Here is a 144179-nt window from a genome sequence, read left to right on the forward strand (position 1 = left end):
ATATGACTGCACTGCACATAGAAAAGCAAGATCTAGACACCTGAGATAGCTCTAAATAATCTAAGAAAGTCCAAGACGGAAAGTTAGGTTGAGGATATTGGCCACACTATTGAAGGAAGTATGACACACAAGCTTGCAGATGCCAAGGATTTAAAAGCTTTTTTGCTGGCCCAGCTTCACAAATCGTGCCCTTAATTATAAGCTTTTGTGTAATACTTTCAGGTATGAAACAGATAATCCTTTGAAAAGTGCAATCTGTTCAGAAGAACTCTATATAAACTGCCTACTCAGTGAGTTGGCAAAATGTTACTGTAAACAAATGAACAACAAATATTTGCAGAAAAATATTTATTTTGTCACTTAAGTAAATTGTTCACCCTGTTAATGTTTGAGACTTTGGATATGTGCAAGATATTTTGTGGTTAGTGTATAATTTCTTCTTAAAACAGATGGAAAAATCTCAACTGGAACTATGTTTGGCTCTCATGTTGTGGAAATCCCAAGAGGTAACAAAAGCAGTGGAAAAAATCAATTTGTTTTGGCTTCTACAGCTTTATGCAAGCTTTCCTCTTTTTGCTTCATTTAAACTGTCTTCAGACTGAAATAGGGGAGCTAGTTCACTACAAGTGGTCAACCGCTTTTCTGCTTGTTTATGTTATTTACCACAGGAATACAATAAAGGTTCATGACCCACCTGACATAAATCTAGCTTACTAAAATGTTACATGCGTTTTCAACTGGGAAAGTTGCTGTTTGAGCTAATAAAGGGTTTCTTCAGCTAAAATAAATACGTGGACTGGAACAAATTGACTATCTGGGTAAAAACTTCAACTTTCTCCTATGTATGGATAGTTCACAAGCATAATAAAGAACCAGAGTGTTAATACTGAGTGTATGAGGATGGTTTTGGCTTTACTTTTAGATCAAGGAATATCTGTTCATTTCCATGGCCTGACACAACCTTGAAGTCTCTTCAGACATTTTCTTCATGCCTATTTGGAATCCTTTGAACTCCCCGTAAATCTGTTTTTCTGAGGCTGATGTCACCAGCTTAGGAAGAAAAACAACAGTGAAGCAATAGGCTTATGTGAGAGGATGATTTGTTACATGACCCTCTGTTTTGAAGCCTACATCTGAAAGAGAGAGCAAGTTTATGCAACTTCTAAAATATCTTAAAATTGTTATAGCTGAATCTTTGACAACGGCATTCTTAGTGCAGTGTACTTTAATTTTCAAGTTTCTTTATATGGGACATTAATAATAGACTGTTAAATTAAACATATTATAATCAATGCATGTAATCATTATACCTCCATACATATTTACATGTGATAATTAAATTCTGCTTCATATTTGTTTATTTTTTATGGGAGCAATAGTACCTCATAAAAATTCATGTTAACTTTCAATGACTTTATAAAAGGAATTTCGTGTACAACTTTGATGTGGCTTTATTAAGCCCTGACATACTTAGATTTGGATTAACTTTAGCCTAATTCTGAATACAAGAAGTATCCCTTCATAATTGAGCTAGTGTATTCTGCTATGGAAAAAGATTTGGGGTTACTGTGAGAAACTCATTGCCTCTGCTTGAAACTTTAGTCTCTGATGCACTGATAATTAAGGGAGGGTGATAGCTCCTGGCATCCACTCTTTGTGCCAAATGAGAAGAATTAGCCTGATTTATGAATTCTGGAAAAAAAAAAACCAACCCAAAATAAAACAAAATAAAAAACTCTTGCCTTAGTAGTTTAATAAAAACATTTAATCAAATTTTTTGCTGCTGAGAACAGATTAACCACGGCCTTTTACAATGCTAAACAGGAGTAGAATATGAAGAAAGGCTAGACTTAAAATATTCATAATGACAATGAACCTATTTCCTCATTGGGAATTTTTACCTTAGTAAACCTGGAGACAGAAAATTATGTTCAGCCTAGGGGTCCAAGAATACATAAGGACCTCATACATTGCTGAACTGGACCTTGGAAATCAAACGAGTGGGAGAACTCATTTCCAGATGACATAATGGGGATCGACATTCACATCCACAGAAGTCATGCAGTTTCTGTCCCCTGTAGAATGATCCCAGAGGCCTTCATGTATGAAATATTTCCCAGTTAACTTGAAAAACAAGAGAACAAGCAAGAAAGAACCCCTGACCTGCCCAATTATTATCACAGAAATACAGATTTTTCTTCCTCCAGTCCTTGCAACCCAAAACACACTTACCATTTTGCATCAAGCAGCCTCTGTCCCTAGTTGTGTCTTATTTTCTTCTGTTGTTTCCAGAAACCACTTTTTCCAAAATCTCCTAGGTGAGAATCCAAATGAAGGCTCCTGGAGCTATAAGGCGTGCAGTACTAATCATAGACCCCTTCTTAGAGAATGGCAACAGCCAGATAAACCAAGCATCTGTGAATGACAGCTGGTGTCTTTTATAACTCATTTGACATTATTTATCAAGAAATGAAGATAGTTCTATTAGGATAGTTGTTTTTCTGTGGTTCTCTCTGGTGATTATGTAGGGTAAAATTATGAAAATATATACCTTAAAGGAAGAGTTTCTATACATACTCTTTATACTCATAGCCCATAATTCCATCTCTAAGTCCAGTGTTTTAAACAGTTTTCCATTATTTAAATCTTTATACTGTAACACTATTTTCCTGTCGTTATAAATTCTATTTAATTATTAATCCCAAGAAAAACTGATAACTGCTAGCCCACCATAATGCAATCCTTTCAACTCCAAATAGTGTAGAGGAGGTAATATGCCACTCTTGAAAATCTTTCTTTAATCCTTTCTTCTTTTAGAATACAGAGCCATGAAGATTTATCACAGTTCCATAGATTTCAAAAGAAGACCACGGCTTTGTGATGTCAATCCATAGGACCGTAAAGATGCTACTTTGCCAGAGCTATATTGTACTTCTAAAGTGGAATGAGGAAATTGACTTGCAGTAAAATATGTCTTATTACCCAATTAACATATGAAGCAACCAAAGGCATTGTTCTACGTTTTTTTCTCTTCAGATTTTTAATCACTGAATTATTTTCAATAGTGTAAGTTTCAGTATTTCACAGTTTGATTTTTATCCGGCTAAGGTATAAGATCTTTTTTCCCTTGATTTCCATTGTCAGTGTATTTTTCTTTACAAAATGCCTTTGTATCCCGTTGTAACCGTTCACTTGAATTAACTCTTTTGGTTTTGCTTCAACAATAATATAATTTGAAAAAATAAGTTCTTAATGCTTTATCATGCTAATGTTCATTTTTCTGAGCAACATGTTTCTCACTTTTATTTCCGAGTATTACCATGACTGGCTTTTGACTCTTTCACAGTAACATGGACAGGGAGTAATGATGGTGGAAAAATCCAGGTAGTCTCTCTGTGGTCATCACATACGAACATGCTTTCAAAGGTCTTTGATATCCCCGAATCAATAATTACCATTTTGCAGTTTCACATTTACTTGTGTGTAACAAAGAGAGACCTCTTAAAAAACAGAAAAAGTAACTAAATAAAAATACCACACATTAATAGTACATTGCATGCCAAACATACTTTCAAAAATGACTGAAAGAAAATAAATCAAGTATCTGCACCTGTGGAAAGACTGCCCTCTTAAATAAGCTTAGGTGAGATGTAAGCTCCTTTCAAAGATGAGTTATCTGCCTTGGATGACTAAGCTCATATAACGTCAGGTAACACGAAGATTGTTGCTCTTAGGAATTCCCTATGTGATCCATGAAACAACAGATCCCTGTAAGAACAACAGCAGAATTATCTGGCTCTGCTGTTGATACAAATAAATTTATTGCTGTTGAGACAAGGCTTACAGAAATATTACTCCAATACCTTCAAGCTGCAGATTTCTTTAAAAAAAAAAAATCAACCCACAGACAACAAAACCAGATAGTGTCTTTTTTTCTTCTCAGCCTGGGAAGTTTCTCCCTCTGTCTTTCTCTGTCTCTGCAAGACCGCCTTGCTCATACAGTTCCGATGCAGTGGAGCATGGCGTCATGAGATGCTTATTCCTGAATTTAAATGGAGTGTAACGATAGTGATCCTCCGCGAAAATAAGAACAAGGTCCCGATCGGGCTTGGGCCACCTTCAATGTCATCAGAAGGTGAATTAAGAGGATTTGGCAATTCCATGGTCAGCTTCGGTACGGATCTTCCCAGTTGCAGCTGTTGTGACCAGCTGGGTACCGCACAGTGCTCCACACAAGCACATACGCATAGACATACATATAGACACAGACGCACGTACAACTTCCTTGCATGCTGAAGCAAACTCCTCCCACACTCTATTCCTGGCACACATCTAATGGCTGGTTTATACATATTAACCCTGTGAAACGCTGTAGGACTTTGCTATTCACCTCTCAGATAATAAACTATCCGTTTGCAAGCCTGTCACACAGTTCACAGATCAAAGAATCAAGGTGTCACCAGCCTTCTTTAGTATAGATATCACTGGTTCTTTACTGCCTAGTTATGCTTGCATAGCCCTTAGACATTTTTTGTCTTGACGTTACTTACCCCATTCAAGTACTCTATTTTCCTTTTCACTGCATCTGTGCCACAGGCTTGCTGGCTGAAAAAATATCGCACAAAATATGCAACGGTGACCCCCTCCCCCTATTTTTTAACTCACTTTCTTCCCATCCTGCCTGTCTGCTTTTGAACATAGTCAATTTTTCTGTTTAAAAAGAAAAAAAAAAAAGAAAAATAAAGTAGAAAAAGCAAGCATAATTACATAATTATAAATTTCTGATGAAAATGTAATAAGGGGATCTTTTTTAATAAAGAGTTTTAGAGAGGCTTATTTTCTTGTACTGTATGTCCAATGGTTTAAAAAATCAGGGGGAAGGGAGGAGATGGGGAAATAGGGAGCTTGGCTGGGGGCAATGTTTATACCACTGTAGTAAAACAGGAAAGACTCTCGGTTTTCTCTTTGTGCTCTTTAGACTTGGTCTCTGTCCCTTACTTAAAAAGGAAGCATGACGAACAAGTTTTTGTACAACTCTTTCTGCCAAGACAGTGCCTGTGCTAGTAATTCACGAGTAATGGGCTACAGCTGTGATCTCCAGCTCTTAGGCTGTTTTGGTATTTCAGTAATTACAACAGTTTCATTAACATTTAAAGGGAATAGTCAGCTCGATATCAGTAAAAGACTATTTTGTACAGTGTGGATCCATTTCACATTTGCATTTGACATTTGATAATCTCTACACATAAGCTCTGAGCCATAGAAATGAGATGTCACACAGAGGAAAAATTAACCCAGATCTAACTTCTTAGTAAATCTGTGAAACTGTAGAATAAATGTCCAAGACTGGTAGTGCTATGAAGAGCACCTCTTTCCCAGACTTATGTTTGTTTGAAATATGAAACATAATTTTTATGTCTTTATTTCTTATTTGTGACACCTGTGGACATTTAAAAGAAATAGAAGTGGGAACATAGATGAGTAGTAAAATAAACAACATGTCAGATATGTGAATATATTGTCTATACATATCTAATAAAACCAGACATGTTTCTGAGATATCAACTTTTCACTTCATAGCAGTCTTCATTTTAGGCTATCATTCTCCTTAGCAACTGCACCTCTACCTTGCACAGCTGAAGCAATTAACTAGACTCAACAAAGAAGCATCATCAGCATTAGCATAGTAGTAACACAGGGTAAGCAGTAAACAGTAAATAAAATTCAGTGTAGACAGGTTTAAGCTGATAAACATGGGAATAAACAGTCTTAAATTCCTCATACCCTGTGAACTTAGGAACTAGACTGTTCTATAAAAATGCTAGCTTAATGTTCAGAAACAGTGAAAAAAAAAACCAAATTAAATGTTAGGAACTACTGGAAAAGGAGTAAAGAACAAAGCATAAAATAGCACTGATTGCTTAAAACCATATTTCTCCCATATCCTGAACACTGTACAGTTCTGATCCCTCACTGCTGAATAATATAGCAGAAAAGCAGAGGGATCAATGGAAGGCTACCAAAGAAATCAAACACACAGAGTGGTTTCCTTATGAGGAAAGATCAAATAGATGAGGACTCCTCATCCTAGGAAACTAGAACTAGTTACCAAGGAATGATGTAATAGAGTTGTTTGCAGTGATGAGAGACCTTGCAAACAAAGTAGGGTTACCAGCTGTAAAATAAACAAGATGTGATACCTACTTCTTCACACACCATGTAGTTCAACTTTAAAATTTCTTGCCATAGGGTATGTAGGTGTCAAAACCTTTTATGTGTTCAAAAACAAGGTCCTCAGAAAATAAAATTATGTTCTCATGAGTTGAGGAACACCACCCATCTAGCTGAGGAAATTCCTGAGTAGTGAATTTGCTGGAGGCTGGCAGAATATTCTAGAGAATGTTCACTATAAGTCTTGTAATGTTCCTATATCCTTTCCTAAGCATCTACTGTTGACTACTGTCAAAAATAATACGAATACTGTGAAGATGGTTGGTTATTCTGATCAATCTTGTGTTCTTCTGAAACAGTCTTGTTCATTATTGTCTGAATGAACCAGAAAACAAATTGTGTCTTTACTGGTAATGCAAACAGAGTTTCCTGATCCTTCCTAAGCTTTGGTTATACCAAGAAAACTCCCACACAAAGTCTTCAGAATATGTGAAAGACAAAATAATCTATTTGTACTTTCTTCTAAGAAATCACCTTAGAAATTCAAACTGTGTTCTGAAAACCTTCTCACTGAAGCCTGGTGAAAACATCAAGGCAGTGGCACCAACCTGGTAATAGTTAGGCAAGACTGATTTGAAACAATGCCATCTCCCACCAGATTTAGCCTTTAATGTTTCAGTGTTATTGAACAATTCAATACAAGAAGCCACCTGATAGCTCAGTTCTAATAAAAGCTTAAATCATATTAATGTAATTTTGAAAACTGGGAGTAAAGTTAAGAAGTAAAACATTGCCCTGTGCTGCATCCTCTGTGCTGCATCCATTTAAAAAAATGTTTATTTCCTGCAGGAGTCGTAGCTAGTAGAGGTCTGGCAAGATTCCTGCAGTCAGCGGAGCTTTCAAAATTCAGACTAACTGACCTGAGTTTTGGTTAAAGTAATTTTGATTTCTAAATTAACAAATCATTATTTGTAACCGTTCTCTGATACTAATTGAAGATTTTTTATATTCACAGTCAGTGAAAGAAAGGAACACAGTCTTCTCTGTATTACAGACAACGAAAAATTCTTCAAATCCAATTAAAAAAGCATTTAAGTCCTGTTTCACAACAGACTGTGGAATATATTTTTAGTGCAAGTACCAGTCCAATATTATAGTGCTGTTTTAAAAATCAGTTTACATAAAAAACGTAAAACGAAACTGAAAACATTGTTTTTCTAGCAAATAGAGATACTTAAAAACTACAAGCATCAGAACAGATTTGGGATTGGAAAAGAACTAGTATCAAATTACTGATCATCTATGGATGCTGTCTTTCAGTATATGTATCCCCCTGCCGACACGCTTGGCTACTCTATTAGCTGAAGACAGTATACTGTAATTTTTTACAGAAATAAAGGAATTCTGAACATAAGAAGTCACTCTACCAGTGCAAGTTATATTATTTTTCCATTTCTTTATAGCACTGAAAGTCTTTTCTCAACATTTTAATGTCTGAGCTGGAATTAATTTCTGGATTTTTAAATTTCTGATAAGTTCTGTTGCTTATTGCCTTTGTGCAGCTAATTTGCCATTCAGATAGAGTCTTTTTTAGAGACCTGTGAGAAATAGTGCTGTGTTTGTCTTATAACACAAGGGCAATTGAGCTCCAATCTCATCCAAATAATTTGGTCTGAGATCTAAAACACTTTGCTGAATATATTTTGCATGGGCGTTAAAGTGCAGCATCAGCCTATAAACAAAGTATTCACAACTTCCATGTATTTTAAGCAGGCTGAAAGTTCTAGTCTTAATTCTCATTGATTGACAAAGGAAGTTGCACAAACTACATATCTCACTATGGTGTCAGAGAATGACTTTAATATATTTTCCAGGTGAGCAGAATTTCTGGCCACTGTATGAAAAAATAAATTAATAAATGTGTAACGTTCTACACATCAATTAACATGGAATGGTTGTGGCTAATAGTAGAGACCAGTTTTCTGACTGGTGCACAAAATGGTAACAGATACCCTCTTGCCAGAATTTATTTGCAAAACAGACATGATGTTTGACAACTGTGGTAACAAAGAGGAGACATGCAATTGTCTGCAGAATAAATCTCTCTTTTTTTGTACTTCTCCTAAAAATACTATGAATTCTCAGCACAAACTAGAAGTTTATTGCATGCCTTGATTCATAGCACCTGACTAGGGTGAACAGCTGAGATGTGTTCAACCGGGGCCCTAGCAACTGTGAGCTCCCCTGTCACTGAGCAAAGTAAGTTACCATCTCCCTTGATGAGGTTTGATGGGCTGGCAGCTGTTTTCCACTGTGGGAAAATCAGATGTTAACCTAAGCCTGCTAAGGCATAACAGAGATCTCGCACAGGCAAGTGAGAGTCGAAACTGGTCACATAAACCCAGTAATCCACACAAAGTGTACCAAGACCCACAGTCTGGCCCATCCCAGCAATCTGATCACATTTATACTTCATGGAGGCTTTTGAGGTCTCAGGCAAGGAGAGCGGTAACCTCATGTGGGTATGTTAGTTTTAAGAACAGTCCCGTAGCTATGGTTGACTCAGTGCAGCTGCAATATGTAAATTGGTAGCAATCCATAATATGTTAAGCAAATACTGGGGGAATCCACAGCAGATCACTCTACATCTCACCTCATTTCATAAGTTTCAGATGAGACCCATCACTCTTTCTATGCTGCTGAAGAAAATAATTCCAAGAATTGAAACAGAAATTAGCAATGCACAAGACTATTGGAGAGATGATGTGTGATCATTTTTAGAACAACAACAAATTAAACTTTCATTCTGGAGTGTCACTGTAAACATTGCTTTGTTTTTTTCTTTTGTAGTTGAAATATTTAATAATTTCTTATCAGTTGCAAAATGGTTTCACTTAAGGCTTTTTAAAGACCGTTCTGAAAACTAGTTTAAGGCCTTCTGAAATTGCTTTAATTTTTCAGTTCAAAAATGGAATTAATTTTTTTTTTCTGTTGTTACATTGAAGAAGAAATGTAAACTAAAACCTCAAAATGTTCTATTTTAGATAAACAAATATATTGCTTACTATTACCATTTTTCTTCTGGCTTCCCAGAATCATTTTTTTAATCCAAAATGATTTTATTCTCTTTTTCTGTTTAATATTACAAAAAATAAAAACATAGTCATGAATGATTTTTCTTTCAGAAATAAAATTTCTGTTCTTGCTCTGCTACGGACTTCAGATGTATAATTCTGAAAGGTCTGCAGGATGTATTCAATGTTAATGGATGTAATAAAGGTGGCCTTTGGTCATCAAAAAAGATAAAACTGTAGGAAAAGTAAGGGTGAATGTTTTCAGATCTTTTGCCCCATTTTAATTTTATACAACATTACACCAAAACACTTTTTGTTTTCAAAAAGAGAGTATTTTAATCTATAATCTTTCTGTCTGCCTTGAGAAATAATTTTTTTAATGAATTAAAAAAATGCAGTCCTTAATTTGATACACAGTTTGCAAAACAAGAATATTGAAATGGTGGGCCAAATGTCCAACACTCACATTTCTTCATTGTAAAAGCAGGTTCAGAGGAAAAGAGCTGCTACAGAAAGTGGAATTTTGTGTACCACGTCCTTCTTTGGCCTTTCCATCTTACCTTCTGCCTTATGCATAGACCTACTTGGAGCTCATTAAGGCTTTCCTGATACCCAGAAACAAGGATCAGTGTTATAGAAGTCTCTCGCTAATTTTAAAGTCTAGTATTCTTAAGGAATGGGCCCTTCCAAGTATGCCTGGAAGCTAATGTATTATCTATTTCCATTACTAAAGTGTTAATAAGCCCCAGTTTTTGATAACAGATGGCAATTTGTTGAGGTAGCCATATTTCATTAGTAGATTAAGATATTTGTACCATTTGCATATAAGTTAGTACAGTATCAGAAATTGTTCTGAGTGGAATAAATATATGAATACAGCATACTGTTCATAAAGTAGTAATATGACTAATAATTAAGAACAGTGACAGAGAGCTTAAAATCAAAGAGAACTGCTAAAGAAATTGACATTGTCCTAGCTATTCTTTTTCCTCATGTATGTGGAATTGGAATACATTCTTTAATACGTTTTAGTATAAAATTTTCTTTGTCTTATATTTTCAGTAAAACATGTTTAAAAGCAAACAGAAAATAAATATAATAATACAAACAGCAAGATTTGCCACTGGAAGTCTCTGGAAATAGAAATAGAACTCTGAGATAAAAACCCTTGATGATATTATGTTGTGTCATTAATTGTGCCATTAATATTGGATCATCATTAATATGGAGTCATCTTCTAAAGAAACATTGTCATTTTTTGCAGAACACGTTCCTGAGATCTGTTCAAAGAGCCACTGGTTTGAGCTTAACTGAAGTCTATATTAAATCCTGATTGTAGTATATTTTCTCCACTGAGGTTATGCTGTATCTAGTCACCTTTGAACAATGCCTGATATTGTAATTCTCAAGACTGTAAACAGCAAATCAATGCAAAGCATTTTTCTGTTTCTGTTTTTGGTTTAATCAATTTAAGCTTCAGTGAGAATAACAGGGAACATTTCCCAGAATAGGTTTCTTGGGCAGATCAAAATTACCATTATCAAAGAAAATAAGACTTGCTATACTGGATTTGACTGCACATCTGTTGGTTCTTGCCTTGGGCAGCAGATTCAGAGTCCAGAGAAAAATGACACCCTTAAAGTACATTTTGCCAGTTGAGAAAAGGTGAAAGAACAGAGAATAATTTGGAAAGGCAGTGCAAAATTTTTACTTTCCCAGACTTATACTTGAAGACTAATGAATGTTATGTTGACTCAATTCACAAAGCTACACCTTTTACATCATTAAGAACAATAACAAATATTTTAAAAAATCTTATCTGTTAAACTATCATCCATAGTATACATAGTGTCTGTGACTTGCTGAAATATCAATTCCATGGTTTAAACATATGCATTTGAAAGTAAAATTTGATCCCTGTTTGAAGTGCATGGCTCTTCAATTGTGTATCAACTTGTTTTCATCTTCACCACAAGTTCTGCCCTACTAAAGAACTGAACCCTACTTTCCTATAAAGTACATTACATTTATTTCAGTCAAAATTATGCACACCCTGATGAATGCAGCAGAGTGCTGAGAAAAAGTCATAAGGGATAACTCATCACCTTTCTATCCAGATGATTGAACTGAAGACAAAGGCTCTTCCACACAGAAACAGATGAGAGTACCTGGGTAAGAGAAAAAAAAAATCATATTTTTCAAGTGCAAAATAGCATTAAATAAACAAAATAAAACAAACAAAAATTAGAAAGCGCAGGCAAAACCCTAACACCTGAAAATCACGCGTTCCATCTTTCGTCCTTCTTGTACTGAAATGACTTTGCCATGAATAAATGAAGCAGACTCATTTTTTGTTCCTCACTACAAAGCTCTTTATATCCAAGATCAAATTTTCTATCTGCTGAAATGGATAAAGAGAAGGCTCATTATCACATCAGCTCTAACAAAATAAACTTTTCTACAAACTAATGCTAGTACAATTTAGAACTCTTCTTGCTGATGTAACAGTCTGCCAGGATTTGATTAGCAACATCAAGGGCTGGGTTCAATTTCAAGGGGTCACATCAAATTGAGCCCCCATGTAAAAACCTGAGAAAATTAAACTAAACTGTCTGGGTGCTCAGTAGGCTGTACTTCTCCACTCTCAAATGATGAATCAACTGGCTTAATGAAACAGTAAGATGTTGAAGGGAGTGAAAAAAGAGGAAAACAGACATATAAACAGCACAGCAGACAATAGTTGGCTATCTTTTTGATAAAGAGACATCACTCTTGCTGACGATAAGACTATTGTGGTAGCCGAGCTCCTTGCAACCTTCTCCGATAACACCCAAATATATACTGCGTTTGCAAAATTTGGTAGCTGTATCACCTATTCTGGTAGGTAGCCAGAGCTCAGCTAGGATCCAGTCCTATGAGTGCACTAACCAATCCTGTGGCCTTAGGAGCTGCTTTTCTTCTGCAGAGCTTTCTACTCTTTACCAGAAGGACACTTGGTACACAGAATATGATGCCTTCATAAGCCATCTGAGACTAATGGCCTGGTAATTAGAATACTTTTCAGGAAGATGGGGATGCAGATTTGAAAATTTGTAGGCAGAGGGAGAGATCAAACTCAGGTCTCCCATGTTCAGGTTATTTGTTGATGCTATTCAGCTGTCAATGGTACAAAAGAAGCAGTCATGCATTACTGCTCCAGGTTTAAAAGAAGTGAGAAAGGAGCTCCACTGGGGAAGGTTTTGGATGATGGCCAACAGAGTCAGCAAAGGCAGGTTCTCCTTCACCCTGAGTAATGCAGCCAGGCACTCCTTTTCAGTCTTTTGCACTAGCCAGCATTCAGGATCTTGTAGCGAGCTCCTCACTGTGCTGGTTCTTATGATGCCCAGCATGAGGCACCATAATTTCTTCAGGCATCACCCAAGTAACTAAAAGATCTAGTGCAGAGTCTGGATGCCACCTTGAGTACCAGAAACCCAGAGGCTTACATTGCAAAGACTCGCATGAAGCCCCTTTGTAGAACTAACCTTAGGTTCATATCATTTAGGGATCCCTACTAATCCAAAATCTTTAAAAGAGCTTCTAATCTGCTCAGTCAGTAGTGTATTGGACTCTTTCATCTGAAGGCATTGAACTCCATGGGCAATTACTAGCCCAGGGAGCTATTTATCTCCCTTATCAACGAAAATATGAAATGTTAATGAACAATGTATGTCAAATAGCCATTTTAAATCAGTATGTCATTGTCAATAAAAGAGCTTCTGGCCCCTACCTCTAAGGAAAAGAAAAACCAATGTACCCTGAGTGATTCTGGTAAGTAATCAAATATATCCCACGTACTATAGTAAGACCTATAGCAAGATCTCTATTTAATAAGGCCACACATTGAAAGGCAATATCAGCTTTATCCTAGGTGGCAGCTGTATTTATCAAAACCAACGTCTGCAGAGTCAGAAGCTAGTTTTATTCTGCAAAAGCAATTATTCATTTATTCATTTGGCCCTGACTATATTTTATCACTAACACATTTGGCTGCATGCAATAAGATAGCTGGATTTAAAGCATTCTGAAGTGCTGGCAAAGAATTCCCAACTATTAATGCTCCTTTAAAGCACTGCCTAACTTTACCATATCTTCAAAATTTTAATGATAAATATGATGGCATTATTAGAAATATAACAAAAAACCTGAAACCTGTGGCACATTCAGGAAAATAAGGGTCTCACTATTAAAGCTGTTTGATACTTGTTCCCTCTCTGACCTCTACATAAGTTAATTTCTTTTTTGTGGAAGTAAGGCCTTCCACTCGTAAGTAAAATTTTAATTTATTCTAGCTAGGCCCAATAAATATTTTTACTATCTTAATTCTATATGCCCCTGTCTATCAAATTAAAATATGAGTTTTGTATTTTGAATTTTTTTTCTAACTAGCCCCTCAGGGAATGGGACACTTAGCTACAGATGCCTGGACTATAGGTTTTTATATCTAAGCTAAACTTCCTTGACTTCTTTTATGGTCACTGAAGAGACACAATGAAAAAGAACATTTCTATTGGGAGTGGTTCTTGTAATCATAAATAAGAAGCCTACAATACGATAGATGAATTACTTCTGAAACAGTGATGTCATTCAAGAGAAACATGTGCAAAATTCTTTCTTTAGGTGTGAATAAACAGGAACGAAGGTAAGGAACCACTATATAGACACATATCTATAGAAAAGGTATAGGAATTTAAATGGATTGCTAAACAAAAATTGTTTCAGTACCTAGCCCCAATGCAAATTTTCAACAAAACTGCAAGAGAAACCCTGATTTCTCTTTGAAGACTATGATAAGAAGGGGCTTTCCTAACATCTCTGTGATATTAATGAATTATCAAGTCAGACCAGCACTTGTAGGAGGTGCAATGGAACATGAACTGTCATCTACAGGGATTCACAGGCTGGTCCTTAAAGTGCTGTGCATGTTCCTGTGAAGAGGAAATCTTTGAAAAAGATCAGGGGAAAATGAAAAATAGAAGAAATCTCTACTGAGCATATGAGAATGCTGAGATATCACTTTGTAAATAGGAGACATTTTCAGATGGATGGCAAAAGGCATATCCATGACCCTAAAAATACACCTGTCTAAATTTCCAGTTTGTGTATGCTTTTATCAGAAAATTTTGCTAGAATGTTTTTACATGGCTAAATAAATTATATTTCCCTGGGTCAGAATTAGGACTACAAAAGCTAGTTTGGCTAAAACGAAAAAAACAATTTTTAAAGCTTGAAGATATATCCAAATTTCTTCTTAAACAGATGAGTTTTAGCAAACCCATAATCTAAGAATATATAAAAATGAGAAAGTTTTTATAGTCTTGGTAGAATTGTTACCAGTGGAATTAATAAAACACAATTTTACAGGTTATAGCAATTATGAATTATTATTGTTTTTACCTTCTGGAGCATTAAGATATTTCTGTAGACTGTATATGAGTACTTTTCAAAGTATGCATCCTAGCTTTGCCACTCTTCCTGTCCTGTGGAACTGGGACCAACTCTGATGTAGTTGAGTAGTGTCTCGGATATTTGCCCCAAGTTTTGTTTACAGTGCTGCAGCCAGAACTTGATTTGCAGGGAATAAATAGACTGTTGACACCAAAGAGAAAAAAGAAGAAAAAATTTTAAAAGACAGGAGGAGAATTCTACACACATAACAAGATCTGAAAACAATAATGATGTGGGGAGCAAGTGAAAAGTAATAAGTTTTCAAACTTTTTAGTATTAATGAAATTCACTCTGACAGTTCATGGGAAATGGATGAGGTTCTGGAAGAAAGGAAAAGGAGAAATATAGACCTACCTTAAAAAATGGAGAAAAGGAAGGGCCTTTTTTAAAGACCTAGGCAGTTTGATTTTAATTCTTCGCTAAACAGGGAAACAAATAATAATTTAAAAAACGAAAAAAAGAGCCTAGGTGAAAACATAGAAAGCAGCAGACAAAATCAACTTTTCAAGAATACATCATGTTAAGCCTCTCTACTTTCCTTGCAGGAGAGGGTAACAGGCCTTGTAGATAGAGGAGAAGAAGTAAATATACATATTTTGACTTCAGTAAGGCTTTTGACACTGCTTTACAAGGCATCTCACAGGCTGAGTGTGAAAACATGGGTTAGATAACAGAAAGAGAAAAAGGAGCAGAAACCTGTACTAAGAGCGTGATTATCAATGACTCACTCCTAAAACAGAAGGATGTAGCAAATGCATCTGTTTAGGTCCAGTAGGTCCTGAATAATACAGTAGTTCCACTAACAGTCTGGAAAATGGAATCAAGAGCTTGCTAATGACATCTACAGAGAGCATCAGGCTCCGTCTGGCTGTAAGCAGATTGGGGAACAGATTTCAAACTCAAAGTGACTGTGACACACAGGTTTCAGTCCACTGAAGGCAGGTGCAAGTTCTTCTACCTAGACAAGAGTAATGAACTAAATGATCCTGGGTGGGGAAGAACTGGAAGAGAGGGCAGACAGCCAGACCTGAACCAGAGGTGAAAAAGGTGAACATAAATTCTGATACTTAGATGAAAGTATAATCCATGAGGTACATGAGGTAGTTTGTTCTGAATCTGTTGGAGTTGTTGAAACCAATCCAGTTCACGGAAGACATTGGCTTATTAGAAAAAGATCCAGAGACTATACGAATGACCAGCAGTCTCAAAAGGATGACTCACAAGGAAAATGGAAAGATCTGGAAATGTTTAATTTTTCCAATTTAGAGAAAATTTCTGAAATTCATATACACCTTTGGTCTTTTAGATGAATAATTTTGGTAGATATGGTGAATACATTCCTAATAACACAAACTACTGCAATTATTGTGTTATGACTAAACTATTCTCCTTTTCTTCTTAATATACTTTTTTGGGGGGGGGGTTGTGCAAAAATATGTGAAATCTGTCACAAAAGATTAGAACAAAGATGACAAGCAAAAATAGCTGCGTTATCTTTGAATATCTCATAATTTTTAAGTATGCCTTTTTTCACGGTCTGAGATTCACAATGCTAGCAAATGCATTTATTTAACTTTTTAGAATACATGGGCCAAATTCTTTGGTTAGTACAAACTCTTGTAGCTCCATTGCGTTAACCTAGTAGAAAAACCAAGACAAATAACGCTTTTTCATTCCTTAATGTTCCTTGCTTGTCAGTTGAATGAATAAATACTCTCTAGGTATCACAGCATGAGGAAAAGCTTTATATAATAAGATCCTTGTACATTTTTTTTAAATGGAGAACAATATAAAGTAAAGGATACTTGGGTAAGCATATAGAAGGAACCACTGAACTATATTTGGGATCTGATAGGTTAGAAGTATGTGATGCCCTATCCTTCTGAAGAAGGAATTTCTGAATGATTGCAACTAAAATGGGATAAATAACTTCTAATCCTCTAGGACTTAAAGAAGGAGCAAGAACATTTGGGACAGGTCTTTTATACCTTGTGCAGAACCCCTGAGGATCTTGGCTCTTTCATTTATACTTTAGCAGATTTTGTCATGCTAATAAAATGTTATTGCTTGACTTGAACTGGGCCATGGACTTTGCCTTCTGCTAGGAATAAATAAGTATAGAGTGTTTATGAAGACATCCTGTGTGCTACTGGAGCCCAGCTGTGCTGGAGATTTCCTAAATATTATGGAACAGCTGGAATTAGGGAGCAGGCCTGAGGCAGAAGCAGTAGGTCTTCTGTTATTAAGATCTGGTTGCAGTTCCTTTGCAATAGATTATTTCCTCTGATGATGCTTCAGCTGTGGGAAGACAATGTGGCTGTACAGATAGAGTGTATATTCCCAGAACTACATTCATTGCCAAACCCACATATGTCCTTAGAATGAGAAAAGATATGCACTGACCTTTCCCATTCTATTTTCTGTACCCCAGGCTCCACAAGAAGGGACAGACTGGGCGGGGCCGGCATTCAGAATTGATGCCACATCTAGGCCTAAGGATGTGTTGTGACAGAGTCCTGCAGGACTAGCCCAATTCAAATTTGCTTCCCCAAGAATAATTAAAAAAAATCCCACCAATTTCCTTGGTGGAAAGCTACGGTTACAAGTGTACAACTTGAGTAAAAAGAACATACAATCTATTAGAGAGTTACTTATATATCTCCCTAATTTCCATAAGATTATAAAATTCTTAAGAGAGAGAGAACAAATGCAATCATCGCAGGCCGTCAAAATGCTCAAAATTCAATACAGAAAATTTTAATTGGTGTGAAAAACATGGAATTTTGTAGCAGAGTAGAATATATATAGTAAAGTCAGCAGTCCCATGTTTTTAAATCCATAAGCTTTCTGACAATTTGTGCTGCGCAGATACTTTTTTAAACTAGTGATTGTGGCTTCCTCTGCACTCACTAACTTAATTCTCCTAATCTGATGGTTGTTCTGATCCTGTGAGGAGAGGACTAAATTAATAAAATCACTCCTCCAACGTTTCCCTGTTATTCATGCAATCCAGCTGACTGCTCTGAGGGATCAAATAAGAGAAAACACAAGGCTCCAAATAAATACAACTGAAAATTTTTCTGAAGGTCCTTTGCTCATTGTTAAATTCTTCCCTGATTCTTACAGTTAGCACCAATCCGGTTGCCAGAACCACTGTGATTTCTGTTTTTCTGATATATTCCATTCATAAAGTCTGTCACTCATGTAACTGTAACTTCTCTGGAAATGGTTCCTTGGTCAAGACAGCCATGATCCACACCACCAGCACATTGTAAAAGATCAATCTTTACTAATGGAAACGTGTAGATAATTAACTGATTATTCATGACCTGTTTCAGGGAGGACTTTACGGACACGTTTCTCCATTAAGTGAATGGATTCATGGCTCATTTGGATTAGACATATAACTCCATCCTTATTAAACAGATTTGCTTCTCTCTGCCTTCCCTTTCTTCGTGAATTCAGAAAACCCACATATACTTTTAAATTTTAATTTCTCTTTCCCACTTCCTTTCTCCCTCTGTTCATCAGACAGATTCCCCTTCTTTCTCTTCATTTGTCTTTCTCACCACCGTTTATTTACATCTGAACTTAACGTTATCCCCTTGTATTCTTGTAATTCTTCTCATGAAACTTATGTTTTCTGCATCTCCACCTTACTATCTGCATCTTTCCCTGTTGACTGTCCTGTTTCTTCACCTCCCACTCTTCCGCTTTTTGTTCCATGGCTTTATTCATACTTATATTTCTTCATATCTGTCTGCAATAATTTATTTATCTCAGCAGCACAAGCGTTCAACTCAACCTGTAATTTCATGTTTCCCTCAGTGGCCAGTTCTCAGTTCAGTTCATGATTCTCCATATGATTCATGAACATGTCTTGCCCCCAGCTCAAAAGTGGGACAACACACTCCTTCTTATACCTATATACCATACCCAGCTTTCATGCTCATAGTTCCTCCCTCCTTTATGCATTACTCTGTGTGTTTCTTCTTTCCATGTTTTTTTCCTTTCCTGGTTGCACAAATGTTTCTAGATGCCTACTTCAGTTTTGTGCTGCCTCACTAGCATTTTCTTTTTCCCCAAAAATATTATCTTCTTGCTGTCAGAGACTTAATATTGTCAGACACTGCAGGTGTTCACCAGCATTTTTTTTATCTTCAGCAATGGATCAGTGTCTCTGCTCTCGAAAAATTTCAGATGTTTCAGCTTAGTTATTGCTATGTTTACTCCTGTGTCTTGGTTTGCAAGATAGTTAGCACGTCAAGTCTCCACACCTTTGCTTATTTTTCTTTTAGCCCCATTTCCCACCTTATTGCTTATAGACTAACACTAGGAGCTCTGTGTTGTATTGACACATTTCATCTTTCTCCCTCACCTTTAAAGACTGATTTTAAATTCTTCCATTATCATCTACTGTGTGCTGTTCTTTGCACTCCTTTTGCTATCACAGATTGCATTTCCTTGGCTCCCAGCTCTAGTTAACTGAAACTGCATATTGATTTCTGTGTATTAAATCCTAACTCCTTTTCTCACTACATTTAGTTTTTTCTATATCTTTATCCAATTAACAACCTGCTAATTAGAATATTTTGGTGTCAGCTTAAGCTTCTAAAGTTCTGTTAAGTATGAAATACTGCTATTATATTTCCTTACTTGAGTTTCCATCCTCAGAGCTCTTTAGCTTCCTAGGTGCCCTCTAATATATTCACATTACATCTTTAAGAATAAATTATGCAAATGAGCAGTGAATACTGCTAGTTACAAAGATCAGTCACCCCTCATGACTGTCCTCAAGCACTTATTTATTGATTACTCAAGCTGTAGCCACTTTACTTGGGCTGTAACATAAGAATGTCACTGTCCAACATCTGAGTTGACATCGCTATGGCACATGTAAAGTAATATAATCTTCATCATAATGGGAAGTATGTATATGTTCTGCATAAATGGCTAAGTCTTCTTATTATATATGTACACTTATAAACCTGTAATAAATGGTGAGAAAGAGATACCTCTAGAGAGGATTCAGAACAACTGAGTTAGTCTTGACTCTGAATCACCTATTAAATTAGATTCCTAAAATTAGTTTGGGTAAACACTATGAACAGGATTTCCATAAGACAGTTGTACTCATGAATGTTCAGGGAAGAATATTTAAAGGCCTGCAGGGAGAATCATAATTAGAAACTTACTAGATCTGAAGGACTATGAGAACATTTGCTGAAAAAAGAGGTGCTACTAAAGACAATCTCTTGTCTTAGGACATTCTACTCCTAGGGATGGTTGTCAAATAATTAAAGTAAAATCAGTCTTCATACTTGCATTCTCTAATACCTCTTGAGTGAATATATCAAATTAAGTATTTAATGCTATCAAAGTTCACAAGTTTAAGAAATCTTAATTAATGCCAGCAGAAAACTATCCAACAGAAAAATGTCAACACTTTCATTCATCTTTCTTGAATCGATCTCACTGTCATACAGGAAATGCCAGAATATCTAAATATAAATGTATAAATATTGAGTTTTCAGGGTGGGTTTCTTTTTCATCCTGCACATAGCGAAGGTAAATGATGGTGAGTACATGAGTTCTAAACAAGCCCAGAAGGGCTTTCTCATCTCTGATGTATAACTTGGTGAAGCTTTAAGGTTTACAAAAAGTATCAGGTGGATAATGTTCTCTCATGAACTCCAGTATATTACATAATGGCAAGTCTTCCAAATTTTACATTATCTTAATGATACTTGTAACATGAGTGCTGAATAAGGATATAATTAATGCAAACATACCCAATGCTATTATTAGTAACCCGTTTTGCAAAGTAAAATATGATACATATATCTAATTAATGCTTCAAAAAATGATCGATGTATTTAAAGTTGAAATAGAATTGACATTATTTTTCTCCAAATGATGATGAATATTTGTCCTTTAGTTATTTTGCTAAATAATTTCCAATCATGCCCCTTTACGAGAAACAGCGTCTGATGATAAAACCTACAAACAGTTGCTTGAAATTTACTTATACATAGTAAGAGAGCAAAAACTACATATGATTTAAAGATAAGCTGGCAACTCTTACAATAAGACTCACAGCTTCACTTTTTTTTTTTTTGATACAAAGCTTCCCTCCTGCAGACTACTGCCCAGGTCAGAACCCCTTAAAAAACATTTCTGACCTTGAGGCTGTGGAGCAGAGCCTGAAGACCCAAAAGCCTGAATGTATCTTAAAGATTCAAAGTTAGAAAGCCAAGGCAAAGGATCCTGAATTTATTTGCTCTTTATCATTCTAAGCTTATCCTCTTTGACTGATGTTAACACCGCATATCTATGTCCCCTAAAGCACAACCACTGACAGTGACACTGTATCTGGCTGCATGGCTTCAATCTTCAATCTGGACACATATAGTCAGACTTTGAACTGGACTAAATGCCTTCTTGAGAATTTGAGGGAAAGACTCTTCCCAGTTAAACACTGCAGGAAAGTAGGTAGGAACGTGTTCTGTATGAACAGAAGGGTGAGCTGGGTAGGGAAGAATGACAAGAGCCTTGTCTTTTGCACTCGCCCACTAGAGCTGGCTGTGTTGAGCAGGTTCTAGGAATGCACCGGTGGGATTTAATAGTCCAATAACATTTAAAAGGGATTCTCTGTTTAAAGAAATACTTTTGTTCTTTCCCTGAAATAGTGGCCTTCGTGTTATGATGCAGGCAGCCACAGTGGGTGGGGGGTCAGGACAGCTAATAAATGTTATTTTTATTGTTTAAATTCTGACAGTTTGTGCTTTATTTTCAAATATTGTCATGTTTTATTTGAGGTCTTTCAGACACATATGGTACAGAGGTATTATGTAAAAGAAAAAAATTTAGTCTGAATGAAATGTGTTTTGGAAAGGTGTGCTGACATGCATAGTATTCATGTTTAGAAATTACTCTAATTTGAACAGACTGCCTAAATATTACACCAGGAAAAAGTAACACTGAAGAGGCAGAACAATTCTACTTTACTAAGTTTCAGAAAAAAACCCTGCAGGCAATCTGTTTCTCAAGACTAACAATTGAACACAGAAATATTAATTAGCCATGCAACCATTTCTGTGTATTTTTCCTAAACTGTTGTCTTAACATTTCCTAAAGGAATCATACTGAGGATCTACAAAGTTTGTGGATCATTTATTCTGGAGAAGATATTTTATGATTCAGTACAATGCTACTGAAGTTCTTTGCATTCAGAGTCACGCTGTTGTAAACAACTGCAGTCTGTATGTCTTTAAAAGTAGGGGATGGTCATCGTCACAGTCTTTCTTATTCTCTCTCTTACACCCTTTCTTTATGTATATGCTTATATATAGGTATTACACACATATATATGAATGCATGTGTGTATATATATACGTATGGGTATGTCTATATATATAAACACACATGTATCATACATACGGAAAATTCTTAATGAAAAGTCCAGCCAAGAATAGCAAATAGTTAAATAATGAAAGAAATCATGCAGCAGATGACAGTGGGTTATATTATCAACTTATAGATGATGTGCTGTATATGAATCCTTTCATCCAATATTTGTGATCTCACAGTAGGCACATTCTCTAGTCTATTGCAGAAAGTTTTATTGATTCATAGAGGAATAGTAAATTCTACCTGAGGCAGCAGTTCTTCCAAAATGTTGTTGGTATCAGAAGGAAATAAAGAAAATCTCATTGTTAGGTATGATCTGTCATAGAATTCCTCTCATGTGCTGAGTATTATGGTCATTTAAAGGAAGAGATCTTTACTGTCCACACAAAAGATATAAGGAATGCTTCTTCTTGTAACAAAATCAGTCTTGAAAATTTGAGATTTCACAGTCCATTAACCTGTTATTAAAGACCAATGACAGTATTTCTTTCAGAAATGAACTTTGCATTGTGCAAGAACTTAGCTGTGATACCAGAAAAGAGAAGAGGAAAAAAACCCACCCAAAACAACAAAAAAAGAAGGCACACAACATGATCAAAGCCTGTGCTATTAAAGAAATGAAATTGCAGCTATACAAAGCTGAAGATGCCGATTATGGGTAATGGTGCAGAACCAGGTTACATCAGCACTGAGTTTCAGGCAGCTCACATTCCATTTTACCTGCATTCGCAGAAAGTTGAGCCAGTGTCTACTCCCACTTAGGGTGCAGTTGATCACAGTGTTACAGAAAGTCAAACTGACAGTTAAGAGGAAGCAAAAGGTTCTGGGTCATGACTCTGCTGGGTTTTAATTCATTCTCATTAGGAACAATAATATAACAGAGTGCATGTTAGATTCTGAAACTGAAGAGCATGCAAATGTATGGAATATGTTTAAATTGTTTGTTTGGATATAGTAAAGGCAAGTAAAAGAATTTTTTGATTAATTGCAGTAAGAAGTGTGTGCCTCTGCCTGTTCAAACTGAGTCACTTTAGCATTAGGTAATGTATTGTCTGGACTAGGTGAACAAGGCATGATAATACCATCAGGTGTTCTGTCTCTTTTAATGGTGTTCATTTCAGAGGTAACAATAAACATTAGGATGCTTTAATTCAACTCATTTCAATGGGAGCAATAAACATTAGAGGCCCTTTAGTACCCATTTCTAAAGTGTCCTTCTTGACTAATTTTGGTTTAATTTAAACAGGAAAGACAGGATAAAAGATTAATTTAACACTTTGCCTGGCAAACGATTCATTTTGATGTTGCTGTACCCAAAGAAAGCACTAATTACAATAATAAGAAATTATTATTAATTTCCATTGTAGATATGACACTGTAGCACCAAAGGCTCCTGCCAGTGTAGGCCAAAGACCTCACTGAAAGAATACAGCACAAAAGGAATACTTTCTTAGGTATTTAAGTGACCAGTTTCATAGATCTTAAAATACTTTGCACATCCATAGATCAGATGCAAGACTGCACGCATGTCAAAGCTCTCACTTTTGTATGGGTTGTACGAAGTAGTCATGATAAAACAGATTACGCAATGTCTGATAGTGAGATGATCTATTTTGAAAATATGAGGCTTTTCTTCCTAGTCTACCCTTAGGCACTTGTAGTGGGTTGATCCTGGCCAGTACCTAAGCACCCACACAGACAATCTCAGTCCCCAACCCTGGTGGGATAGTAAAATAATCAGAAAAGCAAAAGTGAGACAACTCGTGCATTGAGATAAAGCCAGTTTAATAAGGGAAGCAGACAGATTAAAAAAAGCAAGTGATGCAGAGACAATCACGCACCAAGTTCCTACAAGCAGACCGATGCCCCGTCTCGTAGCAACTGCTGTCTTGTAAGACTCTCACCTCAGTTTTTGTTGCTGAGCATGATGCCATAGGATAAAGAATAGCCCTTTGGACAATTTTGATCAGCTGTCCTGGCTGTGTCCCCTCCCAGCTCCTCTCTCACCCCCAGACTATTTATTGAGGGGACAGAGCGAGAAAACCAGAAAGCCTTGAGTCTATGCAAACACTTCTTAGTAATAGTACGTACTCAGCACTGGTGAGGCCACACCTGGAGCACAGTGTACAGTTCTGAGCTTCCCTGTACAAGAGAAGCATGGACATACTGGAAAGAGTCCAGCACAAGGCCACTATATTGATTAAGGGATGGAAGCGTCTCCCCTAGGAAGAAAGGCTGAGAGACCTGGGATGGTTCAGCCTGGATAAAAGGCGGCTCAGGGGGTTCTTATCAAAGTATGGAAATACCTGAAAGGGGAGGGTGCAAAAAGAACAGGGCCAGGCTCTTTTCAGCAGGGCCCAGTGACAGGACAAGAGGCAAAGGGCACAAACTGGAACACAGGAGGCTGTCTCTGAACAAGGAAACACTGCTACTTGAGAGTGATGGAGTACTGCCACAGGTTGCTCAAGGGCATTGTGGAGTCTCTGCCTGTGGAGACATTCAGAAGCTGTCTGGACACGATCTGGGGCAGCTGGCTGTAGGTGGCTCTGCTTGTGCAGGGAGGTTGGACTAGATGACCTCCAGAAGTCCCTTCTAACCTCAACCATTCTGTGTTTCTGTGACAGCCAAAACATTGCTGTGGTATCAACCGTTTTAGCCACAGATCCAAAACAGAGCACCATCCAAGGGGAACCCTTGGTGGGCTGCTGTGAAGAAAGTTAACTCCATTTCAGCCAGACCCAATAAAATGCCGGAAGCAAATTCAACTATTTTGGTAGAGAAATCTTAAATTGCAAAAGGAAGGGAGGGAGGGAGGGAGGAAGGAAGGGAGGAAGGGAGGGAGGAAGGGAGAGAGGGAGGGAGGGAGGAAGGAAGGAGGGAAGGAAGGGAGGGAAGGAGGGAAGGAGGGAAGGAGGGAAGGAAGGAGAGAGACAATGGGACTGGTAAGTACTGTAATTAATGAAAAGCTACCTGTTTAAAATGATATAATATTCATCCTGCTAGGAAAAAAAAAAACCCAACCTCCTCCAAACAACAAGAAACTGAATCAAACCCTCCTGATAACTTTTTCCGGATAACTTAATCAATGGTGTGCAAGTTTTTTTGCTTTAGTTATACAAGGGTAACAGATCCAGATAAATATAAAATTCTCATAGATACACTCACCATCCCTGGAGGTGTTCAAAACACGTGTAGACGTGGCACTTCAGGGCATGGTTTAGGAGGACTGGTGGTGTGGGGTTGACTGTTGGACTTGATGATCCTAGAAGCCTTTTTCAACCTTAATGATTCTATGATTCTATTTTGATTTGTGTTATGTTACTTTTCTTGAAAGCCTTCTTCAGGTGACAGAGAAGCTCCTGTTGAAATTAATGGTTAACTTTTGGGGATTACAGCTGTACTACAACATAGTATGCTCTAATTTAAAAGTGTCCTAATATTATTTCTATTGTCAAGAATGCCAAGCAGCTGTTCTGTTTACGTAACAGATATGTTATTTCATATTTAACATTGTGTACTCAATAAATGCCTGATAGAGTTAGTCTCCTCAAGGTTAATGGGAATCTTCTCATCAGCGTCCCTTGGATCTGGTTTTAATCTGACATCCTTTTATTCCTTATTTTAAGTTCATAGTTCTTTAATATTACTTGGTCAAACACATCCTATCAATTTATTTATCAATTAATTCAATCCATCTGGCCTCTATTAACATAATACCTCAGCACATCACAATATTACATGAATATTATCTTTAAAATTTTGTGGCAAGAAGTCAACTAAGAACAATATCCTGCTTCTGCTTTTTTTCTCCTAGGTCAGGAATTTTTAAGCAGTTTTACAGGGAGTTGCAAATGTCTGTATCTGAGAAATGTGGTTTTTCATTTTTATTTGAGTGACTTTCAGTAGCATTTTCAGTCATTTTTTCAGTATAGATATACATCTTGACTATATTCCTTCAATAATATGTGTATACTCTCTCTTATGTCGTGACTGCTGACCCTGAGCTTTTGTTTTCTAGGAAAATATATGAAATCACATTGGTATATATTAGTATATAATAACATCTCTAGACAAACATTTTAACTCAAGTAGACTGTGTATCCTTAGGTAGAAGAATAAATACCTTGGTATGCTGTGATAAACTGTTTAATAAAATAAAATAATAATGAAACCCTTCTTTTCAGCCCTGGCTGCTGTGCTGCCATGCGTTTTATTGGTCTGAAAGGTAGAATTCTTGGCAGGGAAATCATCCCATGGGCCACATAAAGGGCACATGGTATAATTCAGCCTAGTGTAACTATAAATGATCAGAATAGAGTCCGAAAGGTCTGCCCAATTCAATATCTGATTTATGTTTGGTGCCGGGGTGAGGAGGTTTTGGAACTGACCCAGACAGAAGGCGAGCTTCATGCTGCAGCTGTAACTGTCCAGGTGAGAAAGGGTATATGGAGCAGGAGCATTTCCCAGTAATTAATTCACCAAACACTATCCTCTTCGTGGCAAGACATTTATTTTAAAAATTCTTCAGGTGGTCATATGTGCTAGACATTTATAGATATGCATGTTACCTGTTATCTTTTGATTGAAAATTTATTTTTCTTTCATAACATTTATCTGTGGATTTCCTTATAAAAACAAGGGTAAGGTCAAGTCTGTTGAAAGTGTGGTTAATGACAAATTATGCAAATAGGGTAGAATGGAGGGAAGTTTTGTCTTTTTTACACACTAGCAGGAGCTATTGCACAAATGATATGACTTTACTGGACTTAGCAGATTCTCACCTCACTCTTCAACTATCCCTGGTATAGTTCTGTATCCCTGGTATGTTCTGTATGTAGTGTCTAAGCACATACAGACTTATGCAGAATATACACTTCATAACATATAAAATATAGACCTTAAACAGTTCTAACTTATTACAACTACTGATCAGGGGAAAAAAAAATAAAAATTGAAATTTTGATATTTCCTGAAAACCAAAAGTTGGTTTGCCTCACAGTACCTTAGCTACATACATATGTGTACATACATACATACATACATACATATATATCTGGAGAGACAGCGGTAGAAATTATTTAGTGCTGCAGTACTTTTCTGTAAACATTTTCATTTATTTGGAGAATATGACTGCACTTGAAATAATAAAATTTTTTTATAGGGAAAATATAAAATTTTTCCTACTTTTGACTGATTTTATAGCTGGGTGAACCAAAAATTCAAACCTCATGGGGAATATAGGCTTTTCTAGAAGTGACATTTTCCTAATTTTAAAAAGAGAGCTAGGATAATTTCTGATCTGATCAGTAGAACTTCTTATTTCTTAGTACTTTCCAGAAAGAAACTTTTTAACCCTTAGAAATATAATTTTACTTTTATCTCAAGCAGAAAAATAACATTTTGGAAACAGAAGCTGTTTCTTAAAATTGTCAAAAGTAAAAGCCCTTTTAAAGTAATTCTTTCCTGTGGCAAACATATCTCAATCTGAATCATGTATAAACTGTTTTCCTGTAGAAATATTTAACAGTGTATAAAATAACTAGATATTCTGTTCTTGAATTTTCAGTAAATTAGTGTATCTTGACAGCAAACATAGGGTGTAGAATAATATATGCTTAGACTAAAGAATAATTGGGTTAGCTTAATATATACAAATGCAGTAAGCTTGACAAATAATGAGTTGTCTGAAAAGCAGGAAAAACACTGCAACAATTTTTCCTAGAAAAATCAGTTTGGATGGAAATTTTCCAGCAGGCTATTCTGATCAATGATATCTTATTGGAAGACACTCCAAAATGATTGCATGCTGCCGATCATTTTACATTGTATTTATTAATGTATTTTAGCAATACATTTTATGTGCATCTTTCCTTGTTCTTGAGCATGTAAGCTGTCATGAATTGTAAGGCTTATCTGAATAGGACAGAGACAACAAAGCTTGGACCTTTTCCAAGTTCTGCATCAGGTTTAATGTAAGTAGAAAGGATAGACTGGTTTTGTTTATGTTTGGGGGTAGGCTTGTTTGTTTTTCTGTTTCCCAGACTCCTATTTTTGGTGCTGATTGATTTCTTAGTTAAAAAAACCCCAAACCTGTTTCTGTTCATCAAATAAACCAAGAATTCTCCAACTTCCTACAAACTTTTGAACAGTTCTTTTTCATCCTGTCATCCTAGTCTGTGAACTGTGATGTAAAATAATTGGTTCAAACATTTGTCATGAACAGCTCTTTACTATAAAATGTCCTAAAACTTCTACTATTTATTAAGGTTAAGTATGACATAAAATTTCTATTTTCCTTTTGATGATGGTATTTTGCCTGGGAAATTTCAGCTTCTGTTTAGATGTGACAGATGTCTTAAAAATTCCTGTGATTTCTTGATGCTTTTTGGGTCTACAAACATCAACACAACACAGAATGGTCCTTTCTCCTTACGTCTATTAATTTCTTTTTTGTGGACATTTCAGTGGAGACTTACTAGTGTATAATGCCAGTGGTCAATGGACCATGCTGATGTTGAACTTTTGCTTTAGGAGAGTGACAACCACAGGGTTAATTAGCTTTGCCAGACATTTGTACATTTGCCATTTTTTTAAAGCAGTGAAGAAGAACTAAGAGAATACTATTTAAATTTTGGCAATAAACATACCTAATGGAGTTTTAAATGGTATTTAAATTATGTCTAAGTAGATCTCTAAACTCATTTAGCAAACAAATGACTACTAATGCTTTAGAAAGAAAGACTGCTGTATTGGGTAATGATCTTTGAAGGGAAAGTAACACGGGTCAAAAGAAAATTCTCTATCATATTAGTTAACAATTTATGTTTTATTTTAAATTAAACATTTTGAGGGTGTACTGCTTATTGTGTACTTTCTTCATGCAGAAATAGGAGCTGCAGAAAATATTGTGTAGACTTCACAGCAAGAAACTTGGCACTGCTGATGATGTTTCTAGCAGGAAAAAAAATATGCGTAGGTTTTTCAGGAGCCTCATTTCATTAAATGCTTCACTAAAAATAAAAAATTAATTATTATAATTTTGTGGATGGACTCATGTGGTTGGAGATGGCATTAACACTTGTTCTGTGTAAATGTCTCCAGAAGGAATACAAGGCACATTGTCTTGATTTTGCATGATTGTAGTATTTTGTTTGCACACCTTGCAGAAGAGCAGCAGAAATAAGTGCTCAGAAAATTGATCATAGATAATTGATTAAGATGGGAAAACATGAAGCTTTTTTACCAGTTTCATCCATCTATTTGGATAATACACCAGATGTAATTAATTTTATCTAACTTCATCTGTCTGGAAATTATTTATCTAAATCTCACTTAATATTAGGCTTTTACAATAGAGGTATCTAAATCAGAACGAGGTGATACAGTCTTTCTGTATAGTCAATAGAAATCTAACCAACACTCTCACTTATGTTTAGTATGAAACTCATGTCACCTAAAGAAAGAAATGTATATTTGTTCAGATATATTGTACCCTAAACTGATAGCAGGTAGAGATTTCTCTCCAGCGGGTATAAATGAAAGCCTGATGACTGCCTTAAACTTGATGCCTGAGTTCTGGATGAAGATGAATTTTAACACAAACTATTAGCCACAGCAGGGGGAGTCTCTTTGCAGAACAGACAGAAACATTTCACTAGCTCCTTTGTAAGTGCTAACAGAGGCACAAAGCAAATTAGATGGTAGACTAGAGAAGAGAATATACTAATTAGCATATGGTTCAGTATATACTTGACTAACAGTTCCAGTAGTGTACAAACAATTTTGCTTAAATAGGAAAAAAACTGCCACATCATCACCATTACAGCAGTTTCAGAGAAGATATTAAAGTGACACCTTTTCTAAATGTTCCTTTGTTCAGATTTGTATCACTTTGTTAATTTGCTATTTAAAAATACTGAGAGAACACCTTCATCACAATCCTTAGAAAAGTATTACATATTTAGGTGGCTTTTTTTTTCCTGCCACGTACTCTTTATAATTGCATCTGTTAACTTGGTAACTATGGTTGCAACCAGCAGGTTAAATATTGAAGCCATGACCTTCATTCATTATCTTCTGCTAAATTTATTGCAGCTCACCAGGAAATTTCTGTGTATGCTTTTGTTGTCTTTTACTCTCCTCCTCCTCAAACTCCTGCAACCTGTCTGCCAAAAAGGAGGAACAATGATGTGCTTTCTCACAACTGTGTGGGCAGTCATTTACACAAACATCACCACACGCAGACTAGATGATAGCTACATATCTCGTTCTCCTTTCCACTACTCTTCTTCAGGTGCAAACACTTAAATAGGTTCTTGTTCACCTTAACTGCTTTACCATACTAGGAAAGTTAGCATGAAAGTGTCAGATTTATATTTGTGTTTATATGTATTGTGGAAAATGAAGTACAGGCTGATAATGCTTTCTTGGTGATACTTTCCTTCATGTTACACGAGATTCAGAAAATGGATGAGTATATGTATGATTATGCAATTGCAGTAAGACAGGAATTTAGTAGAAGGAGTCCAGAGGGATCTGCTAAGATCCCTTAGTGATGCAGTAACATTCCTACCTCCAGGGGAGCAGTTTACCCTGTGGAGAATGGTCAGATGAGAGCATTGCTATCTACAGCAGACCCCAAGCAGGTAGGTGTACGTTGCATTGCAGCAGGGTGAGGTGACGTATGCCATTGGCATCAGGGCTTCAATATAAACTCTTAAGCAAGTGGACAAATATTGACAACAAATTATGAGCAAAACAGAAATTACATGGAAATAGCACATGCTCCTGAGCTCAGGTGAAAGGAGTAATTAAGCATTTTTTACAGTTTTTGTTTTTATCACAGAAGGTATGTGTTACCAATGCAAGAGCTCTGCAGGAGTCATGGCCAAAGAAGAGTGAAGTCTGTGCCTAAAGTTTGCGTGGACACAGGACAGAAAGTGAATTTTTTTAAGAGGTAACAAAATTCACACTGAAAACCCAAAGGAAGAATAATATCTGATTACATTTGAAAACTGCTAACAGTGGTGTTTGTCGAGAGTGCAGCCTGCAACAGCAAGGCGACATCACAACAAATGTTCCCCAGAGTGCTGAATCTCTGCTTTGCTGTCTACTGTTGGTGTGAGGAACATGCTGAAAAGCAAGCAGTGGGGCAAGCTGCTGGAGTTGTCTTTGGCTGGAATGCCTGGGTGTTTAACTTATGCATATTTTTTAAAGTGTGTCAAAATACGTCAAAATATGAAGGACAGCAGTACAGCTCAGCCATATGTGAGTAGTCATGAAACTGGAAAAATGGATGCTCTGTTGCATCCTTTGCAGTGGGAATGTTACTCTGCTGCTTTTGTTGTCAGCCCTACCAGCTCACATACTCTTGCTGCAGGGAGTCACTTGTGTTCTCTAGTTTCAGACACACTAGGTAAAATTCTGCACTGCTGAAAGCAACAGGATTTTCACTATTGATTTCAGCGGCTTTCTCTAAATTGGTTGACCAAGGAGTGCTTCTGTGTGCCGGGTGGAGCTGTTCATGCAGGCTGCATGCTGACCCTTTTTCCCAGTGAGGGAGAGCCAGGAGTGCTACCAGCCCCTCCTTTCTTAGCTTTACTTTTTAAAAAAATAAATTCTACATATGGAGCCATTGCACTCCTTGGCCAGGTCTTTGATTTTCTGTTTGGTCAAGATGTGATCAAGGGAGTTAAACTTTTGCCATGAGATTAAATCCTCTAAGAGCAGTCTTGTGTCTGTCTCTCTCCAGACATTTGCAATGCACATACATAGTCACATTGCCTGAGTCTGTGACTATTTGCTATACAATTTCCTAACTTCTTTTTAATCCTTACACAAAAAATAACAGAGTTTGCTGTAAGAACAAAGCCCAAACTTTCCTGCTAGGAAAAGGATGTGAAAAACTGAAAACAAATGCTTCAGGTTTTTTGCCATTTACTTGCATAACAACCTTACCTTTGACATGCTGTGTTGTCACTTCTTTTAACTTTGGGTCAATGACGACCTTCTTTGGTCAGACATCTGATAATACATTGCATACTTCTTTGGCAGAAAGACCCATGCTGTACCTAAAAGAAAGGGTAGACCAGAATAGAAATAATGATGGATAAATTGGAGGAGATTTTCAGACTTACAAGCCTGAAGGGGAAATGAGAAAAGTCAAAACAGCGTTTGTGAAATCATGTAAAGGCAGTGATGTAAACATGTTTTTCACGTCTTTTACAAGGTGCAGGACTGAAAAAATACAGAACTATATTGTAGCTATAATGCTTTGGCCCAGCAGAGGCAGCCCAGTATAGGATGTTAGTTTACCAGGTTAAGTGGCCTAGAAAAAGTAAGCTTTGGAATCAGGAAAAGGAAAGGTCACAGATTATTAGAGGACAGAGAAAACATGCATGCCTAGATCCACCTGGAAATGATTGAAAATGCTGTCCCTAACATATACAGATATGTACTCAGTATATTTTCAGAAAGGACAGAAGCAGTTAAAAAATATTTTGATAAAGGAAAAGTTGTAAAAGATTCTAAATATTTTCTTCTTAGTGTGAATAAATCATTTAGGTACAGTATATTCCACGATGATCATTATTTATTTTTATTGTTTCCACTCAGAAAAGCTAAATGTATTGGAACAGATTCCTCCTGCTGTGTTTGGCTCCTCTGAATTGTTGGAAAGGTCTGAAAAGAAACTGGAAGCTGGCTGCTGTTGACCATTCAAGATTTCCCCTGAGGTGAGAAGAAAGGAAAATCTTGGAAAAGACAACGTAGTTGCTCTTACATTTCCATGTCAGTTTAACGATCGTGTTAGGAGTAGCAAAAGACCTGCCTACTCTCACTCGCACCATGACGAGGGCCCCCACATCTTATGAGCTGAGGAGTTTGCTCTTACGGAGTCAGCTGGGTCCCCAATAGATTTCCTTACTCAGGCATTATCCCATGGGGACCAGATGTCATATTACATGCAAAAAAGGTAAGACTGAAAGGTTAAATGTACAAACCAATAAGGAAAATTATGTTATTGATTTCAACCCTGACCATCTCTAAGATTACTTGGCTTTACTTTCATTAATACAAGATATTTGGGGACTTGAATAATGCTTTTCAAAAAGTAAATGAATGTAAAAAGGGCTCCATCTATCGCAATAACTATTTCTAAATAGAAAATAATATGGCAGAGGTAAAGGATGGTCTTCCATCATGGAAAATAAAACTTTAAAGCCATTATTGACAAATTGTCATTGTCTTTGGGAAAAGTTTTCTCTGGAATTATAGCAGGAATGTAAATATTGAGAAGATGATAAAGTTATCAGTAGCTTTTCCTTCTCTGCATTTCTAACATACTTTTTACAAAAGTGCTTGGCTATTACAAGCAGGCCAAAAGGTGAGCTCTCTTCTGTGTCATGGGAAGAGGAATTTTTCAGCATTTAGATCTAATTTTAAAAAAAAACATTTAGTAGGAATAGCAAGCCACCTCCCTCTGGAGGACATACAAATTTTTTTGTTTGGTTTGGACTTCTAGTGCTCTGATTTTCTTTCTCAAACTAATAATTAAGCTTTCACAGCTCCAGAAGGCTAGTGTTTCACTTCAGCATGACCTCAGAGAACAACTTTCGTAAGTCATGGTCTAAGAAATCATGCAATACAAACTAATTCTTAATATGTTACATCAAGTGATGATATCCCACTCTGATTTTAATTTCAAAATTAGGTTAAAAAAAACAAAAGGGGTAAAAAAACCACCAACCCTTACCTCATTCTGGATCACCATTTCATGAATAATTCAAACCAGAGGCTCTCCCTCAAAATGATTGTTTGGAATCAAAGGAAAGAGAACAGTCAAGGAAAAAATTATGTTCTTTTTGCCCCTGTTTATCAGGCAGATGGAAAATATGACTGCTCAGTGGCATGCAACTTCAGTTACTGGACCACACAAGGCCTTTCAAGGCTTGAGCTTCATGATTACCAATACCTTACAAAGCTTAATATTGTATGTTTCCTTTGATAACCAGAACTCAGTTAAAAATATGTGCCAGTCTGGTAAGAAATGAATAAAGTTGACATGAAACCTATTTCAAGTGGGTATATCCAATACGAAATGTCACATTTTACTGGTTGACACACATTTATCACTTCATTTCAGAGTACAGTAAACAACTCATAAGTCAGTGGCTAATTTGATTGACAGTAGCCTTGGGCATTCTTTAGCAATCATGTAGTATACTGCACTAAGTCAGACTTTTAGAGTAATTGACTTCAACAATATGAAAAATAAAATTCCTACAGCCTGCTTAACATGAAGGGAAAGGGGGAAATAAAAAAATGCGAGAACAATAAATTATAGAAATTTCTCATTTGAGTAAGCAACAGCTTTAATAGCTTTCTCTAAGTACTGAGTGCACTCAATTGAACATCTGCTTTCCAGCTGTGTATATTGATATATTACCAGGGGTTTATTCTCTTCTACTTTAAATATATCACAAGTTTTTCAGAGCTCCACTACCTCAATTTCTGACAATGCCTTGATTGTGAAAGATATAAAAATGTCAAAAATTCTGTAGGCCATTTTATGCCCAGGATATTATTTTTCAATTGAATCCAAAGACAGATGTCTATGAACAATTAAACCATTCTCCAATCACACCTTGTTCCAGCTGGGATCATAGAATTAAAAGGAAATAAGCCATCATGATTCACTTATTGCCGGAGTACCTAGTGTTTCCTGTACTGCTGATAGATTCTTATTAAACAATTCTGTTGATGGAAAATGAATATTGTCCGCTGCTTGAACTTCTAAAGTTAGTTCTTTGATATTAAATTTGATTTTCTTCTCTTATAATAATTCATACACTTAGTGACTGGCTTCAGAAATTCCCATTAGATGGAGATTATGTTATCTAAAGCTTACTAAATCCCACGTCAGGTCTCAGGGAGTTTAGCTGTAAAGTAGAAAACTGAAAAGATCTGTAGTGAAAAGAGGAACTTGCTAATCAAAAAAATGTAGCCTGGTGTCCCTTCTATTAAAGGAGATGTGGAAAATGTTTGCTTCCTTCCCCCCACCTTAATATGAAGTTACCTGTTTCAACTCCCTTTGCCACCGTTTTTTGCTTGGCAGCCATGCAGCTTCAGAGTTATGTCTTTAGCAAGGGGCCATATAACATGTGCATAAGAACCAAAATATCATCAGTATGTTTATGTTTTAGTGATTCACAACAGCTATACTCCCATTCATGTGGGGAATATTTAATTTCCAGGCTGTGCCCAGAAAGGTTGTTAATAAAATATTTCTGCATTTTGTAGATAGACAGTTTATGATCTTAGGTTTTACATACTGAAAGGAGTATACGCTCTCACCATTTTCCCTGGACACAACAGAGCAGACATAAGCAGCCCTTTTTTCAAAAAAGCTAATATAAAATTGAAGGAGAAAACTACTGATTGATTTGTTTAATTTTATTAAATGGCACCAAAGAAACATGATTGCGTCTTTCAGAAACACTAGCAATTAAGAGGACACATTAAAGTGTGTAAATCTATCTTAGTCTTGATAAGTTTTCGCAAAATATTGACACATATAAAACCTGACTATGGAAATTGCAATCTAGTCAGAAGTCACTTCCCTTAAAATGCTGAGATTCTCAAAACATCAAAGATGATGATTGAAAGATACATCCAAAAGGCAGAAAATTGACACAATTGTGTTTCTCTGTACCATTGCAAGCCTGTATTAGGTGCACTGGTTTACATTACACACTTCTTGCATATGTCTATACACACTTAACTTGAAAAAAACACAAGGTCAGCTTCTGCTTGCAGGGACCAGCCAAGCAAATCCTTTAAGCATCTGCTTAAATTCAGCAGAGGAATAATACCATCAACATCAATGATACTCCACACATGTTTAAGTGATTTATATGTTCACAGGTTCAGGGTAGTTTTATTTAGGATTTATTCTGTTGTAGAAGTGAGCATATACATGACTTTTACTTTCTCTCCCATCTGCCCACTGTTTATAGTTCAGAATAAATTCATAGGAACAAGTAACTATCTTTTTCTTTAGAACAACTGACATGTGGAGCAAAGGACTGTACCAGCCTTGCTTCAGTCTTGAAACAGCAACAGGAACCTTTGCATAGATAAAAGTTTATACAACAGCAGTTATCCCATGTCCGCATCCTCCCCCCGCCCCTGCTTTTTATTGTACTTTATTGAACAATACTGGAACACACAGGCTTAAGTATGCTTAAAGATCATGAATAATATAAACATATTAATTGACTAAATTTATGTGAAAAAGGTGGTAAATGTCTGTCTGGCAGAGAGACGTGCTAAAGTAGCACTTCAAGGAAAATTAGATTCATACACGATATTAATATCATCTTTTCTCTAGAGTTTATTACGAGTTGACTTTTTTTTAATTTTTTTGACCTGAAACACACACTCTGGTTTCAAAAAGGAAAAATCCTAACTTTCTTTGTAGTTACAAAAGTTGCAAACTTTCTTTTTACTGTTGAGTTAAAGATTTTGAAGGAAAAAAACTACTGGAACCAAACCTTCTAATTCTTTTTGCCCACCTCTTCCCCACCTGCATCTAGCTAGGAGCATGCTGTTTAGCATTCACCAATGTTGCTTGATAAAAACCTCTCAAATTCAAATGAGAGGACATTATAATGATATTGAATGCTTCCTTCCAGAGGTCCTTGAATTTATCGGGGCGGGGGGGACGGGACACGGACTGAGATACAGAAAATGATGGCAAAGCATCCACATTCATGCAACATATAAACGGCAGAAAAGAGAATTGCAGAATTCCTGAGATTTTGACACGTTCTAAACCTCAGTCATTGCTTCAGCTCCAGCAATTTGCCTGCTTGAGAGATTATAACTGGATATCCAACTGTTTAAAATTTGTTTTCTTCTAGTATAACACCCCTAAAATTTTCTGCTAAATGTGGAATAAATCTTGTTGACTGATGTAGAAAAGGATGTTTCTTTAAGCAACTGCTTATTGTTTCTCCAGACCCTTTAGGTGTAGTGAAAAGTCACATGGTATTTATTGTTCTCTCTTCAATCCACTGCATTACCTTTCAGGTTTTTTTTTTTTAATCTATCATGAAAAATAAAATCTGAAATATGCTTAAAAATCGAGTCCTTTATTACACTTTCAAATGCTAATAATCTGTGTCTAGTAATGGATCTTGATGTCCCAAAAATATATGAATTGCATTGTTTGTATTTTACAAAGTCTAACTTGAGGCACATGAACAGAACATGCACATCTGAGCTCTACGTTGCCCTGAGCTTCCTCTGTAGTGGAGTTTTTTCAGTGGCGCAAGAGAAGTTTCTCTGTAGGTTCACTGAGAGCTTAGATATACCCACTCTCCACTTGGAAATACCTAAGTCCCCGCACAGGTTGTAACATCATATTAATGTGGTGAACTTACAGTCTTCATTAAAGTTCCTATACAAAACTGAAGGTTTGTGTCTTATTTTACATATTCTGTATTTTCTATGTATTTATCGAATCTTAAACAACTAATAGCAAGTAAAGTTATTTGTCCTCCCTCAGGATTAAAATGCTCAGAATATTCAGAATTAGTGTCACTGAATTATATTGTGGATCACAATGGACAAGAACTTACAAGAAATCATACTTGTTGTTGATTTGGATTATTGATAAATTATTTGAAAAAAATAGATAAGTCTTTATGTGACTGAAAAGGGAGAGTCTAATAAATTGTTTTTAGTTTAACATCTAAAATCAGAATGGTGACAGCCTAATTAGCATTCAAAGGGATACTGGGGTAGGAAAGTGTTGCTGTGGGAGTGAATGTTAACAGTGTGAAAGATTTACACTTACATCTGGGAAAGTCACAGCACATTGGATGAGCTCCAACAGGTAAGAAACTATTGTGTTGCAAAACCAAGTGATTGTATGTCACAGGATCAAAGGAGTGCTTGAAACGTTAGAGGAAATTACTACACGAGTTTAGAAGAAAGGTTTTCTCCCTCATGCAAAGCGTGCACTGGCTGTTGTGTGGGGCCAGTGAAAGAGACAACTGCATGTCATAAGGTAGAGCACAAGTCAAAACATCAGGAGGCTATTGCCAAGGTGATTAGGGGAGCAGGCTGTGGCATACAGATCATGCTGCACTTTGGCATGAAGGAGACTTACAACATGAGGTTTCAAACCAGGGACCAAGGGAAATTCCTACAAGAGGTGAGGGCTAAAGAAAGGTTCATTTATTTTGCATAGCTGTAGGATGGATTTTCTTTTGGCAAGTAGCCCCAGGTTTGGACTTTAGAATCAAGGCAGCTTTTTGAAAGGGTATAGAAGGATGTAGTTTACTCTCCTGGTGATTTTTTTGTGAATGAAATTGGATTTGTTTAAGATAGCTCTGTATCACAGTCCACTGCTTCAATAGTCATACCCTGAAGAGATTTTTTTAAAAAAAATATTACATAAACGTGTTAAATGAAACTAACTCTTTTCTACTCTGAGATAGTTCAAATGTTGATTAAACTGCCTTCAACTTGCCTTCAGGTGTTAAATTTAGGGTTTTCAATAAAAGCCAAATGACAAACTCTTACTCTTCCTGCCTCCAAAGGTAGGGGTTTGCCAAGATATTTATCAAGGTAGCAAAAGTCAGGTGAGCAGGAATTTGAAGAAAAATTAAATACTGACTTCAGGATTTGGAGTTCTGAAGGTCGTCTCTTGGCTTCCCTTGAAATTAATAATGGCAACAGACTTGATTTCTATGAGAATGTAGTGAGCTTAACAAACAGTAAATCTGAAAATCCTATTCTATGAACACCTAATCCTGAGAGATTAAGTTACAAATAGCATTTGTAGGATTCTTTTTCAGCTTTCTTCCCATGGAGTTGTAACCTCATGAAACAAACAAGCATTATGCAAGGATGAACTTGTGAAAGGAAAATGGTCTAATTTTCTGTTCTGCAAATTAGTAAAACACAGATTTAGAGTATGTGACATGATGATTAATATGTGTTAATACACAACTAGTCCACGGTCACGTGTGTGAGAGAGAGACAGAGAAAGGGTGTATAAGGTAATATGCACATACTCACTGGAACTGAAGATGCTAATCATCCACTTTAATGAACTCCTGTTGTTTTTAGGGGAATTGCAGGTAAGAACTCACAAAAGATTCTGTCTGTGAACTCATTTATTTGATTAAAAATATTGAGATTAATTACTACCCAGCTCATATTCCTCAAAGAATTTATTTCATGATCACAAAAGTCAATGGCTTAATATTCATATGCAATTTAAAATACATTTGAAAACTAATGTTGACCTGTGCCTTCATTTATCACAATAAGTAGGGTATTCAGATGAGAAACTTTGAACTAAGAAGCCTTAGAGTTGTCAGAAAGTGTGCCAAACTGAGGACGTACGGCATGTACTGGCCCTTACCCTCAGAGCCAAAGGATGGGCACAAATTTGTTTTATCTATCAATATAGATTACATTTCCTTCCAGAGCTTTTACACCCCTTAATGAATTGCCAGTGACTGCAATACTCCCTTTTTGCATAAAGGGGATCTAAAACTCCCCTGCTAAAATCTGTTATGGTTTGAGGGCGAGAAGGCTGAAGAATACATTTGAACCTGCTGCCTCTCCAAATGCCACACAATGCTTTGCTGAAGTTCTATAGTACTTGTTGCCTTTATTAGAATTTTTTTTTTAAATAATGTCTTGATTATGAAGCCAAAATATTACATATTCAGCGATAGAATAAAGTTTTTCTCCAGTCATACTTTTTCCCTTTATTTCAAATAAGATTTTCAAATTCAAAAGCAGCATTTTTTTGTTTGAGTTAGAGTTTTGCTTAGAGTTACTACTTCATCTGCTTTGTAATTTTAGTCTTTACACTTTTATTAAACTTTGTTTTTTTCAATTTCTATTTCTAATTTAATTTGCTTTCTCTTTTGTTAATGTGCAGGTTAATATATTAAAAAAATATTCTGACTGAAGAAAAGATTCTGGAACTTCATGGAATAAGACTACATAAAATAGGAGACTGTACTAGAGGATAACAAAATAGATCTGCCTCTTTCTTTCTGTTAAGAAATCAAACTACCCTGATATTCAGCATTTATTAGATAGCACTTACTACTCAAAGTTTTTAGTTAAACAAAGTAGGCGTGTTCTACTTACATCACACTGGAAAAGAATTTTGCTGCTACTTATAAGTTTCTGACAAATTGTGAAATATTCATTGACTGTAGAAGTCTCTACAGTTCAGACAACCATACTTTTTCATTCACTAGAAATGAGAAAGTGTATCTTTTGTCTGTATCACCTTCTTGTTTACCTGGTTTTCAACATATCTGGTTCTTTAACCTAGTAAGAATGATCTGAGGCAGGGTTTCTGTTAAGTCTTCTTGCCTTAGCAATCAACACAGAAATGGGACTAACAGAATGAACCCAAGGTAAAAAAGGAACTTTGATACGAATAGTCAAATTTGCTCTTCACTACTCATGTAACCAAGGAAATGGGAAAAAAGAAAAACCCCACTTTCCACTTAAATGGGAAACAGAAAGAAATTAAATGCCAAACAGCATTTTCTGTGTACTCCTATTAACTGAGAGTAGAAGTCTATCTCCAGTATGAAAGGAAGAGGTATAAAGGAAGCAGTAGAAACTACAAGGAAAGCATAGTCTGGGCTTACTATCTGAAAATTCTAGTGCTTGCAGGATCATGGGCAAAGGACCTGTGCTATATAATTACCCCAGAGCTGTTAATAAAGAATTTGAGGGGAAACCCCAAAACTTTCAATCTCCCTCATTTCCACTCCCTGAATTTATAAAATAGGAAGTTTCTACTCTTTTGTCCTGTGATTTTTCAAAGCAAGTACAATTCAATATACCAGAAATCACAGTGGAAAACACATTCTGCCAAAGTTTTCAGCTATTTACAGAGTCAACAGATTTGGATGATGCATAGAAACATTCTTTATCGTGTTAATAGCTTAAATGTCCAAATGGCTCATCTGTTAAGCTTGTAAAGTCTCCTTTTCCCTGGCAAAACTTTTCAAGAGAGCTACAACATAGATAAATAAGCTTGAATGAACACAGACGGGTTAATCTGGAGCAAGTGAACATATTTTGCTTTGAGACTTACAGTGCAAAATTAAAAGTGGTTTTCAGTTCTGCTCCAAGTATAGCATGATCCTGGAAAAGTTAGGACTAGATTTCTCATGCTTGCAATTTCTTTTTCTTTTGTTTTCAATTTACAGGGTGTGTGTTTGCAGATTCCAGCTATAGGATCCATTCTTTATGTTTCTACCTGTGCTTTTACTTCTCTGTTCACACATCGAAGACTATAAAACAAGCCCTCCAGAAACATGAGTAATTGATGCTAAAGTGGTTATATAACATTATCAACAGTTTAGTCTCTAAATCTTATTGGTCCTTGAATGTCCTATGTAACATATTTTAGAGTCAATGAGACATTCGATTTTAAATCTTATTATGCTTTAAAATTAGAGAAGAGCCATATAAACTTTTCCCCTTTGCCCTAGTTCTCAACTAAAGGCACAGAGTAAATTAAGTATGATTTCTTTATCATTTTCCTTATGAAGTGCCAAAAAGTGTTCAAAGCTTTTTTAACACCTCCATAGCCTTTACCCAATTCACTTCAAATATGGTAAAAATAGTGTGCAATGGTATTAGCTGTGACGTGCCAAGTTTAAGGTCAGTTCTCCTTGCAATCACATCTCCAAAATAAAATGTAATCAAACAGAGTTATGTTGCTTTACAAAGCATTCTGATCTGCCCCTGTGGTGTAATGTGTTATACCCATGCTTCATGTATATTTTAAAAGACAGCTGTGACAACACATGGAATGTATCTGATATTTTTAGATCTACTTACCTCTTATTTTCTTCTATGCAAGCTTGTTTCTACCTCTTCTGAGAGCATAATTTTTGTATTTGACATGCACGATATCACCTCCTGCTTTGGGTAATTACATGGTAGAGTTCCTGAAAACCTTGTCCCTCTTATTAAAGCCTGCAATATCTTCCAGCCATCATTTTGCTAAATGTTCTCTGCCTGTGGAGTCTTGATGACATAATTCAGATCTGCTTGCAAGACCCTCACCTTAGACCAATTACATTCTAATTGCATGACTTCACGGTTTCTTGGGAAAGGAGAAGGGAAGCACTTCATATTACCTTTTTTTAATAGTTTGCAGGGGGAAGTGACATGCAGAAGATATAAGCATTACACGCTAAAATTGTGTGGACATTTTCTTTAAATAAAATGTGACAGCACACAATCAATTTGTCCTATGCGTAATGGATACACAGTGACTCTGTGTTAAGGGGTTTTTAAAGTGTTTTATTAATTTAAGTGTTTTATTACCTTTTACCAGGATCTAGGTTTGGGAAACATTTATTGTAATTAAAAATGTGATTTTTTAAAAAAGCATTTTCACCTTATTTTAGGACATTAATTTTATAAAAGACAAGGGTTAAAAATAGCTTCATGGCCAGCAAAGAAATATGGAGCAGATGATTTGTAATGGTAGATGGGTAGAAGGCAAAGACAAGTCCTAATCCTGAAAGAGAAAACAAACAGATTTAGTCTGCAAATAAGGTGACAACTGTTAAACATAAAGGCTATAAGCGTAATAAATCTTTGGAGCAGTTTTCTTAAGAGCGTGGTAGACCATTCATTATCTGAAATTTTTATATTTTTATATTTTTATTAAGGTAGGAATAAGTTTCATCCCTTCAAACATTTTACCTGATTATTAAAAATCCTTACCTTTGCTGTAAACCCACCAAATATACAAATGTAACAATGCACAGAAACAAAAGGTGAAACAGAAGAGAAAACCATCCAAGCTTTTTGAAAGAAACTTCAGTATTGTATACCTACCCTTATGATCATATCTTTTATTCTTCATGCTTCTCAATACATAAAACAAGACCCTGTTCACGAATTTAAGTGGTTGGATAGAAACACAGTTGCCTCATTGCTGTCTGTAAAGCTATCCAAAATACTAGAAATCATATTTTTTATTGTATATTATTTTTTCCCATTGCCATAATTCATCAGCTTTCAAAAGTGTATTAGAAATTGTCAAAACACAACTGTACGCTGCCTTTAAAAATGGTTCAAGTGAGTTGCCCCTCTGGATCATGAAAGAGAAAAAATTTTCATCTCTTCGTTATTATGAATGCAAAGTCAATGTCTTCATTTCAGAATGCATAGCTTGAGAAGTTACTTTAATTAATGCTTTAAGGACAGTTGGGAAAAGGAAAACCTAGTCTATTTAGTTAAAATACAAATAGCATTAAAAAGAAAATACCTGTAATAAATATCCCAGAAGATAGAACATGGTAAGCAGTGTGCTGTCTATCCTTACTGCTCATTTTCTTGGCGATCTTTCAGAAGGGATGAATTAAGATTTCTATGTGGAGTGTGAAACTTACGTGATTAAGCCTTTTTCAGTGAGTTTTTTACAGCACCATGTAGAAACAGTTATAAAGACTAGTACAAAGCAGTTATACTGAATTTCGATTCCAAATCTGCATATATTAAATGAGAGCCAAATAGCCAGATGTGTATATGTATATGTATATGAATATATGCATACGCACACAAGTACATCACATTTCAAACCTAACATGAGATGACAGGAATAGTTTTATGCAAATTTTTGAGGTTTTTTAAAAGTCAAAAGGCTTCATCCATAAGGGAAGAAAAATCAATTAAAAAACCCAACAAACCGAACACGTCCCCCCTCCTCCCCCCCCGTTACATATCTTTAGTACAGTATATTCTCGATGCTGTCAGGCAAAAGCTTTTATGCTGGTGTATACTTCCAGCTCAGGTGGTCTAACTTCCCATTGTCCTCATAGAAATTTTTCTTCATTTTTAAATGCTACAGAAAGTCCTCTGGATATACAGGTCTGTTAAAATCTCCATATTAATATTCTTCCTCCTTTCTCACAGAATATAGACAGCATATTCCTTATACAAATTCCTGAGTTTCAGTGGATCGATGCCCAGAGTGAACGTGGCTTGAAAGCTTCCCACTTCTAAGCACAGTTCATGGAGTAGCTGAAGAGCTGATCCAACTGAAAATGATAACCTCTAAGTGAAATCCTACCTCCTTAGGATGTTTTTTCTTTTGTCTCAGAAGAATCAGGATTTTGTTTTCTATTACCATTTTTTTCTAGGATGGAAAAATGAGGAAGAATACTTTGAACATTATAGAAAAAAGCTGGGTGCTATAAATCTTATTCATAAAATGGAACTCCATAACTGTACAGCTTAGAAGTTCTATAAACCCTTCAATCTTATCAGTTCTGGAGAATTTATGCACCATAGAATAATTATTTTTTTTTTTTTTACTTTTATTTCCTTCACCTCACCACCCAGGAAAGCAAAATAATTATTTATTTGAAATCTGAGACAGGAAAACTACTCAGGAAACCCTTCTTTAGACAAAATTGAATTCAACAAAATTCAACAAAATTGAATTTTGTCATTAAGAGAGTTAAGAAATAGATTTCCTTAAAAGGACTTTTCTATATCAAATTTGGTTTTGTTTCAGTGTTAATAATGATCTTTTTATTTGCTCTTTTAAGTAACTTATGGGCTTTTTTTTTATTTTATCATTTGTTCTAGATCTCTCTTAAAATGTAAGTTTGGAAATCATTTTTAGAAATCTGATAATATTTGACGTTGGTTTAAAAGGAATGGTCAAAACATATATTTAAAGATCCAAATGTAGCAACGGATGACTTTCAGATCATGAAACAGTCCTGGCCAATTACATGTTTGTGCCAGATTTTTTTTCAGAAAGCTATAAAGCTCTATTTCTCAGAATATTTAGGGTGGGAAGGGACACCTTGAGGTCATTTAGTCTAACCCCCCTGCTCAAGCAGGGTCACCTACAGCAGGTTGCCTTGGACCACGTCCAGTCAAGTTTTGAATATGTCCAAGGATGGAGACTCCACAGCCTCTCTGGGGAAACTTTTCCAGTGGTTAACAACACTCACAGTAAAAAAGTGTTTTCATATATTCAGGTGGAATTTCCTGTTTTCTAATTTGTATTCATCCCTGCTTGTCCTGCCAGTGGGCACCATTATTAGCTCCTATCAGGACTTTATGCGTATTGACCAGATTGTCCTGAGCCTTTCTTTTCCAGGCTGAACCATGCTTGTTCTCATAGTCTTTTCACATACAAAAAATGCTCTGATCCCTTAATCATCTTTGCAGCTCTTTGCTGAACTCTTTCCATTATATCCCTGTCTCTCTTGTACCAGGGAGCTCAGAACTGGACCCTGCACTCCAGGTGTGTCTAAGGGATGAGTAGAGGGGAAAGATCACCTTGCTGACCTGCTGGCAATGCTTTTCCTAATGTAATCTAAGGTGCTGTTGGCCGCTTTTGCTGTGAGGGTGCGTTGCTGGCTCATTTTCCACTTGTGACCATCAGAACCCCAAGGTCCTTCTCTGCCAAGCTGCCTTCCCCCTCTGCATAGGGGTATCCCTCCCCAGGGGCAGGACTTTGCACCTTCCCTTGTTGAGTTTCATAAGACTCCTTTCAGCCCATTTCTCCAGCCTGCCCTAATCTCCCTTTATGGCAACAGAACCCTGTGATGTTTCAGCAACTGCTACCCATTTTGTAACATCTGCAAACTTGCTGAGGGTGCACTTCGTCCCTTGTTGAAGTCATTAATGAAGTTGTTAAACAGAATTGGCCCTAGTGTGGAGCCCTGTGATCCACTACTGGTGACTGACCTCCAACTGGCTTTTGTGTCATTGTTTTTTAATCTTTGCTTCTGATAAAACACTGAGAAGCATTATAATGATTGTGTATTAGATTTGACATTGCTTTCTTCGTATGAATAAAAACTTTGGCCCTTTATAAACCTACAGCACAAATGAAATGCCTTATTTAATAGTTTTTAAAAATTTTCCTTCCTTTTGAATTTGGCTAATGCCATTCAGTAATTTTTTTCTGAATTCAAGTCCTTCCTATCAAACTGATTTTCAGAAAAGATTTGTGTAACTCTCTCAAAGTACAATAATTCCCTAAATTACCAAGGAGTTAGATACAATGGGAGACAGTGGGGTGTAGGTGCCTGAATACACTTAAAAGCTATGAAAATTGACAGCAGCTGATTATTTCAAAATATTGGTGACACTTAAATAGCATAAGCATAAAGAATTGGCCAATAGTTGCCTATGGGTATGTTCATATCATCAAAAGCTAGCCCTAAACATCAGCTGAGTACCTGTGACTACCATTTATGCATACAATTCTGTTATCCCCTATGCTACAATACGTGCTAAAAAGCAAAATAAATAGAATACTGTGTTATCATGTTAAAATATATGCTACAGAGGTACATAACCCTTTATTGTGAGAAAAATAAATTATATCTATAATTTCTCATAATGTATTAAGAAGAAGTGAAAAACATTTCTGACACTAATGATTTATGGGAGAGATTTTGTCTCTACCATCAGTTATATAAAAATTATGTGTCAAGTTTAAGTTCTTCATGTAGGCCTCCCTCTGTCTCTAGTCAATGAAGGAAGACAGTTACTTTTAGAAAATAGTTCATCCTTCCTGGTATCTTAGGGACCAATCTTAATTGAGCACTAGTGAATAATGCAGACAAGAAGAATCTATATTGCATATACAGCTAATGTTAGCAGATTATAGTACATTCACATTCATTCTTAATTAAGGTTATTGCTTATAGTTTTATTCTGAATCTTGTTTCAGCAGTAAAAGTTTATGAAGCCAAACACTATATATATTTATATTTCTTCAGCCAGTTACCTGACCTGAACTGAGTGAAGTTGTTCAACTTTATTACAGCTCAAATTATGAACTCTCATTACTTTTTTTCCTTTTTTTATCACTGGGTGCTCTATTATTTATCATCATATTTTAAGGTCCAGAATAGGGGATATTTTATGAATGTGGGACAAAAATGTTGGTTCCACTGAAATACGTAGTGTTATTCTTCAGGTTCTAATTACATTATCAATCACACTGTTTTCTGACATACCTTAGTGGATGCTTGAAAGTTAGTAGCTGAGGATTCTTTTTTCTTTTTTTCTTTGCTATACTTTTTCTCTTATACTGAAGAAAGAACTCAGTCTAGAGTGGATCTGTATCACACCAGTTGTTAAATGTGCCAGATTAAAGACCCTTCCTGTCTAGGTAAGATTGCTGCATTACTGGAGACAAGAAGGGAAACTCAAAGGAAAATGAAAATTGTTATTAAAGTAAGATCCTGGGGCCACATGGTTATCTGCTTGATGACTACTGAATTTACCCTTAAAGTCAGTTTTAAGTGGTTGATATCTTGCAAATAAAGATAAAAAAAAATACTCTAATGAGGATATACAAAGAGGAAAGAATTGAGTCCATTAATTAAGGAAATTTTCCTAACCAGAAAGGACTGCTTAGAAGAAAATATAATGATTGTCAGATAAGGGCATAAGACTAAAATTATTAAGAAACTGTCAGTAACATGATAAAAATCTAAGAAAGTTAAGGGAGCAATTCAGTTGTCCAAATATTAGCATCTACAGACATCTTAAATTCTGCAAGTTAGCCAAGACATGAGCATGGCGTGTTTATACATTTATTACAAATAAAACAACATAATTTCCAAAGGGTTTCTTAGTCTGAGATAAAAGACAAACATTAAGATACACAAAACATGGTTTTGTTGTTGAGCAGGTTAACCTACTGATCTGGTTGATAAGGGAAAATAGTTGATCTAATGTTAGATGGCTCTGGGAGAGAAAATTTCTATCCTAGGAAGAGCTGAGTAGAAAAACAAGAATATGCTGAGATATCAAAGTCTCTACCAATATTATAGCTCCTGAGTGGAGAATCAGAACAGAAAAATACAGTGAGCATCATTAAAAATTCAATATCCAGTACTCCATAGATGGGCAGGATCTGCTGTTGTCCACTGCCTCAAAAAAGGTGGTGTTGCAGTGCCATTTTGCAGTAGCATTTACTGAGGTTTTAATAGAACTCACTCTACCTGAACATTTTCAAATTTATTTTTTGCAAAGCTTCAAATGCACAGTTATGCTTTCAGTGGTTTTTAGCACCAATCCTTCATGCCTTCCTGAAATCCATAATCTAAAAGAGATTTTTATTTTTAACTGACATTTAGAAGTGGCAAACCTTCTTCTACAAATTGCTTGTCACTTAAAATAGATTGTTGATACTCTGTCATCAGGAGATAATGCAGGATATAATTAGTCCTTTTCAAAATTTTATGCCTTTAAATACAAAAATTATACACATTAGGCATGCCTTTCAAAAAAAAATGATATATCAATGCATGCAAATCACTGTGTCTTTATAAATATTTTCTTAGGAACCAGAACATCCTATTAATACAGAACCAACCGGAAAGCACTGATCAACTTTCACAGGGTCAATTTTTGAGTCATCCTAAATTTTCAGGTGAAATCTGGAAGGATGAAATATCAAATACAGTTAGAATGTTAAAACAAATTAAAACCTGGGTTGTTTTTTTTAATAAAACTACTCAGAATTATTTTAATTTACTATGAAATCGTAAGAAAATTAGTGAAAAACAGTAAGCTTATTCTCTGAAAAGAAAATTGATATATTAATTTTCATTAAATTTTTTAAAGTGTATTTCAGTTTGTATTCAGACTTCTAATATATGATAAAACCTTTATGTTGGTGTTGTGCAGATATAAAAAATTTAAAAAGGGAAACATGATTTTGTAAGACAGTTCATTATTTTTACATTTGTAAAGCATAATAGATTTGAGCAAGGTGTTGAACATAAATTTGATTGTAGGGGAACAACATTCAATATTTAGTTATCATGTATTTCTTGTCTCCTGCCTTTGTGGAAATCAGGGGTTCCATTCAAACCACTGGTTGCATCAGAAGTTTATAAACTCATTATAGAAAACTCTATATTGAAATACACATGAAAACTTAAATCTTTATATTGTTTTGTATCTCATATCTTCCATCTGTGTATTCATTTCATATGTGAACATACACACACATATATATGCACATATACACAAATATATGTGTGTCCTTATGTATGCATGTGTCCAATATCCTCTAAAGTACAAGCACTGGTATCTATCTAAGACCACGTTTAGCAGCTGACACCTTCTCAAAAAACGACAAATGCACTATAAAGCGAGCTAGTCCTAAAACGACAGCTAAAAAACCCCGACAAATAGGGCCTTCAGCTTGCACATTTTAAGATTCTGACAGAATGACCTCTATTTCTGTCACTTCATAACTTTCATACAAGAGTTGTCTCAAAAATAGCAAAATATATTGTCATCATAATCGCTCGGTCCTGGTCCTGTAATCAGATCTTTATCCTATTCCTTTGCAAAGCCCTAGAGATGGCTTTATAGGGCTGGGCACATTTCATTTATTCTGAGCAATCTAAAAGTCCATCAACTAGACCAAGCTGTGGGTTCTGAGTACTGTCAATGTAGGGGGAAAAGATCCACTAAAGTTTAATTAATTTCACCAGTTTAGAACATGGTGAATCCCAGTGTAAAGACTAGCTTAGATGTGCAGAACAGATGATAGTCTCGGATATCCCACTTTCCAGAGCTCATAGCATAAATCCCACCATAAGAGATTGCTTGCCTAAGGTAAATCACAGATTGGACACTGATGATTGAATTTGTAACGAAATTCAAGCTTCCTTTGTTCAGGTGACTGGACAATTATTTCAGTTGCAAGGTGAGAGCTTTGAACTGCCAGTAAAAATTGTATTTTTCACAGGATTTACTATTGCAGAATAGAGGTAGCAGAAAGTTTTTAAAATTTAGAAACTTCTGGTGCTAAAGCACTTTGAACTGAATATTTTGTAGATTGATGAGTCACTTGCTTTTATTCCATATAATACTAGTGTCGTAAACAGAGAAGAAAACACATCAATGATGAAAAATCTGCAAAAATCTCTAAGTAACACCTTTGCAATTAAAGATGCCTTGTAACAATGACTTCAAAAAAATAACCCCATGGTTTTGGAATTACTGGGATTGTAATATGAATAAAGAAATCCTGAACCTTAGGATTTTAATCATGTTTCTGATTTGCAGATGTAAGTTACTCTGTGACTTCACTGTTTACTGTACTTACCCATATATTTCTGGAAACACACTCCTTTACCTTTTTTGTTAAGATATAGCAACATTCTCTCATTTTCACTGCATTGGTTGCAGGAGTCATCCCAGGAGGAATTCTGGGGGAGGCTGAAAGCTTTGCAGTTCACTAGTGGATTTGCCTCATGTCCCAAGTCCAAAGCAAGTAAGTTCTAGCTGAAGCCAAAGTTTCTCTCTTCAGATCTGCAAATGTGCATAAAGTCAAAACTGGAAAAAAGCGCCCTGCTTTGCACATGAAGAATCATGTGGAGGTCAAGTTGGTCAAGACCATACATAAGAAATCCAGCCAAGACTATTCTACGGACTTACCTAAAAGACTGTACTGTAAGCAGTGCCGTGCAGTGCAACCTGAGAAGCCTGCAATTATATTATTTAATTATTCATAATGGCAGATGTCAAGATAGTACATTCAATATGTTAAATTATGCTTGCAGTAAGGGTAACTTCGCTCTTGCTTATGCAGTGAGATCTCTCTTGTACTTGCCAGCATATGATTTCAGAAAACTTCACAAGAAGTATCCCTGAGGACTTTCTGCATCTGATCTGATGTCTTTCAAGAATCTTAATCTTTTCAGCTGAAACATAGAAAGAAATAGCTATAGAAGAAAGGAAATTTTGCTAGTAACAAAAAAAAATACATTGTAAAAAGTGAATGAAGAATTTGACTTTTAGCTAGAGCACCTGTATAGTACATCTATTTCAGCTGCTATCACAATATTAGCTGATTCTTTCCAGGCAATGACAGTGTGCTTTGTTTTCTGGGAATTCATGACATATAGCCTCTGATGAACCTGCAATTTTGGGGTTGATTATAAATATCAGTCTTCTTAGGAAACACTATTCATCACGCCAGCAGTATACTGCTTGTGCAGACTTTGTGGCCCTTTACATTTCTAACAGACTGGGATCTGATCTTGCCAAATTCAGCAGATCTGACTGCAGTAGCATCAGCAGGGCAAGTTCAGGTGAGACACTTGGTATGCATTTACATATTCAGCCCCTCTGAAGTCATCAGTGTTCATCTGCATTAAAAATTCCACCAACAGGGCTCAACATGTCATTTTCAAGCAACATTTTCAATCTCTCAGCAAGCATACAGTTTAAGGAATAGTTCTTCTCCTTAATATTCCCCTTCTCCTTGAGGGACACTTATGTATTTAAGTGTGATTCAGTTTGGAATGGCATACTTATAGGTCAAAGAACAGACTGAAGGGATTAAAACACACATAAGCAAGGTCTGCAAGGAGCAACTGTACCAGCAGCACAGAGTGGATCCAGTAAAGAGAAGATATGAGTGCTTGTAGTGAGTGACTCCCTGTTAAAAGGCACTGAGGTGCCTATCTGCCAGTCTGACAGGGAGTCACAAGAGGTTTGCTCCCTTCTAGGAGCTACGATCCAAGAAATCCCTGAATCCCTGAGAGGGTGCCACAACTTGTCAAGAGCACAGATTACTGTCCACTGTTACTCTTCCATGTGGGCACAAATGATGCTGTAAGCCAGAGCCTGCGCTGAAACAAGGAAGACTATAAAGCCCTAAGGGAAGCAAGTGGAAAATATTGGTGACCAAGTCACCTTCTTCTCTATTTTACCAGTTAGAGAAAAATGGGAAGCTAGTAATAGATAAATAATATAAATCAACTCCTGGCTGTGTGACTGGTGCCATGGTGAGGGTTTTGGCTTTTATGACAATGGGACTTTCCCCAGGAACCATAGCCTCTTAGGGACGGGTGGAATCTACCTGTCTAGAAGGGGCAAGGGAATCTTTGGCAGCAGGCCGGCCAACTTGGTGAGGTGGGCTTTAAACAGAAGGACTCAGATGGGCAGGGACCAAAATAGCAATGCTAATGCCATTACATCCAACAGGGGAATAAGCCAGGCCAACCAGAGCAGCGACAATGGTGCCTTAGCTGCCTCATGAGATGACAGTCAGAAGACCAACCACCTTAAGGATGTGCATGGCTATAGTGGATCCTTGTGCACTCCTCCAGGGAAACCTGCATGGTCAATTACCTCTCTGGAATGCCTGTACACCAACGCACCCAAAATGGGGACTAAACATGAGGAACTAGAGGTCTGTGTGCAGTCGCAGGGCCAAGATCTGATTGCAGTTAGAGACATGGTGGGATAGCTCACATGACTGGAATGCTGTCATGGATGGATACATACTTTTTAGGAAAGACAGACCAACAAGGTGAGGTGGGGGTAGCTGCTCGTTGTTTGAGGAAGCAGCTGGAATTATCAAGCTCTGCCCAGGAGTGGAGGAAGAACAAGTTGAGGGCTTATGGGTGAAAATTAAGGGGCAGGCAAATATGGGTGACACTGATGTGAGCATTTGCTACAGGCCACCTGATCAGGAAGAGGAAGTGGATGAGTTCTTCTTCAACCACCCTGATATTTGTTAGAAACCAATGTGGTGAGGCACAATTCAGGAGGTTCCTGCAGAATATCAAGGATAATATTTTGACTCAGTTGGCAGAGGAGCCAATGGTGTGAGATGTGCTTCTGGACCTTATACTAACAAACAGAGAAGGTCTGGTTGAGGATGTGTGGGTTGGGGGTAGCCTTGGCTGCAGCGACCGTGAGATGGTGGAATTCAGGATCCTGAGTGATAGAAGCAGGGCAACAAGTAGGATTACAACCCTGGAGTTGAGGAGAGCTAACTTTGGCCTCTTCAAAGACCTGTTTGGAGGAATTCCATGGGTAAGACTCTAGAAGGCAGGGGGGTCCAAGAAAGCTGGTCAATATTCAAGTACCACTTCCTCTGAGCTCAAGATCAGAGCATCCCTATGATGAAGTCAAGCAAAGGAGCCAGGAGACCCACATGGATGAGAAAAGAGCTTCTAGAAAATTTCAGATGGAAGGAGGTTTACAGTGTGTGGGAAATGGGACTGGCCACTTGGGAGGAATATAGGAATGTTGCCAGACTGTGCAGAGACACAACGAGGAAGGCCAAGGCCCACTTGGAACGAAATCTGGCAATACATCAAATACATCAGTAGTAAAAGAAAGACTGGGGAAACTGTAGGCCCACTGCTGAATTAGGTGGGTGCCCTTGTGATTCAGGATGCAGAGAGGGCAGAGTTACTGAATGCCTTCTTTGCTTCAGTCTTTACTGCAAAGGCTGGCCCTCAGGCATCCCAGGCCCCAGAGGAGAGAGACAAAATCTGGAGAAAGGAAGACTTCCCCTTGGTTGAGGAGGATTGGGTCAGAGATCACCTAGGCAAACAGGATCCTTGCAAATCCATGGGTCCCGATGGGGTGCACCCATGAGTGCTGATGGAGCTGGCGGATGTTCTTGTGGAGCCACTCTTCATCATCTTTGAAAGGTCATGAAGGACAGGAGAGGTACCCGAGGACTTGAGTGTTGCCAATGTCACTCCAGTCTTCAAAAAGGGCAAGAAGCAGGACCCAGGAAACTATAGGCCAGCCAGCCTCACCTCCATCCCTGGAAAGGTGATGGAACAGTCTATTCTGGAGGTCATCTCCAGGCATGTAGAAAAGAAGTTTATCAGAAGTAGTCAGCATGGATTCACCTAGGGGAAATCACACTTGACTAACCTTATAGACCTCTATGATGGTGTGACTGCCTGCGTTGATGAAGGAGAGCAGTGGATGTTGTCTGTCTTGGCTTCAGTAAGGCATTTGACACTGTCTTCCATAGCATTCTCACAGGCAAGTGTGGGTTGGATGAGTGGACAGTGAGGTGGATAGAGAACTGACTCAACAACAGAACTCAGAGGGTCATCATCAATGGAGCAGAGTCTGGGGAGGCCTGTCACTAGTGGTGTTCCCCAGGGGTCTGTGCTGGGTCCAGTCCTGTTTAAGATATTCATCATTGGCCTGGATGATGGGATAGAGTGTACCCTCAGCAAGTTTGCTGATGATACCAAGCTGAGAGCGGCTGATACACCAGAGGGCTGTGCTGCCATCCAACGAGACCTGGACAGGCTGGAGAGCTGTGCTGAGGGGAACCTCATGAAATTCAGCAAGAGCAAGTGCAAGGTCCTGCACCTGGGGGGAACAAGTCCATGCACCAGTACAGGCTGGGGACTCAACTACTGGAAAGGGGTTCTGTTGAGAAGGACCTGGGAGTGCTGGTGGACAACAAGCTGACCATGAGCCAGAAATGTGCCCTTGTAGCCAAGAAGGCCACCAGTATCCTGGGGTACATTAAAAGGAGTGTGGCCAGCAGATTGAGGGAGGTTATCCTCCCCCTCTACTCTGCCCTAGTGAGACCACATTTAGAGTACTGTGTCCAGTTTTGGGCCCCCCAGTTTAAGAAGGATGTGGAACTGCTTGAGCAAGTCCAATGGAGAACTACCAAGATGATCAGGAGGCTGGAGCATCTCCCTTATGAGGAAAGGCTGAGAGACCTGGGTTTGTTTAGCCTGGAGAAGAGAAGACTGAGGGGGGATCTTGTCAATGCTTATAAATATCTAGAGGGTGGGTACCAAGAGTATGGGATTGGACTCTTTTCTGTGGTGCCTGATGACAAGAGAAGGGGCAATGGGCACAAGCTGAAACACAGGAAGTTCCACCTGAACATGATGAAAAAGTTCTTTCCTGTGAAGGTGACAGAGCAGTGGAACAGGCTGCCCAGATATGTTGTGGAGTCTCCTTCTCTGGACATATTCAAAACCTGCCTAGGCATGGTCCTGTGCCCCCCGCTCTAGGTGTCAAGCAGTGGGATTGGACAAGATGATCTCCAGAGGTCCTTTCTAACCCCAGCCATTTTGTGATTCTGTGAAAACAGGCATAAATCAGAGTGAGATACATGGCTCTAGAAGGCTCAATTGGATAAAATATACCATGTATCCGTTTGTGCACAACATGTCTCTCCCAGATGAACAGAGTTGAGAAAACAGGTTTCATAGACAGAACAAGTGTTGTCCAGTGATGTACATAATAAATCATCTCTAGAGAATTTGTCAATAACATGCTGCCCTAAACATCCATATGTCTGCAGCATTAGGCTCATGTTGTTGCAACTAAATGAGATCTCAACACACAGTGAAAAAAAGAAGTGTAGTTTAAAGTGCCAGTAGGTCAGTTTGTAAAATACAGACATTTTATCTCCAGCTCTCTTACAGAGCAGTTTGGCAAATGCATAGTCATTTATGAGAACAAAGAACACTAGTTTATACTCTGCATGCCTATTAAAAATCTAGACAGGCAATAAGAAAGCTCTTTTAACAAATTCAGACCACCTACAGTGTTCCCAAATACATGACCAATTTTGGCAACGCCTACAGTACAGCTCACTGAGGTGGATGGTGGGATTGAATGCTAAATGCAATGATGTAGGGTATGGCTGAGCTGGATTCTGGTTTCAGCTCTACCTCTGCATTGCAGAGTGGCTGTGAGCAAGTCACAGTTTTATCCCCATTGATATTTAATATGTCTTTTCCATTTAACTATGTTCACCTAAGGTGGTCTTACCACATGATTGCGCTGTGTCTACATTGTATTTGGTGGCACTATGATACGAATAAGGACTATCAAGGAACATCCAAGAAATATGATGAGTTAAACGCTATGACAGGAAGGTGAGTTTCTGAGGAAGTAAAGCAAGTTGTATATTCTAGATGAAAGTGATATTTATTATGCAAGAGAAAGCTGGAATTTATTTAGAAATAAGTATCTTTAGCCCTCTTACTGCTTAAGATAATCTATAAAGGCCACTAATCTCTCTCCAAGTTACTATAAATGGTCCTAACTTCAAATCTATTTACTGCGTGACATTTTCTATCATGATTCATACTGCAATACATGAATAGCTAACTTGGAAATAGACAGGATCTTTCCAATTATCTCTTACAAATCTGAAAGATATAAAACTTTGATGTATTTAACATAAGACTCTATTCAGTTCTAACAAATATGTGTTATCTCACAAAGTTTATATGTAAGGGAGTCCTGGGTGGAAAAGAAGGTTCTTTTGTGATTTTTTTTCTGACACAGATATTTCTCCATCTTTTTTTTTCAGGAGCCAACTGACACACAAACCGGAACTGCTGGGCTTCCAAACTGGACAACACATTTCTTGAAGGAGTTAGGGGAAATGAGTTAGCAACAGGGACTAGACTGTATGGGAAGAAGAGAAACAGATAACTGGTTATCACTGGAAGAAGCTCAAACAACCTCTTTTAAAGTATTGTATGGAAACAGAGTATGAAGAAGAAACATCAAGCTTTTCAACACAATCCTAGCAGAATAGAACTCCAAAAAAACAAACAGACTGTGTGAAAGCAGGTTGAGCAGACTGTTTGCACTGGCCTGCCATTGCTAATTCACACCAAGGTACTTTGTGTAATATAATGTGAAGGTGACTAGAGAATGCCTAGGAGTCTAAATTTCAAACTCTGACTTTCAGAGTTGGCCAACAGTCGTGTGGGCATTTAAGTCTGTTGTGAGTGGGAAGTGCAGTCAAACATCATTGCTCATAGGTGTGATGAACTCTAAATGAAACTAACACATTGAGGAACAGTCCCCATCTAAAATATTTGAAATTGTACTTTGGAATACAAAAACAATATGCACAACTACCAAGAGTAGCTGTTTTGGAAATGTTTAAGTTTGGAGGATAGTTTTTTTCTGCTGTTATATATATGTGTTTGTGTGTATGTGTCTGTGTGTACAAAGGCAGAGAGAGAAAGGAGGAGGGAGAGAAGGACAGAGAGGAAGATTCTTGTAAAGGGTAATTCAGAACATCTATTTAGTGGGTTCCTAAAATCATGTAAGTGTTCCGCAGAATATCAGACAACTGATAGAAAATCACTAGACCGGAACAGTCCAGTTTTTTTTTTTTTAATTGTTCATGGATAATTTACCATCTAGGCTTGTTGTGATTTTTCCTCTTCTTATCTACTGTTTCTCATTTCCACACCGTTTATTATTTTTATGCAATTGCATACAACTGAATTTGGAACATAAAACATTAGAGAGAGGAAAATAAATTACAATCAAAGAAATAAAAATCAAATGAGCAAGTGCAAATGAACAAGGCACTTCTGCCCCATCCTTTCTGATACCACAAAACAAGAAAGAATAAATTAAAATTAAAAGGCAGAAAAAGTAAAATTGCTCAATGATTTCTACTTTCCTCATGTGGTAATGATTCACCTATGGAAATAATTGATACAAGAGTACATTAAAACAAAAAAGCTTGGAATTTAAAGTAATGCAGACACTCACATGGAAAACATACAGGATAACCAGAATTTCAAAATATGTTTGGAAGAATATTAAATAGTCTGCAGGGAATGAGCCAACACATCACACAGGTGAAAACTCAGAAAATTCATTATTTGAAAAATCAGCCTGTAATGGAGTATTACTTTATTTTTACACTTATGGAAAGGAGGTATAAAGGAATATAAGATGTTTCTAACCACAGAAAGAACTATGATCTAACAGGACAACAGGACTGAAAAACAGTGAGCTGTCTCTTTTCTTTCTGTTTAAAGCTCTTACATTTTATCCTTCTATCAGACAGCTACACATTTTTGTTCTGCACAGGTTTTTTGACAAGGACATTGTGGGCTAAAAGCATCATACTATATTTTTTTCATTTTTAAGGTACATGCACTCCGTCCCCATCACTTTGAGGTAGTTTTGCTTTCCAGCAGAATGCTGCAGGTTTTAATCACAAGTCTACTTTTATACTCAGTATGAGACCAAAATAAATACACCACCAGCGTGAACACTTTTCTGAAAGGACAAGAGGGATTCCTGCTTGTCATAACTAATGATGGTGATCAAAGCCAACCAGGTGCTCACACTGACCCTGAGCTTTGATCATTTACTATACTTTCCAATATCTGAGCCTGGGAGTGAGTTGCCCTAATGGCCTCTGATTACATTAGTGGCATATGGCAGGAAAAAGGAGTAGAAGATAAGAAGAAGTAAGAAGGAGAGGGTAATGTCTAGCTATGCAGCATGTGTAAGTCTAAAAACCTCTGGGCAATTGAAGTAAGCTCATATTCAAGGCTTTTCATGCACTGTGTATGTTAATGATATTGAAATACTCAGTAGGCCTTTCATGAAAGCTGGTCCCAAAGGGTAATGACATGATCCTTTACTCACCTTTGAGCAATTACTCATACGAGTAGACTCGGTAGTTTCAAAGGCTTTTTGCTTGTGCGTGTGTAAGTGTTCTGAAAAATGTAAAGTTTCTGACTCCTCAAGAACACATATTAATGCTACATTTTTATACATGACAAGTATTTCTACTGAACTGAGATTCTTTCACCCATTGCTGGCAGTGGTGTTCATAATAGCCACCACTGTACAATCCCTCAGCTGCAGACTATGATGCAGTCAGACTAAAAATGCTGTTTATCTTGCTAGCATTAGTTTCTCATTAGTTCTAAAGATGGATTATGTGATAGTGTTGATAGCTAAAGGCATTTTGGGAAGACTTGCTCCCATCAAGTCTGATTCACACATAAATGAATCTTTCTGAAAACAGTTTTCTTTTGTCTGTGCCAGCACTTGAACAATTTTAAGTGGAGCAGCAGCAAGTTTAAATATACAGATACAATTTCTTAGCATAGCAAGGTTCTCCAACTGCTGTGCACATTTCAGATGTTCTCCAAACACATTGCAGCCAGAGAGAATAAACGTAGCAGGTGACATTATTATATGGGCCAGAAGCTGAGATAATTATTTAATTCACACCCTAGGAAAAAGCAATGATAAGAAAAAAGAGCTCTGGTAACATCTTTGTAAGATTCTTCTTCACAAAGTTCAGAGAAAACCAAGAACATCAGTGCCCTATTTTTCTTTCCAGAAATGTGGAGTCTTTCCTCAGCACTTTAACAAGGCAGGAATTCAAGGCTGTGCTTTTTATAAAAGGAAATTTCAGCCTTCAAAATACCTGCACTTCTCAGCATGGGAAGGTTTGTTTTTTTCTGTGCTATGCCATCCCTGTTGCAAGCAAGAACAAGAGAGGGTAATCAAAGTTACCAGCTTCTACTGAAAACTAGAGTTCTATTAACCATTAAATGTTTTTCATGTCTGCTGGCCTACTTATCATCATCATCATCAATGTTAAAACATTCCCTCTAACTGAAATAAAGTCAGCAAAGATCCCAGCTAAACCAAACAGCCACAGACTGGTCCAAATATCTATCCTGCTGATGCAATTTCACAAGATTACTATTTTACACAAAATTTAGCTGTCAGTGTTCATTCAGCATAACCCTGACTGTTAAAAGCCTGCTAATAGGATACATTTAATCTTCTCTACTAATGCACAGGCTTGGTATCTACATTGCCCTACACCGGTTCAGCCACCTTTGGACTGCTTGTTACTACTGAAGCTCCAGGTGTGTGGTTTTTCTGTAGTAACTGCCTTTAAAAGCATAAAAGTCCCCATAGTTTCTTTTACTCTCAATATTTGTATGTTTACACTTAGAAACTTTTGACTGTAGCTGCCACTGCACATCAGTTCTGCTGCCAGGGATTAAAGGAAAATTTTTATATGGAATTATGGTCAAAACAGAGAATTCAGCTGAGATCACACACTTTCAGTGACAACACCATAGATGAATACATTTACAAATAGATGGATGATTTTCAATATCACAAATAGCAATACAATGAAAGAATGTTTTGGTCTTTCTTTGAAGTGCCTTTACTATGCAAATGATCTGCTTTAGGCTTAATTCTGCAGACAGTTCTCTTGTTGCATATTCGTGTGGCCTCAGAAGCCGGAGTGGTGTATCACAAGTTGGTATTTGCATGGTGTCAGATTGCACCTCGTCTAATTCCATGTCACAGCAAATTATGGGTGTCTGGGTCCCACAGCATTTGCAGCTTTAAAAAGCCAAACCATGCAATTGTGTTGAGTACTAGGTGGTACCATGAAGCTCTGACCTTGATATGTAATTTAAGTAACTTTCAATGCATTAACAGTAACTGATGGAAGTATTTAGTAGTGTCATAGGCAATAGATAAGATATAATCTCTCTTATATTTTACAAACCAGAGTTCTGCTACCAAGTAGAAAGTAAAGCTGATACAGTGCTGTATGGAAAGCCGGCTGGCATAATGTCTTCCACAAGCTTCTACTATGGTGTTATTTATATCCTTCTGTTGGTATGTTTGTAATTTTCAGGGTTGTAAATGAAACATACAAAATATGCAGCAGAGGCTGAATGAATTCTCCAACTATTTCTATGTATATGCCTCAATTTATGTCACATTAAAGATAGCAACACTTGTGGTACTTTGTAAAAACATTTATTTTGCATCTAGGGAAATCAGGGCAGATCTGAGCTCTCTCTATGACAATAAAATAAATATTTTTCCCGTCAACCAGCTGGTTTCAGAAATGCCATAATCCACAGCATAAATTTTTGCTGTCTTCTATAAACTGACAACCCCCCCATTTTTGTATTTTAAGTATTTTTACTATGAAGGATCACCATCATAGGTCAAAGACGTCAGGTCAAAGAAGCAATTTTAACTTGGCTTAAAGAAAGATGCTTAAGGAGATTGGAACAGATATCATATTTTCCTGTTACTGTCCACAATGCTTTTTAAAATGGCAATGTGGTTCTTTGCTGCAGTGTCATCATAGGAGATTTTGACAGTGAATTTGTGCTTCTTGGAAAAGAAAGATTTTAGAACTGATACAGAAGTAATTTTTTTCTACCAAAATCACTAATTCATTTTTTAAAAAGCAACAGAGAACCAGGTTTGGAGGTTAGCTACAAGAGGAATTTAGTTTTTATGGAAAGTATGCCTCACTTATACTGATTGTCAACCTTCTCTCTCCATCAAAATGAAGACATTTAAAAATTCTCAGCACCCAAAACAGACCCCAAATTCCAAATCCCATGTTTCACACAATAGGATTTGCACAGACTCTAGGAGAGTTCCTAAACTCGAGAGGATTTTGCTTATTCTTTGGTGGAAGAAGAAGGTGCCAAGCATGAATTTTGCAATTTTGAAGAGACTTCAAAAGGTATTATTAATTCTCTAAAAATTACCTGACCAAGTTTTCTTATGTCAGAAAGTGTTGGAAGTCATGAAATGGTGTCAGAAATCTCCTCTTTCACATAGAACCCTATACTTCTATTAATGGCAGGCAAATTTTTCAAAAGCTATTACCCGATTTAACAGCTTAAATCACATTTTAGAGGTGACTTTAGTATTTAATAGTTCAGCCTAACTTTGAAGCAACTGGGAAGTTACACGTCATCTGTTTCTGCCCTTTTGAAAATCACATCTTCCACTTAATGCAATCTTTAGCTACCCTGGAAAAGCTGGTTTTAAATCCTTTTTGAAACTGTCACACTTGTAAGAGTACTTCTAAACTATGGGAGTTAGAAGCTTTCAGTGCATGCCTGGGGTACGTTCCCTTGCTCTTTCCCTCCATGTTAAAGCAATACCTGAGCAAATGTTTTTCATCTGTACTTTCATGGAAAGGCAATGACACGCCTGTACCAAGAAAATGAATAAAAACATTTTTTACCTGTACACGGTATGATGTGTATGTGGAAATACATGAGGATGAGGCAGAGGAGTGGAATAGATATTAGGTAGATTGATGCTTTTGGCTGGCTTGCTAAAACCAAAATGAGTTTGTAAAATGCAGAGGATGAATACAGTTGCTGGCATGACTGATTTTCCTAGCTTATCTGTAATGATCTAGCTACAGTTGCAGCTATAACATTTAACTTTTTTTTTTTTTGGTGTTATGCCTCTCTAATATTCACCTCACCTGAAATCACTTATGCTGGAGTATGAGGGAGACTATTATCGTTAATGAACTATCAGTGTTTCTGCAGGATGCATGACAGCTGCAAAGAAGAGGGTAAAACTTCGAAAACAAATGTTGTGACTTCTATTCTGTAAAGACCTTAGCCATTTGCTTCATGCTCCAAATTCTGAATACCCCTATTGGCCCTGGTTACACTATTTACTGTGTGACTAAAGGCGCACATGAACCTTTTCATGGCTAGGGCCTGTAGCTTTGATTAAAGGACAGGATGAAAGTTACCTTCTACTTTGTTGGTCCTACAGAGACCAATAAAACCTTGTACAGCACAAGGATGCATGTGTATGTAATGCATTTATTGGTCTGGACCTACACACTCAGTAGTTTTTTTACCCAATGTTAGAATTGTGGTGTTGCTGCAGTTGCTTTTTTATGAATAATAGGAACTAGAATGAAGTTTAGGTAGCTGAATCAGTATAAGCAATGATCACATTTGGAAACACGGTAGGATACAGCACACGAGCACTGCAATGCTACAAATGCAATGTTTAATGCTGGTAGACTGCTGTTGTGACTAGCATCAGGCTTTTATTCAAGTAAAGAGATATTTCTTGGTATTATAGGGTCACACCCTACTGTCAAGTTTTAAGCAGCGCTCTGCATCGATCTCAGTGGGTAGTTGTGTTTAAAAATTGATGGCATGACCTGGCCCTTAATATGGAATGACATCTGAAAGGCACGTACAGATTTTGCTGCTCTCTGCACAGTGAAAAAAAGGAGAGTAGGAAGGAGGAAACACAACAGGCCTCATGCTATCTTGACGTATGTGGACGGCACAAAAGTTTAAGCAGTATTAATAGCTTGAGCCTCAGCCTGCCTAATAACCAGTATTACCTTAGTTTATTTTCACTGACTTCAGTGGAGTTGCTTTGGGTTTACATCTTTGTTAATGCAATCAGAATCTAGTTGATTATATACCTATAATTTGAGATACAAATAAAGAAACATTTCTATCAAAAATGAATTAGATGTTACACAGAGGGTTTTTTGTTCAATGCACAGGTTATATTAATACACACAAAACCTTGTACACAAGAGATTGCAAATAAATATTCTTTCTTGTTATTTGAGAAAAACATACAATCTTTACCTATTTTGTAGAAAAAGTACTAGGTCCTACGAAACTATTGCGACAAATCTACAATGACAGGGTGGGAAATTAATATGGGGTAAGAGAAAATATATTTGGTCTTTTCATTTCAGATGAGAAATAAGTTTTAAATACACCTGAAGCCAAATACTGAAATATTTTAATGAAAAAAATATTTTAAGCATCTCATAAATATTTTGTTAATGAAAGGATTTTGGATTTGCAAGCAGAGCCTGAAAAGTTACATTAATATTTCCAACTATACCTCTCAGGTTGAAAACCTGTAGATATTGCATATCCCTTGGGCTGCAAGTTTGATGTATTTTTCCAGTCTGGATCTCACCAAACACTTTTCTATCAGTCTTAAAACTTACAACAAACTGTAAAGTATTTGTTTACTATTTGACTAGAGAATAATTTCTGAAAGCGTTGTCTATCCTGATTCAAATCCAACTTTTCCATACCCTATTTTTCTTGCTCATGTGTTCATATGGTTTGTATAAGCTTCCATTTTTCTTCAACAGCCAATGATGTTTTAAATTATTAAAAATATTTTAATAAAAATTATTAAAAATTTTAAATTCAGCCTCTCAGCCATGTTGTAATCATTTCGATGTTCCTGATTTGCTTCTTACAATACCAACATCCACACATTGTATCATAGAGCAAGGCTACATATTTGGTGTGAGCAAAATTCTACCATCCTTGTTCTCTGTTTTTATTTTTTTCCCATTTGTCTTGCCAAAGAGTGTGATCTGTTTCAAATTACAATATGAATACAACGCAGGCAGAAGGATGTATGCAATGAAGATTAAAAATAAGACACTGAGCACACTGTAACTTCCTCAATGTCAAAAAATGTGCCATTGTAAATCCTCTGGGACTGCCTGAACAATACTTGCATATTCCAGGCCTTATGTCAGCCTGATACCCATCTGTGTATTTGCTAGTCTTGGTCTCTCCTGTCCTTTCTGGTATCACTCCCTCTGTTGTGGGCGAATGAGAGAGGAGGGGCTCTGAACACCACAATTTCCCTTCATTTTGTTCAAAGGTGAGATCCTCTGGATGTGATATTTCCCTGCAAGATATTCTAACCTTATCTGTGTGCTGCTGTAGGATTCTTCTGTGCTAATTCTAAAAGAAACAAGTCAGCACCCAAAATTTTAAATAACCTTGAGTATCACTATTATTTTTGAATAATTTAGATCAGCGCCCTGACTCCAACTTGCAAATAAACAGTTTTGCTAAATCTTAGTAGAGGGGCTGAAGTTTTGTAGCATACACAGCACAAAATTTGCAGCCAAGTCAGAAGATAGCAGGAAGTGATAACTTTAAGTCCTTCTTCTGATTCTGTCTGTCATAATTTTGAACCTCTACAGAATTGCCCCGTGAGCCATAACACTACACACACTCTGTGACGGGTGATGTGGCCTTACTCTGATGTGTCATTCCTTTGGCACCATATCCAAACCAGGCTTCTGGGGGATTCTTTGCAGAGGGATGACTGGTTAAGTAACTCCTCACTTGTAGAATCAAGGCTGAGATCTGCAGGCGCGTCACTGTGCAAAGCTGCTACTGATGAACACTTTGTGATCATGCTATTGGCAGAGGTGTGCATATCTAGTGTCTATCACAACCACAAAAATAGTTACATACTTCCGTAAACAGAAGAACATGCTCTTTTTGGCTTTTTGTCTGCAGTAAAGCAGCAATACACTTGGTTCCTCCCTATCATCACATAATCTATAACTGACATAAAAAACCTTAATATTGCATATCTACAGCAAGAACCCTTGCCATGATATTCCAAGTAATTATTTTTTTTTCCTTTAACAATTTAGAAATCTTGCTGGATGTGCAGTCAGTTATGGGTTGGTTTGTTTGGAAATACAGACTTCGAGCAGCCGGCAAACGTGCACGAGCTGATTAGCATCTGGTTGCATCTTCTTGCCTGCTGTGTGAGACGAGCAGAACATGTAGCATTCTGGTGCCTGGAAAATCAAAGTATGCAATTTCCAAGCAACTTGCTTTGTTGGCTTCCTGTAGGATGTTACTCTCTCTGCATCTCCATTTCTCTTGAACTAGTAGGCTCAAATGTTACTAAGGGAGAATTGATAGGTGGACAAAGCCTTGCGCAGAGCGGGATTGCACAAAACTGCTCTCCTTAGGAAACCAGCATAGGCAGAAACTAGCGCGTGATAACTATAACAGGCCATGCTGCTTCCTGGTCACTTCAGGAAGAGTCGACATATTCCAGAAAGGGAATCTGTTGACCTCCTTTAGATTGCATGAGAAATTCTTGGTCTGTTTGGATGTTATCTAGTGACTGCACTTGCCACCTGATTCAGGTAAATATCTATAAAATTATATTGTAATATATTATATATATTAAAAAAATATAAACATATATTATATTTATAATATATAAATCTATAATTAAAATATTACAAGTCTCCTTTGGAGCTTTCAGAAATAGATGTTACCATCTGGCATCATTCTTTTCTTATTTGGGGAGGGTTGATGCTACGAATATAGCTGCTCAGCTTTACAGCTGAAGTATATACTACTGTCTGGCAATTATTTGCTTAATGCATACAACAGAATCTTCTGAATGGTCTCTAAATCAGTATGTGACTGCCCAAAGTCTTATGTATCTAAGAATCTGGTGACTACACGCTTATGTGATAGTTGTCTTCAGCTTTTCTTATGTCCCTAAACTAGCAGATACTTGTACAAACAAACACACATTTTTGAAAGATGACTAGTGCAATGCAATGCTTGTCGATTAGACTGTCCTTGGATAAAAAATAGTAACAGACCTCTCTAGTCTTCTCCCTGAATGCCTGCTTAGATGTTTGTTCTCTGACTGACTGCCCTCATGCCTCTTGTTTATTTGAGTTCATGATGGCTTAGTTTCAGTAGAAAAGAAGGTAGTAATATTAGTGTAAACACAGTCACCACCTGTCTTCCCTGATTTTTATTTAAGACTTATGAAAGAGTGTGATCTTATTTTATCTATATTATTTGGACAACAAAGGCAACCCTGCCATGGCTAATCTGTTTACTGCCTTTTAGGAGAGTGCAAAAACTGTAAACTCAGGCAAAAACAGTTTGGGAATTTAGGCTCCTCAGGCAAGTAACCTGTCTTTAACTATCAGTCTCTAAAGAATGATCACTACTCAGATACTATATTCAGGAAAAAAAAAAAAAAAAACCAACAAGAAAAACCTCGGGATTCTGAAAATTAAATGAGCAGTGATGCCTTCATATACAGTCTAGAATCATACAGCAAAGTTCCAGATAGAAGAAGAAAGTAATATTTATTCTTGTACTGTATGTCCTTTTTTTTTCTTTTTAAGTAGTCCCTCACTTGTCATGACGCTTTGTTGATTGTCTATCTCTGTTTATTGAAAAAAGAGCCTAGACAACAAATATATTTAGCCTGAATTGTCCAGATGGAGCTGGATACTTGCTCTGGAGGTACTGTGGCACTTAAATAATGTGAGCAATCCTGCACTTGTCTTGTGAAACCAGTGAACATAAATAATTTCTTGGTATTCGTTAACATTCTTTTCTTAAATATCTGACTTTGCAATAGCAAAACTGCCAATTTTACGAATACATTAGAGAGACCCCAGCCATCAGGAAACAACAACCTCCACTATGCTTATTTCCTCTTCAATAGTGATTGTTGCTCCTGAACAGGATGGTCCACTTTTCTCAGCAAGAAGTGTTTTCCTCACGCTACATTAAGGAGAGGTTTCTGGGTTTAATGCTGATATACCATCTCACATGCAAGTTCAGCCATTTTAAAGATTACAAATAACAACATGAAGGACCCAAAGAACAACCCTTTTCAGAGTGAAGATTGAATATGCTACACATCTAATGAATGGCTGCCTGCCTCATGCTGCTCTATGTACAGTAATACCTATTGTACTGTATAGCTGATCTTCAGGCTACTGCAGAGCTAAAATGTTTGTATGGTCTGTCATTATTTCCTTAGACAATTCTTGTACTTACCTTTCTCTACTTTTATTTCCCAATGTTATACTGTGCATTTTGGGAGTTTTTCAGTAGTGTTTATCTGAAAAAAATATATATCGATATAGTGTTTTAAATATGGTTCTCAACCAAGATTTTAAAAATTAAGCCCGAAGGAATAGAGTGAACAGAAATAGAATTCTGGTTTTTCGCTGATTGAAAACTGCTGTTGTGTAATTCCCACTTTTCTCTACTAAGATATCATAATTTACGTTTCTGTTTGCCTCTGTTTTCTTTTCCTAGTGCTTCTTTTCAGAAGGATGAAATAACATTCTTTTTCCTAATGGGTGTTCTGGGACCACCTAATGACAAAACATTGTATATTTCAACAGAAAATTACTCATCTTTCACATGAAAAAAATGTTTTGTGCATGTGGCCTTATGGTAGCTAAGATGAGAAAGGTATCTTAAGTCATGTCTCAGATCTCAATGTTATAACTCCCATATATCACCCAAATTCTCTATTATTAATTAATATTGGTATATTTTATACCCTAATTCATGCCATTATATGGTAAAATTACTGCTTAAATTTTTTTTCAGAATCTTGTCGAAGTAGTGTATAATATCTGCGTACCCTATTTGCTAAATTCATAGTCTCTTTCATAGTATTAATAGTCTTTCAATTCAGAGCAGTGTTTTACACATATCAATAAACTTATATTGATAAGTATGCATTCTAAGTAGTTCCCAAGACAGAGCTGCTGTTTAAGGTGCTTTTTCCTTATTACTATACTACTTGAAGTACACAGGACATTCTGCTCCAGCACTTGATAATTTAATATAACGAAGAAAAGAAACCTACAGAAGCCAATGCTGGATCTATATAGTTATAAGCACTAAGATTCTTTGAAAAAAAAAATCACTACTATTGAAAAATTTCAGGGGCAGTTGTAGTAATAATTGTTAACCTGATAAATACCTTTGCATATTTTCATAAGACATACAAAAATCAACTGATTAGGGAAGCAGTTTGACTTTTAGAATATGAATGACATAGCAGAACATCAAGGCAGCCTAGTACGAGATACACTGCTCCGGGGTTGTGAAGGGTTGCTGTTGCTTCTAGTGGTATACGTTTTGCAGTCATACTTGCTCTTTACAAGGAAAATCAGTGAGATTATAAATTTGTGTTTAATAGAGGTAAGTGTCAAATGCAAAAATACTGTTATCAGAAAAGGTTAATACTTATAAATATCTAACATTCATGTTAGTACCTGTCTATTGGCTAACAAACTTTAAAAGAAAAAGTTTATTTACTGGTAGTTTTAGCAGAAGTTTTACAAAGTTTTATTGATGTTAACTTAAAAACAAATATGTATTCTTTGATTTTTAATCTCTGAGAATATACCTCATTTTAGTTCAAAATATAGTGTGGGGATTTTTTTTTTTTTTGAAGTTTTGTTTAGATTGTTAGCTTTTTTTTAGGGTTTTGTTGTTTTGGTTTGTTTATTTGTAAAGAAGTAAGCAAAAATATTACTCCAGAGTAAAGCATCAGCATATTAAAGCATCAGTATATTATATCAGGACATTACTTCCTGAATGTTTATCAAAAGCTAGAAAATACTCATCTGTGTATGTGGTCAAAATCCAACCTGTGCCACATTTTGAGGAACTCCTTATCCAGAACTACAAAATGTTCTTGCTGTTCTTCTTTTGAAGCTCTAAGTCCAGACAACTACACATGAGCAACCAGCACTGCGAGATTTGCTGAACCACAAGGGTCCACAGCTGTTACCTAAGAGAAGGTTTTAGTCTCCGCATTTTTGAACAGGTAAAAAGACTATTTAAGAGGAGATGAAGACTTGGGTTTCCATGGTAAACTGGATTGCTTTTCTGAGAAAATATGTAGAATGAGTAGCCATTTCAGGGTACAGTAAGGCGCTCAGTGTACTACTGTACCATGTCTCTGGAAAATGTACGGTTATATTCTGATCTAAGATTTTCATTCAGAGCTTCCATTTACTCCAGTATTAGATATATTCATAAACTTTGGACAAAGAACATTTCTTTCATTATCTCCAAGATTTTCTGTATGTACCATATGTTTCAGCTCACCTCAGTATAGTTTCATTATAACAGCAATAGTTGGGTTCATCATACTGAATTAGAACAACAGAAAATTTCTTGCAGCAGACCTTTGGTGCTTGAGGATATGGTTTAGTGGTGGACTTGGCAGTGATAGGTTAGTGGTTGGACTCGATGATCTTAACGGTCTTTTCCAACTTTAACGATTCTATGATTCTATGATTCTATGATTCTCTAAATAGTGTGAGATTTCACTTTTTTAATATATATTTTAAAGCCTTAAACAATGTAATATATGCTTTTTATTGGAACTAATCATAAAGTTTTTAAATTCAGCGTTTTGTTTTTGAAATGCACGAGGATTTCCTTTTTTCTACTGATGTTATTTTAATATACTAAAAACCTGAATGTTGGGGGAAGAAGTTGCTTTAGGAAACAAATCTTGTGAACAAAACTTAATGCAATATACACTCGCAGTGAATCCACAACTAGGCAAAGTAGATAACTGATATTCTAGTTTACGCAAGAGATAGCATGCAAAGGCACTTTTCTTTTACTTGCTAATGTCAGAGATTTCATGAAAATTCAATATTACAAAAACTTGTCCACAAAAACCTTCCAACTTCTAAGTGATATTACTGCTGTTACTGAGCTGTTATTTGTAAGAAAACCAAAATGCTGACATTAACAATATTTCTCCAAGCACACATTTCATATGCTGCTTTTTCACATAGTATTGAAATGAAGCCAACATAAGTCTTTCTAAATCAAGGAAGGTTTTCCTGAGGATATGTAACAAGACATTTTAAATTTCAGATTTTAAGTACCCTCCTCCATGTAAGTTGCATATATGCAGAAAAAAAGTTAATATATCCAAATTTATATTTTATATTACTCTCACACACTGCTTGTGTACTTAAAGGCTCAGTAAAACAAATTCTTTTAATTTCCTGAATTATTTTTTTAATCATAGTGATTTAGCATCTTGATACATGAAGAACTTGTCACAGTACAGAAATATATTATTATTTCACCTTTCTTTGGAAAAGATAAAGTCCTTTGTAATTTGCTTTTATTGTGTTTTCAGTTGGAATTTTCCATTTATTTTTATCATATGTCAGGAAAATACCTAATCTTCCAGAAGAGAAAATGACCACTTTATTTGCAGTTATTTAAATTGCTGGTAGTTTGCAAAGCACATTTTGGTAAGATATTTCTCTTTATAGGGAATCGTACAGATTTCAATTTCTGCTTGTGTTTCTAATATCCTCCCTACAAATATTTGATATCTGAGTTTAATTATAATGTAAAAGAAAATCCTATATTTCAACACTGTGCAATTTACTTTTAATTTAACAAGCAGATATATGTAAAATATCTTTAGCACAATCATGTAAGTCTGTAATATATAAATCTTTTTTTTATGTCTGTACTATTTGAAACACTTAAAAGAGAAATAGGAAACTGCTGATTTTTGAAGACAGAAAAATAGAATAGATTTTATTTTTCAAATTAATAATTGTTTCAGATGACTGAAGCAAAACACTCAGAGTGATGTGACTCATGGCAGACAAAGCTTTTCCTTAGGGATATTGTTCTTTTTATGTTATGGACAGATGTAAAAGTCAGCTAATGTCAGAATGCTTTCTTTTTGGTGAAAAAGACAATGAAATAACATCATGAATCAAGAGATGTGTTTGGTATGTGAGGTTACCCATAACAGAATTAAAGTTTTACTGCTATGCTGATGCCAGGGGAGATGCTGACTAATGGGATCCCTATGACTACAGGATCCGGGGATAAAAAAACAAAGGGGCACAAGGGTAAACTGTTTTTAAAATGTAGTGCTTAAATCTTTCAATCCTTCTGTGAACTCTCTTGAATTATTGACAACATGGGACTGGTTATGGAGTAAGAGAGCCATGGTGCTGCATTGCAAAAGAAACATTAAATCTACTTCTAATTATACACTCAGAATGGGCATACAGCAGGAGACAGCTGTATAAGGTTTAGCTGATGTTTAAGATCAGGAGCCAAATTACTTAGCCTTCATATCACCCAAAATACTGAATACAAATGGTCATTCCAGGAGGTAAGAGTCAGATATATAAAGTTTAGATTCACAGTTGACCCCATTAACACCTGCTGTAACTACTGAAATATCTGTAATGATTTTAAGTGGTCTTGAATCAGGCTATAGATGTCTATCTTATCCTCAAGTAGAAAAGCTTGCTGACATCAATGAAAATCTTGCCTTCCTAACAACTCCATGATTGCTTTTTAATTTTTCACTTGATCCATGTTTCTGCTGTCCTCTGACTACAGAAAGCATGCGATAGCCTTTTTTTCCTTTTCCCCTAAGGGAAGCTAGTATTCCGGATTTAAGAATTTTAAGGGATTCATTTGTGTAATTAAATGCAAAATAGCATATTGTAGCATTTATAAGGCATTTTCAAAACTCTTCTGCACTGGCCTAATTTGTTTTTTATTGATGTCAATGGGAGTTCTACCATCAGCAAGAACAGAAAGAATCTATCCCTAAAAGCTTTTCAAAACCTACCCTGCGGCTATTTTTCTATGTAAGATATAAAATATAGCAAAGCAGAATCTTGTTTACACTAAGGTCTCTTTCTATCAGGCTAGCAACGTAAAAGACCTTTAAACATGTACAAACATTATTTAAAAGTTCTTTAAAACCCTTCTCCATCTATTTCTCTATGTAGATTGTACAGTAAAAAAGAAGCTTAAGATAAATGAACCTCTGATCCACAGGAACTCCGTATTTTTAGGTCAATACAATCTGGAATTACTACTGTTTAAAATCCAGTTCAGAAGTGCCTGAAAGTATATGTTAAGATTTAAGTCTATGCTCATCTCCGTGACAGGCACAGAAACAGGATATTTTAGGTATTTCATTTCGGAGCAAGACCAGGGAGCATGCACCTTCCTATGGACTTCTGCTTGTAGCTGTTCTCAGGTGAGCAGATAAATCCCTATAATCTGATTTGACCCAGCAGCCAGAGCAGATGGGAGAAGCCTAGTGAAGTCCTTTTTTTCTATGATGACAGCTATAGATAACAACAAACTTGAACTGTACTAAACCATCTAAACTTGGGTAGAGCTTCCATACCAGTGTTGTGCATTATTAGGAGCTCACAAAGAACTTCACAGTGCCCCAGTGCTTTATTAAGCTATACCTGCTGATATGTCAGCTGCGTCCCAGTGACTGTTAAGTGAACAGTCTATGAAAAGGCATTGGTGTCTTCTCAATTGAAATGTCTCCTGGCTGGCTGGCTAATTTAACATCTGTATGGGTTTATGTGACAACAGTTTGGTAGCAGGGATCTGCAGGGGGTGCCTCTGGGAGAAAAGACCAGGAGCTGCCGCCATTTTGAACAGAGCCAGTTCCAGGGACCCACCACTGCCCAAAGCTGAGCCAATGAGTGACACTGGTGGTGTCTCTGTGATAACATATTTAAGAAAGCATAAAAAATACAGCACAACAGCTCTGAGAGAAAAGTGAGAAATTGTGAGCAAAACTGTTCTGCGGACACCAAGGTCAGAGAAGAAAGAGGGGGAGGACATGCTCCAGGAGTGAGAGCAGAGATTCTACCGCAGCCCATGGAGAAGACCACAGTGAAGCTGGTTGTCCCTCTGCAGCCCAAGAAGGACTCTATGCTGGGGCAGGTGGATGTGCCCTGAAGAAAGCTGCAGCCTTTGGAAAGCCCATGTTGGAGTAGGCTTTCTGGCAGGAACTGCAGCCCATGGGGGACCCATGCTGGAGCAGTCCATTCCTGAAGGAATGTACCCTGTGAAGAGGACCTGTGATGGAACAGTTTTTGAAGAACTGCAGCCTGTGGGAAGGACCCATGTTGGTGCAGGTAAACAGCACGAGGAGAAAGGAGCAGCAGAGATAAAGCACTGTGAACTGGCAGCAACCCCAATTCCGAATACCCCTGCACCACTTAGCAGGGAGGAGGTAGATGAGTCAAGAGTGGTAAGCCTGGGAAGAAGGGGGAAAGAGGGAAAGTATTTTTAGTTTTGTTTTTATTTCTACTATCTTACTTTGTTATTAATTAGTAATAAATTAAATTAATCTTCCCGAAGTCAAGACTGTATTGCCTGTGACGGTAACTGGTGAGCGATCTCCCTGTCCTTATCTCAACCCACCAGATCTTTGATCTTATTTTCTCCCCCTGTCCTGCTGAGGAGGGGGAGTGAGGGAGTGGCTGGGTGGGCACCTGGCAGCCAGGAAAGTTTAACCCACCACCACAGTTCCACTGGAAGTAGATACAGTCTACAAATGAAGCTGTATTAATCATGACAAAGCTTCAGTGAATGATCGACCAGGCTCCTTGTGTGGCCCTTTTCAGTTAGGCCAAAGAGCAGATGCATATCCTGAGCCTCTGGATGTACTGAATCTTATTATTATCTTTATGAATGCTCAGTGCATCAGGAACACAACAGGGATCCGATTATTTTCCCCAGGAACAATCAAGGGATTAGTGGAATATAGACGGAGATTGAATCTGCATGGAAAATTGTCCATGCTGTGTTTTATTACAAGGTGCTGCTGTGCAAAATTTGTTGCTAATCATGTGGCAAAATTACAAGAGATTGAAGAAAGAAAAAACTAGTAAACAGAACAATAAAAGTAATTTTAATTATTAAACTTCAATGTTATAAATTATCTGGCATTCATCACTGCCACAAATAAGTATTAAAAAAGCACAAAATCCATGTGCTTCATGCACGTTAATTTAATTTTGCATAATAAATTAGTGTAATGCAGAATGTTTAAAAATATGAATAATCACCAAATTACTATCCATTTTCAACAGGCAGTATCAAAATTTTAATACAGACAGCTATTGCTATTAACCTATGCTTTATGTTGACTGAAACACAATAAAACCTCAAATGGGTATTATAGACACAGTGCCAGTTATCAGCCACTAATGACTTTAAATGATGAATTGCTACATTTTTAATAGAACAATCAGAATCCAGGGTTTTCATTATCTTTCTCAGAATATTTTGTATGCCCACTATTGTTCTTCCAATTAGTCAATAACAAAGAGGCACTGTTTGAAAAGATACAGGAAATGGTGAGTCATATGTGACAGGTAATTCTGTCTATGCTGCCTGGGAAGAAATGTTTTCTTGATGCTAGTTATGGTTGTTTTCCATCATTTTTCCAAGGCAGTGAAGTGACAGTGTCACTTTAGCACTGAAATCTTTTCACTAAACAAATGCAGACTATGGCAGTATCATGAAATATTTGCTCATAAAGTTTCTAGGCCCTATTGATCTCGATATGTAACTTAATCTCTCTCTATTACTATTAGTAAATCCTCTCCTGAGTTAAACCTCATTATTTACATTTCTCCAAAGTGGTAAAACTCATGTCAATAAACATCTGTTTAATTACTTCCTTAGGTGTCTTATTCTTCATAAAGAAACAACAGGGAATATACTAGTTCATCATAAAGTAAATTATTTTATAACTATCATCACCCTGCTCACAACTGAGCAGGGTTACAAAGTCTATTCACAGATTGAAAGTAGAAAAATAAAAGAGTACAGTACTGAAAAAAATGAAAGACTATATTAAATAATCCAGAGACTTTCTCAAATACATGCAATCATGGGATTCTATTAGTAGGATATATTATCATGGGGCAATATTTTACCCCAAAATAGCTCAGATGAAAACACTGGGAGAATTTGAGTAACACTCAGAATACATATACTCTTGAGCAAATTATTACCATCTTTTTTTTTTTCTTTCAGAATGGCTCTTATGCTAGCAATGGATACATCCTTTGTCTGAGGTTCTTAGTCTTCCTGAGACAAAACATACAAGTCCATTTCAGCACTGTCTCTAAGCTCTTGTCCAATATTCAGACTACAGTCTAACAAGTTATTCCCAGGACACAGAGTACCAGTTATATATTTGGTTAACTAAAGAGTCCTGTTTCTTGTAACACAGAGTAAATCATACATAAGGGACAAGCTGTATCTTCTCAGTTCCCAAGACTGTCTTTTGCACTAGTTTCTGTGGCTCATGACAACAACAGATCCCATTTGTATTTGGTTCTTGGCTTCTCTGCTGTCTTCAGTGTCCACTCAGCTCTACACTCCATTGCTTAAAAGTTCCTATTAAAACTTATCTTATTTTACCAAATTAAATCTGATTAAACAAGGCTTCTCAAGGTACTAAATTGAGATACAGCCATGAAAAATTTCGAAAGGACCTTAGCAGACAGAATTACTGGCAATAAAATGGTAGATGGAATTCAGTGTAAATATATGTAAAGTTATAGATGTGGGGAGAAACAGTCCTATTTTCTCATATAAAATAATGAACTCTATGCTGGCAAACACATAGTGTGTGAAGCCATGACAAATGACTGCATGAAAATAGTTCGGTGCCTCGCAGCATTCAAAAATTCAAATCGAATATTTTGAATTGTTAGGAAAGGAACAGAGAACAAAACAGAAAAGACTATGATGCAGTTATATAAAAGCATGATCAACAAAGATGATCGAAGGTTCTTAATGACACCTTCTTTATAGTAGCTGATTAAATAGGCTGGGACTTTTCAGCTCAGGAAAGACGTCACTAGGAATTCTGCAGAAATTATCAGTGCCATGAAGGAAGATATGATAGCAGTGACTGCTTGCTGCCTCTTACACTAAAAGAGCAAGTAACCATCAAATTAAACCAGTGAAAGCCAAGTCCAAAACCAAGAGATGGAGTTCATTGCCACAGGAACACCTGTAAACTACTTGGAATATTTGGAAGATCTGTTATTTCCATATTACTAAATTGATGAAAAATAACACAAATAGGAAGCCATTTAAACGGAAAATTCTCAGAAGCTGGGAGGATATTACCATTATATATATTTGTGCTATTCTTATCCTTCTCTGGATGAACTGGGCTAGATGACTTGTGCCTTTTTCTGTAATGTTTTATTTCTAAGATAGGTCCTTCTAGAGTTCTTTAAAATTTCCTTGGCTTTTCAGAAGTGTCAATGATAATAACTGGACTTTGTGACTTCAATCAGCTTGGAGAGAACAGTATGATATCAGTACTCACCTTCAAAACAGGGGTTGGTATTCCCATGGTGGCCATGGTTCTGTCCTTTATGACGTTTTCAGAGTGCCCAGTTCTTTATCCTCTGTCTTGTATTTCTCCTTCTCACTTTTTTTTAAATTAAGGAATCTGAGGCAAAGGTTTGATTTTACTGAACCCTTCTTTATCTTCCTACGAGTTTTCCCTATGGGAGTCACCACATAGCACTTACCTTATTATTTCATTTGAAATAACCTGAACGGGATTTATGTACACCTTGAAATGTACTCTACCTGCTCCCTCAACACTGCTGGGTAGACATAATATAGCAGTGTACTGCAGGGATGCAAATGACTTAGGTTGTGAATAAAACAAATTATATTAACCCAGGGGCACAGCAAAGAGCATTTTTTTAATTACTACAGAAAAGAATGTATAGGAGTGATTTACAGTAGGACAGTCTTACAAATGGTATGTCTGAGAACACAAGGTGGTGCTCTTTACACTTAGCATAATGGATGTACAAAGCTCTGTCTTGTCTGCTGGCATACACCATTTCCCCCATCAGCTTTCTATGGCTTCGGACTAGGTGGGAAGTGTGACTGAGCCCCATCCTCCTTTGCATGTGCAGGTTCTAACGACGAGGGGACATTTCCTTGGCAACAGCTACCTGAGTTCAGCTTGACTGGAAGGGCATGTTAATTTGTCCTTGTCATCTCTTGAAGGCAGGACAGCAGCATTAGATGTTTTGCTGCACCAAGTACCACAGGGAAATTCAGTATTCTAAGAAATGACACACTTGGCTGTTTCCGGATAGGAGGAGGTTAGGAGCCAATGTAGCAAACACTTACTCTCTACTATTCCCCAGATTAAAGAACTGCCTTAGAAGGATTTAGGAGACCAGGTGGCGTGGTAGACAGCTGATACTTTGCTTTTTCACCAGCTTGCTTTTGAAGTCAGGTTGTGCTTTCATCAAGCAAGGTCATTATCAAGTGTAAAATAATAACTTCTATTCAGCTGAGTGAATCACTTTGAATTTCTCCATGGATGGTAGATCTCCCACTGCAACTACTTTGTTGAAAAAGTGAGGAAATAGTTGTCCAAAGAAAAAGTGGAAGATTATCGTAAGTGTTGCTTGGAGGAGAATGGGCTATCGGTAAAAGTTGAATACTTCGCTGAAATTAAGTGCAGTCAAATCACTGCATTCATCAACTATTTATTCCTCCAGTGTGTTGCATTAAGCCATCATCAGAGTAAGCTTTTACTCTTATTACTGATTCACAAAAACATAAAAGACCATTTCATTCCTTCCAGAAGGAAGTGAAGATAAAAACTGAATTCCTGAAAAAATATTCCAAGTTAAAAAATAATTTATTCTAATTTAATTAGTCTGACTTCAATCAAAGCAAAGAAAAATAAAACAAAAAAACAAGAAAATAGCAACAAAATAGTAAGTAAAATAAGAGGGATGTCTCCTCTGTATAAACTGCCTTCAATATCCAAATATTTAAGTTATTTTTCACCTTATTTGATACCATATGTCAGATGACTAGTCCAATGGTTAATAGGCTCTAAAACCCAAAGGATTTCATAATGTTATAAATTACAGATCTTTTTAATTTATTGAACAGTTCGCAGTTAGTATAAAGAAATTAATAACTATACTAAGAATTGATTAAGCCAAAAATATTTACAGAATACTTTTAACTTTCCAAATGGGACCATGAGATTTTAATTGTATTTTTTTCTTATATTTTCAGGCAAGCTTCACTGAATTGCATTTTCTTCTTTAAATACGCATGGAAATTTTCCTAGGAATATACTTAGAATTTTCATAGATGTACTTTCATGTATAAGCTAAAGAGAGAAACATAAGACTTTTACTATATATATGCCAAAACAGTAGTCTAAAGATAGGAATGGACTTTGAGATGCAAGAAATTATTTTATCCTAATTTAAAAAAGAAAGTACAAAAATCAGCTGCCAAAGTGGAAGAAAAAAAAAGAAAGAAAACCAAATCTGAAATATTTGCAAGAAATAATACCCATTTTGATTATCCTTGAAATAAAAATCAGGTGAGTTTTATATTGGGGTTTTTTTCCAACATGAACGTTTGCCTTTTTGAATGTGCATTATGAATAAAGAAAAGAAAACAGTGCATGGTTGTCCCTTTCCCAAGGGGAATTGTAGCAGGATAGGAAGCTCTATCTGAGAAGCAAAAGTATTTTTGAAGAAAAAAAAAAATACAGATGATAAGTTAGTCAGAGATTTCTTTGGCACTTGGGAGAGGATAGAAAGGACAACTAATAAGCTTCCAGAGTCCTTTCAGTGCCAGCTAGTGCCTTTAAAAGCTCTGTTCTTTCAGACGTCACCTATCTGGTCTTTCACTGGTATATCCTGAAGTTCAGCAGCAATCTCGACTTTCTGCTTGTCTTCATTAGCCTCAAAATATACAGTCAGCTTTTCGTCTACTGTTTTGCTGAAATGGTTGTTTTTCTAAATTGTTTTGTCAACCAGCTCAGCTGCTTGTTTCTAGACCTTTGCTTCACAAGACAGTCCTGTTGCAGCTACCAATTCTCTTTCCTCTCCAGCCCCCATTTCTCTTCCTTCTCTTTAAAAAGTACTAAACTGTAAAATTTTTATTCTGAAATGAGAAGTGCTGGAAGTTTAGGATTTCCTTTCAGAAAGCATTGGTTAGTTCAAATAATTTCCCAGAAGTTACATCCCTGATTTTTGATTCCTGACAGCACTAGGAATCTGAAATTACTTCAGGAAATTCCTGCAAATAGAAAGCCCCTTTTAGTTTAACATTCGTGTAGAAAATTTGCCTACCAAATATAAAAGTACACTGAATTTTTTGACATAATTTTTTTAAAGGGGGTGTCCTGACAGACTTACTGCAAATAATTCCTGCTTCCGATTTATTACCAAGAAGTTAACAGATTAACTGATTATGGGAACCATAGCCTACTTGTGTGCTGTTCCGCTTGATGGAGTTAAACAAACCATGTGAACTCAGACTCCTAATTAAACTCTGATAAATGAATGTTTCTTCATAATGGAATAATCAATATCCAAACTATTTTCAAGATTAAGTAGTTAATATTTGTTGTACTTTTTTTGTCTCATTTAAATAGCCTACTATTCTAATTAATCATCTCTTTCTTAGCAATTTAAATTTCTGTGTAAGAAAGTCATACAGTTAAGGACTGGTTTAGGTATGTTTCTTTAACATATCTCAAGTGGCAATTCAAGAACAATCTACATCTTTAATCAAGGTGCTTGTCTCTTCAAGTGTGTGATTATGTTGGTTTGCAAAGGCTAACTACTGACTGAATATGTTGAAAGAATTTAATTATATTTAAACAAGTTGTTTCCAGTCTTCAGGTATTATGAAATGAAGGGAGAATAAGCATTAATCTCAATGGAGCTATAACTAAAACTGGAGGACTAAGGCAATACCTATCAAAGAACTGCAGCAGCAATGTAATTTAGTCCCATACTATTCAGTATATTCTGTATTTCACATTGAAAGATACATGACCTTATCTCACTCACCAAAAAAAGAAAAAAAAATTGTTTCTTCTTTGTTCGTTTACTTCAGGTGAAGGTGGCCTAAGACAGAATTGCCATTGGTTCACTTTACCTGGACAGCCTAATGCCAATGATGTTGCAACAACCTTTGATTAACAAATTTATCTTACCTACTGTGCGTATTTGGAAATAAATGCAAGAAATAAATGGAAATATTTATTTCCCCTACAGGGTATTTGTATCATCCATGACAAAACAATTAATAAATAGAATCACTCTCCAGATATTATATATAACTTATGAAATGGGAATTCTCATATCTGAAGGATGAAGCATGGTGTCCTCTGTATTGTGGCTGAGCAATTATTTCTGTCAATTTCCTGTGTACAGACGGTGTGGTTGGATAATTGCAGAAAGTTTAGCTATTTGGGGGGAACTGTCTTGAAAGATGGAATTATATTTCTACTCTTTATAGTGGATTACATCTTGTAGAATTGTACTGCTTGATGCCATAGGAGACTAAGGTTGTTGCTACGTAAAATGCAAATTATTCTTCTCCTTCCAACTTACTTTCTTTTTGCCAATGTAAGTCCTGTCCTGCTGCAAGCCAACCCAAATGATAGCTACATGCATTTTAATTAGTGGGGTTTTTATTCTATAAAATGTGGGGGAAATCCTTAAATGATTTCTCACATGTCAAAGAACAATGCAAATTGAAATCCAGTGAGCAAGACTAATTCTTGTTTGGACTCTCCCCTTCAGCACCTTAAGAACCTTCTTCCCTAATGATGCAGGTTCAGATTTACTGCAGGGTGAAGAGAGGAAGCAAGCGTCCTAGGAAATGGGCATCCTAATTGTGGCTGGGAAACAGAAAAGTCCAAGTGGATTTTCTTTTCTGTAAGGTGGCCATGGGACATGCTACTCAGAGACACTTTACCATATATGAAAAAATATCCAGTCTCTTACATCAGTTCAACCAAAACAGCCCTACAAACTAAAATACTTACATATTTTTACATTCCTCAAGTTGTTGCACTTACATCCGGTGTGCTTTGTTCACAGAAGAATTATAACCCATAAGATAAAATTTGACTCTTTCGAGTAAAAGAAAGGTAGAATGGACAATGGTGGAAAAATCTACTTCTGCATAATTCCAAGATATGTAAGACACTTTCTTGTCTATCTGTGTTTTACTTAGGGCACTAGTGACAAGAGAGGTCATGTCTACTTCCAATCTTGTACAGCTCCCAAACATTTTAACAATCCGGACTGTTTGGTTTATCTTAAAACTTCTTGGACAGATACTTTAAAATATTTTTATATAAATTAGGATGAAAAATATAATCTTTTTCTGCCTTGAATACAGCATTTTATTTCTCCAGCATTAAATAATTATCTTTGAACACTGGCACTGTCATTATTAGGCTGAAATAAGAGGTCACACTTAGTTGAGGAAAAAAAACAACCAAAACTTTACTATGCAGGCTGTTCCTAGAAGAAGACAAAACATCTCACAAATCATCCAACTGTGCTATCTATACACCAGGAAATAGAAGGAAGGATTGCCTTTGATCTGGAGCCATACCACATTGTAGAGATTATGGGCTTGCCAAGTTTTTAGGATACATTATTCCTTCCCAAGAAAGAGACTCTTTTATGCAATTGTTATGTTTTTTATTTATTAAAACTTATTGATCAAAACAAGGAATGCCTTCAGAGAAACAAATAGTCTTGCAAGGAGCTAAATCAACTGCATATCTTTCATTCACAACACACAGACCTTTCTTTGACTCTGCGATGAGGGGAGGGCATACATATTCAAAACATTGCTTCTGGGCCTGCTATCATCATCACTACCGCCACAACCACTAAGCAAGGACTCTGGAAGCAAAAGCAAATTCTTGTCCAGGTTGCATATCTCCCTCAAATTCATACAGCTGATAATATTTAAAACTGGATCAAAAATTGGGGGTTATTGGGTTCATTCACATCTGCTGTTTCTTCCATTACTGTTATTTGGCCATCCTGTTTTTGGACGGTGACTGGCAGGCATCAGATACTTGTACTACATTACATTAACATCCAGTTTGGTTAGAATGAAACATGAACAACACATGCACACTGAAACAGCAGAACACCTTTGTAACACAGGAAAAAATGCTCACTGACATACACCATCTTAGAAAAGAGGTGGAAGACTTGCTGGTGAATCATCAGATCAAACAGCACCCATCATTATTTTGGGAAGTATTTGCCTTTTCTGGATCATCTGTTGAATAGACTGGCTCACCATTTTCATATGTTGGTAAATTGAGTCAGTGTTTTAGTGTACTGCCCAGTGAGATGCCTCACAACTTAAATCAAACTACCCATTTAACCACTTTATGGTGGTTTTAAAACAAAAAACAACTCTAAACTTCAAAGAAGCAACAGTACTGAACATGAAAAAGACCGAGTTTAGGTCTCTATCTGGCATCTGAATAAGCCATAACAATCCACTTTGTAAATAATATCTGAATATTCAGTTCCATATAAAGAAGAAAAAACTACTCTCCAAATGTGTTTGTGACCCAAAAGACTGGGAAATTTACCTAAATTTCTGTTTGGTTTGCAGTCATCATTCTGATTCTATGATAAGCACATAGTTTTCTGAATTCTTTTAATTTCCTTTGAAATCAGTTAGGAACATTAGTTTCATTTAGAAAGAAGGCATTTATCCTCAGATTTTTAAAAAAAGTTTTCCTTCCAATTTAAAATTGTCCTAGATAACTAGTCTAACCTAGTATAGTGTTTAGTCAACAGAGAAAGATGAACACTTCCAGTGGGTTATTCATCCCACCTATTTTAAATGTCTGAGGGTAAACTCTTCTCATTATTTCTGGCTTTCTTCTTTAAATACTCTAGATAATTTGGAAAACATACCTCTGTTACCCAAGAACCTTTTGAAAATTACATAAACCAAATCCCACCCTAAACGCCTGGATAGGGTCCTAGGTTTTATGGGTAGTTGTAGGCTTCTTTTTTCCTATTTTTTTCTGGAATACCTAGCATTAGAATCATAAGTTTAGGCTCTAACTTTAAACTCTAAGCTTCCAGCAAAATCTTTATATATGATTATTAACAATTTCTCAGCCTGTAGGCTAAGATGTGCTCAGTGATACATTGTCTATGACTTGACTTTACTTGACTTGTGGTGTTTATCTCAGACTGCTATTCAAGGAGAAACCTGGTCTAATAAGACACATATGACTCACATGTAAGTAGATCCCCCTGCTATAACTAAAGAGCCTGTGTTGGCACATATATCACTCTTGCTCTATGGGGAACTACTGCTTTTGTTGTGAAGAACTTTCTATCTCAGAGTAGGTTTTATGGCTTACCTACATAAACAAGGTCTGTGACAGAGGTATATGTGGTATATTTAAACACAGATGTGCTCCTCATGTGCATTCAGTACTATAAATGTCTACTTACTTTACAAGCAAACAAGATTTCTTTTTTTTTAAAAAACCTTGTTAGTACTCTACACCTGACACATTTAAAGAAAGATAGTTCTGACTCACAAATCATGACTTGAATTGCTAAGTTCTACCTTCTAAGAAAGTACCTTAAAAATAGTTTCAAAGGTACTTTGAAAGTGTGATATGAAGATACTGGAGTGCAGAAGGTAACCAGCAGAAAATGTATTGCAATGATGCTGAGGGAAGAGTGAACTCAGCCTGCCTTCAAATTTCCAGATGTATTTCAATAATTTAACTTAGAAGAAAAATATTAAATATATTCCTATTTGTGAGCTCAGCACATCCGGGTAGGCACCAAGACACAAATATGAAGCCACATATTATCACTTTTCCAGGTACATTTAACAGGAGGACAAACTTCAAGTTAACAGCTGGGTATATATTTTAAAACTGCAAAACACTGATAACTATAGTATAAAATTAGCATAGGCTATATATATTTAAACATCATGTGCTTGTAAGATCAGCAAAGATTTAATAAATTGACAAAGAAAGTTCATTAAATTAATAAAGCACTTAAATAAAACCCAGACTGTGACACAATTTTTCTCCTCCTTACTTGTCTCCCTCTAATTAGACAATTGAATCGGCAGAGTGGCCACTAGCAGCCTTCAAGCTGATTGGTATGTTCTCATTCAACAGATTATGATTATAACCATAATGCTGCTGTTCCATGATTACAAATGCAAATTAAATTGGGCATGGTTTGAAAGCATCTAGAAAAGGTACTAGTTTGTCTAACTGGATCCTAACACGAAAACTGCCCCATGTAGTTAACTAAAATGCATGTGAGCAGTTTTCATACCAGGCAGGATATATGGACAGTGATAGACTTTGGTAAAAATTAAACTTCCACTGCCTCAGACTCTAGCAGACTATTAAGCCAGGATGTTATGCTGTCTTCCTTCTTTAAGACAAGGCGAGACTGATGTGCTGAAAGGCACCATGACAGTTTATAAACTGGAGAAGGAACAAGCTGTATCAGGGCAGCCTAGGGCTGATCTGAGTCAGAGGCTTCTCCACCAGGTGGGCTTTATTTGAGTCCTAGATGTAAAGGAAAGGGAGGCTCACATTCTCATGCAGAAGTTCAGTGATGAGGATGACAATGCAGCTATTGTCTTGTGTTGGAGTATATTGCATCCAGAAGTGGTGCTCCCACAACTGCATGTGTGAAAATCTGACCCTGCCTTTGAAAAACAAACAAACGAAGCAGGTAGAAACATGAAGCCTGACAATATGTGGACAATAATTTCCAAATTAAATCAGAGATTAAAAAAGGCTCAAGTCACCATGTTTGGATTCTTTCAAAGTGAGGAGGAAATTAAATGGCAAATTCCTATTACACTCCATTTGTTTTACTTAGCATGACAAGAAAACCTTAGTGAAAACCAATTTTTTGTTATCAATGGCAGATTAATGCAAATCAGAGCTACAAAGTAAGATTTTCTGTACTTTACCCTTAATAAAGTCCTAGTCTGAATTGTCTATGGTGTATCAGCAGTTTCAGCAAAAAAATTAAATGTGTGTGCTTGTGTATTTTCATGCACTTATGTATGCCAGTGTTTATATATGTATATAGAAAGAGACTTGTTCAGTTCACATGAATGCCTATCTGTCTTTCAGTGGGCTGTATGACAGTACTGCTATTTAAAGTTTTTCAGCCAAAGGCCAAAAACTTTGCCCATGGGCTTCAGATAGATGTACAGCCTGATTACTGAAGGACTTCAGAGGACAAGTGCAGGAGAAAAGTAGGTCAGATAGAAAGAAAAAAAGAATAGATAAGGGGCTAGAGAGATATATTCTAAAGAAGATTTTTTTTTCAATGAGGTTGTTTTAATGTTAATCTTGTCAGATGCTTCAGGTTTGAAATTTGCTTTATCACAGTCTTTAAGAGCTTATTTAAAGTCTGAATACATTAAGAAACTTGACAGCAATGATCGAAGTACAAAATATTTCCCCAGTATTAATGACTAGCCTAAATCTCTATACCTTGGGCAATGAACATCTTCTAGCAGATCATTAATCCCCTCAAAAGACCCTGTCCTGAGGTCATTAAGAACTGAAAACTGGAAAAATAAAATAAAATATGCATATGGATTTTTCTTTTTGAAATATAGAATTTAATCGGTATGTACAAAACAGGTCTGAAAAATTATCTCCTTAGTGTTGGACAATCAGATTGACAGAATTATCTCTCAAACTTCTGTTCATCTTATAATAAATATACACTCATAAATATGACTTTAATAATAACAAAAATATCAAAAGTATGTTTCAGTTATAAAACACATTGTGAAGCTAAGTAGACTTGTAGATTTAACATAAGATTTGAAAGTAGATTGTGAGAACTTCCTTTCAAGTTTTTGATGTCAAACAAGTCATTCATATTAATTAAGCAGAATGCAAGGAAAAGGATTTATTATGGTGGGGAATGTGAAGCTCAAGGGCAGCCCTGCCTGCAGTGACCATGAAATGGTGGAGTTCAAGATCCCTAGGGCAGTGAGGAGGGTGCACAGCAAGCTCACTACCCTGGAATTCAGGAGAGCAGACTTTGGCCTCTTCTGGGATCTGCTTGGTGGAGTACCATGGGATAAAGTCCTGGAGGGAAGATGAGCCCAAGGAAGCTGGTTAATATTCAAGGATGACCTCCTCCAAGCTTAAGAGCAATGCATCCCGACAAAGAGGAAGTCAGGCAGAAATGCCAGGAGGCCTGCATGGATGAACAAGGTGCTCCTGGACAAACACACACACAAAAAGGAAGCCTACAGAGGGTGGAAGCAAGGACAGGTAGCCTGGGAGGAATACAGAGAAATTGTCTGATCAGCTGGGGATCAGCTTAGGAAAGCTAAATTCCTGATAGAATTAAATCTGGCCAGGGATATCAAGGACAACAAGAAAAGACTCTACAAGTATGTCAGTGATCAAAGGAAGACAAGGGAAAATGTAGGCCCTCTCCTGAAGGAAATGGGAGACCTTGTTATGCGAGATATGGAGAAGGCTGAGGAGATACTTAATGACATTTTTGACTCAGTCTTCACCAGCAAGTGCTCAAGCCACATGGCCCAAGTTGCAGAAGGCAAAGGCAGGGACTGGGAGAATGAAGAAACACTCAGTCTAGGAGTAAATCAGATTCCAGACCATCTATGGAACCTGAAAGTGCACAAGTCCTCGGGACCTGATGAGATGCATTCATAGGTCCTGAGGGAACTGGTGGATGAAGTTGCTAAGGCACTATCCATCATATCTGAGAAGTTGTGACAGTCCTGTGACGTTCCCACTGACTGGAAAAGTGAAACATAATCCCCATTTTTAAAAAGTGAAAAAAGGAAGACCCAGGGAACTACAGGCCACTCAGTCTCACCTCTGTGCCTGGCAAGATCATGGAGCAGATCCTCCTGGAAACTATGCTAAGACACATGGAAAATAAGGAAGTGATTAGTGACAGCCAACATGGCTTCACTAAGGGCAAATTGTGCCAGACAAAGCTGGTGGCCTTCTATGGTGGGGTTACAGCATTGGTAGATAAGGGAAGAGCAACAGACATCATCTCCCTGGACTTGTGCTAAGCATTCAGCACTGTCCCACATGACATCCTTGTCTCTAAAGTGGAGAGACATGGAGTTGATGGAAGGACCACTTGGTGGATAAGGAATTGGCTGGATGGTCACGCTCAGAGAGCTGTGGTCAACGGCTTGATGTCCAAGTGGAGAACAGTGCCAAGTGGCCTTCCTCAGAGGTTGGTATTGGGTCAGGTGCTGTTTAACATTGATGGCAACATGGACAGTGGGATTGAATGTACCCTCAGCAGTTTTGCAGATGACCCCAAGCTGTGTGGTGCGGTTTACACACTGGAGGGAAGTGATGCCATCCAGAGGGACCTGGACAACCTTGAGAGGTGGGCCCCTGCAAACCTCATGAAGTTCAACAAGGCCAGGTACAAGGTCCTGCATGTGGGTCAGGACAGCCCTAAGCACAAATACAGACTGGGAGAAGAATGGATTGAGAGCAGCCCTCAGGAAAAGGACTTGGGGGTGTTGGTTGTTGGTTGATGAGAAGCGCAACATGAACTGGTAATGTGTGCTTGCAGCCCAGAAAGCCAACCATATCCTGAGCTGCATCAAAAGAAGCATGGCCAGAGGTCAAGGGAGATGATTCTTCCCCTCTACTCTGCTCTTGTGAGACCCCACCTGAAGTACCTTGTTCAGCTTTGGAGCTCCCAACATAAGAAGGACACGGACCTGTTGGAACAAGTCCAGAGGAGGGCTATCAAAATGATCAGAGGGCTGGAGCACCTCTCTTATGAAGACACGCTGAGAGAATTGGCATTGTTCATCCAGGAGTAGAAAAGGCTCCGGGGACACCGTATAGCATCTTTCCAGTACCTGAAGGTGACCTGCAAGAAAGCTGGAGAGGGACTTCTTACGAGGGCATGGAGTGATAGAACAAGGGGTAATGGCTTTAAACTGAAAGAGGGTAGACTTGGATTAGATAGAAGGAAGACATTCTTCACTCTGAGAGTGGTGAGGCACTGGAACAGGTTGCCCAGAGAAGTTATGGATCCCCCAACTCTGGAAGTGGTAAAGGCCATATTGGATGGGGCTTTAAGCAACCTGGTCTTGCAGAAGGTGTCTCTGCCCATGGCAGGGGTGTTGAAACTAGATGATCATTTAGGTCCCTTCCAATCCAAACCGTTCTATGATTCTTTGATTCTGATTATTGCAAAATGATTTTGCACTCTTATGTTATCTTGCACTTGCTTTGAATATTTATTTTATTAGAATTACAATACAAGTGGTTGGATTTTGAAGCTTCTAACTGACAGTCTTTACAGTAGCTTCAGCCAAATACATGGCAATTTATTTCCCATGCTGAAGTATACCTAACCTGCTTGCTTCTCTCCATCAGCTATAAGGAGGACCTAGGATGTATAAATATATACTGCAGTCCTCCTGTTGGGTACGGTGATATCTACCCTGAGTCTAGTCTTAAACCAACATTCTTGAAACTGCTTCTCTAAAGTAATAGATGAATCTCTTACACATTTAAAGAATCTCTTACATATTTAGATGCCATGATTCACTGACTGTAAGGGAAGACCAGGGTGACTAGTTCCTAAAAAATGTGTTGTTTCAAATGGATGACATGCAAATAGAAGGAAGGAGGCCTGGAAATTACTTCCTTTGTATGACCCTTGGATCTGAGTTTAAATTGTGGGTTTATTAGTTTGCATACTGGAAAAGCTTTGATTAAAACAATCATTATTTAAAACAGGACACTGGAAATTGTATTTAGACTGCTGGAATTCTTTGCTTCAGAAGAGAAAAAAGAAAATAAACTGCTTAAAGACAATACCTGTTTCAATAGCTTTCAAATTATATTTTGTTATCTTTGATTTAAAATCAGTGTTCTGCCTTCTAATGATTATAATGCAACAGAAAATAAAATCAATTAGTGTAAAAAAAGCTTTTGAAGTATTTACATTTTAAAAAACCTCTATCACTATTCAATAAAGCAAAGGTGTAGTAGTCATATGATGTCATCTTCAAAAACATTAACCATAGTTATTCAAGCTGGCATGAGTTCATTGTTTTGTGCCTGTATGGATGCACAAGATTTAGGTGACTTCTCTTCTTTCTGGACTTTTTAGAAGTATTTTTCTTGGAGTGGCAGAAGATTGAAATGTATAAAAAAATTTTCGTTATCAGATTTTTTATATATTTTCTATACCTTTAACAAAGTTAAAGTTCTAAGTCAAATTTTAACTGACCTAGTAAATACTTTATTTTCAATGTTAAAAGATAACATTCAGTATTTTTCTGTATAGATATGCCAATATTGGATAATCCATTGCTGTAATTTTAATTTCTCCATTGTTATTCAGATTATATTGTTTGTATACTCTACTGGATTCCAAAAATAAAAAAAAGTAAGAGTCTGGTGTAACATGATAAATATATTACATGGAAGTCCATGTTGCAAGGTTGGACTTCTGCTTCCTTATTGGGCAAAACTCCTAACATCCAAAACATTGAATGAGGCAAAATATGTAATTAGATCAAAGAAACTCAATGGATAATATGTGTTAGGATGACAGAGAAGTATCATATGTATCTCATTCCTTGGGTATTTTGTCAGTAGTAGTACTTGTTTCCAAAATAAGTTTTCACTGGCTTTTTTTCCCTCATAATCTCCTCTTAATGTCCTGATATTCTTTCCTCCCAATGATTTTTTTTCATGTAGTAGTCAAATGCTATTTCAAATCTGATAGAAGTGAAAAGATCCAGTGTACTTAAGACTGCAGATCTTATTTTCTGAGAAGTGAATGAAAAATTGCAGGAGAACAAATGTGTAGGAAAATTAACTTCTAGGGAATCTTAGTAATGATTTGTTTGATATTTGGTCATCTGCATACTCCCAATCATCCCAGGAAGGACAGTTATGATGACAGAGCTCACTGTTTACCCATGCATATGTGTGTGTGTATGTATAGACATATATATCATACATGCATGGCTGTACATGTTTCTGAAAGTTGGTATTGAGAATTATTGGGAGTGGTATTTCATGACAGTGTTTGTGCTCTTTCACATTGGTCCAAGGACATTTCTTTTCCAAATTCTCCAACTTAATTTATTGTTGGCTTTTTAAAATTGTCTTTCAGAGGGAGTCTGAACAGTATTCTTATTATTTATTTAGAAGATGCCTTGAAAGATTAATTAATTACTTCAAATAACTATTGATATTCAAATATTGCCTGCAATGTATATGAAGAATTATAGAAAATCTGACATGTCTGTGCCAGACAAAACTATTTATTTAAAACAAAGTCAACCTATTTCAGGAATGATCAATGTTGTGTCTTATGTTCATGAAGTAATAGCTGACAAGCCCTTTACTGATGAATAGGCTTAAAAACAGGAGTCTACTGAGATCCCAGAGCACAAAAAGATGCATGGGTCCAACGTAGTGATATCCAAACGCAGCAGAGGGGTGCAGCTAACTAAAGAAGGTGAAAAAGCCTACGTGACTCATAAATAAAAATATTAAAACCTCCATTGTAAATCAACAGCCTGAACAACAGAGGAGAAGCGAGATTATGAATTCATTATTTTAGTCTGGTTTTAAAACCATCAGAATCATGCAATCACAGAATCACAGACTAGCTAGGGATGGATTGGGCCTCCAGAGGTCACGTATTCCAACTCCCTGCTCAAAGGAGGTCAGAGCAGGTTGCCAAACACCTCCAAAGACAGAGATCTCACTACCTCTCTGGACAGCCTGCTACAGGATTTTACTAGTCTTATGGTTAAAAAATGGAGAAAAAAAAAAGAATCCCAATGTCTGACTAAATTTCCTATGTTGCAAGAAATAATGATCTTTATGTCACTTGGATTGCGATGCTTTTATTCTACACTATTTTGTGGGGTTATTTTCTGTTGTAATGTTAGAAAATCATGCATTGTTGTGATATTTTTGGCTCCACTGAACTGGAATATGTCCCTCTCATTCCAACAGATATACATAAATACAACATTGCAAATGGCAAATACTTTGATCCCTTCATCACTCAGGCATCTAGACGTTTATCTAGCAACATGTAGTGACCTTGTAACAGCAGCTAAGTATTTTGTGAGTGTCACCAAAGTGGCTTTCTCAAAATTAGAGAGCTTTCTCACCTCATTTCTAGCCAGCTTTTTAGATTATTTACATTAAATAATGGGTTATAATTTCATTTTTAATTAAATAAACATTATTTTAACCAATTAAATTATTTTACTCCAAAGAAAAACAATTATTTAATTAGACCTTTGGTAATGATTAAGCAAACTTACCAATGTGTACAACTAGTTTACAGCAAGCCTTTCTTCCAGTTTCTGCAGGTATATTATTCTCTTTGGGAAAGATTTTTCCTTCAGTGAGTCACTCCAGGTGCAGCCCTCAGAAGCCATTTGATCCATGGAAACACAGGATTCTACGCTGCATCCTTCCACCTCTGAGGGAAAAGTTATTTCTCAGCCTGTAGTACTCTGCAGATCAACAGCAAAAATTTTGGACCTATTCCCTGCCTACCTCTTGTCTTTCCTTGCCTATTCAAGGTGTAGTGTAGCTCCATTAAACTCAAGGTGTAAGTAGCCTGCACAAAAGAATGGAGATTTTTATTTGCATTCCATTGCATTTAGGTAAACATTAAAAAGTATGCTCAGAGTTGAGATCGTTACTGTTTCTAGGAAGTACACAGTACACATTAATCAAGGGAAAATTGTTAAAAGTCTTTAACATTTTTGCTATATATGGTATTTACAGCATTTTAGAGAAAGTCTTTGGAACATAAAAGAATGCTAATTTTTTGCTTAAGGATATTATGGTGCAGAATATTTCCACCCCATTCGTTTCAGAAGTTAAAAACAAACCAAGAATCAAATTCTTCTGACCTCTCCCTTCCAAATTTAAGTAACTTAATGGATGAAGAACAAGAAATTAAAGGTTGGACTAGATGATCCCTGAGGTCCCTTCCAACCTGTGATTCTGTGATTCTGTGAAATTATAATTTTATGCACACACACAAAGACATCTTTATGCATCTAAACATCACTACTATACGTCTAAATATCTTTACTTATATATGCACACTACTTATAAATGCACAGGTATATGTGTGCGCACATGTGTGCATTAATTAATTAAAAGGTTTTTTTACTTTACGCGTGTGTGCATGTGTAGGTGTATATGTATACAGAGTGAGACTATGAGAGTAAGCATACACATTCCCTGACATTTCTATTCAGAATTAATTTTCAGTTTTCTGGCTTCTGAATTAAGAGAACTACATATGCTATAATTGCAACTGTGAGTCACTGTAATGGAAATAAATGCTTAATGAAAATAGCCCATAAAAAAATTGCATTTAATAGAACATATCTGAAAAATAAATAAAAAGATAACAAGGAACAATGATCCTCCCACATATTTTGGAATATCCATTTTTAAAAAAATTTCTTTGTAAACAGCAATCTAATCAAAGCCAGTCGTCCTGAAGAAACAAGTTATCCTTTGTTGCGGCCTTGAACTTTGACTCAGTCAATCCAGCTCTGTAGTCATCTGGTGAACATATGGGTATTGTTCATCCCCTAGATAAATGCGGTCCAAATCCACAGATACTTTTTTGTGATGTTTTAGGACTGCCAGCCAGACAATACTATGACTTGATTCCCCTCCCTGGACTTAGTCAGGTGGCGGGAGATATATTACTGCTGAGACTGTCACTTAGATTTATGCAATGGATTTTTTTGGTCTCGGGGCTAGGTGTTAGACAAACGTAGACAGACAGCAATACAGTGCAGAAGACTTTAGCCTTAAGACCTTGACAGTTCCAGAATCCTGTTTTTGTTGATGATCAGAAAAGTTGGGCTTATGCTGTTTCTTCTAAGTCTATATTAAAGACTATACTGCAGAGGATTAGAAATCTGAAGCAGTGTGACCCATTAAAATAGCCAACAATTGTTGTATTACTAGTTTTTGTTTTATATTTTTAGTGGGCCAAAGTCAGGCAACTGGATGCGTCGTTCATTACCTTTCACCTATTTTTTTTAGTGTAGTGGATAAATTCCTGCATAACCTACTCTGAATAAAGTGATAGAGGAGATCTTGTCCTGGCAAAGTGGATGAAATAACCCAGTAAATCTTTTGGGGTTCTCAGAGGAAGAATTTGTACCTCACTGAGAGAAAGCATCATTTAAATCCTTTTCTCATTAGGTGCAAACTCGGAAATGTTATTGGCAACACATCAGTAATTCAGATGAAGTCTGAGTGCAGATAACAGGCTAATGGAAAACAGGATGGAGTTGTAGTATGAAAGGTAATAAGGAAAGGACATGTATGCTCATCCATGCTATAGCAGTAACCTTGCTTAGCACTTAAAACTTTGGGGACTATTGTGAGAGAAATCCCTGTTATATTTGTCCACACAGGTGGTCCCGCACTTTGGGGACAGATGGCATTTCAAAAACACTTCTGCTTTCTGTTCCTTCAGGACAACTTTCAGAGGCATCTCAATGTCCCTATATGAAACGCACAGATTTCACAGGAATATGTGTGCTCAAGTCTGGGCTCTGCAGTCCAGTCCAGAAGGTAGAGGTTGAAGCACTCGTCTGCTGGCATGGACTTGATGAAATAACCTAGTACACCTCCTTCACTCTTGTACAAAGAGCTTATATACCACAGGCATGTTGTGGTGGCCAAACAGAATATTGAAACCCTTTGCTAGTGAGATTTTCAAGAGCAGCAAGGTGTTACTATTAATAATTGGTAGCCATTTCAACAGTTTTGAAAAATTTTATGTGCATTTATCTGTTCCTTTGGTTACTTAAACTTTGTAATCTCTTTCCAAGAGTTCTGTGTTAAGTAACATAGGAAAACATAGGACGAAGGACTTGGCTCCAAATTGATGTTGAGGATCAGGGTCCTGTCTTAACCACAGAGCTGATAAAGCTGTTAACACTGCCTTACAAAGCCATATTCCAGTTAGGGCTCAGGAGTGTGGGCTGCTTTTTGTTGACTGAAGAATTAGAAAAACTGCCACAAATGAATTGGCTAAGGTTTTCAATAGAGAAGTGTACCTACCACACAATGAATAAACGGCTTTAAACTAGAGCAAAGTTAATCAGTCTCTTAATAATGATTTCAGTTGCCTCTATTTTGCAAAGTTTGTTTTTCCCACCTGTAGCACAATATAATTATTACTCATTTTGGGGGAATTATAGGTGAATGCAGTGAGCAGAGGAAAATCCAAATCATTTGGAATAATGTGGAATGCAAGAGGTGTTTCTTCAGCTGTTAATTTGTGTAATGTGGTTATACAATTGCTTAGAACAGATTTTACAGAAAAGCAAACAAACAAAACCACAAAAACAGAAGAAACAACCTGACACTGCAAGCACTGTACAAAATCTTATTGCCGCTGTGCTATGTCCAACACATGACCATGAACAGCTATACAGTGTCTTTTAACTCACTAGCTGAGATGGCTGAGGCCATACGTTCATCAGCACTTTTCTGTCTTTATATTTTAACGAGATATTCCCTGAAATACTGGAACTGATCAGTGTCTGGTTTAGACATCAGTGGAGAAAACCCTCTCGCCTTCAGGGAAATCCTGCATTTTTAAAATATAAAGGGAGGAGGGAGTGGGGACTCTTTCATCTGGTGGCTTAAGTGCTGCTGAAACTATGCAAAGACTGAAGAATTAATTGATAACACCCAATTAATGCCTTCTAGCATAACATTACCAGACCCGCAAGAGAGGTTACTAGAGCCATACCCTAAATAAATGACTTCACAGATAGAAAGGCTTGTGGTAGGGGCAGTGAAGAGGTGCATGAAGCCTCTTGTGTAGGTGGCCTTAGCATAAAGGAAGGGCAAAAATAAGAGGCTGTTTAGACATCTTGATGAGGAATGATGGGTGACATGGAATCTAAGCCACTTGAGAAACTGGCATACTTTAATCTTAAATAAACACACAACGTGAGCATGCTGCTAGTCCACTACATTGATTTCTACTTGTATCACCATGCTTGGAAGTAAAATCACCATTATTTATTGAGAAGTATCTCAGTGAGATTTCTGAATGGATTGCCAATTACAGAGCTTATAAGAAGAATCTCGGTTGGTGTATTATAACCAAAGTCCTTAAATCTTCTCACACTTAGCCCTCACTAGTCTTTTCCTTGCAACAGCACCAAAACATAATGAAAGCTGGATTTGCTGAAAAATAAAGATAGAAAGGAAAGATAAAAGACTGAATGAATTTTGAGTGGCTAACATCATTTGGAACTCAAGACTTCTTTAGATCTCTCCAGGAAAAAGCAAAATAAATGAATGCTTGTATGTACATTTGGAAAGGCTGCTTTTATTCTGCATCAGATGAAACTAGGACCTTGTTCTAATACTCCCACCCCTGCCCAAAGTCTAAAATTTTCCACATTATAAACCACATTGAGTCAGAAAATTTGTCTGTGATGGAACAGGATGGGATGAGAGGAGATGGGATGAGGAAAGGGTACAGCTCCTTATCTGCCCGCATAGCAAGATCTGAATCTATCTCCTACATCTTAGGTGAAAACCTGAAGTAATATTAATTTTAATTTTGAGCAGAAATGCAATCGTGCACCTAGGACCTTATGACAAAGCCAATTCCTTTATGTGAAAAAAAGATCTTAGAAAGATTTTAAAATCTGGTATTTGAAAATCAAAAAAGCATTTTGCAGCATTCTTTCAGCCATCACTAGTACTCTATACATCTTAAAAATAATCACTAAAGTGATAAAAATAATTGCTTACATGTAACTCAACATCTCTGGTAAAAATGGTTTAGTGATAAAACAAAACAATTAATAAAAAAACTTCTCTGTACTTCTTTGTCTTTCAGAAATGAAGATACTGTAAAATAGTTTATTTAATGAAGTTTGTGTGGAATTCAATTCTGTGTCATTTAATGAAAAAGACCTCTCTCTCTCACGTTTTGATATTTTCAGCATATTTTGCTCTTCTTTTGACCGTTCTGGTAACAAGGATATTCTCAGACCTTCTCCAAAGGGGGGGGAAAAAAAAAGTAAAATCAATGGAAAATGACAGAATGCAATGAAAGCAATTTTGCAGGATCAAAATTTAAATGAGCACCAGGGTTTTTGGATGCTTATCAAAGCCAAGCCAACTAATATTTTAAAGTGTGACCATTATTCCTGCATATACTAAAAATGATGGAGTGATCCAAAGTCAATAAAATCCTGTGTCACCACAGAAGAACACTACAGCAGAATTTGCAAATTTGCACCTGTAAGAGTTTAGAAGTTGGTTTGGTTTTGTGGGGATTTGTTTTGTTTTGGTTTTCCATCTCAAGCACTATAATGTGTAAGGGTTTCTGTGGTTAAAGCTGACTTCGGTAGCACTATACCAGTCTATAACAGCTTTTGCTTTATCCAGAAGCGTATGCACCTAGCTTGTTTACACACCTGACAATAACCACCTTCAAGCACAGTGACTGGTGTTAAGTGAGAATGACATCACAGACGTTCAATGAGCGTCTGCATATATCGTTGTCATAATTGTACATAGTCACAGCTCAGTACATGTATGTACTGTTTTTGTGAGCTGTTTAAATGAAATCTAGCCCCAGTGTGGAACAACATGGTTAACTTGTGCACTTTTTTTCAAATACAACTCATTTGTCTGGAGAAGAGGAGGCTGAGGGGAGACCTTATCACTCTCTACAACTACTGAAAGGAGGTTGTAGTGATGCAGGGGTCGGTGTCTTCTCCCAAGTAACAAGCGATAGGACGAGAGGAAATGGCCTCAAGCTGCGCCAGGGGAAGTTTAGGTTGGATATTAGGAAAAACTTCTTCACCAAAAGGGTTGTCAGACATTGGAACAGGCTGCTCAGGGAAGTGGTTGAGTCTCTGTTCCTGGAGGTATTCAAAAGAAAGGTAGATGCGATGCTTGAGGATATGGTTTAGTGGTGGACTTGGCAGTGATAGGTTAGCGGTTGGACTCGATGATCTTAAGGGTCTTTTACAACCTTAACGATACTATGATTCTATGATTTCTGATAACTGCAACTCTTCTGTAACCAATCTCTGAAACAATCAATTGGGATAAAAATTTAATTGTACTTGGCATTGCATGAGTGGTACTTTAGCATATCAAATATGAATGTTCCTTGAAGTCCTGTTTTAGAGCTGGAAAATATTTATTTTTCAGTTTTATGGCAACCTAAATGGGTTTTGCTGAATCTGAAAGCTGGAGAAAAAAAAATAAAATTAAAATCCCATTTTCACATGAAGGTTATTTTAACTGCAAACTATACTTACATTTTATTATAATTCATTACACTGTTCCACAGTCAGCAAGATACCGTCTAGAAATAAAAGTGGCTTATTCAAAGGTGATGCAACAAAGTTGGTGATACTCTAGTGCCAGGTGTTAGCCTTTTGCCATAAGGTTTCTGACCAAACATTGTCCTGTTATACAAGCATGATAAGGGATGGACAGGAAATAAATAACAGAGATATTACTGCTTATTTGCCCAATGAAAAACAGAGAGTAGAATATTGACAGCTCTTTATTGAGAGTCTGACTGTGCTTTTTGGCAACACTTTGTAAGCAATTTAGTTTCTTATTTTAAGTAAGATTTAATTCCTATTTCCAGAACTATTGTGCATTTCATATAACATTATTTACACGTGGAAATATTTAAAATAGCATTCAAAATACATACTTTGGATAAAAATAAATAATTATTCAGTCTCCCAAGATCAGGCTCAAAGGGTAACATAACATGTAATAACTGGACTGTAGATATTGTCAACAGCATATAATTTCTGTCATCTGTATTTTTGCATCTACTGTTTTACTGCTAAGCAAAAGCATCAGACAAAAAAATAAAACAGTAGAAGTAAAGACTTTATATTTCAAGGAGGCATCACTCCTCTGTAACAAAACCAAATACCTTAATAAGTCTCCCCAACCCAATACCAGCCTTCACATGCTGCTTCTTTAATTCCAGCTTCATAACACTCATTTCCCATATGAGAGTGGGTGATCAGCAAAACAGGATTTCATGGGAGAAGGTCAATATAATATTCTTCACAGAATAGTGAAAGATTTAGTTAAAGTGTTCGAGAATTTCCTTAGCCTCTGACCTGATCAAAAAAAGGCTTAAATCACAAATGGTGAAAACGTTAATGTTTATGGTACTTATTTGGGATGTAAGAGTTGCTTATATCTGGGGTTTGAACTGATACATTCCGTCTCATGGTATGAGGAATACACCATCCTGTTAGATTCCCTGGCTAACCAAGTATCTTGATTTATTCAGAGGCAGTGGAATAAAAAGCAAGATCTAAAAAAATAACTTCAAGGTGGACAATGGCCTGGCAGGTGAGCACTTTAAAGAAAACATGATATGGGTTTGGGCTCCTGTTTGCAGCCTGACTGGGCAGAGAGAATAGAGGTCCTGGTATCCCAGCCTGCCATCAGTGCCTTCATTACTGAGCTATGAAGTATTTTCATCTGTAGTACTTTGCTATTAAAACCAACAAGATTAGAGTCTTGTGTTCATCCCAGTGTGAAGGGGGAGAAAATAGCCTTGCAAGACAGAAAGCCCTTTCACACTTAACTCTGCTTACAATCCTTAAGACCACAGCAGACACTGACTTTGTCAGCCCCCATCCCCAGCTCTAGCATACAGCTTTCGGCAACTCCTCTCCTACTTCTAGCTACTCCTTTCAGTTACTTTCACCCCAGAAATAAACCTACATCTCATCTACAGCCTGCTGCCTTCTGCCAGGCACTCCTGGTGCTGTGGAAGCTACCTCTCTGTGAGGCTGATCCCTGAGCTACTGTAGTCAGGTGGTGGTTTGGTCGCCAGTCAGCTGTCCCACTGATTACACCTGGAGAGAGCTGATAATTGGTATTCAGATCAAAATGATCAGCCCACCCTGTAACTGACAAAAAAGAATTATTCTGCTGGAAACTCATCCCACATTTCCTAAATGATTAATAAATCCCAGATTCGAATCTCAGTTGATTGTGGGATTCATACAGAAAGTTTCACATAGCACTGCTCTGCACGCGCTTCTTGAGCAAGTTACTTGAACTGATCTGAGAACTGGTAGAAGTTGCCCTTGGATAAGACTGCTAAACCTCCACTCCAAACTCCAACAACAATTTGAAAAGCCTCAGGAATCATGTTGCCTTGAGCAGCTAACATTGCCATTAAGAAAAAAAAAATCCAAAACATTTCTATTTCTCAGAGATCTTTCCTTGTATTCTCTAATCTTTTTTGACCTGGGCTAGTTATCAGATCTTACTATAAATGCTGACTAACAGGTGAAAAAAGTAGCTAAAACTAAAAACTCTCATATGTACTGGAAAACTGGAGTAGCAAATATTTTGTGTGCAGAATCCCACAGAAGTGGAAATAATTGAGTCTATTTTCTGCTTGTCTCATTTTTGGTTGTGGTTATAACCACACGCTAAAAGTTACTTTCAAAAAGGGACATAGCTATCCAACACAGATGTCAGATGGTTTCAGTCCTAAACTGAAACTGAAAATAACACCAACTTAGAGATCACCTAATTGTACAGATACCTAAATCTCACTCTGCTGTTTCAACTACGGTACTGCAAAGACAGGAATACAAGATTCACTGACAGGGAGAAGAGACAAAATGAAAGTAAAAATAAGAAATATAAAGAAATTCTGGAGACCAGCCTCTATTTTCACAGATTATTTTTCTTTATTTAATTTTAGCTGTTGTTGGAAAAGAGGTAGTCCAAACAGGAACAAGTATCAGGAAAAAAGCAATCCCTACTTTGTCCTGCTGAAGATATTCAGATACTGCTGAATGCAGATCCATACTTCTTCCTGTTTTCTCTGCTTAAGATCATCCCCTGCTTTTTAATGTAATTTAATAATTGAAATATTCATATCAGTAACATTCAGTAATATTTAACAAAAAGAAAGGAAAGTGATGAAGGCCTGAGTAGGTTTTCATCAAAGATAATTTTGATAGCCTGTAATTTTAGGAAGGAAAAACATTTTCAAAAAAGAAAAAAGTGGCATAATGTTAAAGAAAAAAACATTGACCAGTTCTGCATATTGTCAGCATAAATTAGACCTTGCAACAGTTCTCGGGAGACAGAACCCGTTATAGCCTATCCCAAGTGAAGGCTCAGGAAGGCAAAGTAATTGTTTGAAAATCACAACTGACTCATGTTGAGTGAGACAGCAGCTTCATCCCTAGTGGTCTGAGTTAGCACCCTGAAATAACATGCGAACAGAGATGCCCCTTCTGCTGCTATACTTGCTGTAAGTATTTGAAAGAGTTATCTGTTCCAAGTAGGCGATTTTGACAGCAACTGGTACTGCTTAAACATATATTAACTGTGTTAAATTGAACTGAATGTAATGCTGGGAAGCTTTAATATAGGTCATTTGAAGACCTAAGGAGATAAACTACACACAAGGAGAAAACTCTGTCTCTGGCCATCTGCTTGTCCTGGTAACACACAGAAAATTTGCAATATGCAACAATTCCCTCAACTTGCTGAACAGCAGGTGCCCATCTTTTCCTTCAGCTGTCCAAAAACCGTTCCCTTACAACTGCCCCCCTTCTCCCTGAAGGATTCTTCCATATTTTTTGTAATGCAAATTTAGAATAAGGAAGAACAGGTTCTGTTTGAACTAGAATTATATCATTTACATGGTAACCAATGGATCTAAAATCTTGTTCTGTCCTGTGAGCATTCTGCTAAATGAACAATCACTTTTTTTCCCCCCTAGTGTAACATATTTTACAAATGAAAATGACAGCAGTATTTTACAAACAATAAAAAGCACCGGGTGTGAGGATTGCGAATAAGGAATCCTGTTTCTACTGTGCTGTTTTTCTCAATGTATGCTAAACCATAAGTAAAGCAATAAACAATACCAGAATGAGTTATTTTCTTACATCCTTGACAATCATTTTTGTCTTCAACTGAAAGGGGGTTACTGTTAGTTCAAGACCAAGAAATATCATGGTGAGATGTGACAGAAGGAGTTGAGAAGGGTATTCCATTCAAAAATCCCCACCATTTAAGGGATTAAAGGTCAAGATAAGACAATGTTAAATTCAACAGGCAACTATATGTCTTTTATGCATATATTTTGAATATTTATGTTTTTAATTATATGCCATATGCATTCTGGAAAGATCTTGTGCCCCACAGTTAAAATTCAATGCAATACATTAAGTTTTGCCATGGACATTGGGACTGCTAAAATAAATAATTAAAGCTCCAAATCTACAGCCCCATCAGAAAGAAAATATAAATATCAAATGTAGATTTTAAGTACATAGTCCAAAACTGTCATCTCAGAAGCCACTTAGCAGCCACTTATGTGTCTTTAGCTGTCTCCTCATTCTTCCTGGAGGTTTCATAGCCATTTATATACTTCTGTACATTGTTTACCTCATTTCTGCCTAAGTCTTTTGGTACTCAGAAACTATATGGCACCAGGATTTCAGTCGTCAGAAATTTGATCAAATAAGTGTATTCTAGCTGTGAATAAATGGCCATCAAATCTTTCACAAATTGCAATTGTGGCTGCTCTGATTTTGGTGTTTCCACAGTGCACCTTGTCCAGCATGCTCTAGGTTAGAACAATCCCTAGAAAATTAAAGACTTGAATTTTAAGCCTTCCTTAAACTGATTTTTATGTAAGTGGATTGATTGCTCAAATATCCAGGGAAAATGGCTGTTTAGCCCTCCCATTAAAGTCACCGTGCAGAGAGAGAAGCTCATAAGGGCTATGGGTGAAGCATCATCTTGGTGGCATAGGCATTTATCTGGAATACAGGAAAATGTGTATTCAAATTCCAGGAGACTGAGAAGGGAATGAACCCACTTCTGTAAGCTAGGCAAACGTTTCATGTCCTGGTAAACAAGAAAGACGAAAAGATGCCAGCAAAGGGTGCCAGCACTTTCCTTTCGTTTTTAAAGACAGCATAGGCTGCATTTGCATTTCAGCTGTTTGACACAGTTCCTGACGGTTGCTGTTGGATAAAACCCTGCAACAGGCTAGGGCACAGTTTTTGGCACCCTAAATGAACTCTTGCAGAAGGCCCAATTGGAACTGCTCTGTTCTTGAGTAGCTCAGGTCTCTAAGTACCAAACAGCTTACAGGTGGAAAACTAGGAAATTTGTGAAATTCAGGCACCTTCAGAGCTAAGCACCACAAAGGACTAATTTTGATTACAGATTTGGATTTAAACACTCAAATTCCAGTAAAATGCTATTTTAGAAATGTACACACAGTATTGGATCTGATCCCTAGTCTTCCAGTGTTTCAGTTTTCCCACGCATAACATTAATAATTTCTCTCAGTAGTATGAAGCTATTATGAGGATGAATTCGATATACAGATCTAATATGATGATGATAGTAGCATTTAATAAGATAGATAAAAATAATATGACATAATACCACTTAAAATGTTGCAAAGTATTAGAGACACATTTTGGTCCTCATGATTTGTTTCATTTTTAGCAGGTTACACTGGTCTTCTGTTTGAATGACCCTGTTTATCTCTGACATGGGCTGTAATTTTAAAACCAGCTTCTCTTTTCAAGTTCTCTGGCTTCCAAGAGTCCAAGAGGCTACTTGTAGAGTTAGGCATTACATCAGTGTAATGTATGTTTAGCTGTGCCACTTACAATTATGATTTTTTGGGTCTTTTTAAGATTCTGTTCCCTTTTAGGGATATAGATGCACAGCAGCAGCAGAGAGGAAAGCTCTTTGCTTTGCATTGTTCAGACAGCTCAAGCCTGGGTCAGGAGAAAACTTTTGGAAGGGAAGATGCTTCTTTCCCTGACAGCAGCTGACCTTCCTCAGTAGGGAGAAGCTTCTGGAGAGGAAGATGTGTGTAGCAGAGTGTGAAGGACACACAGCAAGCAGAGAGTCTTCAGCAGGAACAGAGACTGGGCAGCTCCACAGAGGATCAGTGGGCAGGCGCACAGCCAGGCCTCCCAGAGGACAGAAGGAAAAAAGTCGTTTTCTTAGGACAGGGGGTAGATGCTGTTGGAAGCTGAGTAACTGCTAAAACTTTCTGGACAAAGATCAGACTGGAAGGATATCTACTGTTGGAGGACAGTATACATGGGAAGCAGGAGGAGATGGGTTTTTTTTGTTTTTTTTTTTTTCCCCTTTCTTCAGATGTACTTAAATGACTGGGTTTTCATACCAGGGAAAACACTGTCACCACTCACCCCACCCCACTCCCCAAGCAAAGCAAAGCAAAGCAAAGCAAAACAAATAACTGAACAACTGGATTATCTGCTTAACCCAGGCAATAAGGTCCACTGTCATCAGTGAAGTCATCAGTGTCATTTTGCATAGGAGATTTGCTGTGTAAGGTGGAAGAGAAAGAAAATTCATTCCCATTGGAAATGTCAGTAAAGTTTTATCCTGTTGCTTGAGCAGAAGGCAGCCTGAAAGACAATATCCTATGGAAAGCTGTGTCAAGAAAGCAGCTGCCAGGAAAGATAAGGCCAAGAAAATAATGATCATTTCAGTTCCTCAAAACTGCAAGAACTTTGTGACTAAATTTGCTTTGACCCTGCTAGGAACGAAGCCTGGAGGCTGCTGCTGCTAAATGACAGGACCATCATCAAAGGGCAACCACATGGGCAAGTACTGCCGTCTCATTTATACCATGGCCAAACGGCAAAGGACGCACTTTCCGGCAAAGAGATTGTGATAATATTTCACCAGAGGAAGAAAGGGTGCTGTGTTCCCTCGAACAACACTCTGAATCTAGACGGCAGGTGTCAGTAAAGACTCTTCTTCTTACAAGTACGCACAGGAAACAAAAAATCTGACTTGGCCAGCCCTCTGGAAGGAGGCTTGACCTACTTTGGGAGCAGATGAAGCAAGTCCAATGAACACAAACCAAATATGAGTTGTGTATAGGGTTCTATCCCTCCCTGTTTTTGCCCTCCCCTGCTCTACTAGTAATAATTATTGTTTTTAAAGAAAAACAAACTATCACAGCCTTTTCGCTCTTTTACTTAGTGAGTATGGGAAGCTGTTAAGACAAAGTATCTTACCAGTGCCATATTTTCTAAAGTGCTGTTACCAACACAAGATGGTTTTTCCAGCAGAAGGCCTAATAATGTCAAAAGAGCACAGGAGGTCCCATAAGCAGGAAGTAATGGCAGTTTCATGCAACACGTGAAATTACAATGCATCTTAGGAGTATATCAAATCCCTTTTTCTTTATAATTTCTGAATTCCATAGGGGCCATGAAACACATATTTAAAAGGTGTGCAGAAGGACCTTATTCATTAAACAGCAGAGAAAAGTAGTTGAAGCTTTATTAAAAATTGACTAATAGGCATGCCAGATAATTGAACTGACAGGCTGTTTTGACAGCTGCAAGCAAAAATCTGCTTGCTCTAAACAGTTGGTGTAAATCTTCTAGATTTCTAGAAAGAGAAATGATGTACTGGTTTAACTCTAATCAGTTTATAAAGTTAAAAAAAAATTCTAACTGTTCACCTGACTAGTTGAAGTTATGCTAATTGGAGGTACTGCCAATCATTTCAATGGTAAGGTTTGAACAGAAAAAATTGCCAAGTTCTCACACAATGAGAAAGGTGGAAGGTGAATACTTAAAAAAAGTTTTGGTTAGCAGAACATGTAAATTAAGATGAAAACATAACTCTGAACTTGATTTCCAGAAAGGCACTGAAATATTCAATCTGACGGAAGTTAGTGGATTTTGCAAGCGCCTATCAGCTTTGAAAATCAGGCTGCAACTAACTAACAAATGTGACAAACAATCTGCACCTTGAGTGAGCTAACATAAAATAATAGGCAATTATACTGTCTAAATGAAAAAAAAAAAGAAAGGAGAAAAAAGTGAAAAAAAAATCAGAGAGAGGATACTCATCAGATTTTACAAGTATAAGAATTCAAAGTAGCAGGAAGAAAGAAAGAAAAAAAAATAAAAGTTAGGCAGGAAAGAAATAATTAAAGTAAAAATTAGTTAATTAAAAAAGAAAAACTGAGCAGGCAGGCAAGTGTCAGAATAAAGAAAGAAAATTTTAAAAAGGACAAGCAAAATAATAGAAAGTTAGGGTAAATGAAGACTCAAAAGAGCTAATGGAAGATTAAATAGTTTAAGAAGATTATGTAGATATTGACATATTAGATAATTAGAATTTACATGAATGCAGGGCTTGCCAATAAAACATTGAGAATAGGACCATGATACTCTGTATTCAACATTTAGGTGTTCTTTTAACCTGTATATACAAGTATATATTTTATGTCTAGAGTTAGAACAGATCCATTCTCTTTAGAAAACTCACAAAAAGTAGAATAAATGGGTGAACTCACCACAGCTGTGTCATTTCAGCTATAGGCACGTATAGAATAAGAATAGTACGGCAACTGCCAAGAGAAGAAAAAAACTTTTAGAAAAATGAGTAGCCAACACACTGAGAATAGTCAACCTGGTATTTAATTATAACATCTCTAAAACAGAAGGGTGCAGCTATTGAATTTCTCTATGTGCTTTTTTTTAAAGAAAAAAGGTAAACAAACCAAAAGTTTTAGTATCCAAATACTGCAAATACTTCCATGCTGAACTTATCTGATGTTTGATTAATGTATTGGACTTATGTATAATAACTGAACAAGAAACATACATGCTGTTTTGAAGGGTTTATTTGATTTGATTGTAGAAGTCTTTTAGTCATTCCATATGAGGAGTGCTGTTAGAAATGTGTATTTCACAGTTATCAGCTTTAAACTACCTTTTATTCCAAGAGGGAAGCACAATTGAACCACTGACTATTAGTAAAACTGGTTTACAAATGAAATTTGATTGATATTTTTAGATTTCTCAGGACTCTATGTGGCACAGCTTTGTATAAAATACATTTGTTCAAAATGCAACAGAGCTCAGAATTGCCAGGAACAATTTAAACCCCATAAATGTTTCCTCTAAATTGAATCAGAGAAGGCTGAGAAGCCTCTAAACACTGTACAGGGATTCAATGTTTAGATTTTAAATGAAACAATTTTAAAAATTGGAGCCTTGCCATCATTTATAATACTGTCAGAGTCAGTGCTCCAGTATAATAGGTTGATTTTCCTCTTCTGTTCCCAGCTCATCTTTACTGGAGGCTTTCACTATGAAACATAGTAAATGAGGGAGGTGGGAGGAGTAGAGAAAATAAAAAGTTAAATGAAACGTTATTACAGAAAACTATTTTCAGAAATTTCATTTTATATTTAATAGGAATATTTTTTGCTTACACCCAAGCCTAAACACCATTTTTATGAAACACAGGAAAACATCTCAGCTATTTTCTTGTTTCATTATATCCAAATACATTAATTTCTTGGTTTCAATGAAGATTTATGCTACCTATATTGCACAAGGTAAGTGTAAATAAGAGCTATAAATTGCTAAGCAGTTAATGTTGCTTGTGAATGGACCTATTGTTCTCTAAACAGCCCGAATTTTAGAGAATTCAGCTAACTTAACACCTATGAGGTGCCATACAGGAAAAATGCTATAAAAATCTAATAACTATAAATATGCATTGGTATTAAGTTATATTAGTTTGGGTGAAAGTGCATACATTTAGAACTTCTTAATATATATACAGTTAAAAGAAGTTTAAATTAAAAATGGTGTGGGCACATGTGTGTCCAGCTCACCACATACATGCTTACCCCTTCATTTGATTTGATGTTTAGTTATTAATTCTTGGAAATACAGGCTATCTAGAAGTGTCTGTACTGTAAAGAGTGAGAATATTGCAAGCTTTCAGTGCAGCTTGCAATGAATTTCTCATGAGTGGAGGACACTCTTGGTTAGCAGGTTTTTCTCTAACTTTCAGAAAGTTAATATTTTAACACAAGGCCTAGAACTAACTCGAAACAACAGCACTGATAGCATACCAGATCTTAGACGAAATGTAGATCTCCTCACTCTGTATGGCCAATATCAGGATCCAAAGTAAAAGCCTAGATTTCAAATTCTTTAATATTGTGCCAAATTTCAGTGGCAAGGGTCATAGCAACTCTTTAAGCCTCAATAGCTCTACTATACTCACCCCACTGAAAGGTAGTTAATTGCTATGTGATATTAAGAAACAGGAAGGATTAACTTGTGAACAAACCTTAACTGTTGCGATTGATAGTATCTGCAAATCTAGCAAACAGGAGAATATGGTAAAGGAACATCAGCCTTCACTAGATGAACTGGGAGCTGCCTATGAGTGTCAAAGCATGGCACATAAGATAACAAAGTCAACTACAAGTCACCTGTCTTATACTGTATGAGGACACTATATCCACCGCCAGAGCCAGTTCATTCACAGCCAGTTTTCATGCTGCTATCATTCTCTCTAACGTATAATGTAGCCATACTCTATCATTGTTTTACTTCTTCTTTTAAAGGTCTTGGACACATAAAAATGCATTTCTGAGCATTGTTCTTATACGATAAGGAGACGTCTTCATCTATTTGAATGTAAATTGTGCTAATATAAAAATGAGCCACTGGTTGTATGTTAGCCTTGAGGCTACTATAGCTTATCTTTTAAGACTAAAGAAATATGGTGTAAAACCATGCCTTGAATTAAGACCATGCCTATACTCTGACAGTTAAGTATATTCTTAGTTCTTTTTTTTTTTTTCATGATGTTCTGTTTCTAGACAATTCATGTGTAATAAAAAACTTTAAAAAGGAACCAAACAGAATAACAACTTCCATGGGTGGTAATTCCTCAAATCATAACATAACTCACTATTTTTGTTGCAATGGTAACAGGAAACACTTATTTAAAAGGAAGGGAAACTGTTGTTAGTTTCAGTACATAATCTTTTTGCAAAAAAATGCCGGTTTCAGTTAATATGTATTAATTCAAAGGAATGCATCCGTTAAAGTTGATATGCAGTCGCTCTGAATGGTAATTTCTTACTGTAAGTATGAATTGAGCTTTGAAGAGCATATCTCATTTTGAAAATAATAGTTTGACCAAGATATTCAAAGAAACTAAAATGAAATGGATTTGAGGGTGAAGAATAAGGGAGAAGTTTTAATAGATCACAGGAAAATGTGGCACATCCTAAAATAGGTTGGAAAAAAAATGTATTCCTACTTCCTTTGCCATGGCCTTCTCTCAAAATCAGACAAAGTCCAAGTCAAAGTAATATAAAACAGTAATCTTCCTTTTCTTTGGCTCTGTAGTTTAACTAAACCTGAAAATCATGAAATATAAAAAAATTATTGCTCAGCTTAAAGTTAAACCATTCCTTAAGCTTGAAAGAGAGTTGGAAGGATGTCAGGGAGAAGGTGCAAATGGGAGTATCATTAGAAGCTGGGAACAGGATATTTCCTACAATGACCAAGAAAAATTTGAAAGGAACTTGCTGAGTTCATTAGGGCTCATTAGATTCTTGCTACATCTTTTTTTCATATTCATACAGGCCAAATCCTAGCCTGCATGTAGCTAAGCAGGATTGCTACCTTTGCTCATATTTCTTTGTTGCATGCTTAGTTTGAGAATTATGTTTCAAGGACCATTTTAAGAAAACAAATCCTTTTAAGAAAGAATTGTCTCATTTTCACTTCATACTTGCAGTGGATAGAGCTTTGTTTGTTAAATATATTACTGTCTTGTCTTATACTGCTCCAAATATATGCAAAGCAACTGGTTGTCTCTTATTCAAATTTTTGGGCATATTAAGCTGGATAAGTAGTATACAACTGAAATAAAACAATATAGTACAATATGTAAGCATTAAATAATTAGCATCATTAATCTTTTTCTTGAGCTACAGATTCTCATAAACTACAGGTATATAGCAGAGCAACAACAACATAGCTATGAAGTGCCCTGAGCCATCCTTTCCAGAATCGCTAGTGTTAGGTTGTAAACATCGTTGTTCATCTCATGTTTTTAATGTCCATATTAAGTAGGGAACTATTGTTGAGGATCCATCCTTGCTTTGTGCAAGGAGAAGAAAGAACTTGGCTAGGCTGGCCTCTAGGAACACATTTTTTATCAGGGTAATTTTGGGTATTTTCAGCTAGCCACAGAAATAATTATGGACATTGGAAAGGAGGAGGTGTGTGGAACACACCAAATAAAACAATAGCACATTTATAAGCATTCCTTGTTTCCAGAGCTTTTTTTTATTATACATGCCTTTAATTTGGGCTCTGAGAATAAAACCTGAAATATTTAAGTGCTTTATTTTTTTTTCCTTTGAGAGTTTTCATTTTGTTCCTAAATAGTCTCTTTATAGGCAGCCTCAGAAAATAGAAGTTGATGAGACAATTTTCCCAACTCCTGCAAGTCTGGAATTGTGCTCCTTTGAGTTTCTATTGGGATGGAAAAGCACCATTCTTTATTTTTCCTCTCTATTATGGGGTTCAAGTGTGTCTATCATTTTCTATGGTCCCAGCCATAAAGCTGGTTCTGAAATAGTGTGATTAAATGGTACATGCTGATATCTTAAAAAAATAGATGCCATAATTTTTGGTAGCTTTTGTATATGTTTCTCCCTCACTGAAAATGTTATAAAACAGTGATACATTTTAAATGTAACAGATCACCTGTTTTTAAAAATGAGTACAGGGATGTATGTGTTCGTCTATGTCTATAAAACACACATGCATGCATGCATAATTTGCTTTCTACATACTTTCTGTTCAGAAATAACTATAGCTGGTGTCTGGATACTAGAAGAATAAAATAAAATAATGCACTGCAAGCATTTGAGATTCGATTCACTGTAAGTTTTGGTGGCTGCTTCCAGAGACAGACTTAGTAGTAAAGCTGTTATGGATAACACAAGTACAACTGCACTGAAGCCCAGAGACTAGAAAGGCCCAACTGAAAATGACAAGGGAGAAAACAACACTGAGGCTTGGCTGAAGCAACTGTCTGACATTATCCCTTTCAACAAGACTCATTGCATCTATGCTACTCTCTAAATAGGACTCTAGCGCTGGAAAGTGTGGTTTACAAAGAGTGACATGAATTTTCTAGTCTATTAAATGCCCCAGGAGCTTTTCCAAAAGTCAGTGCTATTTGACTAAAGAAAATGTTTGATCTGGGGATATATACGAGACTTCATAACACAGACTTCACTCCATGAACATTCAGGTCAATGTATAGACTGTATGCAAGGTCAGCTTCAGTTCTGCTCCCTGTTATTCTGTGAAGAAATTAACCATTTCTTTCCCATTCCTCAGTTTTCTCACCTGTGGAGAGAGAAACTCCACTACCTATGCTAGATGAACCATGCTAGATGAAAGTACTATATAATAACCAGGACTGGCTGGTTTTACACAAATTGCCATCATAAATTTTAGATGGTTTGAATATATATTCAAAATGTGTATTTGTGAAGAACTACCTTCTAGAAAAAGGCAAAGTAATTTAATAAGCAACTTTATAACCAGTGCAGACTCAAGTTTTGACACTGTTTTTATTTAGTTGGTCATTTTCTGGGGCTTGTGGGTTGTTTTTTGTTTCATTTTGTTTTGTTTTTGTGGTGGTGGAACAATTTTTTTTAATATATATCTACAGAATTTCAAGCAGACTTTGAAGAATTTTTGGGTGAACATAGAATCGTACTGTTACGTTTTTATTATTTTGAGTGGAGTCTTTTTCCCTTTCCAGACAACATTTAACAACAGAGGTACTAAGAGGAATATTTTGGTGACATATTATCTCCTTAGATCTCAGGGGCAGGGGTTGGAGGGGGCAACAAAGGATTAGCCTCAGCTGAGAAATACTCAGTGGGCTGTATTTTATATATACCTTTGAGTCTTGAAATCATTTGAAAGGACAGGCACACTGGAGAAATTATATCCTATATATAGGTATAACCTCCAGGAGAAAGAAACCCCTTGGGAACGTACGTCTTCCAAAAGGCGCGTTTCTGTGAGCATTTGTGGTTTAGCTGTTTTGGGAATCTTGACTTGGTGGAGTGGAAGGATCCACATTACATCCACACACAGTCTGTGTGTCTTTCCCATGAGATATAAAAGAGTCTCATGACAGTTTTATTTTATTTGCTCCAAATTCTTCTAGATCTTGAATCCCAAATTTAAGGAAACAGTCCCTTTCTGTGCACTTGACTGACTGTGTCACAATCTATTGGGTTTATGTTGTGTCAGATTGTAGAGGCCAATACACCTCTTACTCTTGCAGAATCATAGGAAAGAATTGCTTCTGACATATTCAAGAGAACAAGTTTATATCATAAAGCTAAAATAAATAAGAACATGATTGGAAACTAATGCAGTCATTTAAGTCTTAAGCAGTTTTGTCTTTTTTTTTCCCTAGCTGCAGTTCCTCTAATGTCTCTAAATGATGCTGGGAGGAAAATACTCTCACTGTAATGTAGATTTGGATTATTTAATAAATCAGCAGCAAAGTTTATAAAGTGTTCTGTCTCTCTGAAAGCCATAATAACAGTATACATAGCTTCTTCTCTTTGCCTCTCTTTATGACTGAGCAGTTTGGGAAGACGTTGGTGTGGGTGTTGGTTAAGATAATAATTGTTCACAGAACATAGAAACTGCAATAGAAACTGGAGACATTCCTGTCTCTTTCTCTGCTCTTTTAGTCAGTGAACAAAGGGTCTTTATTATCTCAGGCACTCCATGGAGAAATATGCATTACTTTTCAAATAAGATGCTGGGTGGCCAATTGGCATAACATTTTTGGATAATGTTTGTAAATGTTGTAAACCTGCAAGCATTTTTATGATTGCTCAAAGATTACAGGCAAGTTTAGAGCAAGGCTGAGTTTAGAGTTCTGAAAGGTTTCAAGCCAATCTCTTCATAAGATGCAGTGAGAGGAAAGTCAGGGAGGATATACGGTTTCAAAGTAGTTTCTGTTCATGGCTAGTTACCCTTCTGTGTCCTTTTCTTCTTTTTAAGATTGACTTTGTCATTTTGCACTTTCTGATTTTTTACTTTTCTTAAGTGAAAGTAAGACATTTTCTCAGTTCTAGGCTGTGGTTCCAGGTAGTGATATGGGAGTTCTTTTTATTTTATGGCCCAACTTGGCTCTTAAAAGGGTCTATTTCTGCAAGCTTTTGACGATCAAAGTTTAGTGACCTCCAGAATAATCTGATAATAAATAATTGATTCTTCCTCTGATTGTGAAAATCTGTTGTATTCTTGAGATTTGTATGGATTCATATCTCATTCTTTATACCCTTTTCCAAGAACCATTTTATTCAGTCATTTATTTAAGGAAAAAGAATAAAGGACTGCTATACATATTATAGGGCTTGTGCGTGTAATTAATGCATACATTCATTCAAGTGGCAGAAAGAAAAAGGAGAATGTAAAATGTGGAATTAGATGTAGGTTTTTGCCCTTAGTGTAATTTGGCATCTTTCCATAGACTTCACTGGAATTATAATCTGTGCCAATGAGTATAATACCAGGTTCCCAGTAAACTTCCATGCATTCATTCACTTGGCTAGACATGAATTTCTGCGTATGAAGCTTAAAAAGACATATTTTTATATTTTTCTTGAATATTTCTTTCAACATGGTAATTAGGATAATGGATCATGCCCCCACTACAATCTATGAATCAGTGAGACAACTGTGCTTGTCTATGGTAATGCATATCACAACCCTGAGGCAAAGCACACGAGAACTGGGGAAAGCATTCTCAGGGAGAGCTGTCTAACAAAATACATTTCTACCTAAGGCAACTAATATCCTCTGAAACCTATGAGTCTGTTTTAGCAACTCTAACTCGATGGGAATTCCAATTAGGGTGTCCTTCCTAAAGATGTCTCTGTTATAGATAACTTTGGAGACCACCTACATCTTCAATTAGTAGCTCTGAAGGTGCATGAAATTATTTTTATGAATTAATGTGTACATATTCTTGGGGGGTTTTTTTGATCCCTCTGTGCTTGTACTACTTTCCTCTGTTTCTTCCAATGACATTTCTTGTTGTGTCAGTCTGGTAATGATGACCATCGAGCTAATTTTCAGAGGATTGTATTAACACTAACCTTTGGCTCACCCATCTGTTCCTCACTTTATTGCTTCAAATGTCTCCTTTCTGACTCATTGTTCAACTGGAATAGAGGCGAAATTCCTCCAAGCCCAGCAGGGCTTTGCTGGGCCATTTCTGACTGCAGAAGGCTACTTAGTACTTTAATCTGAATCATTTGCTCTTGTCATTGATGTTTTCTTAACACTGAACATCTTGCTGGATGTCCGTGGCAAATACAACATCTGTGGATGACAGTAGGCTTTCCTTTCAAAATAACAAAGGAACACGTCTCAGCTCCCATCATCTGACAGGGGTTTGGACCTCCCCTTCAGTCTCTTCTCTCCAGGGAATGAATAGCTCCTAGTTTGTTTAACTCCTGCCTTTACATACTAAGCACAAATATGTGAAACTAAGGATAAGATGAAACTCTCTGGTTTTGTGTAATGGCACGATAAATTGTTCAGCAGAGCTACAGGTAAATTTCTACTGCAAGAACGCACAGACATACCAAATACCAGAGTATTTCCAAAGTAGCTATTCATAATTCCATGTATACTTCTTGGTAAAGCCTTTAATAGTGCTGGAGCTGTATAAACAAAGCAAGCTACTAAATGTAGTGTATATTTGGAATTCAATACTCTCTGTATTAGCACTTCCACACTTTTTTTGGCTGGTAAAAATAAAGTGATTCATTTTTCATTCTGATTTACTCTTGAATTTGTCTGACACATTATTTTAATAGAAAGTGTTCCTTTCTTATCTTTTCCCACTCCAAAAACAAATATACAAATACAAAACAAAAAAAAACAAACTTCAGAATATAAGAACATAATAATAACACCATGCCAGATTTGTTGCTGCTGGGAGATTTTTTCCCTCCAGATTGCCCTGCTTTCAGTGCACCATCATAAAATATATTTTAATGTAATTTAAAACATATGTTTTAAAGTGTGTTCTGCAGCAACTGAAGAAAAATGTGAACAACCAAGCCATTAAAATTGCAATACATTTTGCATATCTTAAATGCAGATACTAAGGACTATTTTGCATTGCAATAATCTTATTCTTCTAAATTAAGTTCAGGTGTCAGGCTAAAACACTGGGCCTGGATGACAGATAAATGAAGGATCTTTACTCTCCAGACCAGCAAGCTACAGTGAGAAAGAAGAAAGGGGGAAGGGAGGCAACAAAATTGTCAAGTAGATGAATATAGCCTCCTAATATCAGCAGTAATGGAGAAACTGTTTGACATCATGCAAATCTGTGCTTAGTGAGCAAAAAACCTTCTCCAAGGTTCTCCATCAATGTCATTTGTATACCTACATAGATTTAAAACAAGTAACCAAGTGTAATATAAAAGTATCATAAACTTACTTCCTAAATGTTTTCTATTTAGCAGAATATTTTAGTGACTAGTTTAGATACATGTGTATGAGCTTTCTTACGAGAACATACAGTGTTTAAGGTAAAAGAATATATATAAAAATTACATGGTATATATTTTTGTATGCCAGAGCCAATGCTATGGCAAAAAAAGAGGTAAACCCGTATTTCTCTGTAAAGAACAGATGTACTTTAGCTGACTATTTGCAAGTATAATAGGAAGCTGTGAGGTTGGAACTTGAAAAATGGTTATGTTACTTACAGGAAACATATCAAAACTGAGAGACAGCTGGAAATTGCAGTAGATGAGACACTGGAAAAGTCCAGGAATCTTCTGCCAAAATCAGATACAGCAGTATTAGATCCAAATGGATTTACTTGCCTTTCATCAACATAGCTACCTGCATATGCATGTATTATACATCTCTTTGACTTAAGTATTACTAGTACATTTGCAAGACAAGTTTGTTGGGTTGTTTTTTTGTTTGTTTGTTTGTTTTCCCTGCTGTAAGGATATTATCTAATTCAAAACCTTGTCCCCATCTGAGATTACATATATATTCTGAAAAATCTGAACAGCTGACAAATCGTCTATGCTTAAGCGGAATCACTTCAAAAATCCTTTCAGACCAGTGTTGTTCTATTTGTTGTGCATGGTGGCATTGTTGTATTTCCAGAAAAAAATTGCGTGATTCATGCCATTTCAATATGTAGATGGTTCTGAACATTATCTCCTCCCTTTTTATCTCGAAGTTATTTTGAAAGTTGTTCTAATTCTTGTTTCTTGAGAATTAATATTTACCTACCTTTTCCCTCTTATTTCCCCCAAATCCCTTAATAATATGAATCAAAATCAAAATATTCACCCAAAATACTGATAATAACTTTCACAGTTCAAATAAAATGGGAATAGAATTGGACTCCTGGGAATGAAAGATACAGTAATAAAATATATCATTGTAGCTATCCCACTAAAATAAGCAGGGAGAATCTTGGCATTACTGAAGACATCCCAATGGGTATTTTCAACGTATTTTTGCAGGATATCTGTTAGTGCAAAATCCCTTCACAGAATTTGTTCCTACAAAACTGAAAACAAAAATGGGTCTTTTAAATTGTCTGTTGCCTGGTTTTGTCCTTGTTCATTGCATTTGCTTTGTGAATTGCCTGTTTTTCACTATGTCTCTTGATAACATATCACCTCTGGAACTACAGATCGATGCTAGAACTGAAATGAATCAGGATTTTTAAAAATAAAATTATATAACGAGAGGACCACGAGGCACATGAGTGCATGTTATCTACCTTTTGAAGTACAAATTTATCTTTCAGTAAAAGAATCAGCTGAGAATGTATGCAGCGAAGACCCTTGCCTTATTTGCTCCCTGAGAGTAGAGATTTCAGCTGTGGACACAAAAGGAGGAGGAGCTGTGATGCTGTGAATATTTAGTGTAATTCAGATTAGAGTGTCCACTGAGATAAGAAATAGGTGCCCCAAAGAAATCAAGCAGTGCAGTCAGTGCTCCAGAGAATTTGTGGATGGTATTAGAACATATTGTCACTTTATTACCCTGGTGTTCTGGCCAAAAGAATAAGAAGAGGAGCAATTTTTGTGACCAAATTTAGTGAATACATTCCTTTCTTCTATATCATGCAAAATTCCTTGCCACCTGTCCTTTCTCTGCCTCCCTTACATCCCAAAACTGAGGTCTCTCAGATAATTTCAACTCCACTTCCTCATGTTGAAGGTTTTGAATTATTTTTTTTTTTTAAATTCAGGATCTGATAGAATGTAGCACATTTATACACTAAAAGATGAACAGAGAAAGGCTGTCAGTGTGAATGCAGAACTCTGCTTTACTTCACCAGTTGCTTAGTAATAATTAACACCTTCATTGTTTGCTTTCCAGCTATGCAGAGTTTTGAGGCAAGGAACCCAAACCTGACAAACAAAGTGCTCTATAAACACTAATGAAGTCCTGGAACATGCTGTGACCCAGGTAATTATTATTAGACTAATTCTACAGGTGGGTAAACAGTATCACAGGAACTAAGTTACTTTTGTGTCAAAGAATTCTATGGCAGAGCTTAGAAGTCCTCTGTTCCAGTTCCACTCCTTTTACTAGACAATGCTCTGTCCCTTAGGATCATCAGTTTTTAAGGAGTTTGGCCTTTAATTACTCCCTCACCCACCATATACACCGTTCTTTGTAAGAACTGAAATTATTAATATTTATATGAAGGCAGACAAGTCCTTGACCTAAAAGGAGGGAGTTAAACAGTGATGTGGTTGCAGGCAGCAGAAGTGACATGAGAAAGAAACAAGCAGGTATTAGTAGGAGAGGATGAGGAGAGAAAAGAAAAATTAACTCCCTGCTTCCCTGTGGTAAATCTCCTTTCCCACCTTTCGTACAGGGATTGAACGATGCAGAGGTCTGATCATTCCTCAGAAGGATAACAGTTATTTCAGCAGATCTCTCCGGGTATTTTCTCATTATGTACCTCTTCCAAAATGGCTGAGAAATATGAGATTTGGATCCTAATATTTGTTATTTGTCTGTACTGAAAGAATAGTATAGGAATAGTATAGGAAGTAACAGTAATGGTATAGGAAGTACAGGGATGATATAGGAATAGTAAGAGAAGTGCAGGAATAGCATAGGAAGTACCTAGGCAGTCACAGCAGAGAGTCTTCTCATAGCAGTGCACCAAGGTCAAACACATGTGCCCCTCTGGCACATGCAAAACTCAGTCTCACTGAGCTATTGATCTTCTGAAATGTTAGACACCGTTTTGGACAAAGTACTCAGGATTGGTGGGAAACAGTGTTATAAAGCATGCACTGTATTTCATGGGGGTATATAGGAAGTGAAGATACAAGTAGCGTATAATTCTCTCTGGTTGCAGTATATACTGAACAATGATTTACTTATTTCCTAAAATCAAAAGAAGCCATATCCAAGCATGTGAGGCACACAGTAATTCAAATTCAGATCCATTCCTTTTATGTGAAGGCCACAATATTTGCTGACAGGTTGGGAAACAAACCAGAGGATCTCAGAAGCTAAATGCCTAAGTCTCAGCAATTTGATCCCAAGCTTTTCAGCTGAGACCATGACAAGCTGATAGCCTCTAGGGGTATGGCTCACAGGAGAACCTGTGAGGCATACTGATGAGTGGGTTAGACCTGCATCATGTAGCTTTTTATAACATTTTTACCTAAATACGGCTTTGTATTTGTGATCCATCAAGACAGCTTTGATCCTCTGGAGCATGGCAACTAACGAAAAACAAGACTAGGAGAAGATATACACATATAAAGAGTTAGGGATTATAGGGGTTTGGCTATGATGGACAGACACAGAGACTTACTGTGAAAAAGATACCACTGGGCACAATACATTTTTTTTTTAAAAGATAACCTTTCCCAATACCCTGAAATGTTTCACACAGAGAGACGCACAAGGATACTCCAAACAATAACTGTAAAGAGTAAAGGAACAAACAGGCAGTTTGAAAGGGAAGATTCACTGATGAAATACCCGTGAAAGAGAGAAAGCCCAGTCAGACTTTCCTGTCTCAGACTTAGTTAGGAAGGACCTTGTGAAGGTTGACTCTAACCTTTGTGTGCATCACTTCAGTATGGTAGTGGTGAACACTACAGAAAAAGGATCAATTCAGTTCTGTGGATGTACTCAAGGAGACTGCTCTCTTGACTGCTTTTTTACTGCTGGATGGAAGAATTTATGCTAGGATTTGTTTTTCAATAGTTCACTCTAAATTGTTGTTACCCCACTTAAAAAAAACCTCACAGGCTACTCAGAGTGTTTTGTTTTTTTTTTAGTAGTAGTAAACCTAAATCTTTGACATAACAGGAAAATGAACTATTTCAGGGTCCATGAGATGCAGCTACTCCACTCTTTTAGCAAATAGATTTCTCATAACCTTGACTTTAAATGCTGAGGTACATAATGCATGATTATGTATTTAAATCCCTATTTGACCTCCTAAGTGAACACCACTTTAAGATATTATTAATGGGATTGAAATCATACAGTGAAAAAATTTTCCATTAAAAAATGCAGTCTTACACACACTTGAATATTTGGTCAGATAAGGAAATTTTGCACTAAGGTTGGATGTGAAAATACTAAAACTAATTAGCATTCTATTTTCAGTAATATCTTCATTTATAAAATTTTTATAATTTGGGATTATTATTTCAAATTCATACATGTATGCATTTTGATTTTGCTGTTATATTTTTAAAACAATTAGACTTTATTTCTTTCTTTTTGTTTCTTTATTTCTGTATTATATTTTTTGTATTATACGTATTCTTCATGTGTTGTATTTTTTGTGGTTTACTGATGTATATTGTTTTTATATGTATATTATTTTATCAGAGTTCAGGTGTAAAACTTCAAAATTTAAAATATTCACGCTTTCAATAGCAGCACACCAGTCAAAACATAATGATTCAACCTTTATATTTCAGAAAATGTTACATATCTTTCTATGCTTCTTTTCCTTCATTGTCCACCAGTGCTTTCCTTTTTCTCTCTGCTCTTCTCTCTTTTAGCTTTATTTCCATAACTATGCTTGAAGTGGTTCAACTCTTAAAGGCTCCTTGCAGCAAGTTCTGCTCCCTTCTGTCGCTGCTTCACCTCCAAGCAGCTTCATTACTGATGAAGCTTGGCAGTTTACAAGTAGGTCTCTGTCCTGCCTACTCACTGTTATACCCTTTGTTTGGCCCTATCCTCACATTCCCCAGTCCTGTGCCTAGAAACGATTATCAGGGCTTTCATGGCTCATCCTGCTGCTCTGACAGAACTATTCTTTTTTTTTTTTCCTGGGATAACTTCATTACATTAGATTTCTCCTAGTCTCCTTTTATTATTTTTTTTTTGTTTCACCTAGGTTAGTAAGGCTGTTTACTGTTACTCCTGTTGGAGGATATTCACTCACCATTATTCTGATACAAATATCTCTCCCCCACTTTTAGGAATAGTTTTTGTTTTTGCTGACTGACAGAGACTGCCTTTCAGACGTCTTCACTCTTGTCAATAGCAGCTTATGAAACTATTACCCAGAAATGGATAAAAGAGCTAGCCCACTTACTCAATATGCTTAGTGTCATGCCAAATAAATGCTGTTGAGTAAACTATCAAGGTTGTAAGGGTTTCATGCACAATTCCCACAGAACTAAGGATTCTTTTATGGTTCTCTGTGATATCGAGTGAATCTTTATGCTGTACTTCATTCATTGCAATCACTTTCAATACTTCTTACATTATTCTGGTTTTTCCTGACATGCCAGCTTCTGCATATGTCCAGATCTACAAGAGGTTCCAACACATATCAGTTTGTTGGGTCATTCCTTGTTACATTTTCATCCTGATGTTAGTTACTTGAAAGTCTTGGAACAGCGTAGTGAAATATTTGTAGCTTAGTTCAGCTTTCCTCTAGCAATCATCTGTATTACATGTAGAAAGCGGACTGAAATTTTTCTAGCCTGGATATTTTGCAGACAAACTTCACAGATGACACGTTTTTCTGATTTCGCCATTCACAGAAAAATTCTAAATTATGTGGGATTTTTGTGAATCGATATTTTGAAGAAAATAGTCTATTTTATTTTTAAAAAGGTTATTATGTTTCCAATTTGAAGACAATTGGAAAATTTTACTTATCATCTGTTTATCACACTGAAAGCAATAATGGGATAAATATGGGATGAAATCCCATTAATCATACTCTTGATATGACATAAGGATAATAGATTTTATGACTTGGACCTCTGTGTCAAGAAAAGTGGGTTTCCAAAATTTGCTTAGGGAAATTAGACGCCTGACTCCTTTGAAGTCTGCAGATACTTAAAAGTTCCCTTAAATAAGTAAAAACCTATTTAAAACTATGATCCAAGTCCCCTTGAATTTCAGCAAAAGTATTCCCATTGACTTCTGCTTACGTTTTAGATCTCTGAAAGCATGACTATATAAAGGGTTAAGTAAAGAATCCAAAATTCTGTCTGTTTTGGCATATGTTGGGTTATTCTTTAGAAGGATCTGAACTAATGTCCTTGCTGTTGTAAAATATTAAGCAAAAATATATAATACTATTTGACACATGAGAGCGCAACTTTAAATGAAAGCAGAGCTCACATATTGCTATTAGAGTCTATCTGCCAGTCAAGCTGAGACTTTATGAAGAACGGCAAAGCAATTTTAAGTCACGTATGGTATATCGTGTAGGTCAAATTCTTTTATGTAAATCTCTTTTACTTGGGTGTTTAAATTTCAATAAAAAAGTAATGATAAAAAGTGTGGCTTTTATTTCTCCTTCTTTCTCTAATACATCCTGAGTTTTGGAGAACAAGTATTTTATTGAGCATGACACCTAAAAGAGGCATTGTTTTAAAAAGGTGTTAAAACAAGAGTCACATATGTTTTGGATAATGGAAGTATTACAGGAGGCTTCCCAACACAACCTTTCTTTCCTGTAAGCTGGGGCTCATGGAGCTGTTTTTTGTAGGTTAGCTTGAGTTCATCTGAATTCTTCAGATCACCAGATGAGGGTGGCACACCTGATGGCTAACAGCATCATGGTCCATTTCAGCATTTCCTATTGTTTTCTAGGTTTTCATTGCTGTTCTTATACAGGAGGTTCCCTGTGTTAGGAACGTGTTGAAATTTCTTAGTGCTAAATTGTGTCTAATTTTAAATAGTAACCTGTCTCTCCGGAGAAAAAAAGTTAAAAAAAATTTCTGTTTTCAGAGCTTACCTAGTAAGAGGTGCTTTCCTGAGTCAAATTCAGTTTGCATGTCAGGATTTAACTTTGTAGTGAACAACCTAAGAAAATGAACACTAAGCTGATCTCCCTTCAATATGTAGATGAATGCATGGCCTCTGAAACACTCAGGCTTTTTGCCTGCCTCATTATTTGCTTTTGAAGTGAAGAATAAAGATGACATGCACCTCTGAGAGTTGGGGTATTTCTTAGTAGGAAGATTCACTTTCATGTGTGATGTAGGTTAGATCCCAAACATTGGATAACATGACACATACTATGCTATTGTACAAGTTGTGAATAATAAGCATTATATAAATCCTCACAGAAAATGGCATGTGCTTTGGGGCAAATTTTGAATTCAGGAACATAACTACAGCTCAGAGGAGAATTTAAATACCGATCATATGAAATACATTTGGCTGCCTCTTCAGCTGTGTCTCTCTAGTTCCTCCCAAAACCAAGGAAATAAGTTGGCTTATACCAGCTGAGAGTAAATGTTGGCTTTTGTTTTGTCTGAAATATGATTGCTCCAGGAATTTTTGCAACAAGTTTGTGCCGATATTTGTACCACAGAGCTAAGGAAGGTATAGGCTGGAGTGCATAGAGTTGGGCAGGAATTAATGCTGATTTGTTGAATTATCTGGAAATTTAAATTCTTTCCTGTCCTTAACCAAAAATAAAAGTAAAAAGAAGGAGCCAAAATATGAAAGATAACAGAACCCAAACAAATCTTTAGTGGGATTAAGCCAACTTTTTTCAAAATGTCTTCGGATTTCAACATTAAAATAAATTGTTCTGATAATGAAATAAAAAAGCATTTCTAAGCAGCAACATAGAATATTTCATACAGTTATTTTCCAGACAATTTGAAGCAACACAATGGAACCTACTCTTTCCTTCCTAAATTGTTTTATCTTTGAAAAATCAAATATTTCAGTTAAAATTTGTATATTTCGTACAGGTTCCCAAGCACTGGCAGTAAGAGTGAGTAGTGACTATGTGCAAGGAAGGGGAAGAAGTAAATTTCAGTCCATTTAATGTTTCAAAACTGTGGAAAAGTCTGCTCAGATTAAAGTTCACACTGAAAAAAGAATGCGTTATAGCCTTTTTTTGTTTTGTCTCCTAACCCTCCCCCTTCTTAGAGGCAATGTAATGCAGTTTGGTTTTAAAGTCGTTTTTCCACATGTGATGTTATTTATTTCCTGGCACAAGTCATTGTCATGCAGTAATATTGTCAGTGGTATCACTATGTTGGATAACATTGGTGACATTAATCTGTCTTGCCTCTTTCTAGAAGATTCTATAAGTTCTTTGCATTGGTCAAGAAAAAAGCCTAAGAACAAAGAGAATTCAATCACTGTTTTGAATTCTGAAGTATAAGGAAATCTATTCCCATGTGTTATTTAGAAGCTTGTCAGGATTAGACAAGGAAAATTGCACATGTATTGTATAGTTTTATAGTTTTTCATTTGCGACATATTCTCTCCTGACAAATTCTCTTGGTAACCCTTCCAAGCATTCTATCTGATAGGGATCAATTCCCTCCTCTTTCTCCTGTAGCCTGGAAACCCCAGCTGGAACAAATTGATTAGTTCTGTTTGTTCCTCAATAGTCCTACCAATAATTCAGTTTCAGCCACAGTTATTTCCTCTTTTATCAACTCCAAAAAGCATTTCTTCTGCTCCCTAAAATGCTAAGTACATATTGGTAACATCAGGTGTAGACTTCAGGTGAAACCTCCCAGGTGGATAGTGAGCTGGAAGTTGGCAGGGAACACAGTAGTCTTCCTGCTAATGAGAAGATGAAGACTTGCATCAAATAGTGCTTTTCTTTTTAACATACAAACTTAGCTTCAATTCATCTCCACACTATCCCTGTGTTATTAAAGAATAACAAACATACTATAAAATCAGAATCAGTCAATATTGCATAAAGCACACCGTCTCTGACAATTCCTCTGTGGGACTCAACAGAAAGGATATCACCTTGTCATGTTACCCAAAAAATGACAGAACTTTTAAGATCCTAGTTTTACAAATATTCACCCATCTGTTTATGCTTTGTGGACAACTTCAGTGGTTTCACTGGAGTTGCCTGCTGAGTCTCAGGCTTAACGTGTGTGCATGTTTATGTGGGACTGCAGGCTAACGAGGCAACGATCTTCCTGTCATTGCAGGACTGCATTATGTGCTCTGAATGAGCTCAGGACTTGGCATGGGGTTTGTGGTGGAAATAATATAAAGCACAGACACATACGCTGCACAAATCAGAGAAAGCATGTCTAGATCATTGTTTTAGCCTTGCAAAATTAGACCATTCATATGGAATCTCAAAAACAGGGACAAATCCCTCCATTTTGAAAATACATCATTTCATCTGGTATTAACATGGAAAGGTGACAAGATATATGTCTCCTTCTACGCACTTGGCTTACATTTGTGCAAAAAGTATTTTTTAGTAACATGACATTGTGAGAACCTGCTGTGAAAGGGAACCATATGTCCTGGAATTTTGCAAAGTCCTCAGTTTTTCTTAAAGTTAAGACATATGTAAAACAAGCCTTGGTGAGCTGTGTATATGTGTGTTCTGAAAGCAGACCAGTGAACACCCATGCTGAAACTGATCACCTGTGTCTTAGGTGCAGAGCATTAATGTTAACCAAACTATAAAAAGAATTTAATTTCTTACTTTTTTCTCTTTTTGGTTTTTCTCCCTCCAAAGTTTAAAATGTCAGTATCTAAACAACTCACCAAGTAGAGTAAAAAATATTAAGTAACAGAATAGATCTCTATAATGTTGGCTGAACTGCATTTAGATAATGCTTTGGGGTCTATTTTTGCCTTGTAAATGCAATTAGTGTTAATGAGAGTGATGCAGAAATATTAAGAGGAAAACCCTGTTCTGGTGATGGTAAGCCCTTTCAAGACTTCCGTGTACATATCAGTGACTTCAACTATATTCAGAAAAAGCACTAATAGAGCACCAGAGACAGCTGCTTATAGAAAGGAGAAACACGTTGATATTGATAGGCGACAGAAATGATGGAAACAAACCGGTCCCCTTTTGTGCATATTAAAGATAACCTTTTATTTTTAATTTGCTTTTAAAAATATGTAATGGTGTTAGTTGCTCATAGTGAAATGAAGTGCAGAACTGGTACTTGGTGGTTTTTGTTTTTGTTTTTGTTTTTTTTAATATTGCTTCAAATTAGTATTGATTTTCATTAAATCTTAGGGATAATTATTAAATGATAGTAAATAGCCTCATGGGTTACAATCTCAACATAGTTTGCATGTCAAACATGTTCAAAAGTATTTTCCCTCAGCAAATATTATCTATTTTCGTAACAGTATCTTTATGAATATAAATAAAACAAAAGATTTTCTCTAGTATCTCTGATGCCGATTAGATAGCAGAGACTGTTGCTACCAGAGGGATACACAGAACTTGGAATTTAAATGCAAGCAGATAAGATGAAGAACTATTAGTACTTGGTTTCCTATGGATCTGTCTCTAAATGCATATCCCTTTTCTTATGGTTATTCTACCACAATATCTTCACTTCTGTGGTCTTTACACCAAGTCAGTTGAAACATAATACAACATTATTGGTATAGATTTTAAAAAACGGATATACAACATCACTAATTCATTGAACAGCATTTAGCAAACATATTTTATGCTACACACTCAGGAAAATAAACATCTATATTCAGCTAAAGATGTTTAGAAATGACTTAATGTGTTCAAAATACTCAATAAAGCTGTGTCACAAGTTATGGAATGAAAGGTGGAGGTGATCATTCCCTCTACTCAGCACTGGTGAGGCCACATCTGGAGTACTGTGTCCAGTTCTGGGCTCCCCAGTACAAGGGAGACATGGACATACCAGAGGGTGTCCAGTGAAGGGCTACAAAGATGACTGAACAACTGGATCATCTTTCCTATGAAAGACTCAGGCTGGAGCAGAGAACGCTCAGGGGATCTTATCAATATATAGAAATTCTTGAAGGGAGGATGCAAAGAGGATGGAGCCTGGTTTTTTTCACTGGTGCCCAGTGACAGTATCAGAGGCAATGGCACAAAATGGAACTGAAGATGTTTCTCCTGAACATCAGGAAGCACTTTCTTATGGTGACCAAGTACTGGCACGAGTTGCCCAGAGAAGTAGCTGAATCCCCTACCCTGGAGATAGTCAAAAGCCATCTGGACATGGTCCTGGGCAACTGGGTCTAGATGGCCCTGCCTGAGCATGGAGGTTGGACCAGATGACTCCCAGAGGTCCCTTCCAACCTCAGTCAGTCTGTGATTCTGTGAAGTGACAATCTAGTCTTCCTTCTGAACTATTTATGTGTTCTCCTTTTTAGTTAATACAGTACAATACACACGCTTAGGGATTGGGCTTTACTATTAAATATAGCTTTGTGTAAAGGAATAACTTCTTGATTAGCCCAGAGAAATACTTCTGTGAAGAAACAATATTCTTCACTTGTTCCCCTTTGGCTCTGGAGGAGAACCAGTTTGCAGCAGGTTTAGATCAGCTTCCAGGTTTTCTCAATTACATGGCCTTCATAGCTTATCTACGCTTTCGGCCTCTCTAAACTCCACTTTTTCGCCACTCCTGAATACCGGCAGTTGCAGTAATGACCTACTAAAGTGTCTGCAATAATGGTTGATTCTTATGTGTAGCTGTACACTTCAATGCTATACATATTTTACATAAAAGATTATTTGTTTCTTGACCCTGTTTGACACAGTAAGACAGCATTTTGTCTCATGAGATAACTGTCATGGCACTTTTCCAGAACCTCCCAGTTTAATTGGTCTTTAATTACTGGTTAATTATTTTGTAATTATTCTACTTTGCCACAGTTATTAACATATATAATAGCCAGAAGTATTCCAGAAACTTCAGGTGAGATCTCTGTGCATGTATTTTAGAGATATTAAACCAACTCACCTAGAGTAACAGCCAAATCAGCATCACTTGGAAAAGTTGTTTTTTTTAAAGATGCAAGATTTCCTTTAAAGAAATTCTTCAGTCTGATTCTTCTGGAGCTATTAAACAGCCTCTGAGAGCAGTCATTTAAACATGATGGTTTACTTTTTACTTGTGTGAATTTTTTGGGCCCCTGTGTTTATCTCCTGTGTTCATGCCAGCACTAATGCAAACAAATTCACAGGATGTGCAGATCTATGGTGGGATAACAACACTGATCAGATCTCACGCCTCAGCATTTCAGCCACTCAAATTCAGTAATACTTTCCCTGGAACACAACAAGACGGATATATCCTGGTTCTGTTTTGATTATCTACCCCTTCCTGGACCCCTGCAAGCTGAAATAATAGAGATGAGACAATGACTGGGGCAGATCTGGGATATGATAGAAAACACTTCTTCTAAATGTTGTGGTGGCAACTGTTACTCACAGCTCAGAGCCTGGCAGACTGCAAAATTTGAGGTTAGGAAGGAAAATGTCCTCCTTGTCAGATTGCTATGAGAATGAGGATAGTGGCTTTTTAAGTTTTCCTGATTAGAATACTTAGTCATATACCCCCCGGGCAATTTCCAACTGAAGGAAGACTTCTCCAGAATTGGCAACCCGCTTGATGCAGTCCGTGATCTGCCTGAAAACGTACATTAGTTGCCTGACAATGCCCTAGATTAGATTGGTTAGATTAGACTTTGAGGTAAATAAAAGAACACTGTCAAAATTTATGTAGGAGACACTACCTTACACTATGCAAAACATTTCAGATAAAGGATAAATGTTTTCTTCATTCCTTCTCCCCTCCTTTCTCTTCAGTATTTAACAATAATCTGAAGAAAGCTTTAGAGTAGCAGGGAAATTTCTGTTTAGGATCTCTGCAGACATTGCCTCCTCATTAAAAGGAGAGGAAAGTTTAAAAGTCACAAACTTTGGATAGTTAGGCTTCCCTGTCAATCCTTCCCTTTCAGAAAATCCCCCCAGATTTTCCAGAAGGAAGATTTCTAGACAAATCATCAGTAACTCTACATCCTGAGACCAAAAAAAAAAAGTAATAAACCCTCCACACAACTTTTAGACTATGTATGAAAGTACAAAAGAAATTAACAGCTCAACAAAGAAGAGGCAAAATTTCTAAATAATATCCGGTGTCAGAAATACTGAAATCCTAGTGGTTGGGAAGGAAAAGGAGAAAAATATTCACCTGACAGAACTGATTCCAATAACAAAATTTTATGCACCTTCTGACAGGACATAGAAAAAATTTGTGGCCAAAGATATGAACTGAAATAAGAGGTGAGACAAGTCCATGGGACTAAACTTAGCCCTTCCAATGGGCATTCACTGCTAATTTTATCTTATTTTCTTTGATCATTATTCTGCTGCAATGTCTATAAGAAAAAAAAAAAAGAGTTTGCTTTCTATTGAAAAAAAGATGTAGAGAATGCTCCTGAAAACAAACTTAGTAGTTACAGATAGGCATCCTACTTTTCCCTCCATTCCCTCAATCACTTAGTATGTAAGGATGTGCAGATACAAATTAGTTTGCATTCTCCATAAGAGGAACACAAGGTAGTCATCTTAATATATTTGAGTGGGAATGGAGATAGGTATTTCTCAAAGAAACAGAGTCAAAAAGCCAACAAATATTCCAGAACCAAATTGGTCTTTTCAGCTGCTCAGGCAGCTTGTTGCAAAGAAAAACAAAACCCTGAACAAACAACACCACTTCTACCAATATACAAGTGAGGCTGAAATCATGGACAGCTTGCATCCTCAACATGGGAGCAGGTGTGATATCTTATTCTGTAAGTGGCTTTGTTGGTCTGAAGTAAGAGAGAAGCTAATATGTAGGAATAGCATAACTGGCCCTTAGGAATACATGTCTAACCAAATATAAATACTATGGAAATTATAAATTGAAGTCAGTGGGGTTACAGTGGTTTCAATTGAGGGAAGAAATTAGATACTAAATTGGTATTTCTATTTTTTTAGGACAATGATGAAATAGTTCTACTGCAGTAGAGTTAGTTCTACTGCAACTTGTTATTTAATAACATTTTAAAATTCTGTGCATATATTTTCATTGGCTAAGCTTAACATACTGAAATAATGTTTCTCTGTTTGTTATGAAAGTTGATATAATATAGGGCATTTGCTTTAACACTACGTTTTCAATAAACTTCAGTTCAATGCTGAGAATACTGAATGGATTGAAGGAATTAGCATATCTATTTGAAATAGAATTATGGAGAAGGAAAAACTCAAGGTATTTGGTTGTCAGTAAAACTTCTGGTAAAATTAGAATCTGTATAAACTGATCCCCGGCTCTTTGAAAATAAAAGAAACCAATTTAAAAACATTAAATTGGAGGTTGAACTGGGGGAGGGGGAGTGAACTAGCAAGAAAATACTGGTCATTATAATATATGTTATCAACAGACTCCCATAAATAAAATCCCAGTATCTAAAATTAAAAATATCATATACAGTGATATTAAAAAGAATCAGTGGTCTATTCTGGGCTGATTGGTGTACACAAGTCAGAGACGTGTACTTTGGATCTCTTACTCGCATTGCTGACTGCACATTTTATTTGCTTGTCTTAACATAATTGTTATCTGGGGCCCAGTGTTTTCAAATTAGATGATTTAGTATTCCTTCTCCATTAGACTGCCATTAGGGAGGAAAAAAAATTTCTAACAAGAATATCTGTGTATGAAAATGAGAAAGAAAACCGAACCCATACCTATTACCAACTAGAAAGCCATGTTACAAGAGACTTATAGGAGTTCTACAGCTGTACAAAACAGATCCTGCCTATGGAGTTGGTGATGCTTGATTAAAATGACTTCTGAGGCAGCTGCATTTTTGAGAAAACAAACAAAATAAACACAAATATAATATTCTGTTACTTCTCTGCATGACAAAATACTCATTGCATATTTCTTGGATTTAACTTTGAATCCAGGTATGGGAGGAAATATTGGATTACGCAATGTATGTGTGTATATATATTTTAAAATACAGCATAGTAAGTATACACAATAGAGATTTCAATCTAAACTGAAGTAACCAGCAGTATTCCACTTCATGTTTTACCTGCTGCTTTAGTGGTATAAATAAATTCATTAAAACAGGTACTATGTAAAGAGACACTTCTTCAGTTGAGCACTGAAGTTTCATTAAGAAAGAAAAACTCTACTTACAAGGGATGCAAGCAGCAGCATTATGAAAGTCAAAGAACATGTTTCTGGTTGTTTAAACAAATTTGTATTATCAGACACTTAATTACATATTTCTCCTATATACAAATTGTACATGTCGCTTCAAGAGAACACAGTTTCAAATTACACTATTACTCTGAGACTTTCTGTTACAGCTAGGTGCCAACCATGCTATCAGTCCTTTGGAATGCTAATAGTAGTTTGTATTTGTGTGCCTGGTACCTTTTATTTAAAAAAAAATAAATGTTACCATGCATGATTTGCATTACATTTGTGCCTCAGAACTCCAGCCATATTTTTACACCTTCTTAAAATTAGAGGAAATGGAAAATACTTTCTGCCATTAAAAATATAAGTGGGAAACACTGTAGTTTTTGACAAAGAGCCAAAAAGCTTCAGAAAATATCTTTTGGGGAGACAGTGACAGTGTAAGAGAATATTTCTGTTAACTTTTTCTTAAATTAAGAAAGGTAGATGTTTCAAGGAGAGTTATCTAGTAAAAAAACCCCCAAATATTCATTAAAAAAAATCAGTATACTCTTTTCAACCAGGTTTATTTTATCTACCCAAAGTGTTAATTGGAAATAAGGTAGTCAATTCAGGTGAAGTTTTCACTCTGTCTGTCTGTCTTTGAACTATTTGGAAATATTTGGAATTGGACCCTTCGGTCTGAAAAAATTTCACTTTGTAAATGATGATATTTACTCACTAAAAAGGATTTAAAAATAAATAAAGGAACAAGTAAGGTTAATGCTTCTTATTTTTATTTTAATTTTTCTGATATTTCTTTCAATTCTCACAGTCCTAAATTCTGACATTGTTTGAGTGCACCAGAGTTTGCCTTTGTCACCATATGATTCATTTAAGCAACTTATGAGTCAGAAGACAAAGAAAAATAATTTTCAAATGCATTTTTGTTTGCTTCTTTCAAGATCACCTGAGATGGATCCATTTGGTCTAATTCAGGATTTTAAAAGGTGGTTATAAAATATTTGGTTACTTAAACAATTTTCTTTATTGTCAATGGAAGGAGTGATAAATCTCATTGAAAAATAGGGGAGGTGAATTATGTCTACATACCTTCTTTTTTCCCACACATGAGGCCTAGTGTAATTAGCTCAAAATATTAGATACCCATAATGAGGCAATATATAACCCTGTTTATTTGGAATGAGATAACTCCAGATTTTGAGTTGCTGAACTTAGCAATGTTAATGGTTGGATTATGCAGGATCAGGAGATGATTATGTCCTGTATAACATGAGTTACAAGTTTTCCTTGAATTGAACTTCTTTGACATATAAATGTTTAATATTTCTGTGCAGTAGCTCAGAAACATCAAAGATAAAATGTAGGCAAGACATTATAAGACATACATGGGAAAACAGCATGTTGATATGACTGAGGTCTCAGTTCTGATCCCTCTCCAGAGACACTATGGTGGTATAAAATGCTTTTTGTCATGGCCTGCCTGGCTGCGTGGCAGCCCATGAAAAATAGAATGGGATAACTGATAGGCAGGTTTTTGGCTTTACTCACTCTCCTCATGTTGGTCAATAGAGATGAGTGACCATAACAGCTGCAGAGGAGCTACTCATGGTAAAAGATGGCAACCAAGGCTACCGATCCTGTTGGGTGACAACTGCAAGAAAAAAATCTGGGGGTTTTTTGTTTGTTTGTTTAAAATGTATTTAGAATACTTTGAAACCATTGTTTGTTTGTTTGTTTGTCTAGCATAGGTGCTTAAGTGCTGCCTTGGATCGGGGCCTGGATGTTTAGCACCTAGGGTGAGCCCGTCAGGGTCAATAACTAGCTTTCAGATTAAATGCAACATGAGCTTGAAAATTTGTACTCTAAACATAATGTTTCTTGTGAATGGAAATGTTGTTTTGCACAGGGTGATACAAACTGGGGAGTTGATTGTAGCCATTCCAGAACTGTAATCCCGACATGGTTATTGGCACTGTGTTTGGCCTTGGATACCTCCCAGATCTGTGCCTCAGTTTTCTTGCCTGTAAGATTTGGAGAACAATAACCTGCTCTGAGACCTAATTAGCTGTTTGTATAGCACTGAGAAAACATGAAGTGCTACAATGTTATTAGTATGACTGTCTAGGAACTATTTTAAAAAGCAGCTTAGTGAAATCAAAAGTGCTTTTGTACCATGTATTTATGTGTACTTGTTCCTCTACATGACCTGAAAGGGATTAACAGCTATTCCTAGATTAATTGGCCTCCATGGCATCTTTTCTCTTGAATCTTGAAAGGATATTCTGCCTGCAAATCCTAATCACCAGATGCATTTTAGCAACTAATATGCTAAGTGAATCAGCTGGGTTTTTATTAGTTATTCAAACAGTCTGATGGGTTTTAGTAATCTAGAATGGCCTAAATCAAATGACAGCTGCTTTTGCGTGTTTTCTCTGCAGATGTCATTTTAATAACTAACATCAGTGTTACATATACCTCCTACAAGCTAATGCCGGAATTCTGCAGATGAAGATTTGCAAGCATTTCGGATACCATCTGAGCTTGAGTACTTGTGTGGAAGACTAGAAATAGTGATGAAAAGGGTCATACAGATCAGAATGCCATTCTTCAAGCTTGTAGGAGGGTGTCAATGCTTCCCTTATTTTGTGTGTTGGACAGACAAGAGCAGTTGTTACCACTTACTTTAACTTTAGTTCTCTTTGCAGCACTATCCAAAATGACCCTATATGCACTGATCACAATTTTTGAGCAATTATAGCATCTTTATAATTGTTTTCAACAGGAACAATATTGCAATAGAGAAAAATATTGGTTTCAAGGGAAGTTAGACTCCTAACTGCCTTTAAATATCTGAATCCGGGTCTCATTTTCTAGCTCTTCAGCCAAAATTATCGTTTTAGCATGCCAGATTATTAAGACTTGCCAAACATCAGATGGACTCTGTTTATGCACTGGGGCCTGAAATCACATTGTTTCTAAACCTATGAAGCTGCTAATCAAAAATAAGTCTGTAAAGCTTGTGATGAAGAAAATGTGAGGCATAGATTGCCTATATTGGCTATCTATAGCACTTCAAAGGTTGAAATCTTGGAGAAAGCAGCACCATACATGCAGACTACTAAGACAAGATGCTCACAGGATATAGAACTATGAATTATGCAAAATTCATTTTAAATAAAGTATTTATGAATGGGAACAGCCATAACCTTGATAATAGTAAGTGTTCCTGGACTGCTGAAAGATAGTGTATAAACAACTATTCACGGTTAAACATACAGACTCTGTTTATGTTTCTCCTGAATTTATCAAGTGATCTTTGTAGAAATGGAGATAAGTCATTTTACCACCTCATTTTGGACTAGTGCTATACCCAAACAGTAAAGATTTTATCAAGTATTTTAACCCTGTGGTTATTTTAGGTTTTGTTTCATAATTAGCTCTTGGTTTATGTTATCCTTGCCACTAGGAACATCATTATATATTTTTCAGGACAGAGGGAACAGGGACTTCTGCCAAGGTACACGGATCTATGTATTCTTTTCAAACATTAAATAAATAAAACAATAACCATAGTTGAGAAATTCTGGATATTCTTTAGTCCCTGATTATAACAAACCAACATATAAGTTACCTGTGCAGAAAGCAAGCATTGAATACCACTCTGGTGCCAGTGATGTTAACAATTAAATTGATGCTGTCAGTGTAAGGGGGAGGGGGAGGGGGAAGCATGAGGCATGGGTGTTTAGGAGCATGCTGGAAGATACTGGAAGACAGAATACAAGTAAAACTACCTTATAACAAGAAACAGAGAGAACGTCTGCAATGAGAAACACAGCATCATATATGCTGTATATATGTATATATGGATACAAATATTAAAAATACACAGGTGCATGCATGCACACACACACAAAAAAGCATCTGATAGATATAATGCAGGGTACAATAACAAGAAAAGTTTCTTTTTCATCCATATGCATGGTTGGCTACAGGAAAACATTGGATTTGGTTTTCAAAATGCTTTTAGAGAATGATAGGGATAGCAACAGTCATGTTGTGCTTTTAAGTTGATTTATGCTTTTCTGATTCTTCATTACATGTGTATTTAACTTCTTTACACTTCCAACTTTATAGTATAAACAGAGACTTTGAGAATGAATGCTTTAGCTTTCTGTCCATTTATCTGTATATACCTGCCCACCTCTCATTAGGCTGTATATGCACCAAGCTACTAGTTGACTAAGGAGCTGTATATGAGGTATTATAAGTCTTATATAAGATGTCTGATGTGAGGATATTACTCTACTGGGTTCACACATATGTACGGGGACTTATTCTTTCATTTTCTGAGAGGGAGAAGGAAGAATGTCTAAATAATATCAGTAGCAACACCACCTTGAAAGCCTGAGGGCAATGTTTTACAGTCATTGTCATACAATGAACAATTAAATACAGAGAATCCCCCAACTGATATTTCCAGTCTGGGTGATCATAAATTATTTTATCATGTTGCTTGGCATGTGACTCATCACAACATCCCAACATGATGCACTGGAAATAGCTCGCTGCAGTATAATATATCAAAGATGTAGAAGCACAGGAGGAAACTGATGCATCTCACCCTAATGAAATACAGATTTTGTCTATCCATTTTGTTAATTAGCCAAGTACCTCAGATCTAATTATGAATCTGTCTTTAATATGCTTGCTTCACCCTGCACATCATGGGCATACTATGGTAATTATGCTACATACAACTAAATAGAAGTTATGTCCTCTGGTGTTGGACTGCAGAATCTTTAACTCTGTGGTTGTTTGGGGTACTTTAATTCCTTTAAAATATCTTCTAAACACAGTTTTAACCACCAGGTTGACAAGCAGGTATTTCCTGCCATCTGTACTGCCTCACCCAACAAAGATGAAGAAACAGCCTTCTTTAAAAATCACCTCAAGGAAATATGGGGGACAACAGTTTCTCTTCTTCAATATTTCGAAACTACAAACTGGAGGTCAGTTCTGGGGTGCATTTGCAGTCTAGTAGCACTGTCCGTAGGTAGGGCAGTCCTCTCATGTGTGCAGAGACAAGAAGTGTTCAGCATCAGCTGCGTAGATGCAATCATCTTTTGGTTAGCTGTGAGTTTCATCACTGACCAGTCCTACTGATCACTGAAAGAGCTTGGGGTAGAATAAGATGCAAAATAATTATAAGCAACCTGGATGGATAGTTGCTTATACACCTTTAACCTTGATAGTGTTGTATCTATACATAGGGAGAAGAAAGGAGATAAATATCAACCCTGTGTCTGTCCTGTTTCTTTCTGGAAGGTAAACTGGACATACAGGCAGGGAGGAAGCTGCTTTATAGCAGGATAGATGGCTGGATACCAAAGCAAGAGTAATTTTGGGTACATAGCCAATATGATTTCCGGTGCTGCTTCCATGTGCTCCCAAATTTCTCCTACAATCCAGGATTGAACAGCACACTACAAGAGGGGCAGGGAGGAGATCACCATCTCTTTGGGAACTGGAAAGGTAAGCCCTCTTTTTTTTATTACCCAGTGTGTGAAACACAGGAGGCTATGTTCCATTTTAAAACTCCATACCAATGAGGCAGACCTGGCATGACACCTGGTAGGGAAGACTGGAGAGTGGGGACACACAGAAGGCAAGTGGAGTATGAAGATTTCTCTGAAAATTCACTGTAGGGAAATAACAAGCTGATTCAGAGTTTAAATGTCTCAGGAACTTTTGAATGAAAAACACTTCAAAAAGGTAAGATAATATAATAGTACTATTATGTCTGAGAACTTGAAAGCAGAGTCAACAGCAGTATTCAAATCTGATGTTCAGAGCTGTAGTGGATGTAGCACTCCCATTGTCTCACACACTGAAGAATGAGACACTCATTTTTCCTTTTAGTAAAAGCAGAAAAATGTGTTTATAAAACTGTCTCTTGACTCCTTAAGCTTTCTTGTCTTATTCTACTTCAGTTATAAACAACAAAAAGACAGTGTGTCCTAATTTAAAATAACTTTTTTTTTTCTGAACAGTAAGATGATTAACTATTAAATGGTGAACAAAGAAATAGTAATGCAGTATACATGCAAAGAATGCAAGAAAGACAGCTATCACAAATACATTTCTATTCAATACTTGAAAATATGCCCAACTTTTCTAACACTCATCCTTAAATTGCAATTTTGGCATACTACTACATGTAGAATGTTAATGTCTAGAAAATTATAATCTATGTATTCATATGTTTATGATAACAGCTATTAGATGAAATTAATAAGAAATCAGTTGCTAGTACCCACAGGATTTGATTGTTATTTTCAAGGAAGAAGCTGTAAATTTAGGTTCCTGCATTGGTCCCTTATCAATTAATTCTGTTTCAGTTCAAGTGAATGTATTTTCACATGTAAGTGGCCATCTCTCATTTTAAGAGTTGTCTTTCAAAGCTAATGAATACATGGATAGAAGAAGCGGAGTTAGAAAAAGAAAGGATGGCATGCATGTACTTGCCCTGAAAATAATCTTTGAATTTGAGTGGTCAGCAGTAATACAGGTTTTGTATGAGATTACTGCACTTCATGCCCACCCTTAACTATACAACAGGTACCTTATCTGTTGATTTCTAAATGGACTTTTGATAGAAATGTGAATTAACTTCAAATTCTCTGTCCTTGTCTCCTCTTTCTTCAGGACTGAACTTTACAGTAGAGGGTAAATCTGGCTTGGACCGGAGGTAGAGCTAAGTGATGTCAGTGAGGTTAGAAGCCAAGACAGAATCCAATGTTGGACGGTGGAGTGGGAATTGAGTTCTTCAGCTGAGCAGTGTAATCCCTGATCACTCTAAGCAAACACATTGTATAGTCCTTCCTTACATATTTGTTAAATTCTGGTTTATAAGTAAGGTATTTTGCCTTGCCCTTATATCTCCTCTTTATACGTCCTATCCCACTGGATGAGTGCCTTTTAATTCCAGCGCCTATTATTTGGAAAGATTTTCCTAATAGATGAACAGTTTATACTACAGCCAAAGCAAAGATCTATTGCATGCATAAAGGCAGATCTACACTACGCAGGATTTAATAATTATTATGTTGTTATAAACTTAGAGGCCCAGGACTCAGAGGTGTCAAGAAACTCATTTTACAGAAAGGAAAGATCCCAAACATGTTGCCCACCCCAGCATCCCACATGGAAGAGCTCTAGAGCCTGCTCCCTGCACCAGGGTGATGGCTTCAGTGCTGCAACACCACGTGCTCACAGTGGGTGTATCATATGGCTGCCAAGGCCTGACTGCTTTGAATGCATAGTGCTAACAACTAAAAATTAGCAGGAACTAACCCTTAGCATGAAGGGTGTTAACAAAGTCAAACTAGTTAAGTTTTTCTTTAGAGTTTAAACTGTCATAAGACTTACCAGTCTTACAAACATCACAGTGATCTTTACATGCCTGATACATTCTTATACATATATTCAGTTGCTGCAATAACAATTTATTACAATTATTCTATTCAGTAGTTTTAGCCCTACATGCTGTACTTATAAAGCAGACGTCTGCAAGATTTTATTTCATATCTGACCTCAGTCTTCATATTGCAAAGATAAACAAGCCAAGTCTCATTTCCTTTTTTTGTTAGGGCTGCAGGCGGATATCAAGGCATCTGAATAAGCCCTGGCCTGGGGTTAAGCTAACTGAACAGGACATGAGAAACTATGACATGAGAAATTGCTAGAGATGACAGATAAACAGTGTGAGAAGCTGCCAAAAGTTACAGATAGCACTATGAGGGCTGTCAGGGACACCTGGGTCTCAGAGGTGGCTGAGAGGGAGTTAAGTGAGAACATCACAGATAACTGGAGGGGAACATTGCAGACCTTTGGGGGAGAACTGCCTTGCAAGATTAACACCACCTAGACATCCTTGTTAGTAGAGCATGTAATGCTGAGATTACCCAGGTAGCACAATAAGAAATATCAAATTTGAATATGAGTGTAGCAAGACTGAGGTCAGTGGAGAAAAAAAAATTATCAGTAATTATTTGGGACAGGGCTGGTCTGCAGAAAGGTGCAAAGAGGGGGGTAAAGACATGGGAAAAGGGGTAGTAAGGTACACAAATGATGCGTCTGGGGATGTCCAGGGATACTTCCTGTGCTCCACTGCAGCTGGAGGAGGACAGTAAAGCAAATTTGTTCAACCATAATGCATGTGTTAATCCTGCTTCCACAATCAAGAGGACTGGGGTCAATGGGGTGGGGTGCTTTCCCTTGCTGGCATGGAAAAACCTGGAACAGATGGGTTGAGCAACCCGATATCACAGTGTCAATGCTTGTTGCAGGTCTGAAAACATCAGCATCCTCCTAAACACTTTTTGACAGTTTTCATCTTCTCTGCTATGATAGATGTATAATACCATAATTTTGCTAGGTATTCCTCACTGGAATTCATGTTTCCTGGATATGGTAATCTGACTTTCACATGGCACTTTAGACATGTTTTACATTGATAATTTATAATTTTCTTTTCCTGTTGTATCTACTTGAATTTAAGTACAGATGTTAGATATTTGTCTTTTCAACCATTATCTCAGCAAACTCTAGAAACTCAAGGGTAAATCACATGTAACATATGGTGATCTTCTGACATCCATTACAGAATAAACATTTAGGATCCTGTTTCTGACATAGCGCAAAAGCTCTTTCAGATATGGAATTATTCAAGAATTCAGTAATTATAAAATTTCTCATGTCAAAAATCATGCTACTATAAACTTATCTAGACTTCTTTCACAGCAACAATTGTTAAAATAAGAGTAAAGCACAGAGAGAACAGGAAATGGCTAAATTCTCCTCTATTAATGTTTCAATTAAAGTTTTAAGAGAATAAAACTCATCTGAAGGACAATGAGCATGAAGGTACATTTCCCTTGAGAAGGCCTTTATTTATGATCTGGTTGGGTATATCGATCTTTCAGCAAAACACAGTTGATTTACTTTTTCCCAGACCAGTAATTATACTAAAAGAGGAAAAGAGTGAGCACATATTTACAGCTAGTAAATTGTATTATAGACTTCTTATTCCAATTTTCAGAATGTTTTGTAGAAAAGTTTATGGAGAACCCTAAGCAGTTGTTTGTTCATACTATGTCACAAGCAAAAAGCTTACATGCCACCTTCTCAGAGCACTCACTATGTCACTCGATTTATCATGAAAACACCAGCTGGTGAATTTGCAACTCAGATACAGAAATCAAAATTTGTTTACTCTAATACTAAACTTGAACTTTTGACTGTATTGCTTGTTTGTTATTAACACAGTATAAACCCCCACAGCCCCGACATTTGCTGAATAGGTCAGATTCTCTCTGGTTAATTTGTCATACTTCAATGAAACATACTGAAGTTTTTCAGTGTTAGCATGCAAAACTAAGTTGCTTTTGTAATTATACATCAGCTTGCTCCAGATTCAGTGCAAAGACAAAACAGAGTCCTTTGGCAAATGGTGATTGTGGGAAAATGTGTTTTCAGCCAAATAATTAATATTTGATACCCAGTTAGGTTAAGAGAGCTTGGTATGAGATGAAGTACAAAATGTTTGTAAAAGTCAGTGAAGACCAAGGCATACAACCAGTAAAATAAAATTTTAATGATGATTGATAAAAAATATTTTTCTCCCATGTACCGAAAACAGATGTCTATTCTCCAGGTTATGTTTTGGCCCTTCTACACCATCAAAATCAGATAGTGCATTAGAGTCTTTTTATAAGGCCGTAGGTATACACACTACCTCTTCCCAAATGCCTTTCCTCAAAATTTCCCCATTAACTTTACTTCAGTAAACAATCAAACAAGCAAACAAACAAACAAATGTCTTTTCAAAGTTTTTACTTAGGAAAGCTTATCAGTGGTTCTGTGCTGTGAGCAGTACACCTGCGCATCTGCTCAACAGTTCACCCCGCATATACAGATTAAACTTCTGTTGCCTTTTAAAATCAATGAAGTAAAAGATTTCCCACCTTTCTGTGTCTTTTTTTTCCCCAACTCAAAAATGAAGCAAGAGCTCCGGGTAAATAGGGTAAATCAAAAAGAAAGCAGCTAGTAACTCTTGTCTTCCAGTACATACCCCTGCAGAATCTTTAAGTACTCAGAAAACCAGCCATAAACGTAATATTTTTCTTAAATGTGTGACATCTTTGATTTGTCTTCCGTTGAGAAAAAAAGTAGGAGGATTGGGCTTCTGGGAGTACCCACTGATCCTACCTCCCCTTGCTTGAACACTTGCTCTTTCTTTTCCATATATCCTTCTGTCCCATGGTGCCGTCTGATGCTGACTTCCTACTGTAGGAACAGGAACAGAGCTCAGGATGGTAAGTATTTTTCCAGTTTCTAGACGACTTTATCTCCTCCATTATGGGACATAATAAAAGACTCTGAAAATTTCTAATTCTATAGTAGCTATAATGTTTCCTTAAATTAATACAGATTTTGAGGTGGTGATTGTTTGTTAGTTTAAGTGGCTTTGGCCTCATTAGAATATAATGGGTTTTCAAGGTTAGTACTGTATCATGTAGGTAGTAATAATAAATAATTTCCCTGTCAGCAGGGAGTCAATGAATATTTTGGGACTCCATCTGCAGACTATTTGGCTAGCAGGAATACACTCTACATATACTCCGCTATTGATGTGCCCGTAAAACTCCCGTTAATTATAATGGGGATTTATAAATGGACATCAAAGGCCAGTTCGTGAGCTCTCTGAAGTCCTGATCCTGCAAAGGCTTATAAATGTGTTTAATTTTGCACACTGTTAGTAGTACTGTTGAAATCGATGCGACTTACCATTAGCTACATGCTGAGTGTTTGTAGGATTGGGGACTGGTGGTGATTTTATACAGATTTTACTTCACTGACTCCAAGTTTACTTGTTGTGATTTGCATTAAAATGACAGTCAGAAAACTATGACCTGAAGGGGAAACGCAATCCTAATTCTAAATAGATTCAAGATCATTGCAGAGCTTTACATTGAAAAAGACCTTGCACAACAGAGCTGCACTAAAGGGACAGTTGGACCATGTACACAAGAAATTCAAGTTATGCAAAAGTAAAATCATATACAAAAATTAATATGGCTCTACAAGGTCACAAAAACATTAATTAAAACACATCAGTTCTTTCTTTTCAGAAGTGTCATTCAAAATTCTCTTCTTTTAATTGAAAAATATTTTTTCTAAAATTTATTCTGTGAAATGCATTCTGTGTTACAGACTTTTACATGGCACAATTTCAGCATAACGTATTTCATCAGGAGAGGCAGTAAAAAGATCAGAACTGTCCACAGTGCTGCTGTAATAGTTTAAGAAGAAGCTATTAAATAAGTAGCTGTACCAGAGAGCATTGAGGGTATCAATAAGGAAAATGTATTATTTAAGAGCCCCAACCAATCTATCTATATGAAAAAGATAAAGTTCCAGTTGATTTAAAAAAAAAAAAAAAAAAAAACAAAACAAAACAAAACAAAAAAAAACAAAGGAAAAGGAAAGATTAGTGAAAGAAAACGTGGGATTGAGCAGAAGTATTCCTCTGCTTCTCACATCTTAAATCAGGGGCTTCAAAAAATTAAACCCCTTCTCACATCATAAAATGCATGCATGAGAAACCTAAGTGGGCTTCAATTTCTCACACAGCAGAGGCAAAATGTCCCTTTGTCCTTGCTCGGTTAGTGCATCCCTGTGCTATTTGTCTTTGTCAGACCTGTGCATTTGAGTACCTGCACTCCAAAGTCCCAGTTTGGGCCGTGCTCCTGTGTTAAATGGATGCGCTGTAGGATATTGACTACTGTGAGTTTGACAAGGCTGCCCTTTTGACAAGGTGAAAGAGGTCATTATATTCACCTCTGGGATGCAGCCAATATAAATCTCATTCTTAAGGAAACACAATGTGTTTAGAAGCCAAGCCACAGGTCCAACAGCCTCTTGGATACTGTCTAAGCAACACAGATTTTAAAAATTATTGCAAAGTAGTCAGGGTCACACAAATATGATAGGAAACAATCAATACTGTTTATTGCTCTCTGTGGTATAATATCTGTATGTAGGACAAATTCAGGAGATGTATCTTGGGGCTTTCTGTGACAAACAAGACTTTCTGTTTGAGGGTAAATTAATGAGTGCCAGCTCGTCCACGGGGGAGATGAAAACATATGCAAATGAGCAAATATCCACAAACCACTGCATTTCTTAATCTTCTTCATCTGTCCCACCCCTTTTTATGGTTAAGTGAGTTATTTCAGCCCTAAAGCAGTAGAAATCCTAGCATAGTTGCCACTAGAGACTAGGGCTGAATCCCAATGAGTGGAAAGCACTGATTAAATGACAGAACAGTCTTTCCATTCCAGTAACTCCAGTGGTCAGGCATTGTGATACCAAGGACTTTGAATGTCATTGAGCTAAAGGAGCTCCATACTCATTATCCTTCTTTGCATACTCAGCCACAAGGTGGGCCCTGTGCTTCACAGTCTTCTTAATGGTCTCTTCAGGCTGAACAAAATTAGGACAATCTCACTAAAGAATTCTGTATGGTGCCAAGGAAGCTGGCCCACTTTTGCAGACCACTACCAGCTGAAGTTCTGCTGCAAGGAAGTAATTTTGATACCCAAAGGACAAAGCTGACTCAAACACAGCAAAACATATGTTATCTTTGCAGAAGCTTTAAATTGCAAAAAGCTCAGGAACACAGACAATTCAGTTCTTACACAAGCATAGGACCTCTAAAATATTTACCAATCAAATACTAAACTGTATTCCTTGGGTCTTATTTGCCTACTGTTATTTACTATTTAGTATTTTTCTGCATAAGAAGAAAATAATTCATACCACCTAGGAAAATGCATAAATTGTCCTCTGGATTATGCCTCTCCTGTAAGCCCTCAGGAAAACTGATTGCTTTTGAAACAGGCTGCAGGTTTATGGTTCAGAAGCCTAGAATCTTCAATATGTATTTATTATCAGAGATACATATTTCCTGGCCTTTGTTGTTACTTTTGGAAAACTATGCCATAGAATATATCTGTAATATTTCTACATTAAGTCTAAATAATCAACACGTAAAAGTTGTCTGAATTATATTCTGAAATAAACATAGGTGTGCCGGTGAACTGATCTATATGAGACACAATACAGTCTACACCACAAAAGAGGATGCAGGCTCTAATGAAACAAAAGTCATTGAGTTTGGAGGTGCTAAAAGCAAATGTTGAACCAGAACACTTCCACAGATTCCTTCTAACCTAAATTACTCTTTGATACTCCCTTCTGAAGAAATTGACCATAAAGATTTTCTACTACCGGTTTCTCACATATTTCTCCCTTATTTTGAAGGCACAGCTGAAGTGGAATCCTGCTCTTGGCACTCTGCATAGCAATGAATTGATGGTTGTGTAGTTCAGGACACTGACCAACTGTACATTTGTCAGATGTAGGAAGGTATGTTCTTTCCTTTTGATCAATCCCTAATAATTTTATTTTCCAGATCCTTTCCTTTTTGTTTGCCTCATATTTAATATGAAACTCTGTTTTAACCAAATATCTAACCTTTTCATATACATGGACATTGACAGCTGATTGTAAGGATCAGGTATATTTAAAACACTTTCTGTCTTTCTGCCTGCTTTGCAATTGCCTTCCCGGATGGCTCTGTGCAGGCTGCTGTCAGAGCATCTTTCCTCACATTGTTTAGTATTCAATTCACTTCTTATTGGCTTAATCCTCTTCACTCTCTTCTATTAAAAAGGGGATTAAGCATTTCTAAAAATAAAAATAAATGTTTAAAAGTTTGAAAAGGTGATGCAAGCAACCGTGAGTGACTAGCAGTTTAAAGAGTTCAAACATTCTCTAATTAAACACCAGTGTCAAGGAATGCTAAATGATCCTAGGAGTTGAGCTCTTCAGGGGCTGGTAAGTACTCATTGATACAGCCAGGCAAGCTGCACACTGGCACTGAGCAGTTATATCCCCACACCCTGCCAGAAAGAAAGTTGGAAAGTTAGGAACAGACAATTCTCAATTTTTAAGTGACTTAATGGAAGATGGAGAGAGTATCAAGTTGAAAGTTCTAGCCCGTTCTTCCTTTAACTTGTCAGAATAAGCCCTGGAACATATTGCTCCAAGTTTATTCACTGCTGATCCCAATGGAAACAGAGCTGCTCAGCAGAAAATTCTGCAAAATTTTAAACTTTATCTGCCCACTACAAATTAACTACTTTCAAACAATAATCCTTATTTCTGTCTCTGACTTTGTTTGAAACATATTTACTACCAATCCCTGGAGAAAGCAAAGGCTTAGGGAATTTTCTTAGGCCTTAAAAGAGACTTCTGGAGATGTTTGGCAGACATCACTTCTTCCTAGCAGATATAGACTAATGCTGTTACACAACTGGAATTGTGCTTACACTGCACTCACGAATTCTTAGGTAACACATGCTTTTCTAACACATAAACCCTTGCTACAGAGAGGGAAAACTGAGGCAGGAAAGAAAGGTGATAACCAAAGATATTTGGCTAGCTCCAGCTGTCTATACTTCAGTTATGCATGCGCTTTTTTCTGCAATTTACTGATCCTTCATAGGTGTTGAGATGAAACAAGGTTTTCATAACCTCAAGGAAATACTATGTGGTTTTACCTGGTGGATGTTTTTACATACATAGAAAAATAGGTAAAAAAACACAGTGTAATTAAAGTGAAAATTATTAAC

At 36.7% G+C, this 144179-nt stretch overlaps 1 long non-coding RNA gene across 2 annotated transcripts; it reads right to left on the reverse strand.

Annotated features, from left to right (window-relative positions):
- Positions 1–50325: 50325 nt before the first annotated feature.
- On the reverse strand, positions 50326–117146 carry LOC142055744 (uncharacterized). Of its 2 annotated transcripts, XR_012660026.1 has the most exons (6): positions 117092–117146; positions 114685–114756; positions 105376–105429; positions 91268–91428; positions 50658–50923; positions 50326–50531 (listed from the first exon to the last, which is right to left on the reverse strand). It is a non-coding gene; the product is annotated as an uncharacterized LOC142055744 (long non-coding RNA). The 2 variants fall into 2 exon arrangements; XR_012660027.1 differs by lacking the exons at positions 50326–50531; positions 50658–50923 and adding an exon at positions 69829–73301.
- Between the last annotated feature and the right edge of the window lie 27033 nt (positions 117147–144179).

Source organism: Phalacrocorax aristotelis, chromosome 3 (assembly GCF_949628215.1).
Source record: "Phalacrocorax aristotelis chromosome 3, bGulAri2.1, whole genome shotgun sequence".
Classification (NCBI taxonomy): Eukaryota; Metazoa; Chordata; class Aves; order Suliformes; family Phalacrocoracidae; genus Phalacrocorax; species Phalacrocorax aristotelis.